General features: G+C 42.7%; 1 protein-coding gene, 1 non-coding gene and 1 pseudogene across 2 annotated transcripts; all 3 read right to left on the bottom strand.

Annotated features, from left to right (window-relative positions):
- Window positions 1-24,936: 24,936 nt before the first annotated feature.
- LOC129399748 (glyceraldehyde-3-phosphate dehydrogenase-like) lies at window positions 24,937-33,126 on the bottom strand (annotated as a pseudogene).
- A 9,296-nt stretch (window positions 33,127-42,422) lies between these two features.
- On the bottom strand, window positions 42,423-117,265 carry OCRL (OCRL inositol polyphosphate-5-phosphatase). Its single transcript, XM_055119969.1, has 24 exons — window positions 116,979-117,265; window positions 110,610-110,689; window positions 107,731-107,769; window positions 94,907-95,017; window positions 94,389-94,478; window positions 93,579-93,699; window positions 93,320-93,490; window positions 91,642-91,743; window positions 90,950-91,064; window positions 88,665-88,781; window positions 88,368-88,567; window positions 85,800-85,911; window positions 84,088-84,197; window positions 82,294-82,429; window positions 66,080-66,190; window positions 65,273-65,438; window positions 64,766-65,001; window positions 52,524-52,610; window positions 51,977-52,000; window positions 47,211-47,327; window positions 45,763-45,847; window positions 45,028-45,155; window positions 44,128-44,239; window positions 42,423-43,922 (listed from the first exon to the last, which is right to left on the bottom strand). Exons 1-24 carry the CDS (start codon window positions 117,044-117,046, stop codon window positions 43,798-43,800), a joined length of 2,763 nt encoding a protein of 920 aa, XP_054975944.1. The 5' UTR covers window positions 117,047-117,265; the 3' UTR covers window positions 42,423-43,797.
- On the bottom strand, window positions 71,372-71,475 carry LOC129400455 (U6 spliceosomal RNA). Its single transcript, XR_008627696.1, has one exon. It is a non-coding gene; the product is annotated as a U6 spliceosomal RNA (small nuclear RNA).
- Window positions 117,266-127,690: the final 10,425 nt, after the last annotated feature.

Here is a 127,690-nt window from a genome sequence, read left to right on the forward strand (position 1 = left end):
AGGGAAACACATATGGTGTTGGGGATCAAATCCAGGACAGCCACGTGCAAGGCATGCACCTTACCTGCTGTACTATCTCTCTGGCCCCAGATTTTATTTTATATTCCTAGGTGGGAGGTGGCTTCGGCCATATACCCAGTAGTGCTCATCTGCGATTCCTGGCTCTATGCTCAGGAGCGACCCCTGGTGGTGCTTGGGGAAATATATATGGCGTTAGGGATTTAAACCAGGTTTGGTGGGGTGTAAGGCTAGCGCCTTAACCCCTGCACTGTCTCAGCTCTCAGAATCTGATTTTGGAAGTTGAATGGAAAGCAGCGAAGAAAACACCATCAACCTCTTGATGAACTTCTGTAGTTTGCAAGGGGGTAAGACTGAGGCTCAGAAGGAAAAGAGGAGGAAGATGAAGAGGCCCCAACTGAGAAAGTAGGGAGAAGGGTGCAGAAAAATGAAGGAATGGGGCCAGAGCGATAGCATAGCGGGTAGGGCATTTGCCTGGCATGTGGCCAATTTTGGTCTGATTCCCAGAACCCTAGATAGTCTCCCAAGCTCCTCCAGGAATGAGCCCTGAGCACAGAGCTAGGAGCACCACCGGTGTGGCCCAGAAGCCAAAATAAAAAAAAAAAACACAAAATACCAAAAGTAAAACAAGATTACAGAGGGGAGGGGGTAGGAGAGAGATCTTTCCTCCAAGACTTTTCCAAAACCTCTGCCACCAACTGGCCAAAGCTGCCTCTCGTGACTTTCTTTTGTGCCTACCTCTGGCCCCCACCTGGGTGCTCTTCTCATGTTCAGGCCAAACCTATATCTTTCCATGCTTCCCCACCTGCTGGCCCCAGCTCCCAGCTCTCCAGCAGCTGACTGCGTCCCTTTGATCCCCTCCTTGTCTGCCACCCTATCTAATTCTACCTCTCCTTCATGGTCCAGCTCTAATCCCACCTTCTCTGTTGCTCTTCAAGATTTCTTTGACATGAAGTCCGGGCAGCCTAGTTTAGCACTGGGCCATATAGGAAATGCTCCACGGGTTTTGTCTCTTCTTCCGGTGGAAGATTTCATACTCCATGAGTCTGGTTAGAGATCAAGTCCTACTCCCCCTTCCCTCCCTTCCCTCTTGCTGGCAGCAGCCCAACGTGAGCCAGTCCTGTTGACCACTAAAACATACTGATATGATTGGAGCCGAAAGAGAGTACAGGGAATTAATGCAGTTGCCTTGCATGGGGTGGATCCAAGTTTGATCCCTAATACCTTATATGATGCCCTGAACATTTCCAAGAGTGATCCTTGAGCACAGAACCAGGAGTAAGCCCTGAGCATCACTGGTTGTGACCCAGTCCACACCCCCACTGGAAATATATATATATATATATATATATATATATATATATGATTTCATGAGCTTCCCATCAACATTGACCAGGGAGGTGGGAGGTTGGGGAGGAGGCAGTTTAGCAGAAAAGAAGAGGTCCTGGAAAATAATCAAAAGAGTCACTGACAGGGAGAAGAAGTTACTTCCCAAGGAAATATAGAGAGGGAAGACACATTTCCAGTGGCCAAGACACCCAAGGTGGGGGTTGGGGGGAATAGAAAACTAGTGGTCCTTGGGGCCAGAAATAGTGTGTAAGCACTTGCCTTGCACTGGGCTGACCTGGGTTCGATCCCAGGCTTCCCATATGGCCTCCTGAACATTTCCAGGTGTAATTTCTGAGTGCAGAGCCAGGAGTAACCCCTGAATATCACCAGCTATGTATGGCCCCAAAACCAAAAAGACAAAGAAAACTAGTTGCCCAATTATGATCTCCGCTGCACAGGCACCTTTACCTCTTGTCAGAGGCACAGCTGAAAATGCAGCGCTGCTTCATTACCGTTACAATCCACTCCTTATGGCTCTAGCTGACTGAGACCCTGTGAGATGGGCGTATGGTGGAGCGGGCAACACTCTCCGGCCTGGGCCCTGTAAGTTATGCCAGATGGCGGACTGGTGAGGAGCAAGGCCAAGTTGGCCCTTGCATGATACAACTCTGAATTTCTCCTCCTCATCGTCCTGGCAATCTAGCACAGTGCCAGGTGCACAGCCAGGCCTTGCTCATTTATGGGACATTTGCTGTGTGACGTCTCCACAGCCCTGCACTGTGCTGGGCACCTTACAAGGGTTATATTCTCTCATTTTGACACTCCTATGAGGACGATGCTGATTTTCTTGTTGTTTTGGAGGAAGGGGTGCTGAGTTACACCTTGTAATGCTCAGGGGCTATTCCTGGATCTGTACTCAGGAGTGACCCCTGGAGGTGCTTGGGGGACCATGTGGCGCCAGGGATGAAACAAGTGTTGGTGGTGTGTCAAGCAAATGCCTGAACCCCTGTGTTATTTCTTTGCTTCGTGCTGATTTGGGGGGAGGACGTGGGTTGCTTTTTGTGGGTTTGGGGATTAAGCTCAGGGCCTTACACAGAGGCGACATTTGCTACATATGTGCCACACCCACAGCCCAAAGGTCCAAAGGTTCTGCTTTTCTTCTCTCTCTCTCTCTCTCTCTCTCTCTCTCTCTCTCTCTCTCTCTCTCTCTCTCTCTCTGTTTTGGGGCCACATCCAGCAGTAGTCAGGGCTTACTTCCGTCTCTGCTCTCAGGGATCACTCCTGGCTCTGGGGGACCTTATGTAGTATCAGGAGTTGAGCCTGTGTCAGCCACAATAGAAGGCAAGCACCCTATCTGCTGTACTTTCTCGCTCTCTGGCCCCTTGAGTCTCATTTTATACAGAGAAATGGGGTCTGGGCAGATAGTATAACGGGCAAGGCACTTGTCTTACAATCAGTCAACCAAGATTCAATTCTTGGCACCCAATAAGCCCCCCACTCTAAGCCCCCCAGAAATGATTCCTGAGCACAGAGGCAGGAGTAAGCCTTGTGCCCCCCACCAAAAAAATAATAATTTTATTCAGATATAGATGAGAAAAATGAATGCATCAAAAGCTTAAAGAGACTTGTATGAAGTCATAATATTCAAGTTTCAAGTGCCGCTGATGCTACAGTCACTGTCACTGTCACTGTCATCCTGTTGCTCATCGATTTGCTCGAGCGGGCACCAGTAACGTCTCCATTGTGAGGCTTGTTGTTACTGTTCTTGGCATATCAAATATGCCACGGGTAGCTTGCCAGGCTCTGCCATGAGGGCGAGATACTCTCGGTAGCTTGCCGGGCTCTCCAAGAGGGGCAGAGAAATTGAACCCGGGTTGGTCGAGTGCAAGGCAAACGCCCTACCTGCTGTGCTGGCTGAATGCTACAGTATGATTCAAAATTCCATTCTGTTGAACAAAGAGACTGGAACCTATGACTATGATTTCCTCAGTCCTACTCCCAAGCAAAATACGTAACTATATGAATCAATTAAATATGAGGGTTCAGAGACACGTACACCTTCCAATGCACATGCATGCACACAGACTCACCTACGTGTATCCTTGGCTTTGTGAACATCTCCCTTAGGGCAAATGTTGCAATCCCTAGGACGGAAGTTTTTCTGCAGAGCCAAAACTGTTGGGATTGGAAAGGGAGGGAGGCCCTATGCCAGCTCAACCTTCCTTGAACCCAAGACAGGATCAGCTGCGCTTCTCAGCAGGGAACACACAAACTCAGGAGGAGGATTGCCCCTTTAAGACTTCACTAAATCTCTTGAGTTTCCTCCTCACCTGCACCTGGGAATGTGCTCCTATCATCACAGCAGCTTCCCAAGTGCCTGCCTGTGGAGCAAGGCTATGAGGTGGGTGCCTGAGTGGGGCCGTGTCCTTAGTGTTTATGCCAAACTCCACCCAACAATTGCAGAACTGGATCAAACAGAGGAGACCTACCGCTTAGGCATTGGCAAGCCCCAGGTTTTGCAAATACAGTTAGGCCCGCAAAAGCACCTTTCCCTCTAGATCTCTGCTCCCAGTTTCTGAGACTTAACCAAGACTTTCCCGAGCCACACTGTTCCTGACAGTTATCCCAGCCAGCCTGATTAAAATCGTGTCCCTCGTGCTGTCCCTCATGCTTCCTATTCCCCGCTAGTTATTTTTAGGTCTTTGGGCCACACTTGGTGATGCTCAGGCTTTACTCCTGGCAAGCTTCGGGGAACCATATGGGTTGTTGGAGAGCAAATCTTGGTCTGCTGCATGCAAGGCAAATGCCCTACCTGCTGTACTCTCTTCAGTCCTGTGAAGCCCCGATTCCTGTTCCCCTGTTACTTCCTTTTCTCAACTTCTTCTTTCTCCATGAATTTCTTTGTTTCTCCAGGGCCATTTCTCATCGAATCATGTTTTTCATATCTTCATTTTCTTCATTGTCAGTCTATTATTTGCATAAAATTAGCATGAGGTTATTGTTGTCTTTGCACCAAGAATAGGCTCATGCACATAGCTGTTGCTCAAGAAATGTGTGTTGGAATGAATGCACCGATTCCCATAAGTTCTGAGCATGCTACAAAATATTGGTGCGACATTTTGTAGCAGTGACCTGATCACACTGCGTAAATGATGACACTGATGCAGTCCTCCATCCTCAGCCATTTCTAGGGGGGAGGGCTGATGCTGGGAAATGTAGCCATGAAACTGACCAGAGTGAGATCTACACGTAGAACAAAGAAAAATTCTTCTAAACATGACTTCCCTGCCAAGATCAGTAACTGCGATCATCACGCTGGAGGAAGGGCCCTCCTGACGGAGGTTCCAAACTATTCAATCACCTACTAAATCAATGAGAAAACTCAGCAGTGCTCGGGGAACACAGAGAGCGCGCATCATTGTTTATCAGCAGACAGGATCTAAACTGCAAGAGGAGCTGATGTAGCACTTCCTAAGCAACCTAAGTAAACAACAACCACAACAGAAATAGGGGAATTCCCCTGATACTGGCTAATAATAGCCCATTTCACTCCAGCACCCTGATTCACTATGTGACTTCAAGTGACTCAGTTCACTTCTCTGGGCCTCCGGGTCTTTGTTGGTAAAAATAGGAACCAGAGGGTTAGAAATGAGAATGCTTGAAGGGGTCAGCACACCAAAAGCATACTCTGCATGTAGGAGGCCCAAGTTCCATCCCTGACACAGCATAGTCCCATAAGCATCCATGGCAGTGACCTCCAAGCACAGTACTGGGAATTGTCCCAAAGCACTTCTGAGCACAGTTCCCCCTACCAAAATTGGGAACCCTAATGTTGCATATAGGGCTACTGTGTGGCTTAAATGATTTAATAAGTTCTTAGAACAATACATGCTACGTAATAACAGGCTATATATAAGTGTCACTGACTTGCAAACAAGTGAGTGTGTCTAGGGAGAATCTATACTCTCCCTCTACCTGTATCCAGAGTAAAAGCTGTAAGCACAGTCTAATGTTAGCTATTACTACAGCTGTCAGCAGACCATGCTCTGCTGACGCTAAGGAGTACTATTTATATTTGATTTATGTGTCTTCTGTAAGACACCACTAACTCCATGAAGCTGTCAATGACCACGACCACTTAGAGCAGAGTGTGTTAAACTTACACACAGGAAGATACTCAATTCAATCTCCCATGAGGCTTTCACTCAGGACTTTGATAAGTCTCCTGCTACTTTAGAAATAAAATATTAATTTTCTGTGTGTGTTTTTGAGCCATACTCAGTGGTTCTTAGGGGATACTCCTGGCTCTGTGCTTGGGGGTCACTCCCACCAGTGCTCAGGAGACCATATGGTGCCAGGGATCGAACCTGGGCCTCCTATGGGCAAAGTGTGTGCTCAGGCCACTGAGTTATTATTTCTCTGATCGGGAACCATACATATTCTTCCAGAGGAGTAAACAATAGTCCTCCCTCTTGTGGGGGAGACTTAATTTTATTTTAAAAAAGTATTTCCTAGTGTCAGAGAAATATTTCAGGAGTTTAGGTGCTTGTCTTTCACTTGAACACACTGGTTTGAATCCTGGCACCGTGTAGGGTCTTACCTCGCATGTGGTTGACCCAGGTTCGGTCACTGGCACTGCACGTGGTCTCCCAAGCAATGCTAGGAGTGATCCCTGAGCACAGAGCCAGGAATAAGTCCTGAGCCAGGCCCAGACACACACAAAAAGTATTTTCTTCTCTTTCCCTCTGCTTGCTGTTGTGGTGATGAGAAGTCACATACACTTGTTTGTGATGCTTGCACACTTGCCTGGGATCTACGCCAGGGGTGGCACACTTGACATTAGTACTCACACACTTTTACTTGAGGTGCTTGCTGGGGACCCCGCATTCCAGTTACTGTACTCACACACAGTTGTGGTGTACTGAAAATCAACTCACCTAGATGTGGCCCTGGGGATCCCCAACAGCCCAGTCTCTGGGATTACACTTAGCTTGTCATCCCAGCAATCAAACTTGTGGCCTCACTGGCCTTCGCTTTGCAGGGCAGGAGATTTTTGCCATGGAGCTATCCCCCGGCACCCTATTGTTGACTACGGTACCTAGAATATTTACTGCATTTTCTTGCCTTATTTAGTTTTTACCCCGAAGTTTGTACCTCTAGATTGCCTTCACCCATTTCTCCCTCCATTTCTCTGTATACCACAAATCTGATTTTTCTCGATAGTTTTTGTTTGGATTAGCTTTACAAAGCTACTGAGTCTTCACAGCATCAAAATGCCAAAGATCCTCCACCACTGTTCTATGTCACTTCCAGTCTCCCTATTCCTTCCACACCCAACCTACCTCCCCATGACAATTTACACCTAGTACTTAGAAATCTCTGGCTTGCAATCAAAGGTCAAGGGTTTGTCCTCATTCAATACTGTTCCCTTATTTTCTGTCTTTATATAGAATCATCTGGTATTTGTTGCTCTTCCTCTGACTTGTTTCACTTATTATGGTGCCTTCCAGTTTGATCCAAGTCACAGCAAACTGCAAGATTATATCTTTCCTTATAATTGTGTAACATTCCATTGTGTATATATTCTACCTCTTTATTTATTAATCTGTCTCTTAGGCATTTGGGTTGTTTTCATATCCTGGCTATTGTGCCTAGTACAACAATGAACATACCTATGTATGCACAGATCTTTTCAAGTTAGTTTTTTTGTGTTTTGGAAACTGATGCCAAGAAGTGGGATTGCTGGGTCATACAGAAACTCTGTTCTTACTTTTATGTTTATTTGTTTTTAATGTGTATTTTGATTTGTTATTTTTTTGTTTGGTTTGGTTTGGGGGCCATATCCGGCAGTGCTCAGGGTTTATTCCTGGCTCTGCACTTAGGGATCTCTCTTGGCAGTGCTCAGGAGACCCTATTGTGTGCCATTTATCAAACCCACCTCAGCAACATGCAAGTGTCTTATCCACTCATTATGTGTCCAACCTTATTACTCTTACTTTTGATTAGTTTGGAGCCACACCCAGTGGTGCTCAGGGCTTACTCCTTGCTCTGTACTCAGAAATCACTCCTGAAAGTGATCAAGGGACCATATGTGGTGCCAGGGATTGAATTCAGGTGAGCCACAGAAAGGCAACAGTCTGGCCCATTACATTTTCTCACTGGCTCTGTTCGTCTTAAAATATTATTATACTTAAAGTCATGTGCTTATAATTATGTTGACATTTGCTCTATTCTTACTTTTCTGAGAAATATCCATATTTTTTTCCACAGAGGTTGAACTAGACAACTTTTCCCACCAACACGGGATTTTCGCTGCATCCCTACCAACATGGGTTGTTTCTAGTATTCCTGATATGTGAGAATGTGAGGTGTGAGGTGATATCTTATTGTCATTCTGATTTGCAGCTCCCAGACAATAAGTGACAGTGAAAACTTTTTTATATGGCTACTAACAAGTCATATATCCTCTTTGGGAAATAATGTCTATTCATCTTTTCACTCTTTTTTGGAAGGGTTATTGGTCTTCGTTGTTGTTGACCTTTGTGAGTGCTTTACATATCTTAGGTATTAACACCTTATCTGATGTACGGCAAGCAGATCTTTTCTCCTGGCATAATGGTGTGATTTTAAACAAAAATTTAACCCATTTTTCTTTTGTCATGCAAAACCTTTTAAATCTGATGTTGTCCCAAATTTTTATATCTGCTGATGTATGATGTATCTGTGGTGCAACATTTGTGTTCACATCCTGATCACGAGACAGAATCAGCTTCAAAATATACATATACCAAACATAGGGGTTGTTTTTCCTACACCTTCCCTGAAGGATCTTATTCAGAATCAGGTCCCAGGTCCTGGCTGCTTAAGCCTGCATGCCAGACAGTTGTAGGTGTGTGTATTATTTTATTTAATTTTTAGTTAATTTTGTTTAGTATAATATTATCTTATTTCAGAGTTGATGTCTGACCTTCAAAATTTTCCTTCGTCGGCACAGCTCAATCCAGAGGAGAGTGTATAGCAGAGATGGTGCTCGACAGATGTTCATCAGCTCCCCAGCATGTCCCATCCTCCTGTTTGGCTAATTTTAGACCACATGACTTGTTCTGTCCAATGAGGAAGCACTGAGAATTATGCACGTAATTTCTGGGCTGTATTTGTATGAAGGACTGGAGCAATAGAACAGCGGGTAGGGCGTTTGCCTTGCACGCAGCCGACCTGGGTTCGATTCCTCCGTCCCTCTCCAAGAGCCTGACAAGCTGTTGAGAGTATCCCACCCTCACAGCAGAGCCTGGCAAGCTACCCATGGCGTAGTCTATATACCAAAAACAGTAACAACAAGTTTCACAATGGAGACGTTACTGGTGCCCGCTAAGCAAATCAATGAACAACAGGACAATAGTACTGCATTGCATTTGTATGAAGGATATTAATTCAGGCTAAATGAGTCCGTGAGATGGGGACCCTGATTGGATAAGATGGGAGCGCTTGTGAGAGGAGACACCAGAGTTCTCAAAAAGGTGATGGCTGTCGCAAGCCAGGAAGACTCCTCACCCGGACCATGAGGACACCTTGATCCAGGCCTTCCTAGCCTGCAAAAGTTCTCTTGGTTTTGCCACTGCATTTGGTATTTTGTCATGAAATCTTAAGCTAGTACACATCACCTTCTCCATTGCTCTTTTCCTTTGCTCCCAAGGTTTTCTGTCGTCCAATCTGAAGATTTGTTTGGGGGCCACATCTAGGAGTGCTTAAGGCTTACTTTTGGCTCTGCACTCAGGGATCACTTCTGGTGCACAGAGAACGATCTGCAGGGCCAGGTATCTTACTGAGGATGGCCATGTGCAAGGAGAATGCCTTACACCCCTGTGTTATATCTCTGGGCCGCTGCATTAGATTTTGTATAACCAAGAACAATCCTCTCCGGTGTTAAACCACTGGATTCCTTTGTTGCTGCAGCATTACCCAGACTGTCCTGTACAGTGGCAGAGGAAAGGCTATGGTAGACCATGTTTTTCCAAACAAGATCAAAATCAGATGAGTGCCACCAGCTGTTTTTCCTCTGGCTCAGCTTGCTCAGAGACTAGGTGTAGCCTCAGTGAGTTCTGGATATACAGATAGAAGCAAACCGTTAAAAAAAAGAAGCAGCAGCAGCAAGCTGTGCTTACAGGGCCTTGGGATTCAGCCAACAATAAAGATGTAAACTGCTCAAGGAATTCATTGAGGTTTCAAGCAAGAAAACAAGAGCTCCAGCTGCAGAAAAGTCTGGGAAACCCTGGGAGGTAAAGCATTGTTTCCAAAAGCCCCCATTGAAATGCACACCAGCTCCCTGGAAGGGGGGGGTTCACATGTATTCACTAACAACCAGGAGGCACATTCTTAAGGACCAATTTCTTTGGGGAGGGTTAGAGGGACTGACCAGGGCCTCAGGGCCACCCTGGGTCACAAAGTAGGAGGTAGACCACACAACTTGGCTCAGGGTCCCCCCCTCACCCTGCCTTGAGGAGCTTTGAATTTCCCTAGGAAATCGGGGCCATATCAACTTCAATTTCCCAGTCTTTTATTACTGATATGTGCCTCTTGGGCCAGGTCACTTGCATCGCCATCTCTTCACACCTTTTTTTCCCCAAGTAAGTGGCAAAAGCATTTGTATCCATCAGATTTTACCTTCAAGCTCCATCTCCTTTTCAAAGCCCAACTCAAGCCTGATCTCATCCCCCCCAACTTATGTAAAGCCTGTTTATTTCCTAATAATAATAGCTATAGCCAACATGTTTTTGTAGTGTTGAGGATGGAACACAGGGTCTCACATCTATAAGACAATGTGCAACACACATATATGTATATGTATATGTATATGTATAGGTATAGGTATAGGTATAGGTATAGGTATAGGTATAGGTATAGGTATAGGTATAGGTGTAGGTGTAGGTGTAGGTGTAGGTATAGGTATAGGTATAGGTATAGGTATAGGTATAGGTATAGGTATATAATTCGGGGCATACCTGGCTGTGTTCAGGGCTTACTTGTTGACTCTGCCCTTAGGAATCCAGTCCTCAGGGACCTATATGCAGTGACATGGATTGAACCAGGGACAACAGCATGCAAGGCACTGTAGCAGCACTGTCTTCCTGTTTTATTTGGAGCGGGCACCAGTAACGTCTCCATTGTGAGACTTGTTACTGTTTTTGGCATATTGAATATGCCGCGCGGAGCTTGCCAGTGTGAGCAGGATACTCTCCGTAGCTTACCGGGCTCTCCGAGAGGATGGAGGAATCGAACCCAGGTCGGTTGCGTGCAAGGCAAACACCCTAACCGCTATGCTATTCAGATCATCTGTATGATATTTCCATTCTCTTACCATTTTTTCTGCTGGCTCCTACTCTCTGTCATATCATATCCTCTTTTTAGCTCCTGAGGAAGATGTTATCATTCTTTATATCAGAGAAAACTGAGGTTCAGTGGGGAGAAGGGAGGATTGTTTAGCTAAAGACATTTAGTTTAGTTAATGGCAGAGCTGGAACTCTGCTTTAGCCATCATTCCACACTATCCCCTATAGATCAGCCAGCATATAATTTATTTTTAATTGCCACCCAATTTCTGTAGCCTTTTTTGAGGTTAGGAATGGCTTCTGCCAACTTGTTACTAATTAGTCTTCTTTTGAGTGGCGCTTTACTGTTTATCTAGGGCTTCTATATACTTGGATAACATCTAATTTTGGTACATTTCCAAGACATCATTCTCAGTTGAAAGATAAACTGAGGCTCAGAGACTTACAGGAGTTGCACATCAGGCATCTGATGAGGGACAAGAGGATGTTCTTTGGACTATCTCAAGGTGCCTCTTACTTCCAATTTGGGTCTAGCTAATTTTTCCTGTTCTCCTAACCCTACAGTGTTCTAAGCCTCATTTCCATCCAACTCTACATCCTTAGGATAGAAAGGAATTATGCCGATTCAATTGGGTTTGAGTGGAACTTCCCCAGTAGCCCCTGAACTGGCAACTAGGGCCCAAATCTGAAGACTGTCTCATGAGACAACTTCCAACAACTATGTGGGAGAGTGGGCAATGCTTCTCTTAGGGCTTATTAAGAACCACAGAATACACTCTACTGCTCCCAATCCCCTCCCTTGCCTACACAGGCAGAACAGGGGAATCAAGAGGCTTAAAACTAGTGCTGTGGCCTCTCCCTCCTTGACAGTGAGAAGGTGCCAATGAAATTTCCATCAACAATGTCACCATTATTCATTGCTGCACTTAGTACAATGGGTAAGGTATAGAATCAACCTACATGTCCAATGATAGATGAGTGGATTAGGAAGATGTGGTATATATACACGATGAAATACTATGCAGTTTCAAGAAATGATGAAACCATACAATTTGATGGAACATAGTTGGAATTGGAAGATATCATGCTGAGTGAAGTAAGTCAGAAGAAGGACAAACACAGGATGATCTCACTTATCTGTGGTATATAGAATAACTGGATGGGAAAATGTGATATGGTAAAGGTGGGGTTGCCTAGATGAACGTTAACCCCTAGAGTTTAGGGTGAAGGACAGTGAAGGAAAGAAATTGAGGTGGGAAGTAATGGGTAAATAGAAGTCAGGGGCCTCAGGTATATTAAAAAGCAACAGCTCAAATTTAAACAACAACAAAGACACCAAGGTATCAGTGAGAAGAGCATAATGCCATGCCATTCCTGATTATACATCTCCTTTAGGCATTTCCAACTTTGTGGCTCTGCCTATAGCCTCCAAAAACCAAGGGGAATGGGACTAGAAGGAATTAGGAGGGCAATGAGCAGGGGCAGCAGACATGAGAGGGCTGGACATATTTCCTCAGTGGGCATCCCTGAGGGAAAAGGGGCTTCAGTTATATTACCTTATTCCACCAAAGACAACTGGCTTCTGGACAAGGGGACCCAATGTAACTTATAGGAGAGTTAGAACCACTTAGCTTCAAGCATTCATTCACAAATTCATTATGTGCCTTATTCATTGAGTGTCCCAGTCTGGGAAGGCTGTATTTACACTGTGGGTACAAGGATCAATAATGCCGGCACCTTTCCTTCAGGACGCTCAAGAAGGGGCATATGATTTCTAGAGGGAGGAGATGATTTTGATGCAATTTTGTTTCCCTGTTTTAAAACCGCCAAGTAGTGGGGGTCATTGGGAGTACTATTGGTAGCAGGGATGTGTGTATGTGTGTGTATGTGTATGTGACATGGGGGAGAGTGGTGGTTGGAAGAAGTGTTGCCTGCCTCCTATCTTCTCCCAATCAGAGATCTCTGAAGTGGGGAGACCTCAAGAACCTTCCCAGTTGTGAGGAGTAGTTGAAGAAAAAGGAAATCATTGTATGTCGGTATCCCCATTGAATTGACACAATAATAGACCAGCTACCTGGTGGCAAAACTCATGCCAAATACCTGGCCCTAGAGGAGGGTGGGAAAGTGGGGGTATACCTGGGATATTGGTGGTGAGGAATGTGCACTGGTGGAGGGATGGGTGCTTGATCATTGTGTGGTTGTAACCCAAACATGAAAGCTTGTAACTATCTCACGGTGATTCAATAAAATAAAATAAAAACGTGGCCCTGCCTTCATCTGTCCTCACTTCAAAGAAGTCTCTCAGCCCCTGCCTCCGGTGACCCTTCCAAAGCCAGACAGGTTTAACAGCTGTTGAAGTGGAAAATAGGATTTCATTTAAAAAAAAAATTATTAGTGAATCTCTGTGAGGTACAGTTACAAACTTATGAACTTTCATGTTTGCATTTCAGTCATACAGTGATCGTTTACCCATCACTCCACCAGTGCCCATTCTCCTCCACCAATCCACCAATGATCTCAGTATCTCTCTCACCACACCCACCCCATCCCCCACCATCCCACCCTGCCTCTGCGGCAGGACATTCCCTTTTGTTCTCTCTCCTTTTGGGTGTTGTAGTTTGCAATAGAGGACATCATTTTTCTTTCTTTTTTTTTCACTTTTTGGGTCACACCCAGCAATACACAGGGGTTGCTCCTGGCTCTGCACTCAGGAATTACTCCTGGCAGTGCTTGGGGGACCATATGGGATGCTGGGAATCGAACCCGGGTCAGCTGCGTGCAAGGCAAACACCCTATCCGCTGTGCTATTGCTCCAGCCCCAGATTTCATTTTTCATTGCTGTACCCATGCAAGAGCCAATGAGGATTTCCCAAAGATTTCCACACCAGGCACCTCACCTGCTTCGCCCTTAGCACTCCTGTGTGTAGGTGCTGCAGGGCTCTTGGGTCAAGCACAGTGTTTTGGTCTGGATTCATGGACTCTTGCAAGACCCTGAGAATACTTTAGCCCTGGGTGCTAAGGATCCAGGGATATGAGCTTAGCACAGCAGCCACCCTTGACTGAGATGTGCAGCCCCACAACAGAAAGCTTTCCCGGGGAGCATCCCAGATGACGCTGGCAGCAATGTGGTGGGGAAATACACACCTCTACCAGACACAAAAGCCTAGCAAAGATTGGTGAGTAAGAGAGTAGGGGCTGGACAGTGTGGTTGTGTCACCGTGATCAGCTGAAATGACAGCCTCTCTGTATGCTTCTTATCGGGACTCAATGAAATGGGATCCTTTCTGCTGTACCATGGGCCTTGCCACTGAATGTGCAACTTGGGGCATGTCTGCGTCTGTGATTGGCCTCTAATGAACCAAAGAATGCTTTTAACTACCTGAAAGCAGGCGTTAAACGGTGACAAAGGATTTTTTAACTACTAGAAGGCAGAAGCTGTCATGAATGGGCTCGTAAGATGCTTTCCTGGTTTATGTTTCCCTGTTTTAAAACAAAACAATACCCCAAACTCTCCTCGGAACCGAAGAGGGATGTCAAGGGCCAAGGCAGCCCTTTCTCCATTAGGCAGCCAGCAACTGAAGAAAATTGAGGTTATTTTGCCTCCTAGTGTCCACTACTGTCAATGCGCTCACCACCCAGAGCCAATCTAGGTTATAGGGTTATAGGAGATTTAGAACCACTTAGCCTCAAGCATTCATTCACAAATTCATTATGTGCCTTATTCATTGAGTGTCAGTCATCCAGAAGACAAAGCAGTTATAGACTAATGCGCGTTCCCCTGGAGATCTCTCCGGCCCGCGGAGAGACAGCAGTGGAAAGCGCTCCTAATTGGGTGGGTTCTGTGAGCGGTTCCGACCTGAAATAAAACTAGTGAGGATAATAAATAGGGGGCCCAAGACGACACATGCCGATCAAGGGCAACTTTATTAACTGCCACGCTGGCTTTATACTTTTCTTAGCAGGGGGTTGGTACATAAGTTGTCAATCATCAGGGAAGTGTCTTCTCAGACCAAATAAGGAAAGGTTCGGGGTGTATTAGGTGGGCTTACAACATTCTTCAAGAGTAGATTGAGAAATAGTGGGGAGGGGAAGGCAAGGGTCTATCTGGCAGGAGCATCTGGCAGGAGGAATGCACAAGGTAGAGGAAGGTATTCTACTTAATGGGGGGCTTAATGGCGTCTCTTAGTTAACTGCCCTGGGCTACTTTTACCTCTTGAGTTTGGCTATTTCCTTTGTCACAAGGGCACCTGTGCCTCAGGTCAAGCAAAGCTGGTAATGGAATTTTCTGGTTTGTCCAGGGTAAAGGTTTCGGGGTCCTCTTTTGTTCAGGGTCCTGAGCAGTCCCCAACATCCCCCCCTTTTTCTATTATAATAATGAGCGAGTGGGTGGAGTGCCTGCCTTAGGTTACTTGGTGGGCTCCCAGTTCTGGACATGGCAGTGACCAAAAAAGGTTAGAAAAAAATGTGTGCACGACTCTAGGTGGTGCCATGTTTGCACCCAGATACTGGCACCAAGCTATCCCCGTCTTAGGCATTTCCACAGCCGGGAACAGAGTGAGCGGGGGCGGGATGCCAGGTACTCAGGTGCTCGAACTCCGCAAAGCTCAGGGGCTGAAGTGTGGGCTTTTCCAAGTTATCCAGCCCTTCGGGGTCGTGTTGGGAGAGCTGCTGAGAGTGGACCTGTACTGAACGTTTGGTTGCCTCATCAACCTGGTTCTTAATGAAATTTATGAGTCGGCGGAATGCCCATGGGCCAAAGGAAACTAGCAGTAAGAACCCGATGAAGGGTCCAAGGAGGCTAGGCAACAGGGTCGAGAGCCAGGGTGAGGTGGAAAACCAATTTTTATACCAAGATTCCTCCTGGTCTCTCAATCTTTTACTTTCCTCTAAGTTTTCTTCCACTCGTCTAATGCTATCCTTAACTAGCCCAAGCTTATCTTTAAAGAAACAGCATTCCTCCTAAAGAGCGGCACACACTCCCCCCTCTCTCAAAAAGGCCAAGTCAAGGCTGCGTCTATTTTGTTGGACGACCTCAGCCAGAGAGCCAGCAGTGTCAGTTAGGTAGTTAAGGCCCTGTTTAAGTTCGCGGACATCAGCCTCCACAGCAAGGGACAGTTGGTGGAGGGTTTTCTGAGAGGAGACAAGGGAGTAGATGCCCGTATCGGCACCTGGAGCACCCAGACCGAGGAGGAGGGCAAAGGTGATGGCAGTAACAGGCTCACGGCGGTGGCGCAGGAGAGAGGAAGAAGAGGAGAAGACCAGGGCATCGGCAGGGCGAACCGTGAGGCGTGGCAAAAGCAGAACCAAAATGCAGTAATCGCTATGTGCCGGGAAGGCAGATGTAACAATGTGAGGAGTCAGGCCAGAGGAACAGGCGAAGTAGGTATCAGCGGGGGCCACGATGTAGGAAGGATAGAGGGTGGCATTAACGTGGAGGGAGGAATTGGATATAACAAGAGTCTGGTTGCAAACGGGTACTAAATCATACGGGGGGAGCATATTGGGCCCCAATAGGCAAAGTCCGGATCCCACCACATGTCCCAAAGTCAATCGGTGCGTGGGCCCCACTTCCCAGCGGAGTTCGTTGGCGTCAGAGACGTTCAATGGAGAGCCGAGGACAGCAATGCCTTCGTAGAATGGCCGTTGAGAGGAGTAGCAGATCCAGCATTGGTCATAGGCGGGGTCGGTGATGGCGGCAGCAGAGGCGTTGACCATATCCAGGATGGGCTGAGAAGAGGGTGCTGGACCCGCAGGCAGAGTAGGACGGAAGAAGGATGTGGGTGGCGGGGTCCCGGAGGGCGCCGGTGGGTAGCGACGGGGGGTAGGGGGGCGATGATGGTGAAGGGTGTTGTTGGGGCCCATGGAAATAGGGCGTGAGGAGAGGGTAGTTTTTAGAAGGTGAAGGGAGAAGGTGAAGCCTTTATCGTAGCCGAGGTGATACAGGTGAAGAGCCCAGGGCAAAGTATTGGACCAGGGATGCCGTTTGCCAGCAGAAGTGAATTGGATGGTGAGGAAATTACACGCACGGTCACAATCAACAGAGGGCGTGTGAGGTGCTCGTCGGATCGTGATAAAGTCCCAGGGGGAGGAAGGTTTCCTATAGGTGTCGCCCGTGGTCTCGCAGCCCCAGGTGGCACAAAAAAAATCAGGGCGATCTCCACAAGTGCGGGCAAGAGAGGGGTTATGTTGTAGCCTATGGCGGTGGCCAGGGCAAACGTAGATGGGGTTGGAGAGAAGTTTCTGGCGGTGGCGGCGGGTGGAGCAGTCAGAAATGACGCCATGGCCAGGAATGGCTTTGGGCGCGTGGCTGCCAGCGTAATCAGGGAGAGACCAGAAACTGCTGGGCATTGGGAGGGCGCAGAGGTCAACCCAGAGCTCGGGCCAGGGTGTAGTGGAAGCAAAGTGGAAGTGGAGTTGACAACATCGCCCGCTTCATTAAGGACTTGCCAAGTAAAATTAAAAATCTGGGAGGAAACAAGGGAGGTACCCAAAAAAAGGAGGGGGGCTAAAAATCAGAAGGAGATGGGGAAAGGGGAGATAAGGGGGCAGGGGAGGTGGAAGCATGAGCCCCGTCATGGTGGACAGGAGAATCGGGCGTCACGGCGTCCTGGACAGGGTCAGCGAGGTCGCGAACCGCAGCAGTCGGGTCAGCAGGACCTTGTGGGTAGTGGAGTCTGGGTCAGTACCAGGGGGATGAAGTTCACTCCAGATGAAGCCATAGCAGGACCAGGAGTACATTAGTAGGTGTCATCTGTTAAAATATAAGCATAGACTTTTCCTCCTACAAGGAGGTTTCCCACTATTTCTTTTTTGTGTGTTCTAATGCAAATATAAGAATCAATTGTTTCCCAAGCCCTTTCTCATTCACAAAGTTGCAAGAACCAGATACTTGGAAGAGTCAAAAAACTGGATTAGCAAGTCTTATCTGCTGGGCAAAAGTGTGATTAGAATTCACTGTTGAGGAGGGTCTGCATTTTCCAGTCTGACTGGGGCAGAGCTGGGAATGCTGGGGGGGGGGTAGATTCAGGGAAATCTTTAAAAACCCTCGAACTGACATCTGAGATTAACTCCTTATAACCCTGAGCTAAGTAGCTTAAATTTTTTTTTTGTTATCTCAAATCAAATAAAACACTGGTAGGACAAGTTTTGCAACCAATTTTAGAACTCAAAAAAACTCATGTTTTAACTAAACCATTACTCTTCGAACCTGTTTTTACTACAATTATTTCAGCTCACATTCTAATAATCCAATGCAGATGTATAAGTACATTGACACAACAGCATAAGACCTTTAAACCATCAATTTTCATGAAACATGAGTAAATCTTCTTTGGCTTAAGTTCAACAGTTTTTGTACCTTAGTTCAAATCATGAGCATTCTAACTTTATCAATTCCACAATACAAGCATGCTGTCAAACACAGAAAGAGCCCTTCGGGTATTTATATATATATATATATATATTTTTTAACCAAACTTCGATAATAGCATAGAAAAAAATTTTGACTATCAAATGTCTACGGAAACACAAGTAACTTTGTTTATTTTGAGGGTTTCTGTACCTCTGTTGTTTGAAAAACAGCTAAATTCCTCATTAAAATTGGCGGAGGCTTATAAGATAAACCTTGCACTCTGAATTCTCAATTCACTTTTAGATTTCTGGCTCTAGTTCTGTAGCTGTTTCTAGATAGTACAGATACTGGAATTCAAAAGAATTTCAATTGGTAATAACTATTAATGTTCTTCCAATAAAAAATTTAGACTAAAAATTTCAATTTCGTTGTAGGCGCCATATTCTAATTAGAAATCTTTGTTTAAACCTGGTCTAACAGGTTCCAAAATCACATAGATCCTTTAAATTGCTGAACTGCATATCACTCTGATCTCTCGAGATGATCCTGTTTTCCCCAGGCCTAATTTTTACCACTGATTTTCATTCTGGCTCCAGCACTCAAGTGTTCCACATAGAGAGACAGACAGACAGACAAACAGACAGACAATAAGTTCACTAAAAAACACCACATGTACATGTGCACACATCTGCAGTTGATCTATCGATCTGACCCCTCAGAAATGGCAGGGAAAAAACTGATAGACTGAGAAAGGAAGGAACAAGTCCCCAGGGCAAAGTTAAGCCCTGTCGGCCGATTGGGAACATTGCTCCCCGTTTCTCTGCCTGACCAGCCAGTTTCCTTGCTTGTGAAAAACGGGTCAAGAAAGCGCTTTTGTTGATATAAGCCGGCAAAACAATCCATGACAAAGTTGTTGAAACCTAAGTTGTCAGATGTTACAATTTTAAGATCAAGACTACTTCTGAGGCGGATAGACCACCTTAATGACACACTTTTTCATTCCTGATATTAATAAACACTCAACCACATGATCTTGCATTTTCCTGACTTCTCTGCTGATAATAATAAGCATAACTAAGAGAAATATAATGAGACAAATATACACACACACTAAGGGCACACGCACAAGTCACACTCCTGCACTCGCTCGGACCGGTCCTCTTTCACGCGGGTGCGCACCCCACGCACCACATTCACACAGAAATTCTTAAACCTGCCCTACGGGCGTCCACATTACCTTTGGTCTTGTCCCCCTGACAATGGGGTTGCTCCAATGTACATTGGGCTCTTTCTAATTAGAAGCTAGCAAACTAGAGGCAAAGCAGGGGTGATCATCAGGATGCAAGGGAATTGAGAAAAAGCAGTCTTTTAAATCGAGTACTGTCTTACACATTTCTGAAGGAATGGCTGCTGGGGACGGCAGTCCAGGTTGAAGTACCCCAAAAAATGATCATGGTATTATTTACTGCTCATAGATCCCGTAGCAGTCACCAACTGCCAATTTTTTTTTTTTGGTGTGTTCCAGGGAGAGGGGGTGGCAATATAAAAGCTATCTGTATAAAGATTAAAGGGTTGAGGGGTTTAGGCAAATAATTTGGACACGGCAGCAAGTTCAAAACCAAGGAAAAGCTGGGGAGGGTGCATCTGTATTATCCTAGGAAATGCGGAAACCCCTGTGTTGCAGCGTCTGAGTCAGACGCTGCGCAGCCAAGTGAAGCAGGTCAGCGGCTGCACCGGCCAAGAGGATGTTGTCCATGTAACGAATAAAGTAAAAGGAGGGATAAAAGAGCGCAAAAAGGGTAAATTATGGAAACAACGTATTTTTGGCAAAGGGTAGGGCTATAGGACATGCCTTGGGGCAGGACTTTCCAATGGAAGTGAGGGCTGGGGCCCAGCGCAGTTTGTGACAGGGAGAGAAAAGGCAAAACGCTTGCAATCCTCTGGGTGGAGGGGAATGGAGAAAAAGCAATTCTTAAGAATAAGGACAATCTTAGAGCTGCCGTGGGGAATAGCCGACGGGCAAGGGATGCCAGGCTGGGTGGCGTCTATGGGGATCATAGTTTTATTATTTTCCGGAGGTCATGGAGGAGCCTCCAACTACCGGATTTCTTTTTATCACAAAAATGGGGGTGGGGTGCCGGGCTGTACCTGCACTAACAACTTGGCGGCCTGTAATTTTTCAATGGGAAGGGGCCCTTGGTGTCAATTAGTAAAAAGCCCACTTGTGAGAGAATATCCCTGCCCCAGAGATTGACAGGGAGCCCAGGCAGAACATAAGGGCATACAGTCCCGGATTTGCCCTCCTCGGTGCGCCAATCAAGTGGGGACAAACTTAACATAGGGTTTTGGGATTGGCCTATACCCTGAAGGTGAGTCAGCGAGGGGGTGAGGGGCCACTCTTTTGGCCAGTCTTTTTTGGCAATGATCGTTACATCTGCACCAGTGTCAATAAGACCCGAAAACACCTTCCCGTTTGATTTCTAAAGTCATCATGCCCTCGTCCGGGGGCAGGGATTCGGGTTTCGGAGGGGAGGGATCAGAAGCAACAGTAGGAAGGTCCGAGAGGGATTGGGAGCGAGAGGCGGCGCGGGAACAGCCCCTGGAGACCACCTCTAAGCGCTCTTGGGCCATGCTAATAATCTGGGCCGAAAGGGGGTTGTTGTGGGCACTAGTGATAATGGTCGTTTTAGGGCTCTGTCTTTGCCTCTTTGGTTACAGTGAAATCAAATCAGGGAGTTGCAGGACACCCACCCAGGGGCACCAATGAGTTATAGTGAGTGTTGGCTAAAGTGTAGTGGTCCTTGTCAATGAAGTGTAAGCACAGCCCCCTGAACAACAGAGGTCATTAGTGTCTCTTAATTTTATAGCAACTTCCTTGCTCAGCATCAGCAAAATCTCTCTCTTTCCCTTCAACAGTGGAAGCCACAAGTAAAAAACAGGGGAAAAGTAAAAACGGCAAAAGCTGATAAAAGACCAGAAGCATCAAAGTGCAGGGGGGAAAATACCCAAACAGCAAAAGCCACAGAGGTCACCAAAGCAGCTTACGGCCCCAGTAGCAGAGGGAACAGATAGAGAGGTAGTGGAGGAGGAGCAGATATAGAGGTAGTGGCCCCACTTCTGGGCAGCAGCGGCAGCAGCAACAATAGAGGTAGCAGGAACAGTAATAAGGGAAAAGCCTTCCAGGAAAAACCCAGGAGAAAGGCCCATGAGAAGAATGAAAACGATTGTCAGTGGATAGGGAACTATCCTTCAAAGAAGAGGGAAAAAAGGGGCGGTATCCTGGAGCTCAGAAGACCCCTCCTTATATAGGTTAGTCATCCCCTGTTGCTCTCTGATAGGTTGCCCCTCAAACAATCAGATAGCATAAGGGATTAATAGGAGATTTGAATTATCTGGAGCCACCCTCCTCATTTCTTTGTAACTTTTGCACCACCCTTTGCAGCAATGAGCCTGGGACAGCCCAGTCCAGTCCTGGCTAGCCTTTAGGAGAGAAAAGTCCCAAATATTCCCAGAACAGCACAGATTTCCCTAGAGACTACACACACACACACACACACACACACACACACACAGCATAAATACACAGACACAGACATACAAAGACACATGCAGACACACAAACACACAGAGACACAAACACACAAACACAGACATACAGAGACACACACAGACACATACAGAGGCAGAGACACACACAGACACAAAGACACAGACACATACAGAGAAATATAGAGACATACATAGAGACACACAGAGACATACAGAGACACAAAGACACAGACACATACAGAGACACACACAGACACAAGCACACAGATGCACAGACACACACCTCAACACAGAGGCATACACATATACACACATTTTTGCACACACCCAGGAAGCTGAGACTAAGAATGGTGGACCAGCTCAGCAAGTATCCACGTCTCGTGATGCAACACTGCTGTCTAGTGGTCGCATAGCATACTGCACTCTGACGGGAGGCAAGACACTGGCTTGTAAATAGGGAAAAGTTTTCACTCCAGATCTGTGACCAGGCAGGACCCATGTGACCTGCCATCTCCTCGCCCCCTCATGGTCCTGCCCCGGTGGTGGCCATCCGTCAAGAATGCTATGATGGACCCGGTCTTATGAATTGTTTGGTGCTCCTGCTGGCAACAAGGTGGCCTAAGACGACGGATAACTAAAAATTCAATCAACTGGCTCCTGAGTGCTTCTGTCTTGAACATAACCCAGGGAGGTGCTTCCGGGTCAGTGTTCAAAATTCCCAAATGCCCATGTTTGATAGATACTGGCCTACAGATAAAAGGGGCTATGTGATTGAGAACCACACATACCTGCTTGTGGACATACAGAAAGTCGGAGCTCTCCACTGCGGGCTCCCTGCCAGCGAAACAATGGGACGAACCCCCAGAGATGGTGACTGCTCAACTCTTTAGCAAACCTGTACCCTTGCTTGGGGGCACAATCAGAAAATAAAACCTATCAATGGGCATTAGAGAGTGCCTCCCCTCCAAGCCAGAGCCTGTAAGCCTGGGGCAAGAGCCAAGGTTCTTCAGAACTGGAAGCGGCCAGGCCTCAGCTGACCTTGAATGCTGGAGTGCAAGGCTGATGTAGAGAGTAATTTAAAGAGTCTCTTAAGGGGCCCAGCGCAGGAAATGCAGTTTCTGGCTTTAACTTAACTCTGACTCTATGGGAGCCCAACAATCCAGCAAGGAGGTTGACATGACTCCACTGCTGGATTCTCACAATGGAGATGTTACTGGTGCCCGCTCGAGCAAATCGATGAACAACAGGACGGACAGTGCTACAGTGCTACATGTGGCGTGAGAGAGTGAGGCCCCGGTTGCTCAGAAAGGCATGCCTTCTGCTCGCTAGCTAGCAATTTGGGACCATCATCCTTTGCAAAGCCCCCTGGAAATTTCTGCAAGCAACGGAGACATAATCCCATAGACCAGTCCCAAGATGAATGACCTATGGCCAATCCACAAGAGAGGATGACATCCAATCGTGACTGTTATACATTCCTGGGTTTGAGTGGTCAGGAAAGTGAGCCCATTCACATCTGTGCTGCCCTCTCCTCCAGCTGTCTTGCCTCGGCACCACTGTCCCTCCTCCCCGCCTCCCCCCTCTGCAAAGCTCTGATTCAGCAGCTTCCCACTGAGGCAATGACCTTCCCACTCGCCTTGAAACTTTCTAAATGATTTGAAACATTGTGGGATAGTAAAGGAGGCAAGGGAAGAGAATGTTCCTGCATTCTTTTGGTGTTCAGCAAAAGATAAGGGTGAAACCTCCATAAACTTGAGACATTTCCATCTAGCCCTGGGGACCAGAAAGGTTTTGTTGACTTTTGAGGTTATAAATAAGGACTCTTAATTAAGGCGGCTAGTCAATCAAGTATCAGAAAATAGAAAGACATGATCACGAAACCCCAAAATTAACAGCTGCTTTAAATACCGGTTTTCTAATGGGGAATAGTCATTCTCCTCTGCCATCTACTAGTCGCAGCTGCAATCAGTAAAATCCTTGCCTTTGGAAGCCTGCGCCTCTGTGGGAGGCAGAGGAGTAACCCTTGCTGCCAAATGGCCCTGGCAAACTTGCTTCGTGTACTGCCATGACACGGAGTGCTAACACGCCTTAACTGCTAAGGGTCACAGTCAAGAGGGGACCTTGACTAGCCAAGAAATCCCGAAGCTTTCTGCTGTCAAGCTGGCCCTGACTGCTAGAAGCTCAAGGGCGAGAAGCCTGCAGATGCGAGGGACAGTGCTGGCCTGGGATTTAAGGGAGTGGCACAGGGTAGACCCAGCTCCATGCCCACAAGGCTCCTTCCGACCACCCATGTGCCTGAGCAGGACACTGTGCCCATTATCCCAGCACACAGATGCTTCTTTCTTTGATGCAATAATATTTTCTTCATTGTCTGCCTGTTTCTAAAAGGTAATATATGATTTCTGTAAAATGTTTGGAAAACCAAACACGCAAGTCTAAAATAAAATCACTAAGGGAACAGGGGGGACTGGAGTTATAGCACAGCGGGTAGGGCATTTGCCTTGATTTGTCTTGCATGCGGGTTCGATTCCTCCATCCCTCTCAGAGAGCCCAGCAAGCTACCGAGAGTATCCTGCCCGCATGGCAGAGCCTGGCAAGCTACCTGTGGCATATTTTATATGCCAAAAACAGTAACAACAAGTCTCAAAAAATGGAGATGTTACTGGTGCCTGCTCGAGCAAATTGACGAACAACGGGACAACAGTGCTACAGTGCTACAGGGAACAGGGGCGCAGACCAACACTAGAGCACTTGCTTTGTTATTTTGGTTTTGTTTTGGGGCCATACCTGGCGATGCTCAGGGCTGACTCCTGGCTCTGCACTCAGGGATCACTCCTGGTGGTACACGGGGGAGCAAATGGGATGCCGGGGACTGAACCCAGGTTGGCTGCGTGCAAGGTAAATGCCCTAGCTGCTGTCCTATCTCTCTGGCCCCCTGTAGCACTCACTTTGAATGTGTGAGGCTCTGGGTTTTATCCCCAGCACTGCCACAAAAAGAGAATCATTTAAGTTGGTACCAAAGATGACTTGGGGAACCTTAATGTGATCTCCCTCAGCACCCCCATAGACACCCCCAATACACATACAATTTGCGGAAAACCTCTGCTTGCTATGCAATTGTAGCTTGCAAATTTTAAGGCAAATTCTCTTGAAAAAAATGGTGGGGAGTGTAGTGTACTTTATTGATGGTACATGACACGGTGGGGCACCGTAAGCCCCTCCTCTTCTCCAGGGGGTCTGGCATGGAAACTCAAAGTCAGGAGATTCTCAGTGTTGGATGAGTGGGGGAAGGCCACCTCAGCAGCTAAGGGCCTCTCTCTTCCGCTGAGTGCTCTCACTGGGGCTGGTGGTCCTGGGTGGTGCTTATTTCTTAGAGGCCATGTGGACCATGAGGTCCAACACGTAATTGCTGTAGCCAAACTCATTGTTGTACCAGGAAATGAGCTTGATGAAGTGGTCATGGAGATCAATGCCAGCCCCAGCACAGAAGATAAAGGAGTGGGTGATAATGTCGCAGGAGATCATCTGGTCATCAGGATGTTCTTAAGGAACCTCTGCGAGGTTTGTTCTTGATTTTATCCTATTTGGCAGGTCAGATCCAGGACAGACACGTTGGGAGTGGGGACACGGAGGGCCTTGCCAGTCAACTTCCTGTTCGTCTCTGGGATGACCTTGCCCACAGCCTTGGCAGCGGCAGTCACACCAGTTTCCCGGCCGTTCATGGTCTTCTGGGTGTCAGTGATGGCCTCCTTTGTGGTCATGAGTCCATAGACAATGCCTAAGTTGTCATTGATGACCTTTGAATGGTTTCTAAACCTTCCTGTGTTGGCCTTCGGGAAACCACAATGCCACTACCAGAGTTATTGCTGTATATAGAATGGAACATTAACTTCTGCGTTTTTGTGCCTGTGAATTGTTGGATAACATTGCTTTGTCCTTGCTCCTCCCACAGGGAGCTTATGTTAAGTTGCACCCATCACAGTGCTCCTAAGGCACACCCAATTCCATCAGGAACTCCAAATCCTATATTGCTTTTCTCTTCCTTTATGTCCTTTGCATGGTTTAGCAATGTCCTTTTTTGTATAGACACAGGGAGACAATTGATGTTATGCTTTTGTAACATGGGAGTTAACTGACTCTGAATAATATTTACTCCTGGGCATCCATCATATTTACTTGACTTAAACCTCAGTTGCCCTTACTTCTTAATATCCTCAAAAGGAGGGTCCTGTGAGGGACTTGGATGGACCCAGGACAAGCTGTAAGCTACCCTGGCATAGAAAAGGGACAGGCTAATCACTGTAAGAAGTATAATTTAGAGCACGGTCATGGAACAAATTCTGTCATGACCCAAAAAGAAGTAACTGAATAAGGTCCTGCTGGGTTTAGGAAAGACTAAGCTGGCCTGAGGACTGTAGTCTGGGATACATAGCGAGATGTCCCCAGGAAGAGCCACCCTTTAAGCTTAATATATCTCTTACACTGTTCATAAAAATGACCAAAAATACTAGTAAGAAGTAAAGTTAATATGATTGTTTAAATGGATTTCTAGCTAAGGAAATGAGAAAGCAATATACCCTTAGATGGAATCCCACCTTGAGCAGATTTCCTAGTAATCTAGAGTGCTGAATCCCCAGTTGAGATTTTGTCCTTGAGTTAATCTCCTAGACGAACTTCTCCTGAAGGAGGGCTTTTACATCTGTTTATTATGATAATGTTCAACCACACCTATGTGTACCCCCACTGTTCACGATTTCTATATAACTATACTGTGAGAGAAAAATAAGCGGTCATGAATTACCAACCAGCCTGTGGCCCCATTCCTTTGTTCTGTTCCCATTTGTCCTTTCGTTTGTTCGTCTGTCATCATCAATGGCGAGGGGACGGTTCTCAGCCACCGAATGTACCCAGTTTGAATTCACAGTGAAGAATTTCTTTTTATTAAGGTATAACTGACATATGACTTTATAGCAGTTTCTGACATACTATGTACAGATTTGGTATTTGCAGATATTGCTTAATAATTAATACAATAACTCTAGTTATTGATGGATAGCATCACCATGCACTTGCACTTTTTTAACTTTTGATATTTGAGCTACACCCAGCAACTTCCTCCTGGTTTTGTGCTCCAGGGGCCACTCCTAGTGGGGCTCAGAGGACCATATGCGATGCTGGGGATCAAACTGGGGTTGGCTTCATACAAGGCAAGTGCTTTAACTCCTTCCTATACTATCTCTCTGGCCCCAGTTACATTTTTTTTGAGATGACATCAACTCTCTCCACAACTTTTAATCAGACAGTATATTAATTAGTGTCACCATACAGCAATGACCTGTATTATCTTTATATCTGACTTTTCAAATGTTGGTATAGTCTACAAACCTATCCTTAATTTTCCACTCACTGTCACATCTTCACAATGTTACAGTGGCTAACTGGCTAACTTTTGGGTCCTTGTGAACAGCATGGAAGATTAGCAAGCCAAACACCCGATGTTGTCACTGTTGTGACTCTTATAGCTCTTTATTTCCTAGCTCCATATGGGTATATTTCAGTGGGTTGCAGCAGCCACAGACATGGGAACCTCTGCTTCTGGGACAGCAAGCCCATGACTGTTTGCTAGTTCTCACTGCTTCTCTGCCACTTGCTGCTTCTTCTTCCATCACCCTCTTGGTTTTTGCTGCCTAGGTCCTTGCCATCTCAGTCCATGTTTGGCTGCTTGCAGCTTCCTGAAGCCCATAGCACCACCTCTCTGCCACCATGTGTTTATCAGTCCCCTGTCATTGCTGTTTGCATCTCGCAGCATCTTCTCTGTGTTGTGTGTTTCCTACCATACGTCTGTGCCATCTGCCACTCTGGTCTTCTATGCTGTGTCCTATGCTGTATATGCTATTTATCCCCGTCCTTAGCTGTTTTTTACAGTCTAACTGGGTGTTTTTACAGTACAGACTGACACTCAATGCAAGCAATGTTGAAAATGACTGAGTTCTCTTGATTATCTGTGCCCGCTCCATACTTCTGTCTTAACAATATTTTCCCATGCCACTATTTCTCAGCCAACAACATCTATAAATGCTGTGTAATGCTCCAGTCTGGAATGGGTTTACTTGCTTTCTGGTTCTGACGGCTCTATATATGGGTTCCAGCTTTATTGCTCTAATGTGTCATGCTAGGATGAGCATTTGTGAGCTGACACCTTTATGCTCCTCCAGATTCTTTTTCTTGAAGCAGAACTACCAGGATGACTATTTCCATATCAGTGTTTCAGGCTCCCCACAATATTGCCACTTTGCTTCCAAAAGGGGGTGTTCATTTCCCTTTCAACAAGCAGCAGGTATGGCTAAGGGGAGGATGACACTGGATTAACATAGGACACAGATTTTCATTTCCTAACATATCGATATCCAGCATAAGTATGGGAGGAATAAATAGTAAGGAGAGGTAGGAAATTTTCTCTGCCTCCACAGGTTCCTGATCTACTGGAGAGAACAAGTTCAATCAGATCATCTAAGTGTACTTACAAATAGTGATGCATGCTTGGAGGAGAGAAAAGGGTGCAAGGAGATGGTCGGCTCCAGGTGAGAGTGACCAGACAGCAGCCATGGGCAGAAGTCCCATATGCTGAAAGCCAGAGAATGAGGTGGCAGAACATAAAAGGACCTGGAGTTTATGACAGACGCATGTTAGGTCTTGTGGGTTCTAGAAAGAATTCTGAAGAGACACTGACAGAATTGTTTTTAAGGAGATATAAAATGTTTATTGACTCACATATTGGACATTTAAGAAGGAACTAGATAAGACCTTTCTGTATTTTAAGGTCTTTAAGCACTACTGGAGATGATTCTTGAGTTCTCTGCTGGTTTGCTCTTTTTTAAAATTTATTATTATTATTTTTTATTGAATCACCATGAGAAAAGTTACAAAGCTTTCAGGTTTAAGTCTCAGTCATACAATGATCAAACACCCATCCCTTCACAGGTGCACATGCTCCACCACCAAGAACCCCAGTATACCTCCCATCCCACCCACCCCCCGCCTGTGTGGCTGATGATTTTCACTTTACTTTCTCTTTGATTACATTCAATATTTCAACAGAAAACTCACTATTATTAATTGGAATTTCCCCCCCAAAATCAGACCTGCCAAAAAGGCATCATTTGATAATTTGTTTTCCATTACTGAGAATGAAGAGTATATGAGGTTTTGGATTACTGTTATTTTAGTAATTAAGTCCAGATAAATTTATGCCAGAAGGCGCGTCACTACAAGCTTGTACCTCTGCTTAGTGGGCTCCATAAGATGGCAGTCGCCACGCTGCTGGGAAAGGAAAGGACGAGAGAGAAAAACCTTTCTTCTCCCAGGAAGGCATGGGGCCTTAGCTTAGTTCACAGTCTAGAGGCATTTCTGCAAGAAGCTGCTGGGTGCTGAAAGTAGTCATTAGGCCTTGGAATCATGGTTTTTTAGGAGAGGAGGAGCCGTTCATGTGCGGCCACTCTCGGGGGTTTCGGTCTGGGCGGGGATGGAATGGTTTTTATTTTTTTTTTTTTGCTTTTTGGGTCACACCTGGCGATGCACAGAGGTCACTCCTGGCTCTGCACTCAGGAATTAACCCTGGTGGTGCTCAGGGGACCATATGGGATGCTGGGAATCGCACCTGGGTTGGCCGTGTGCAACGCAAACGCCCTCCTATCCACTGTGCTATCACTCCAGCTCCGGGGACGGAATGGTTTTAAATAGGCTAAGTGATCTCGTTTGCTATGGGAGGATCACTTGTCAAAACAAATAAAAGTTTTAAATTTAAGCCATGGTAAAATGGGTGTAAAGGGGCTTAAGAAAATTTACCACTGGAGCCATTGTTCGGGCCAGATGCCAGGAATGGAATGATCAGCCCGCCACATGCAAGGCAAAGCCTTAACTCCTGTAACAGAGAGCTGGTGCCTCAGAGTAGCCTTTTACGTTTGATTAACTGGGCCACATCCAGCATTGCCCAGGGATTACTCCTGGGTTGGGAGATTATATAGAGTGCCAGGGACTGAGCCTAGGTTGACTGTGTGCAAGGCAAACGCCCTACATGCTGACCTGTCCCTCTGACCCCTCATTTTTTAACTCACCTTAGTATGAAGAATATTCTGATCATATTGTTGAACAATAACAATAAGTCTCACAATGGAGACGTTACTGGTGCCCGGTCAAGCAAATCGATGAGCAACGGGATGACAGTGACAGTGACAGTGATTGTTGAACAAAGTGTTTTCATCATGCAAAGTTGCAATTACGCTCATTAAACAACCCTTTCCCATTTCCCACCCTCCCCACCCCCTGGCAGCCACCGTTCTACTTTCTATCTCTATGAATTCCACTATTCTGGGTGCCTCGTGTAAGTATGATTGTGCAGTGTTTGTCCTCCTTTGACTGGCTTATGTCACTTAACATAATGTTCTCATGCTTATCTATGCAGTATGTATAAGGATTCCCTTTTTAAAATTCCTCTTTTTAATTATGAGTGTAACTCTTGGTTAATACTTAACCCAGCAGTATAGGTCTAACAAATACTTAGACCCAACAGTGCTGGAGGGTGGGGTGGTGGTGGGAATGATGCAAGGGCCACACCCAGAAGTATTGGGGGAGGAGGCATATGATGCCATGGATTGAACTTGGGACTTCGCACATGCAAGGCATGAGCTCCATCTCTTTTAACTATCTCCTCAGCTCTTCCCTTTATTTATTTATTTATTTATTTGCTTTTTGGGTCACATACAGCAATGCACAGAGGCTACTCCTGGCTCATGCACTCAGGAATTACTCCTGGTGGTGCTCGGGGGACTATATAGATGCTGGGAATCGAACCCAGGTTGGCCGCGTACAAGGCAAATGCCCTACCCGCTGTGCTATTGCTCCAGTCCCTTCTTCCCTATATTTTAAAGGCAGAAGGATATTCCATTTTTCCTTTGGTGGGCAGTTGTGTTACTTCCACCCTTGAGCTATTGTGAGTAAAAATGCTACGGATATGGGTATGCAAATATCTGTTGAAGTGCTGGCTTTCGATTCTTTTGCATCTATACTCTGAAGTGCAATTGCTGGATCATATGGCAGTTCTATTTTAAATTTCTGAAGAACCTTGAGAATCATTTTCGAAAAGCAGATTCAGCAAGAATAATTTTTCTGCCTACAAAATTATAGACAAGGGTACTGAATGGCAGCACAAAAGCAGTGAGCTAAGGTCAGGTTATCTGCAATCTCCCACGTTTGGACCTTATTTTAAAAATTAAGTCACGATGCCCAAGAGGGCAGAGAGAGAGAGAAAGAGAGAGAGGGAGTGAGGGAGGGTCAGAGGGAGAGAGAGAGAGGTAGAGGGAGAGGGAAGGTGGGAGAGAGAGAAAGAGGAGAGAGGGAGTGGGAGAGGGAGGGGAGAGAGAGACAGAGAGAGAGAGAGAGGGAGGCAGAGAGAGAAGTGCCTGTCATAGAGCACAGAGGCAGGAGGCAGGCTCCAGGTGGTGATGGGAGGGAAATCGGGGACACTGATACTGGGAAATGTACACTGGTGGAGGGATGGGTGTTTAAACACTGTATGGCTGAAACCTAATCACGAACAGCTTTGTAATGGTCTATCTCACAGAGATTCAATAAAAAATCTTTAAAAAATTTACAATGAGATATACAGTTACAAAATCGTACATGATTGGGTTTCAGTTACACAATGTTCCAACACCCATCCCTTCACAAGTGTACATTTCCCACCACCAATGTCCCCAGTTTCCCTCCCACCCCACCTCAGCCTGCCTCTAGGGCAGACAGCTCTCTCTCCTTTTAGGCACTGTGATCTGCAATACTGTTACTGAAAGGTTATTTCACGTTACCTCCTTTCAGCACTCAGGTCTTGTCCAGAGAGATCATCTGATCATTTCCAATGATCATTGTCATAGCTGGACCTCTTTTTTCACAGCCACCACCAAATTCAAACTCTATAGGCCTCGAGCGTCTCTTTGAATTCATTTGTAAGACATTTCTCAGCTTCCAGTTTCTCTCCATTTCAGTCTCCATTGCACTGTCAGAATAACCTTTCCAATGCATTGCTTTGATATGGGTCTCTTTCCATCACATCGCTTCTCTCCTGCTTGTTGCCTTACCTCCCTTTCCTCCCTTCCTCCCACCCTCCTTTGTTCCTCCCTTTCCTTCTCCCTTCCTTTCTTCCCTACATTTTTCCTAGAGACAATCAGTCATCTAGCTAGCTATGTTAGGAAGCCCAAGAATGGGATCGAGAGATAATGGGTGAGGAGCGTGAATGAAGGTTAGGCATAGCATGGAGGATGAGACATTCTAGAGTGTCTGTACAAGCAAGGATTTCTGGGTAGAGCAAACACAAGCACAGGCCCAGAGGTGGAGTGGCAGGAAGGGGGGTAAGATTCTGAGGTGGCAAGAGTTGGATCCTTCAGAGTGGGTTTACCTCTAAGTATGGCTGAAACAGTCTAGTAGCAGTATGATACTGGGTACTTTTATAAAGGTGCACATCAGAACCATGTGAGTCAATATATTGGAAACATGTGACATAATCTATGATTATACTTTTGAAAAACGAGCTTCCTAAGGACGTGGCCTCGGAAGTGGGAGGGTACTTGAGATATTGGTGGAGGGATGCTGACATTGGCAGTGAGATTGGAGTTGAAGCATTGCATGCCTGAAATGCTATTATTCACAGTATTGTATATCAAAGTGCTCAAATAAAAAAAATTGGAAAAAAAAGAAATAAAATGTGGATTTATTTTTTCATTTGTTTTGATTTGGGGACACTCCTAGTAGTGCCCAGGGCTTACTCCTGACTCTGTGCTCAGGGATCACTTTTGGCAGGCTCAGGGGGACCATATGGGGTCCTAGGGATTGAACTGTGTTGGCCATATGCAAGGCAAAACCCTACCTGCTATTGTGTCTCTGGTCCCAAATGTGGACTTCTATACCCCATTTAAGACCTACTGAATTAGGGGCAGGGGAGATAGTATTGGAGGTAACGACACTTGCCTTGTATGTGACTGTGGTGACCATCACCATGGTTCACATCCTCAGCGCCATATCCTGAGCACCACCACGGATCACTCCTGAGCACAGAGCCACAAATAATTTCTGACCACTGTCAGTTTAGCTCCCCCCACCCCAAAGCAAAGGAAATACACAGACCTACTGAACTAGAGTTCCTACGGCTGGGGTCTGGAATCCTGTGGGCTAACATCTCCAGGTGGTTCTCCTGAATCCTAAAATTAGAGATCACTGATGCAGGGCCTGGAAGGGCATAGGAAAGTTTAGGTATTATGGAAAATGCAGAGAAATTACCAAAGGGATACTTGCTATGGGGAGAATAGATTGTAGGGTAGCAAGTTTAGAAAACAGAAGACCCTTTCAGAGTTGGGGCCCTCTACTCTTCCATACTTCCAGAAGCCCTGGCAGCCACACCCACACCCCATAGCCAAGGCAATGTAAACTCACCCTTTGAGCCAGCACTACAGATAATGGAGTTTCTGGTGTGTTGTGCTGCATATACCACAGATGCAGCGTTATCATGCCTCCAAATTCCACAATACTAACATCCCCAGTATAAGCACAACAAATTAGACTGGGAAAGTAACATAGAAGCCAACTAAGATCAATAAATGAAAACAAGAAAACAGAGGCTCAACTAGCAACAAACAGCTCAGCAAACCCTCAGACAAGGAGTCAGTGCTCCATGGTGAGATTAACAATTTTCACAAATTTTCTTTTACTGAGTATTTTTTGATAATTCTATTAATCATTTAGTTGTAACCAGCAATATAAAATAAATTACTTTGTGCCTGCTAAGCGGACAGGCTTGGGGTGGGGGAGTGGTTGGTAAATGGGAACAATGGTGGAGGATAGGTCGCTATGGTAGTAGGATTGGTGTTGGAACATTGAATGGCCGTAACAACTCTCACTGTCACTGTCATCCTGTTGCTCATCGATTTGTTCGAGTGGGCACCAGTAACGTCTCTCATTGAGAGACTTATTGTTACTATTTTTAGCATATCCAATACGCACAGGTAGCTTGCCAGGCTCTGCCGCGCGGGCTCTCGGTAGCTTGCTGGGCTCTCCGAGAGGGGTGGAGGAATCGAACTCGGGTCAGCTGCGTGAAAGGCGAATGCCCAACCGCTGTGCTATCGCTCCAGCCCGTAACAACTGTATTATGAACAATTTTGTAAACTATGGTGTTTAAATAAATTAAAAACACAAAACCAAGAAGACCCTAACAAGGGATGCTGGTAGCTGTAAGCAGTGTAACAGCAGCGAAGGTGATAAGAAGGATGTGAATGGGGCCAGGTTGTTGAGGTAGAGTTGACAGGAATGCGAGAAATCAAGGCTAATTCTTGGATATTTAACCTGAGTGCCTGGGTGCATAATGTTGACATTCTCTCAGGCTAACAGAGGATCTGGTTTAGATAGCTGTCAAGAGACGTGCTGTAAAAGAATTCTCTTAAGGACATGAGAAGTTGGAGCTGGCTTGTAAGCCATCTGAGTGGAGTTTTTATTTAATTAGATACACGGGAGAGGGAATCCTAAGTAGTAACAAACTGAAGGTAGATATCTGAATTTTCAGGCATTTTAGACTGTGCCACCGATTGATTAATTTATGCCCCATTTTCTTGTTATTGTGATGATTGGAGGTCACATATACTTGTTTGTGGTACTTTCACCTTTAGTTGCAGTACTTCCCCACACACCACTGCACCAGAGATTATACACTTTTGTTGCACCCCTGCGACTATACTTGGGGGTTTGAGGTGCTACTGAGGACTAAACTCATAGCAAGGGAGAAACTCTACCAATGAACTATCCCTAGGCCCTATTAATGGTATATAAAGTCTCAGAAATTGACACGGTTCCACAAAAGACATGAATGGACAGAACAGAAGAGCTTGGGAAAATGGTGGAAGAGGTTGGATAGGCACAAAGGAATCACTATCACTGTCATCCTGTTGATCAACGATTTGCTCGTGCAGGCCCAGTAACGTCTCCATTCGTCCTAGCCCTGAGATTTTAGCAGCTTCTCTTTACTCATCCTTCTCAATGGTGCCACATTAGCTCTTCAGGGTCAGGGGAATGAGACCCATCATTGTTACTGTATTTGGCATATGAATATGCCACGGGGACCAGGTCTGAAAGTGGGGCCGATGGATGAGGTAAGGCTGTGTGCTGAGTAGATGAGTAGACATAAACATCTAAAGGTCTCTGAGTAAATGTAACACACTCATAGTGTAGCTATTAAAGACCTCAAGGGTAACATGTAGGGAGTATTAGGCTTCTCCCCCAGCACAGGTTGCCTTTGGCTCAATGTTTTGGGTTTTTTTTTTTTTTTTTTTTTTTTTTTTTTGCTTTTTGGGTCACACCTGGCGATGTGTGTGTTACTCCTGGCTCTGCACTCAGGAATTACTCCTGGCGGTGCTCAGGGGACCATATGGGATGCTGGGAATCGAACCCGGGTTGGCCAAAAGCAAGGCAAACACCCTACCCGCTGTGCTATCGCTCCAGCCCCTCAATATTTTTATATGCCTGACTGTGTACTTGAGGAGGGGATGGGTCCTTGGGCACCTGCTTGCTTGTACATCTGGGATCTGGGAGAAAGAATGTCCTTGGGTACTGGGCCAGCTTTGTTCTGTTTTCAATAAGAGAGCCCTGAGACTGTGTTGCTTGGTTACAAGACAATGGATGCAATGTAGAAGCAACTATACAAAAGTGGCCATAATGTGACGGTAGCTAAAATAAAGCTTATTAACCTCCACATGGCTGGTTTCTTCCTCTTGGGTGTCCAATTCCTGGGTTGAGACCCCAGGAGCAAACCAGGTGCTCTACAGATGGCAGAACTGATGTGATACATTATGATATTGGATGATGGAGAGGGGACAACTTGGATGCATGGAATGACAAAACTGAGTGGTGGAGATCAGCAGCTGAATCGCTGAGTCTGAATGCGGCCCCCAGCTCAGTAGACCTTTCATGATCTATGAATTTAGGAAGGTAAACTCACAGGTCCCAAAACAGACCTTTGGTGGGAGGCTGAGTCCTCCAAGTGATTCTGATGCACAATCCAGTCTGAGAAGTGCTGGTCTAGGGAGTTTTATTTTTTTGTGGTGCTCAGGGGACCATATTGGGTGCCAGGGATTTCAAGCAGAGGTGGGCCATGTTCAACGTAAAGAGTCTTACCTCCTATATTATCTCTCTGGCTCCTGGTCTATCACTGTCACTGTCATCCCGTTGCTCATTGATTTGCTTGAGTGGGCACCAGTAATGTCTCCAACGTGAGACTTGTTACTGTTTTTTGGCATACTGAATATGTCACGGGTAGCTTGCCAGGCTCTGCCGTGCAGGCGAGATACTCTTGGTAGCTTGCCGGGCTCTCCGAGAGGGGCGGAGAATTGAACCCGGAGGGGCGGAGAATTGGCTGCTTGCAAGGCAAATGCCCTGCTGTGCTACTGGCTCCTGTCTAAGGTGTTTAAAAAGATATTTCTGCTTAGGACCCAACTCAAGAAAACCCACTCAACCAGTGTGTGGTGGGGCCTTGGCATAGGTCTGTTTTATTATTATTATTATTATTATTATTTGGTTACACCCAACTGTGTTCAGGGCTTACTACTTGCTCTGTGCCCAAGGATCATTTTCATTTTTTCATTTTTTTTTTGCTTTTTGCGTCACACCCAGTGATGCACAGGGGTTACTCCTGGCTTTGCACTCAGGAATTACCCCTGACGGTGCTCAAGGGACTATATGGGATGCAGGAATCAAACCCGGGTTGGCTGCATGCAAGGCAAACGCCCTACCCACTGTGCTATTGCTCCAGCCCCAAGGATCACTCTTTTTAATTTTTTTAAAATTTATTGAATCACATCAAGATAGCTACAAGCTTTCATGTTTGGGTCACTCTTGATGCTGTTCATTGAACCATATGGGGTTCCGGGAATCAAACCCAGGTTGGCCACGTACAATACATGCACCTTATCTGTTGTACTACCTCTCTGGCCCCTGCATGGGTATCACTTGTCTAAATCAGAGCTTCTTAAAAATTTTTCCCACTAGCAACTCCTTTTTGCCCATGGACTACAACACGAACAAGCACTACAGAAACATGTTGAATTCATATTTTTGAATTCAAGTCAATTTTTGGTCATGTGTGCTCAGAAACCTTTGACTTTTGCCAAATGCTCTCCTGACACCCACATTCAGCTAATATATGGGGCTGCAACCCACAGTTGAAGAAGCTAAGCAGAGTTAGCAACTTTCGAATACTTTACACCCATAGACTGGCAGTTGACACCACTGGTCTAAACAGATGACAGAGAAGTGAAGGAAAGACTTACAGACACAGGGTAGAGCGAAGAAGGTAGCATTGGTTGTTTGACAATGGATTTATGAGAGCAGAACAAGAGAAAAGGTCAGCACTAGAGCTGGGCTTTTCCCACAAGGCAAACAAGGACTAGGAACCATGCACTCAAGGCAGGGCCAGGTATGAGATAGTAAAGATCCAAGGAAGCATGGGACTGAGAAATGGTACAGGAGGTAGGTGCTTGCCAAGATTGCAGCTGTGTCCCTGTTTTGAGCCTTGGAGGCACATATGGAACTCTGACCACTGCCAGGTGTGGCCCCAGATGCACCCCCCTCAAAAAAGAATCAAAGGAAGCAGTTGGAGCTATGGGCAAGTGGCATGAGTGTCCACAGAGGCTCAACAGCAGCCAGGAGTCACAGGCTGGTGATGGAACTTGTTATTTATTCTTTAAACCTTACCCCATTCCCAAGGATATGCAGTAAAACTCTGAAATAGAGAAGTATGGGAGGTGGCTGAACACAGGGCCCAATTTTACCAAACTGGTAAGGTTGTTGCATTAAATGAAAACCAGAAAGTCTTTGGTAGAGTGGAAGACTCCATATAACGTAAGGAGGTATAGAGCAAGCCCTCACTTAACGACTATGGACAGTCTTGAAAACTGTGGAAGCCAGGGTGATAGTATGGAGGTTAAGGCACTTACCTTGTACAAGGACAACTCTAGTTCAATCGCTGGTACCACATATGGTTCCCTGAGCACTGCCAAGAGTAATCCATGAGTACAGAGCCAGGAATAAGTTCGGAGTACCTGTGGTCCCCCAGACCAGAACAACCCTCTAAAGAACTACGTATGATTCTTTATAACTGCATAATAAAACCAGGTCCTCAAATAACGTTTCAGTGGTGGCCAGAAATAAAAAAAATGTCAACTAAAGCAACATTTGTCACGAGACCCAACATAAGCTAGAATCTATTGCTTGCTTCTTAGTTTTGTTCTCAACTAATATTTCACTACCTAGGAGGCCAGGGGAAACTTCGGATTTTCTTCTATATTTTGAACACACATCTTTTTTTCTACTGTGATGTTAGTTTACAACACTGTATATTGGTTAGGAACAAAGGTGCACATCCCATCAAGTGTTTCCACCAAGTCCACTACCGAAGGGCCAATAACCCTTTCCCACAATTCCTTGAAGTCCCTCCATCCTTTGCTCCCACCCTGCACACCCTTCCAGTAACTTTAGTTTTGTTAGTGTTCAAGGATTTGTTTTTGTCCGTTTGTGTTTTCTTCTAAATGCATTGGGAAGTAATTAAAGGATTTTTGTCAGGAATGTGATGATGTTGATGCAATTAAATCACGTAAGTTTAGCACCATGTCCAATCCGTTTTATAGGTCAGTTAACTGGAAGTTAGCTAACCACATAAACAATGAAGTCCCTGATACTACACTGAAACGCAAATGTCACCGACATGATAAAACCAGTGAAAAATGTTGTTGATCTTCATTTGACTATATGGTTTGAAAAATTTACTTGAAACTTGATAATATTAAAATGTAGGGTTATTTTGATAAAGATTACTTTTTTTGGTGAGGGGACACACCTGGCATTACTCAGGGCTTTCTTCTGGATCTATACTCAGGGATCACTCCTGTAGGTGACCACATGAGATGCTAGGGATTGATCCTGGGTCAGCCATGTGCAAGACAAGTGCCCACCCTCTGTATTTTCTCTCTGGAACCTACAAAAGTTGTTTTTAAGTTGGACAAAGAACTATATTAAGTCCAAAGCTTAAGCTCTTTTTGCCAATATGTTGTGTTATGTCACTGACCAAAGTGATTTTTTTGGTTTTTGGGCCACATCTAGCACTCCTCAGGGCTTCCCTCGACTCTTGACAGGGATGACTCCACATGGTGCTTGAGTCTACAACTGTCGATCAAAGTGATCTTAAGTACCTCCTTGTCTCCTGAGAGTCTTTATCTATTGGAACAAGGAGCTTGGATTTGACCATCATTAATATTCTCTCCCTAACATTCAACATCCCCTGTGGTTCGCTTTAGATTAGGCTTCGGCAAGAGCAAAGAGCTTGCTCTGCAGTCAGAAAGACCCTAAAAGTGGGGCTGAAGGGATTGCACAGTGGGTAGGGCACTTGTCTTGCATGTGGTTGACCTGGATTCAATCCCTGGCATCCCATATGGCTCCCGAGTATCCTCAGGAGCAATTCCTGAGCAGTAAAGCCAGTAGTAACCTTTGAGCATCACTGGGTGTGATCCCAAAACAAAACAAAAGACCCTAAAGGCCGTCCGGTAACAGCAGCCCTGCAATCTCTAACTTTTGCAACTATTAGTCTCTGGGAAAGTGACTAGTGATCATGCCTTGATACTTGGCAGGACAGCTGGGTGTCAGTCTCCAACCACTGGGATATTCACTAGCAAAAGGGAATACATTCTTCTGCAAGGCCTTCAGGAGGTGGGTGGCTAAACCAACCTTTTACAACAACACTGAATCAGCACATTCATCAAGGTTAAGCTTACACTTGGAGGAAACTGGACAAGGACCCTGGTTGAAAAGAAACATCCAGCTGAGGTCTCTTCAGTCTGAAAGGGAACAGATTTTGAAATTGAAGTCTCTAACGAAGTTCACAGGCCACTAATGGCAGCATACTCATATGAGGGGGTTCCTCTGAAAGTGGAACATTTCTTCCAAAAAGTGGAAACTTCTTGCCCCTGCTTCCCTACAAAGTACAAATTTTTAATTTCATCACACCGGTAATAGAAGTTCAAAAAACTGGTTTTCAACAGTTGTAAAATGAAATGTGTGAAACAGGCTCTTTTGTGGGGGCATGTCTTTATTTCTGAGGCTATTGGCAAGGACAGCTGGGTTTTCCCAAAATGTGTACATTAGGAATCGCCAGATTTCAGATAATTTGGAGCAATCGTGGATTTGACCCAGCATGATTTTCAGATGCACTGAGAATCAAAATACTAGGCTGGAGAGAGAGTACAGGAAGTTAAGGCATGCAGCTGAATCCAGTTTGATCCCTGGCACTACAGATGGTCTTGTGAATCCCACCAAGAGTGATCTCCGAGCATGGAGCCAGGAAGAAGCCCTGAGCTCAGCTGGGTGTGCCCCAGGAAAAAAGAACCAACATCCTTAAGGGATTAGAGATAGTATAGTAGTTAGGGTACATACCTACCATGCACCCAGTTCAGCTTCTATGCCTGGCACTACATGGCCTCCTTAGTACTGCTGGGTGTGGTCCTGACTGCCACAGGGCCAAGCAATTCTATATTCTCGGGCCCAAGTGTTGAAATAAAAAAGAATCAATATCCTTAAAAGGACTCAGAGGGAGTTCATTTTATTCACTGGACTTGGGGGCCACACCCAGCAATGCTCACAACTTACTCGTAGCTTTGTGCTCAGGATTCACTCCTGGCAGGGTTCAGAGGACAATACAGAATGCTGAGGGTCAAAGTCAATCATGTGCAAAGCAGATGCCCTACCTGCTGTACTTTATCTCTGGTCCCAAGAGGAAGTTAATTTTATAGGGTAACTGCACTAGAAATGTGGGGCATGGGATGTGGCTCATGCTTCTCATGTATGAGGCCCTGTTGAACCCTACCACCCCTAAAAACAAAATAGCAAACAAAAAATCCCCTTTCTTTTGTGCACTAGAATTTGGATGGTGAATGGACAAAGCACATAAATACAGTGAGGTCTGGAACTGGATTCCAGAAAGTATACAGTACTGTAAAACATTGGTTAGTCATAACATTTGAATAAAAAATTGACATCTTGAATGTGGTGTGGTAACATACATCTGAAGACGTATGACTCTGTATTCCAAAAACATATTACAGTGTGGTAAGCCAACATTACCTCAATTAAAAAAATCAATATCCTTTTCCCCAATGATTACTTGGCTACCTGAATCCTCAAGGTTAAAATTAGTATCTTTGGCTTGCCTCTGAAAGCATAGGGTTTTATAAAATTCGTTTACGAAAACGAATGTGATTTCTCATTTTTTTTTTCTTTTTGGGTCACACCTGGCGATGCACAGGGGTTACTCCTGGCTCTGCACTCAGGAATTACCCCTGGTGGTGCTCAGGGGACCATATGGGATGCTGGGATTCGAACCCGGATCGGCCACGTGCAAGGCAAACGCCCTACCCGCTGTGCTATCTCTCCAGCCCCTGATTTCTCATTTTTAAAGCCACATACATAAAATATTCTTAGTGAGATTTCTCTGTGAGACAGTACATGATAATTCTAGGCAGAGCTGTGTGGACTCTAGCAGTCAAATGGGACTCAGACTTAAACTTCCCTCTTTGATTCTTCCCCACCAAAACCACGCTGTTTTTTCACACAACATATATTTATTCAGAAAAAAATTTGCAATAAATTATAATAAAAAAGATGACACGGAATACGGAATTCCACTAGCAGCTTTGCTTAGTGACCAAGACATTTTGGGGAAATAGAACAATTACAGAATAAGAATCAGAAAACAGTAAAAGGGCGACTAATGTAACTTCACCATGTAGGTTTGAATCAATTCTTCCCCCAAACAACAGATGCAGGGTCCTTTCCTACCAATAGGAGCTGAACTCTTTACTTTAGAGAGGCTATGAAAGAATACGTTAGAGGTACTTAGGAATTAGCGGTTGAGTGCTGGAGGAGGCACATGAGGGAAGCAGATTTCTTATCCCCCTCTACTTAGAGATTATCTGATGTCCTTAACCCCTAGACAAATGGTTGTGGCAGTAAATTAACGGATATCATCTGACTTCTAAAGAAACAGCTAGGAAGCTGCACGCAGCACACTAACCACGTCCTTGAACATCTCAAGGTCCCAGGTTGGCAATAAACTAGAAAACGTTGCCTAGGGGACGTTCTACCCTGTCTTTGTGTTAGGATTTTGCCACAGCAATGATAATCTGCTTCTGCTGTGGCAGTTATATTGCTACTGGAGTTGACAGAAGGTTCTGCTCAAGTCCCCCATTAACTTTTTTTTTGGTTTGTTTTCTAGGCTACACCCAAGGGTGCTCAGAACATACTCCTGGCTCTGTGCTCAGGGATCACTCCTGGTGGGCTCAGGGGACCGTATGGGTTACTGGGGACCGAACAATTGAATGGCAAGTGACCTATCCCCCATACTATCACTCAGCCCCTCCCATTAACCAATTAATTCAACATCTAGCCCCTGATCTGTCAGATCTGCGGCTATTTGGCAACAATAACTTGATTCTGAGCTCCATAACTCCCCATCAGGAAAATGCTGAATCACATATTATAGGAATATATCCTTTCTTACCCCAAAGAACTCAATAAATGAGAGATGGGAGACCTGGAGAACCATTCAGCGGTGGTGTTCCCTGGTTCTCTCCTTAGATAATCTGGAGGAGTTAGGGCTCAATGCTTAAGGTCAGACAGAGAGTCTGTCTGTAAGACAAGAGTGAGTTGACTCAGTGGCTTTGAAAAAAGCAAACCAGGAGGAACTCAACTGCACTGATACACTCAGTGGTTGGTGGCTGTTTTTTCAAGCAATCTAAATTTTCAAAAAGGCTACCCCAGAGCTTAAGTAAATGAAAAGCTCAGAGGGATGTCCTGGGAGGGAGAGAAAGATGCTTGGTTGGATCCACTGCCCAGTTTCTTTTATGTAGCACTGAATAAGATGCTTGAACTGCTGGGAGCTGGTGGAATAGCTCAGAGTCAGCTTTGCTGAGGGAGAGAGATAGATATCTCCTGAGACTTCAGAGACCTCCATGTCCTCATTGGCTGAAAGGAGCAGCATCTCTAAAGAGGCCCATGGGAGATGCAGGCATTTTTTTTTGCTTATTGGGTCACACCTGGAGTAGCACAGGGGTTACTCCTGGCTCATGCACTTAGGAATTACTCCTGGCGGTGCTCAGGGGACCATATGGGATGCTGGGAATCGAACCTGGGTCGGCCGCGTGCAAGGCAAACACCTACACGCTGTGCTATTGCTCCAGCCCCCGCAGGCTTTGCTTTTGATTGTAGTGTAAGAGTTGCTCCTGAGATGGATTTCTAAGTGGGGGTGGGTGCTAGACATCCAGGATACTTATTACATAACATGTGACTATGAACAAAAAGGGACAGTAAGAAGCAAGACCTGTCAAGCACAAATATTCTTACTCCTGAAATGCTCAAAGTGCTTCCACTCTGTGATTCTCTCACAACAATGAGATGTGATCCCTAACACTCCCGAAAATTCTGCTACTAAGTATGGCAGCAGAGAGTATTTATAGGATATGGTTCCACCCAGTGCCAACATTGCAGAGACATACAGATGACATTTAGTAGAAATGCACAAATGCATGTAACAACCACATGGAGACAGTTAGGCCACACTGTTGAGGACACTCAGAGAGTCACTAACCTGACTCAGACGTCCTTTGGCATGATAAGAACTAAAAGAGTGGAGTGCAAAGAGGTGGTACAGGAAGGGGTAGGGCAAAAGTGCTTGACCATGGCCAAGCCTGAGCTATTATTAAGTAGTGCCTGTAGGCCTAGAATGGGAACATCTCAGAATCTAGACCTAGGGTGCAAAGGATTATCATGACAGCTGGGCAGGTGGGCAACAAACACATCCCCAGATAAAGGAGTGTAAATACAGATCTCTTTGTCTTATAAAGAGAAAACACATAAACACCAAAATACGGTAACTTTGGCTTGGCAATATAAGTCTAAAGGTATTCTGCTGTGTAGAATATGGTAAAGGAGGGACTAGGAAACTTTGTTTTGCACTAGAAATAGTAGATTTTGTTTTCAATGCCAACAGTTTGAGGCCCCTTTCTGTAGCATGATTTTTCATGTTATTCTAAAATACTTGGTGCAAAAGGTCTTCTTCCTCTAGAGTCTTGGAGAAAAGAAGGGGGAAGAGGCTTAGTCTTCGTCACTTCCAAGTAGAAATCCCAGAAGGAACTGGATAGCACGTTGGCGGTCACTTGGAGTCTGTCTTGCCATAAGGTTGGGTGGAGGCCTCAGGAGAAGACTAGTGAAGAGAGTAGCTAGAGGAAGAGAGAAAGGAAACGGAGGCAACCCTTTGTGAGACACATACTAAATGAAACCTTGGGGATGAGTTTTGGGGTTAGGGGATAAGGCTGGCAGGGAGTGGCAGGAGTGTGCCTGATTATTCAGAAAGTTATTAAGGAACTGTGTACACGACTGTCCTTAGCAACACCCCTGTGCCCCTTTTGTAGGAAGCAGTCTTACCAATCATGTTGGCGTTGACATTGTTATAATCAGAGAATTTTAAGAGTTCTCGGAGGAATGCCATCAAGTAACGGAAAACATTTCTGTGGCATCTTGGAAGCTGGGAAATCACCTGTTTTTTAAAAAAGAGCAAAGTGGGCAGTGAGAACAAATGAAAGGGAGGTAAGAAAAGCTGCCATAAAAGGAGTTTGTAATCCAGCCTTCATAAGACTCCTCATATCTGTCATAGCCTGACCAAATGTTAATACTGAAGCTGTCTGGTTGTACTGTTTACTAAATGACAAGGCCACATGGCCAGCCTGCATTCAAATGCATACCTCACTTCACAAACAGGTTAAGGTTAATCTGCTTGTTGCCCATTTCTCCAGGTGGGTAGTCATGGCATTTGCCAGGGGTATGGTCATCTTTGCGATGTCACTTAACATGGATGGAATTCATCCCAATACTCCGAAGTCTCGGATTCAGATGAATTCTCAGCTAGTGCACATCAAAGCATTTCAGGATTAAAAACAAACACCAAAAAATTAAAAAAAACAGGGTTCCTATTGTTTGACTGAAACCCAGTCATGAACAACTCTGTAACTGTGTATCTCATGATGATTCAATTAAAAAAGGTCCCCAAGTGTCACTCTCCCTGCTAATGTCAGATTTCCATGTACAGTTAGCCTCCTTAATCTTACCCAGAAACTGAGGTTTACACCCCATGTTTTCTGTAAACATAAATTGGGTGGTGGCACGTCTCATACGAAATCAAACAACCTAAAGTGTATGGGTCCCAGCTCTCCATGCGGGTGCTCTGTCACGGATAAGAGATGATGCCTATTGGCTGGCTTTGTAAAGTTGGTGATTTCCCCATGGGAAAGCCTGCCCCAGACATATCCCCAGAGAACGAACACACACCTGTCGGCAGATCCGGGGATCCTGAGAAGAGTCGAGGCACCGCTGATACAACTCATAACAGATGACAGGCTCTGGTAGGGCTTCCAAGAAAATGAGCAGTGCTTCCGCCACTGAGTGATTAGTGCCAGCTGGATAAACTGAAGTCAAGGGAAAGGGATTCCAGGAAAAAGGCCACGAAGAGGCCCTGTGTGTTCCGTTCTTCAAACTCCCTCACGGACTGTTCTCCTTCCTCTTTTTCAGAGAGGCCCTGTCTGGGGTTTGCTATTTCACTGGTCCAGGAATGCTGCAGCCGAATTGTGGTAGAACTGATGATGAAAGATTCTTGGGAGGCTAGACCCTGTCTGAGAGGCAGGGTAACAGAGCCTGCAGAGTGACAGTTCACACTAGATGAATCCTTGAAACTAGCTGCCATCTTCCTCCCTGTCCTAAAGACAGTACACGTGGTGGCGGGAGTAATCACTGCATGAAGCAGAACAATCGTGGTGGATCCTCCGTTCCACACTTATTAAAACGTTACTATCGCCTGATTCCGCTTAGTAAGACAATGACACAGAAAGAGGTCAAAAGTTCCCAAAAGGAAGAGAGAAACACAACGGGGTAGTCAATGGGCACTCTACAACAAAAGACAGTGATGAAGAAAAGAAAGATGGAAACACAAAAAGTCAAATGTAGATGGGAAGAAGAGTTTGGCCAAGTCCTCATCCAGCTTCTTCATCCATTTTCAAAAAAAGATACGAACTTTCTCAGGAATGCTGGTATCCAGACAGTCGATGATGTCCTCTAACTCGTCTTGCAACCCAGGTGTCTGGAACAGGTCCTCCTATGGAAGAGGTTACAGTGAATGGGACAAAGCAAAGTAATTAGGCTGACAAGCACCCCAGGTTCCAGGAAGCAGAAGAAAATAAAGGAACATATGGAATACACAGCGACGACTGGGAACAGAGAGGCAAAAATGGCACCCTTTATAAGCTTATCATCTCAATAATTTGTGTGAAATTTCATTTTAAATCAGAAAACTCTTCTCAAAGGTTTTAGCCTTTTCCTGAAGTGGTAGGGGAATAGATGGTCAGCTGTGAACTAGGTATTCCTACTTCTAGCTTCTTGCTAAGAGGAAGTAGAGTCCAGTCAGTAACATTTCAGCCTAATCCTATGGGATGCTCAGGGTGGTGTAAATGTCATCGCCATACTAAATCTTGCTTTGAAGTTGCATTACTCTTCAGTAGGCAAGAAAATATTATCTTTCAATTTGGCTCCAAGAAACTTCTTTTGTGTGGGGGAATGGGCTAGGGGTGGCTAGCATATTAGAGACAACTGAAGAGTGATGAGGACCAAGCTAAACACATGGGCTTGAAGTTTGCTTTGGATAAAAAAAATCTGCAATGATAATGTGACAGCTAAAACAGGTGTGACAGACATTTTGCACCGGTCCAGGGAAAAAAAATGTGTAACCAGGAGACATGCATAATTACTTTGAGTTTTAGCTATGACAAAGTTTTTATCATTGGCTTAGCTGAGGTACTTTACCTCGCCCATCTGTAATTAGAAATACATCCATCTGCTAAGGTGATCTAACAGTGCTATTGTACATAGGCAGCTTGGGAAAGTCAAAAGCACTCTACTGACTATCACTCTATCACTGTCATCCAGTTGTCCATTGATTTACTCAAGCAGGCACCAGTAACATCTCTATTACACTCAGCCCTGAAATTTTAGCAGCCTCTCTTTACTCATCTTTCCCAACAATTGGATGCTCTTTCAGGACCAGGAGAATGAGACCTATCGTTACTGTTTTTGGATATTAATACGCCACAGATAGCTTGCCGGGCTCTCTGAGAGGTATGTATATATTTGTTACTGTATTTGGGATATAAATACGCCACAGGGAGCTTGCCAGGCTCTCCTGAGCGGGCAATGGACTCTCAGTAGCTTGTCAGATTCTCCAAGAGGGCGAACTAGGCTATAAGATGCAGCCGCACTTCTGGGAGCTTGGTTTTATAGTCTCTGGATGTGGGTTATTGATGGGATTACACAGCACCTGGGGGCAGTTTCTGGGTGTGACTGCCTAGCTACTGTAAAATGGGGCTTCTGGGTGGAAGATACACTCTACTGACAGGCATTCTTAATTCCTGCCAGACTCACACACCTCCCAAAGTTTCAGGGCAAATCCATCAGTGCTCACTTACTTGTTGAGAGGCATATTTGAATAAGTGATCTACCAGAAGCCAGATCTCCTTGGGGATGTGAAGGGGTCTCTCACTGGCACCATCATCCAAGGGAACCATATGCAGAAGGGATTTCTCCTAATACATAAAAAGAAGTAAGAATTGAATTGGTCTCAGAACAACAACTTCTATGTGTAACAATCTCCTTCAAACTCTGCTTATGTGGGTACAATCAGAACTCCATTGTTAAGAGTTTTATGTTTTTATTACTGAGGATAGATACTACAGGACTGGAGGCACTTGGTACTTCCTGATCCCCACGGTTCAAGGCTTTCCTATTCTAGACAGGCTCACTGACCCATCAAGCATGTCATCTGGGTTTATTGTGCTTATCATGTGGCTGCATTGTAAGTTATAAATCCTTTCCAGGACGCCACTGAGAACCAGCTCTCCAGTGAGATAGTCACGGTCTGCACGCACCCAGGGACTTAAGGGCCATTAAATTACAATCGCCTGTATAGTACTTTCAGACACTAGTGCCCACACTTTTGTTGATTTTTATCCAATTCTTCTAGGTCTCACCATAAATTTACTACCATTCTCATTGTTGATTTAAATGAGATTCTTTGGATACTCCACGTTAAATCTACATTCACGAACCCCTGAATGTCAGTTTGATGGAGGTTCTGATGTTAATGCACTAAAACTCACAAGCCTCAAGATCCCAAAACAGCAAACTGAAGATGGCCTACCAAATGCTGAAAATGCTAGGAAAAGCCTAGGGTCTGAGTCCCAACTTATTTTCTTTATATTAACCACTCAACCAAGACTTTGAGGAGATCTGACATCTTGCAACTGTCTTCCTTACTTACTGTTTGATTCTCCAGAAATCATCTAAGAGAAAAAATCCAGAAGTGATGTAAATTCGATGAATAACTATACTTGAACTTGAAATTGGCTGAGGAATAAAATCAATGATCTTATATTTAGTCAAATATAAATTATATTGGGGCTGGGGGCGTAGCTCTGTGAGGCCTGGGTTTGATCCTTGATACCACCCATGCATAATATGTTATATTATATACTATTCCTAGAATAGGTTAAAAGGAATTAGAAGGAAGTCCTCAGAAAATCCTGAGTGGTGAATGGTTGAGCATTTCTGTGTCTCTTCCCCTTCCTCCATCTCCAGCTTAAATTATATATTCTCTATGTTCAAGTTTTTCTATAAGAAGTTGTGAAGACTGTAAAATTCATCTATAGCCTCTGAGCAGTAGCTTTAAGAGAAGGAAAAGAAACATCCAGGGCCAAGAAAATAGCGCAATGGTCAGGGGTGCATATGTGCCTTGCCTGTGCAGAGACCCAAGTTTGTGCCCTGGCACCATTAAGGCCCCCCTGAACAGCACTAAGTGTGATCCTGGTGGCCCTCAACACAGCCAGGCCAGGCCAGGCCAGAGCAGCACCACACTGCTGGGCCTGAGCATTGAACCATCCAACCACACCCGTCAAGTGTCACTAGGAATGGCCTCCAGTCAAGTCTCCCACCCCTCTCCCCAGCACCGCCGCTGCCCACCCAGGAAAGTTTGGGAGCCCTCCCAATTTCATAAAGGAGAAATATTTAACTACTTTGAGATCATATCATGTAGAACAAAGCTGAGGGCTCTTAATATTATGATCTTCAAAGAGCACTGGTATGCTTTTAAAGTCACTTTGAAAGGGGATAAGAAGAGAAGGAAATCTTAGTTGATTATCATTTGATATTGATTTTCTTCAAATGTATTCTGCTCCTGTTGTTTCTTAACTTGGGGTTCTTTCATTTTATGTTCATGCTCCCTAGAGCTGCCAGAATTTTTACTAGTGACCTATCTACTAGCTGTCTTTTTTGCTGTATTAAGTCCAGGTCTCCATATGATATCAGATCCAAAATATTGTCCATAATGCACTGTTAACTTTCTGGACCAAGTGCAACACATGTACATATTCTTCTAGTGGATGCCCCCAAACTTAACATCCATATATTATTCACTACTGATTCATCCAATTGTTGCTTTTCTTGTACTGAGGGATTAAGGCAACAAAAGGCACTTTCCAAGATGAAAAGACAGACCATGGCCAATGATCAACATGGAGGGCCTGGAAGTGGAGCCTTCTCAATCTTTAGAGGCTTCAAATGGTTAATGAATTTCAATAGGTTAAATTCAGTGTCAATTTTCAAATTCATGTGTGACAATACAGCACATCATCATTTTGTCTCTGAAGTCTTGAGGAAGACCTTGATAAGGAAATGTTACTTTAAAAGAAGTCTATATACAGGGGATAGGGACATTGGAGAGGGGTCAGGACATATGGTATCTGATGTGGGTTAGATCCCCAGCACCACTTGGCCTCCCGAGCACCCCTGGGTATAGCCCTGAAGGCCCTGGAGCATTCTCAGGGCGGCCCTGGTGGTCTCTGTCATTGTGGCCCAAGCAACAAGCAACACATCCTCAGGCCTGGATGGCAGAATGGTCAGGAGCGGCCTTCTGAACACTGTTAGAGAGGCTCCTGAATTTTTTTCTTTCGTTTTGGGTCACACATGGCTGCTCAAGGCTTTCCCTCCCATCCTCCCTTCCTCTTTCCTTTCCTTCCTTTCTCCCTGCCTCCTTCCCTCCCTTCTGCCATACCTGGTGGTGCTCTGGGCTTACTCCTGGCTCTGGGCTCAGGGATCACTCCTGATGGTGCTAGGGGGACTAATGGGGTGCCAGGGTCAAACCCGGGTCGGCTGCGTGCAAGACAAGCACGCTACTCACTTTACTATGGCTTTAGCACCTGATCCTGAACTATTCAAGGGAGAACAGGTACACTTTGCTCTCTTTCAGCAAGGTAAATTGGTCCCTGATAAGGACACACTTCTTAATCTTCATACTAAAAACTAAAGCACAAAAATTGTCTATTTTCTCACCATCAAACTGCCTTAAACTCTATGAAATGGAAAGTTTATGGGCAAGACTGTGTGAAAATGCTTTAAGAATATTTCTCAGTGACAGCACAGTGGGCTGGAGTGCATGCTTTTCCACATGGAGAAGGCGTGGATTCAGTCCCTGTCACTTCATGGTCCCAGGAGCACCGCCAGGAGTGGCTTCTAAGCACTGAGTCAGGAGTAACCCCAGGGCAATGCTGGGTGTGGTCAAAAACATAAAAACATTTCTCAGGCAGGGGATAAAGCTCCAAGGGCTGGGATGCATGTTGGATCTCTGGCATAACATGGTTTCTCTGAGCACACTGCTGGCTGTGAACCTACCCCCAAATAAATACATGAATAAATAATAAACAGAAACTTTCACAAGCTCATGTGTAGAGCAGAGGCACTCTCCGGGTTGACTGAAGACAGAATTGGTGAGGCACCCCGGAAAGAGAGAATTCATTAGGTCCCTTTTCTAGGCATTCAGGAGAACCCAGTAGCTTCCACGCAAATCCCAATGTCAGGAGCAATTTGACTTTATTTTTTTAATTTTAAAATATTTTATTTATTGGCTTTTTGGGTTCACATCTGGCAATGCTCAGGGGCTACTTCTGGCTCTTTACTCAGACCATATGGGAAGCCGGGGATGGAACTCGAGTTGGCCAGGTAAAAGGCAAACGCCCTACCCGCTGAACTATCACTCCGGCCTCAGCAACTAGACTTTAGAGCAGTTCTCTACTTTCCTGGGCCTTGGTTGGCTCACCTGTTAGAATGGAGAAAATATTGTCCCTTGTGTGAAGGCGGAGAGCTGGAGCAGGTGATCCTAAGGCTCTCATTCAGTTCTATGCTGGGCTCTATTTCTTGAACAAGTGTGTACCCTTTCAGTAGTGAATCACAATCACGAACACAAATCACTTTCACTGCAACAAAACCCATGTCGCCTACACTTGTTTCTTTGGGGGCATACCCGGCAGGGCTCAGGCCTTACTCCTGGCTCTGCGCTCAGATGATCATATTGGGTGCCAGTGCTATAAGCCAGGTTGGCTGCATGCAAGGCAAGTACCCTGACTACCTTTCCAGTTTTATTCTCCCTGAAAATGGAGGACAGTTAAGTAGTATCCTTCTCCTCTAGTTCATAAACTTTCAGATACTTCAAGACAGCTTCTTAGCTACTTTTTCCATTAAAATACAGTTGAATATGTATGTATATGTATATATGTATTTTTATATATATATATATATATAAAACTATCAGGATAATCTCAAGTAGTTTTTATCATTCCCTAAATATCTGTTCTATTTCATATAATTGAATCATATATTGTGACTTTTGTGACTGCTTTCTTGAACTAACATTGCTTTCAGAGTTCACCCATACTACACATGAATCAGTACTTCATTTCTCCTTATTGCTGAATAACACTGTACTGTGTGATTATATTTTATTAATCTATCAGTTATTGAACAAGCGTTTCCCTTATTCCTAAGTTCTGGCTATGTCAGATAATGCTATTATAAACATCTGTATAAAAGAAAACATACAGATAGTGAACCTTAGTTCTACAGCTTTTCATATAAAGGGTCCTAATACTTGATCGGCGTAGAAAGTATTTTTCTTGTATGTAAAACACACTTGAACACAGGGACACAAATCTGGAGCCTTGAGTCCTACTGCTCTTTATGTATTGGATCTCCATAAGTTGTTTGAGTCAGTAAATATCTTCCCTGTGCAGCAGACATAGTTAAACACAACAGGATGACTTTGACAGGATTCTCTCTTAGATCCCCAGGAAAGCCTAGGGACAAATTTCAGGGACCAGCACTCATAACCACCAATGTGCTTCATTACCTTTTCTAGGAGGTTGTCTTCTTCCTGAGAGTAGAGCAGGAAAAGAAAGTCATTGACAGACAGAAAATGATTTAAGGTTAATTCACAGAATTAGACACGGATCAGTATTATTAGAACTCACTAGCTTACTAGATAGGTAGAGCTACATGCTTTGAATAGCTTTACATTTGTCAAAAAAACTGCGACTGCTGAAAGTGGAATACATTCTCATACACTAATTTCCCACTGTGCATATCCAATGGCTGTGCAATTGACATGCGCATGCCTCGACTTTTGGCAGCTGCCAGCTAACCCGACCAAATGTCCACTGGTGTCTCCTTCGACATGCTGCTGGAGGCAGGATGCACTGTGCAGCATCTCCTCTCACTCTGATGCCCTTTCAGTGGAAAATTTGCTTGTTGAGCCTGACGGGGGCCACATGCGGAGGAGAGGGGAACTTCTTTCTCTTCTTTCACTCCTCTGGCCTGGCTAGTTCCTTAGCAATAGCCCCCATTCCTGTTCATCTCCCACACCCACTCCCCGCTTCAAAGGGCCCTAGAGTTCTCACATTTGGAGGTCCCTCTGGAATGAAAAGGAATTTCCTTTCAGACCATTGTGGGCCAGAGGATCCATCATTATCCCCTACGGTGTTTTCCTATAAGATGTGAGAGAAAAAAAGAGAGTAGCAAGGGAAAGAGAAGAGAAGGCACCTCTTTAGTTGTCTCTGTTTCTTTTGCTGTTACTTGTTTGCTCTTGAGACACACCCGGCAGTGCTCAGGGCTTACTCCTACTGGGGCTTAGGGGGCAATATGGGGTGCCGAGGATCAAACCTGGGTATGCTGCATGCACGGTGACCATCTTACCTGCTGTAGCATCATGTGGGGTTTCATCTGCGGCACCACATGGTCCTCTAAGCACCACCGGGAATGTCCCCCCAAGCACTGAGCAGACCCCCAAAATCACTTGTGTGTGCATCCAAACAAACAGACCCAAACATACCATTCAGCAACAACTACAGTGGTGACTTAGGGAGTATCTGCCACATTGTAGGAGCTGTGCTAAGTGCTCATTCACATTTAATCTGCATATATATGCAGCACATATTATTCTCATTTTACAGATGAGGGACCAGGCTTTGAGAGGACCAATTCTTTGGCCAAGGCCATGCTGTTTTCTGGTAGTTAAATGGCTAAGTCAAGATTAGTACACAGCTCTGACTCCACAGCTGTGACCGCTGAGCTCCCTATGAAAAACTCAAGCACAAGCTGACTGCTTTCTCTAGAGAGCGCGCTATCCTGTGTGAGAAAGTCTCGAGGATGTACTTCACTCTCCAGCAGGGAGAGCGATACGGTCAGGAACCCATGACAAGGCAGTCTGGTAAGTAGAAAGAGGGCAAATCTTCCTTCTGTCTCTTATTGACTATACAGGGACGTCCAGCAAGTAACTAGACTTTGCCTCGGGGTTCTTCTACAACACAGACCATGATGTTGACCTCATGGAACAAGGAAATGATCCAAGATCTAAGATCTAATAAGGGGTGGTCGGAGAATGCTGGGGCTGAATGCAGCAGAAAGGCTGCGTCTCTCAAAGCTCCTCTCACCTCCCCTGCAATTCCTGCTTGGGATCTTTGAAGTGTTACCGAGGGTCACCAAGAACGTGAAACGTGGGTCACATGTCTCAAGTCTCAAGAGTAAGAGTAAGCCTAATGTGACTGTCAGAACTATGATAGGGGCGGGGGCCGGCAGAGTACATATTTCCTGACATGTCCCTGGATAACTGCTCACTGGTTAGGTTTGTTTTAGTATTATTAGATACATTATGGATTAAACATGGCATTGTGGGTTTACCTGGACTTTAAAATACCACACTAAAGATGAGACTAAAGTAATCAAGGGTCAACTTATCAAGAGTCACAGGCTTCATTAACTGTGCACTACTTACACTAGTATAATAGCGATTATTTTTTAATGTGAAAATAATCCGGAGTGCCAAATATCTCTTTTAAGACAATTCTGGAGCAAAACCTTTCCCCATAATTTAGGACTAAAAATAGACAACCTGCCAGTCTGCAGACCTCTTGATTTTTCCGTTCCATGAATAAATGTCACATGTCAAGATGAGTCAAACTACAGATATTTTTTTTTGCTTTTTGGGTCACACCTAGCGTTGCTCAGGGGTTACTCCTGTCTCTGCACTCAGGAATTACTCCTGGAAGTGCTTGGGGGGTCCATATGGGATGCCGAGAATTGAACCCAGGTTGGCCTTGTGCAAGGCAAACACCCTATCCGCTGTGCTAGCACTCTGGCCCCAAACTACACAGATTTTTTTTAATATTGTATACTAACCTGTCAAATGAGGCCCTAAAAGATGTTTTCCTTTGAGTAGCGACCAATGATCAGTATAAGGTATTGTGTTAAATGCCTTTGGTGGGGAGGACATGAGATGAGAATACACAAAGGAGAAAGACATGCTCTCTGGTGTGGGTTTGCAGTTGAATTTTAGGAAGCTCAGAATTTATGGCCTGACATTATTATCTGTCATGCATAAAAGCACTTAGTAAATGGCTACAACTGAAAACAAAATAGGGACCCACAGGAAGGTGAGGTGGCTTACAGCTGGGGCTATCAGGAGTCCTTTATCTATTGATTTTTGGTTTGGGGGCTACAACTGGCAGTACTTAGGGCTTACTCCTCGTTCTACATTCAGGGATCACTCCTGGTGGGGCTCAGGGAACCATATGCCATTCTGGGGACTGGCCATGTGCAAGGCAAGGACCTTAATCCTCGTACTATCACTCCGTACCTTTTACTTGTTTTTCTTTATCTTGGACTGGGGCCACCATCAGCAGCTCATTGCTTACTTCTTTCTAACTCTGTGCTCAGGGATCACTCTTGGTGCTGTTCAGGGGTGATATGAGGTGACAGGGCTTGGCCGTGTGCATAGCAAGTGCCTGAACCCCTGTAATAGCTCTCCGGCCCTGTTAGGGGGTTTATAACAACAGAAATGAGACATGACTATAAGAGTTCCTGAACTTTAAGGGTAGAGTTAGGGAAGGAACATTACAAGTGAACCGAGCAGAAATAAAGGAGTAGCAAGGGCAAATCACCAGGTAGAAAAGCAAGGAAAAAAATGCTCACTGGCTTCCTTGAGTGCATGACAAATGTTAAGAAAAACAGAAAAATACTAAAAAGGTCAAGAAGGGTGGAAAGGTGCTGCCCAGCAGGTCAACCTGTACCTGTGGGGCGAGTGCATCAGCAGCCTGATGGTGCCTTCAGGCTTCCTGATACCCCCAAATTGCCGCTGTGCTTCTGGCTGAACCCCAACAAGTTGAGACCAAGTTTCCTGAGAAATTAAATAGCCAAAAGTTAGGTATGTGGGAGTCACTCCCACATACCACCTCCAGATCAGCTATACAAGCTCATTTATCAGCCTTGCTTCAGAGACCCATAAATAAATCGGGAAAGAGATCAAAATCAGGCCATCTAAGCAATTAATGGCCATAATTCAGAGATTCACAAATAAATTCCGGAAAAGAGCAGCACCTATAGAGATGTCTTCGGACCCCAAATATTTTTAAAAAATTTAGAATTCTAGGAGTGCTCAGCTGCTTTCATGACTGCATGACATCTCATACTATTCATAGCAAGCAATAAAAAATAAATTACTTAGCATCTGCCTATGGGGCAGACTTGGGTTGTGTTGGGAAAATTCAAAATAATGGTGGTGGGAAGGTGTAATGGTGTATGGGAGTGGTGTTGAAATGTTGAATGTAAACAATTATTGTGAACAACTTTATGAAAATAATATTTTTTAAAAATTTAAAAAGTAATGTGGAGTTCATGCCTGCTTCAGTCAGCTTAATCAGTGGCTGAATAAACAGCTCTACTCCTAAATTGAAAAAAAAAACACAACTAAAAAGGTGTTTCGAAAACAGATTTTGGAGGACCTGGAGTGACCAGTAAAGCTATTTGGATTATATTTTGCTGCAGAGCTTCTTAAACTTTTTCCACTGTGACACCTTTACATGGGAGAAACACAACACGGGTGCGGCCATCATATACATTTGATTTTCAATTAATTTCTGGCTGTTCTGAGTCCAGAAACCTTTTCCTGTTGCCAACATTTTCAGAAACCTTCCATTCAGTTATGCAACCCTGATCCCCACAGTTTGAGAAACCAGGCTTTAGCAGTGAAATGAGAGACCCCAAAGTTAAATTATTAGAAGAATTGGTACCTCCAAAGAGGCTAAAAAGAGGAGAGATTGAAGCAAAGGAAGTCAATCACTCAAGTTAATAAAAGTAGGGCAAGCAGAGAAGAGAAAACATTTTAGATAATAATGAAAAAATGGGCTGGAGCGATAGCACAGTGGGTAGGTCGTTTGCCTTGCACGCGCCTGACCTGGGTTCGATTCCTTCGCCCCTCTTGGAGAGCCCGGCAAGCTACCGAGAGTATCTTGCCCGCATGGCAGAGCCTGGCAAGCTACCCATGGCATATTCCATATGCCAAAAACAGTAACAAGTCTCACAATGGAGACGTTACTGATGCTCGCTCGAGCAAATCGATGAGCAATGGGATGACAGTGATACAATGACAGTGATACAATTAAAAAATAGTATTTCTTAAAGAATGAATAGAAAAGAAAACCTGAATAAAATCAGAATGTCACCGGGGCTGGGAGAACAGCAAAGGAAAATGGAGAGTTCATTTTCCTGGCTAGGGGGATAAAGTCAGCAGATGTAGACCGTCTGTTTCAATGCTAGGCTAAACTGTGAAAACCAACACACCATTCCGTTCCCTTGAACAAACATCTTCTAAATGAATCCTAAGGCTACTGCTCATCACATTCTGCATATTTGTTGCATGTTAAATAGGGAACTTAATTGTTGGCATCAACGCCGAGAATAAAAAGTAATAATTTGAAAAAATATGTGCACACCTAAGTTGACAGCAGCATTATTTAAGATAGCCAAGATCTAGAAACAACACAAGTGATAACTGAGTGGATAAAGAAGTTGTGGCACACACACTCAAAGGACAACTACTCAGCTGTGAGAAAAGATGAATATTCATCCTGCCCTACAATGTGGATGGAGGTAGAGTGTCATGTCAAGTGAAGTAAACCTGAGAGAGAATGTCAAATGCTAGATATCATTCACATATGCATGCAAAGAAACAAAGAAAGAGGACAATGTCCAGAAAAATAAAACCTTGGACTTAGAAGATCTGAGCTACCAAAGGAGGGAAGGAGGAGTAAGGAGGAAAGGGTGAAAAAGGGGGAACCAAGCCTAGATTATCCCAGTGGGCAACTTTACTACATGGCAATTATAATGCAAATCACTTCCCCTGCCCCTCCATCTTTGGATGACACCCAGTGATGCTCAGGGGCTACTCCTGGCTCTGTGCTCAGAAATCACTCCTGGTGGTGAGCGTGGGGGACTATATGGGGTTCCAGGGATCAAACCTGGGTTGGCCACATACAAGAAAAATGCCCTACCCACTGTACCTTTATTCCAGCTCTGCAAGTCACTCTTAGCTCTAATATTCACCCTTTCAAGTATTCCCCCCAGTAGCACTGTAGCACTGTCGTCCTGTTGTTCATCGATTTGCTTGAGCTGCACCAGTAATGTCTCCATTGTGAGACTTGTTACTGTTTTTGGCATATCGAATATGCCACGGGGAACTTGCCAGGCTCTGCTGTGCGGGCGGGATACTCTCAGTAGCTTGCTGGGCTCTCTGAGAGGGACAGAGGAATTGAACCTGGGTCGGCCACATGCAAGGCAAATGCCCTACCTGCTGTGCTATAGCTCCAGCCCAGTAGTAACAGCAAAATAATGTAAAAGTGTCATTTTGAGGTATAATCCTTTTTCCTCCTGCCCCTGCGCCCCCTCTTCACCAGGGCCCCCTTGGAGGGAGACGTGTTGAGTTTCCCTCCCCACCCCAAGCAGAGCCCCAGCAGCCTAAAACCTCCAGAACCCAGCCGCAGCCATGCTGAAGGCCACTCTCCACACACTCAGACGAGCCTCACCCATGAAGGAACCAGCAGAGGAACCCAAGTATGTGGAACTCGTGGCTGAGAACTCCAAGCCTGCTCGGATCGGGACAGGGTGTCCTCCACCCAGATCCCCAGTTTTCCATTAGCTTGGCAGCCACACCCACAAACTGTGCCCCCGTACCCCCCTCACCCCCGACCATGTAATCTCATCAACGGCCAAGATCCAGAGGCTATAAAATAAAGCTCCGGGAAGAGAGCAATGCAGAATCTCGCATGGCAGAGCCTGGCAAGCTACTTGTGGCATATTCGATATGCCAAAAACAGTAACAATAATGGGCCTCATTCCCCTGACCCTGAACAGGACAGGGACGAAAAGAGACATTACTGGCCCCCGCTTGAGCAAATCCATGAACAATGGGACAACAGTGATACAGTGGTTTTTTAGTGGAGGCAGGAATCAAATCCAGGGCTAGCACATGTAGGCAAATGCTCTATTGCTGAATTATAAGCCCAGCTCCCAGATATATATTTTTAAATAAGCAGAAAACTACACAGATACTGAAGTTCTAAGAAAAGGACAGTACTATGAAATATAAAGAAAAGAAATACAATTCATATACCTAACAGAATAACAAAAGGCTGATTAGATCTGTAAAACAAAGTAAACACATAGTAAAGAGATCATTGGGGATGAATTAATCGCCAAATTATTATTTAGTCTTTATATGGCACTAGAGATATATCACCATGTAAATATAGTTTATCTATCCCTCAACTTTATTCAGGGGGTTGAGGACGTTGGGCTATACCTAGCTCTGTGCTGTCTGCGGTGCTAGGGATAGAAATAGGGTGGGTTGGCCACATGAAAGGCAAGTGCCTTAATCCCTGTGCTTCACAGTGACTTCTCGATTTATTTTTATCTTTGTGGACAAGCAAATCTTTAACTAGATCTGGTGAGTTCAAGTCTGGTCTCTCCATTAGTCTGATCTACAAGCAACACCAGAATATTTCTCCAAATGTGTAAATTAACACAAGCATATACACTGTTCATAAAAGCCTTTGGCTGGCTCTAGATGTCTACTTGATTTTATGACTTCAGCATAAACTCCTCAACTGGCTTTGAGATTCTTATTCTCTGCTCTGCCTAATACTGGCTGCTAATCTTTATGCCTCCAATTTATGCACAAGGTCGCTTGGACCACTCTCTGCAATTCTCAGCCAACCAGGCCAAGGGTTCAATGTGAGGGCCTTCAGGCTACACTTGGTAGTGTTCAAGGGATCATATGGTGCCTATGCCTCTAGTCCCAGTTATTCATAATCTTCACTCCAGGGTAGTAATTTTTTCTTACCCTTTTTCCTTTCACTTTCTAATCTTCATTCATGTGTCTCTGGAACCTAAACGACTTTCCTTTCCATATATATATATATATATACATATATACATATGTATATATATAATCTATATCTATATATTTGGGGGGAGTGGGCCACACCTCTGCTGCCAGGGGGCTATACCCAGCTCTGAAATTGGGAGTTGTTCCCAGTGCTGCCTTGCTGACCATGTGGTGCTGGGGATCAAAAAACCTTAATCTCTGACCTAGCTCCCTAGTGGAGTCTGGGGATTCATATGGTGCCAGGGAGTGAACCTAGGCTTTCGACATACAAAGCTTGCACTTCAATCCTTTGAGCCATCTTCATGGCCCTAATGCATGTCTCGTAATTACTTGGACCCGATTCAAAATACTTCTGTAATGAACCCCAAACCACTATGTTAGACCACTTTATTCTTTTGTGCTAACTTATTTCAGGTCATGTTAATGTTGACTGCATCAAATATTCATTAAAACCAAAATAGGCTGATTGTGAGATTGATTTTCACAGAGATTAGCTGAATAATCAATAAGCTTTTATAGCATATTCAGGGCTTGAGTGGATAGCACAGGAAGGGATGCTATTGCTACTAAAAATTATAAGATCTCTACCTCCCATTCTAAAGGCTTTCTAAAATATTGACCTACCAAACACATTGGACATTAGCTAGTAAAGGTGGTCAATGTTTAGATCATCTCTAGTCAAACACTCTATTAACCTTGATTTAGAATTTGGGTACACTGTACATACAAATAAACTTTCAACACCACTGAATTTAATTAACTCACATAAATGAAATAACAGAAACTTAGAAACTTACATAAAGTCCATAAAATTTTGTGTTTAATGTATAATGAATAATACTATCAGCTATTTAATAAGCAAAAATCATTAGTTGTGAAAAAACAAAGGTAATTATAGATATTCCTTGGCTTGCCACTTGTGTTAATTCCAACTCTTCTAGGAAGGCAAAGTCACTGACATTGTAAAGAGCAGGGGGATGAGAAGGACTCATGTCAGCGACTTCACTCCATATTTGGTGGGAAGGTGTGACAAAAGAAAGTATCTCTCTGAAATAGTACATGAAGCATCAACACAGGCACTAAACTTACTTTTGGATTCACTAAAATGTCAGAGTACAATAGGTACCATTATTTATAGCATTGTAAAGAGGCCAACAGATACCATTATTCGTAGCACTGTTTCATAAATTTGAAACATTATTATTGGTGTTGGACCGAGAAAACCTAAGAAAGAATTACAGAAAGCTAAAGTCAAAAAGGGCCAGGCTAGGGCAAGAGAGGTAGCACAGTGAAAAAGCACTTTATCTGGTCCCCTGAGCCCTGCTAGGAGTAAGCCTTGAACACAGAGCCAGGAGTAACCCTTGAGCCTTGAGCACTGTAGGCTGTGACCCCAAAAACCAACCAAACAAAAAGAGCTGGAGAGATAATATGGGGTTAAAGTGCTTTATTGCATGAACTTCATGCTATTTCAATCCCTGCTACCACAAACTGTCCTTTGCACATCACAGGAAGATGTGATGATACCCTTGTTGAGACACATCACCCCAAGCACAGAGCCAGGAGTAAGCCCTGAGCACAACTGGGGATAGCCAAAAAACAAGAACAAAATAGAAAGGGAAGGAATTACAAATGGGCTACTTGATAGAAGCTGGAGAGATTGTAGGTAAGCTGCTTGCCTTGCATACAGCCGACCCTGATTTGATTTCCTGCACTGCATAAAGTTCCCTGGGAATCTGTAGGAGTGCCATCTGAGCCCAGAGTCAGAAATAAGCCCTGAGAACTGCCAGATGTGGTTCACATACAAAAAGCCAAAACAAAACAAGAAACAAATGGGGTACTGATAATCTGCCCTATGGATAACTGATAAGATAATTTTCTTATCAGTGAGAAAAAGGTATTGAATGATATTGAATTTACAATCAACTATGAAAAGAACCTAAATTCTAAATCCAACAAAACAAAACTTTAAGAGATACACATATAATCTGCCCCAAACTTGGAAATTTTATGAATAGTTGTAATAAAATGTTATCAGGCATCTATTTTTTTTGCTTTTCGGGTCACACCCAGCGATGCACAGGGGTTACTCCTGGCTCTGCACTCAGGAGTCACCCCTGGCGGTGCTCAGGAGACGATATGGGATGCTGGGAACTGAACCCGGGTTGGCCGCGTGCAAGGCAAACGCCCTACACTCTGTGCTATTGCTGCAGCCCCCAGGCATCTATTTTTTAAACAATGAATTATTTGTGTACAAAAGGAAAAGGGCTTTCTGCAAAGCCATTAACACCATTAGATTCTAGTTATTTCCTAGTCACAGTCGAATGTAGTTGGATTACCTGATAATATTTTACTTTATTTTTGTCCTACTGATAATTTTATTATTATTTAAAAAATTAAATCACCATGATATTGTAGTTACAAAGTTGTTCATGATTGGGTTTCAGTCATACAATGTTCCAACACCTGTCCCTATCAGCAATGTTTCCAATTCCCCTCTGCGTGCCTGACATTTAAAATATTTTTTTTTATTCTCACCGAGTTTCCTTCCAGTCACTTTAATGTGGCACAGTTACAGTAAAGATCATTATATGCCTCTGCCAACTGACCAAAAATAAGGCTAGGTTCAGGTTTACAGGAAACAGGTGGGAGGAGGGAGTATGACAGGCTAAGTTAAAATTTTTACCAAGAGGAAATAGTCAGACAAGTTTAGGAAATGGTGGATCCTAGACTAGATAACTGCCCTGGACTCTTAAAAGGTCATGAAAAAATGACAGAACTATTCTAGTCTCAAAGAGATATGTGAGACCTCACTAGATTGCTGCATTGATTTGGATTTTTTTAAAAGACTGCAAGTATTGTAAGTCAAAATAAGAAAGACACAGAGAGAGAAAGGCTACTAGAGCCCGAGAGAAAACTGAACAGGCTGAGAACGAGCTTTACATGCATGATCTCCAATCTCTGGCACTGCATGGTCCCCTGAGTGATCCCCAAGCACAGTGCGTAGGAGTAGCCCCTGTGCACTATTGGTATGGTGCCCTAAATAAAGTAATAAACAAAAACGGCTACCATGGGAACTCTGGGAGGGAAGCTGCCTCTGTTGGTGGGATTAGTGTTGGAATATTGTATGCCTAAGACTCAACTAGCAATAACTTTGTAAATCATGGCTCTTTAATGAAATTTAAAAAAATTTTGAAGAAAATCCCCCTAAAATTGGTTGTAAAAATTCTTGGAACAACTGGAAAAATCTGAATATGGATTGGTTAGGTGCTAGAACCGAGCACAGGGGTTAGGGCAGATGCCTGGCATGCACCAGACCAGGGTTCAATCCCGGCACCACATGTTCCTCCAAGCACTGCCAGGTGTGGCCCTGGAGGCCTCCACCTCTGGGGTGGCCTGGGTACCTTGGGTACCCCAGCATAGCAGGGCCCGAGCAGATAACATTCTTGGATTTTTGTGCTGAACTGATGGCTCAGTTGGCTGAGAAGAGACTGTGGGGCCCCTGGAACTCCTTAGCACTGCTTAGGAGCCCTCCAACCACCGCCCCCAGCCCCCAGATACATAAATTAATTCATTTTCTTAGCTATGACAATGGTATTGTGGTTATAAAGAAGTTGCTTTAAAGATATACAGGCTTAAGGTTCACTGGTGAAGTGACCATTGATCTTGATTTCAAATGGAACAGAAAAGAGTGCGTGTGTGTGTGTGTGTGTGCGCACACATGTGCATATGGCATGTGAATGTTCATTGTACTGTTCTTTCAATTCTGCAAACTTGTCACTTAAAAATTTAACAAGGTAGGGAAAGAAAACTGAGAGATGGCATTTGGGATGACAGAAAGGGTACCGGGAGAAGGGAAATGTAACATCACTTGAATTCTAAAAAGCGAATATTAAGTTTGAAAGAGTGGTGATAGAGGAAAAATCAAGGGTCACGAAAAAAACAACAGAATGCTCAAATAGGAATTTCTGAGTAAAATGGCTTTCTCTCAAATAAAGGTAAGGCATTCAGCCACAAGGGCTCTGGGGAAACAAGCTTAATTCCAAGAAAGAATGCTAGGCCTGGACTCAAGTGTTTTCACCTGGCATCTAAGTCATAACTAAACAATTCCATGGCAACAGAACACTTCATTCAGACAAGCCAGCAGCCTACCCAGTGTTTTAGTTCTCCTTGGTAGATGGCACAATTGTGGCTCAAACAGGATAAAAGGATCAACATGCAAAGTTTATGATAATGGTAACACAGAGCTGTTATGTCACATCATTTTCTCTGGTAAAAAGACTGAGAGTATTCTTTTCTCACCCAAAGGTGTCTGCACAAATCCACTACTTCCATTTAGAAGAGAATTTCTTAGTAAGATGAACTTATTACTAAATTAATGTTATTGAGGATAAGAAACGTTTTCCCTATAAGAACACTGATATTACCATTTGGCATGGAGAGTGGACTAAGAAAATTTTCCTTTTCTTTCGTAAATGAATGACATAAAAATGTACCAAGATTTTAGGGCTGGAAAGAAAAAACAATGGGCTACAGCACATACTTAGTATGTTTGAGGTCCAGTACCATATATGAGATCCCCTAGACATTGCAAGTGTAGTCCCTGAGTATTGCCAGGTGTGACCTCCCATCAAACCTTAGTGCATATTTTAACCACTGAAATGTTGACAAAATGCAGATTTCTAGGCATCACAGTCTGAAATTCTGACTGTTGCCCAAAATGGGGAAAGTAACCTGTATTTCTTCAAGGGCCCACAAGGGTTGGTACCAGGGTGTACCAACCCTTGTGGCTACTGATTAGAAATGATGATATAGTAAGGAATATTGGTCTAGGAGTCAGAAATTCTGGAATCAAATTTGTCACTACCTCATCTAACTCTGGACAAGTAACTGTCACTATCTTATTTTTCTCATATTCTGATTGAGGGGCCTCCCTCACATTTATCCAACCTCACATACATTTTGATATACACACAGATTTGATATTTGATATACACACCACAGGCACCTGAAAGCATGAAGAACATAACAAACAGGCATTGGATCTTTAAGAAGGAAGCCTTGAATTTAGCAAATTCATTATTATCTATGATATTCTGACCAAGAGCCAATTACAGACAATCCTTAACTCTTCCACTTTAGGCTTGATCTAATCAAAGAAGTACTACAGCAGAGGTTCTGTAGTACTTATTTGGTCTACTGCCCCCTTTTGGAAATAAAAACTTAGTGCCCCTAGAAATCTACCTTCTTTAAGCAAACAAATAAAAAGTGCCCCTCACTGCATGCAAGCTCAGACATTCTTATTAATCAGTTGGGAGTTCCTCTCTGTCCCTAACAAAACAGAAAGCACAAGACATAATAAGGACATTATTAAATACTGTGAAAATTCTATCTAAAATGAGGTTCACAACATAGGATATTTCTTACCAAGTCTATGAGTTTGGTAACGGGAACTTCTCGAATGGGTCTTTTCATACGGCACAAAGCCTCTAAAGATGTGCCGAAACAACTGGGAAGGTAATTGCCACTGATTGTCAAGAAGTAATCCTTGCCTCGGTCCAGGTGAAGGACAAGAATATCTTCAATCTTATCTTCTCCTGAGTTCAGGATGGTCACAGAATCTTTGCTGACGTACACATCAAGGGAAATATCTATCGTTTCATCTGAAATATGAGAGATGACACATAGGAATAGAGCACCACTCTCCCCAACCCCCGAGGAAAAGTAAAAGGGGATGAGGACCACTAGACAGAACCTCTCAACAAAATCAGCATGTGATGGAGGAGAGACTGGATCCATAACAGAAGTATCCCCAATCTGAGAGTGATGGTAAGAGACAAAGGGTTAGAAAATAAGAAGTTAAACAACGGGAGGGCATGGGAGTCATGAGGAGATAACACATCACATGCAGACAAGGGGAAAGGGGAAACTCACTTGGCTCCAAGTAGCCCTCAAAAGGTTCAGCCCGAAGCCATGGCTTGCAGTACTGTGAGTCATTAAGTTTTGGGATGAAAGAAAAATGGCAGGCAACCTGTCCATTGTTGCTGATCTGAAACGTCTCCTTCTGTAGTTTCCGAAACTTCACATTCTCAAACACAAACTGGGAAATAACAGACAGACACAAACATGCATCACTAGTAGGGGAAGTAAGTCAGTTGGATTATTCCAGAGAGAGTATGAATAAGGTAATGATTAACCAGGTACACAGTTGCCCTAAACGTTCACTAATTGAGTTAGCTGTATACTATCGCTTAGCATGTATTATACTCACATCAGCAGAGAAGTTAGGCTGCTCTTGCTACTTCTCTAATATACTCTGTTCCTGGGATCCTAAGAGGTAAACCCAGACTTTGAGTCAAGGTATTCATTCCATGGCCAAGCTCTGGTTCATGAGATATAAATTAACCAGAGTCTTTGAAATATTAAAATAAGGCAGCTAATACCAGAGAGCTGACTACATGCCAGGTACTGTTCTAAAGGTGTTGCATGCATTAAATTCATGAATCATCACAACTACCCTCTGTCTAGAAGAGAACACAGTGGCTTTGAGAGGGTGAGAAACTTGGCCACAGTCACATATTTATTAAATGGCAGTGATGAGACAGGAATGGTGACACTTTGACTTCAGTCCACATGATCTTGCACCCACTTTGTTTTGTTGCCTGCTCTAAGTAATAACATGGTTTGCCCTTACCTAACCACAGTAGGTAGTAGAGGGGGTAACTAAGTACTTCTGCTCACCTCCCTCCTGCTGAGTTCTAAGGAAGGAAGGAAATCATTTTCCATTCGGTCCATAATGCGCACAATATCTTCAAACACTTTTCGATACCTCAGTTCATCTACAACCTTCACCTGCAAAAAATTAATCATTGTTTCAGTCTTACATGCTTTCACCTTCTCTTCCTTCAAGATTATCTAACAATTTAAAACTGTTCATTTCTTCTTTTTTTTTAAATTCTTCTATTCACCATGTGGAAAGTTACAAAGCTTTCAGGTTAAAGTCTCAGTTATACAATGCTCAAACACCCTAAAACTGTTCATTTCAGCAATTATTAAAATAAACTGTGATGCTAACAATATCCTCAAACACTTTCTGATATCTCATTTCATCTACAACTTTTATATAAAAAACAGATCCTTAGTTTTTGTCTGCATACCATCAATTCAGGTATCTCTAAGAGTCTCTAACATTTCTTAAAAGGTCAGCAAAACAAATCCAATTAAGTGTCATAGAATCAGACACTTTAAAGGTCAGGTTAACTGGTTAGTATTCTGGAAAAGGCAAACCTCTGTGTTAAGAAGCTTGGTAAGAATAACTATCTAGGGAGAATTATTTTCTTGTTCCACTGGTAAGCAATTTGGTAATGGAGAAAATCTAATAATTGTGGCAAAATGATTTATTGTATTGTACAAAAAAGATATCTATTACTATTTTAAAATTATTTTTCCAAGCTAAGTATGACCCATTTATTTGATATAACAATCAGTTTTATGCAGAGGGCATTGTACCTCCTGTTATTCTTGCCACAGAATCTCTACTCGGTAGCACTAATACTCTTAGAAATTAGTACAGAATGGTTCTATCTTCACAAAACATTAAAAAAATTATCTGCTGAGACTCATGAATGGCATAATCTACTCATGAGGCTTCCTGCTTGATCCTTTCTACTTGAAGATCAAAGAAGAAAACATAATTCAGTTATAGGAATTTATGTGCTCCAAGCATGAAACAGTTCTGATCACCAACACAGGCATCAAGTTAGGATGAACAGAGGACTATAAAAATGGTATAGTCTGTTAGAGATACCAGATTTGATGGGAAACAGACTAGAATAAGGAACTGACTGATATAATAGCAACACCATAATGCGGAGTCTTTTTGCCCATTGTCAGTCATATATCTATTATTATTTCTAAAGTGATCATAAAAATGGTGAACCATCACACAAACAAAGATTTCAGCACAAAAATGATGAAAGATTTTAGTACAAAGCTGAGCTTATACAATGATAGTGGTATATCAGTAAATAGAACCGATGGGATATTTTAGAAAGCAATCGACAGGAAATGTTCTAGGTAGTAAATAACAACATCAAAGTAGAAACAAATTTCTTAAAGACTGGAGAGATTTCTACAAAATTTAAACCTTAACTCTCAAGCCCGTGACTTCTTTCTGGGTACCCCAGACCAAAAAGACCCTCTGCGAATCCATCTAGAACTCAGAGCATGCCCCCAGGGACTCAGAAAGCTGAGTTTGGTCTCCTTTGCCACCGTCACCCAGGTGCTTCAAGGGTTCCTACCCCCATGCCACCCAGTGACTCCTGTGCCATCTGTGACCTCTTCTTGGGTCCCCTGGACTGAAGATGAAGAGTCTCCCAAATCCCTCTAGAACCCCAAACCACCAATATATACCTTGTTGTTTATTATCAATAGACAATGCCACCTTTTCATTCTCACCAATTCCAAGGGTTTTTGTGTCTTACATATTTCCTCAAATATGTCTATTTTAATCATTCTATACAAATGGAAATATTAGACACTGAACTGCATGACCAGGGAAGTGACATTCTAAGGGCACAGACATTGATAGAGTAATAATATGAAGAGCACTGCTTGCTGAAAAGGAACAAATTAGGTCAGACTTCAGATAGCTGTGAATCTAAAACTCAAATCATAACACTCACACATCTTTAGGAACAATGGTTAAACAAAGGATTTCACTTGCTCTGGCAGAAGGGACAGAAGTCCTAACAAATCACTGGGCTCAAATAAACCCTCAAGCCTCAATGATGAGGAACTCAAATCAATGCTCCAGACAATGGGCATGGAACTAAAGCAATCACTGGAATAAAAATTCAACCAACTTAAAGATGAACTGATCCAGGATATCAAAGAATACATACAAATGAAACTGAAGGAATTAAAAAAATACAATAGCAAACCACAGCAACAGAATTCAACGCACGGTAGACCGTATCAGTGATACCGAAGACAAAATACTAGCCATTACCAGTAATGAAGTGAAAAAAAGAAAAGTAAATGAATGGAACAGAATATAAGATTTGTGATAGATAACAGCAAGAGAAATTATCTTCAAATCATAGAAATACCAGGAGAGGAAAAAAGGTAAAGGGGAAGAATAGTTGGTGGAAGAAATAATAACTGAGAACTTTCCTGAAATCTTGTGATAGGCTCTTGCACAAATTCAAGAGGCCCAAAGAGTAACAAACAAAATAGACTCAAACAAAAGAACTCCAAGAAACATAGTAATTGGGCCCAGAGTGACACTACAGCAGATAGGGCACTTGCCTTGCACACAACCGATCTAGGTTTGATCCCCGAAATTCCATATGGTCCACTGAGCTCTGCCAGGAGTGATTCTGAATGCAGAGTCAGGAATAACCCCTGAATACTACTGGGTGTGCCCCCACCCCCCCAAAAAAAAACACATAGCAATAAAAATGGTAAAATCAAAAGACTTAAGAGATTATTTAAAGCAGCAAGAGAGAAGAAAACCCTCAAATAAATTTAAGGGAAACAACATACGAATCACAACAGACTTCCCATACAACATCTTAAAAGCCAGGAAAGAGCGTAATGACATATTCAAAATACTGACTGAAAAAAACTTCTAGCCTAGAGTCCAATATCCTGCAAAGCTACCATTTAGACTTGAGGGAGGAATAGAACTTTCTCAGACAAACAAAAGCTGACAGCATTTGTGACAACTAAACCAATCCTGCAACAATTATTGAAAGGTTGATTATAAAAAAATCAGACTCTTGCACACACACACACACAAATGACAACAGAGCTCTTTATGTCAATAATTTCTCTGAATGTCAATGGATTAAATTCCAATAAAAAAGGAAAAAGTAGCTGGATGAAATAGGAAAGAAAATGTATCCATTGTGCTGAAAGTAGATAAAGGATCAAACGTGATAGCCTCTCAGTATCTATACTGCAAACCATAATGCCCAAAAATAGAGAGTATAGGGGAAATTGTCTGCCACAGAGACAGGCGGGGTGGAAAGAGGGGGTGATGCTGGGGGGACATGGTGGTGGAAAATGTGCACTGGTGGAGGGGTGGGTGTTTGATCATTGTATGACTAAAACTCAAACATGAAAATTTTGTAACTGTATCTCAAGGTGACTCAATATAAAAACAGAAAATCCATCCGTTTGTTGCCTACAGGAAGCACAACCTAAACTCAGGATAAAGAATCGAAGGATGTAAAACAATCATACAAACCAATGGAAGACAAAAAAAGCTTGGACAGACACACTTATATCAGACCACATTCCATTTAATGTACAGAAATTAATTAGAGACAATGGTGAACAGTACTTATTGGTAAAGGGAACAATAGATCAAAAAATACTTTCATCAACATTTATGCACCAAATGAAGGCTCAGCAAAGTTCATAAAGCTTCTGCTCACAAACCTAATGAAACACATTGACAAAAACACAATAGTAATGGGAGATTTTAATACACCACTTTCCCCACTAGGCAGATAAAATAGACAGAATATCAGTAAAGAGACAAGAGCACTAAATGAGGAGCTGAAATAACTGGAATTGTTTGAACATACACAGGGCTCTGCATCCCCCAAAACAAGAATATACATCTAATGCACACAGAACATGCTCCAAGATAGATCACATGTTAGGGTACAACTCAAAACACACATAAATTTACAAATTTAGAAATAGTACAAACTACCTTCTCAGGCCACAATTCCATGCAAGTAGAAATTAACCACAAAAAAGAAGATGGGGAAAACTTCTGACACTTGAAAGCTAAACAAAACACCGTTAAACAACAACTGAATCAAGGAGAAAATCAAATAAGAAATGAAAAAGATTCCTTTAACCTAACGAGAATGAAGACACAAGCCATCAGGATGTATGGAATACAGCAAAAGCTGTAGTAAGGGGGAAATTAATAGCAATGCAGGACTACATTAAGAAAGAAGAAAAAAGCCCAAATCAACAACCTAAACACACATATAAAAATCTGGACAAGGAACAACAAAAAAATCCAAAAAGTAGTAGAAAGAGGAAAAATAATAAAAACTAGGGCAGAAATCAACAACATAGAAATCAGGAAAGCAATTCAAAGAATCAATGAAGTCAGGAGTTGTTCTTTGAAAAAATAAACAAGGTAGATAAAACTTTAGCTAGATTCACAAAGAAAAAGAGAAGATGTTCAAATAAATTGGATCAGATATGAAAGGGGAGAAATTACAATGCATCTTTCAGAATTTTAAAACATTATAGAGGTTACTATAAACAACTTTATGTTGTTAAGCTGGAGAATGTAGAAGAAATGTATAAATTCTTAGAGTCATGTAATCTCCCAAAATTGAACGAGAAAGAAGCAGAAAGACTAAACAGACTAATACAAGTAAGAATATAGAAAAAAGTAATTAAATTGCCCCAAGAACAAAAGTCCAAGTCCAGGTGACTTAACTGGTGAGTTCTATCAAACCTTCAAAGATTTACTGCCCATACTCCTTAAGCTCTTCCAAAATATGAAAGACACAGGAATCATTCCTAACACCTTATACGAAGGTAACATTACACGAATACCCAAAGCAGACAGAGACGTTTCAAGAAAAGAATATTTCAGACCAATCTCCCTGATGAATATTGATGTAAAAGTCCTTAACAAAATCTTAGCTGACCAAATTGAGTAACATATCAAAACCACCCACCCTCTTCAAGTGGGATTCATCCCATGGATGCAAGGATGGTTCAACAGACACAAATCAATTAATATAACCCTGTCGTCACTGTTGTCCCGTTCTTCATCAATTTGCTCGAGTGGGCACCACTAATGTCTCCATTGTGAGAGTTGTTACTGGTTTTGGCATATCGAATACACCATGGGGAGCTTGCCAGGCTCTGCCATGCGGGTAGGATACTCTCAGTAGCTTGCCAGTCTCTACAAGAGGGACAAAGGAATCGAACCCGGGTCGGCCGCTTGCAAGGCAAACACCCTACCCGCTGTGCGATTGCTCCAGTAAAAAAAATATGGAATGCTTCACGAATTTGCATGTCATCGTTGCGCAGGGGCCATGCTAATCTCTGTATCGTTCCAATTTTAGTATATGTGTTGCCAAAGCAAGCACATCAATTAACATAATACAGCATATTAGTAAAAGGAAAAGTAAAAATCATATAATCACTTCAATTGATGCAGAGAAAGCGTTTGAGAAGATACAAGATTTACTCATGATAAAAGCCCTCAAAAAGAGAGGGGTGAAAAGAATCTTCCTCAAGATAGCAACAGTCACCTACAATAGCCCACAGCCAGTTTCATACTTGAAAATGAAAACATGAAAGAATTCCCTGTGAGATCAGGTACAGGGCAAGGATGTATACTCTTTCCACTTCTATTCAACATAGTAGTAGAAATCCTGAATACAGCAATCAGACAAGAAAAACAAATCAAAGGAATCTAAATTAGAAAAGAACTCAAATTATCACCATTTGTAGATGATATAATCATATACATATAAGACCTTAAAGAGTCCACAATAACACTCCTAGGAACAATAAATCAATATAGAAAAGTGGCTGTCTACAAGGTCAACACACTAAAATTGGTTACATTCTTAAGTTTCGAGAAGGAATCAGAATGGAAAGTGATACAGGAGTCTATTCCATTAAAAACATTATCCAAAAACATCAAGTATTTAGGAATCAGCATAACAAAAGATGTGGGAGAACTATACCATGATAAAGTCATTAAATTACTCAAGAAAGAGATAGAAGACCTTAGGATACGGAAAAATATCCAACGCTCAAGGATTTGAAGAATCAATATTATTAAAATGACTATCCTACAAAAGCTATTACATAGATTCAATGCAATCCCCATCGAAATTCAGATCACATTCTTCCGGGATCTAAAATATTAATAATAGGGGCCAGAGCAATAGCACAGCGGGTAGGGCATTTGCCTTGTATGCGCCGACCCGGGTTTGATTCCCAGCATCCCATATGGTCCCCTGCGCACCACCAGGAGTAATTCCTGAGTGCAGAGCCAGGAGTAACCCCTGTGCATCACCAGGTGTGACCCAAAATACAAAAAAACAAAACAAAATAAAATATCAATAATAAAGTTTGTATGAAGTCAGAAAAATCACAAAGAGCCAAAGCCATACTGAAAAATAAGAAATTGGAAGGTATTTCATTACCTAATTTGAAATTGTACTATAAAGTTATAGTGATCAGAACTGCATGGTACTGGAATATCTATGTTGGTGGGGACGTGGTGATAAAGGAACTCTCATCCAACGCTGGTGAGAATGTTGTCTGATACAACCCCTGTTGAAAACAGTATGGAGAGTTCTCAGTAAACTTAGAATTGAACTGCCTTATGACCCGGCAATTCCATTTTGGGACATCTACCCCCAGGACATAAAAACACACTCTTAAAATGATGTATGCACATCATTATTTATTGTTGTACTCAGTAAAATAGCTAAGATATAGAATCAACCTAGGCGTTCAACAATGGATGAATGGATTATGAAGATGCCGTATGCATACACAATGGAAAATTATGCAGCTGCAAGAAATGATGAAATCATGAAATTTGCTGCAAACTGATTGGAACTGGAAGATATAATGTTGAGTGAAGTAAGCCAGAAGAAGAAAGATAAATACACATGATGTTGCTTATCTGTGGTATACAGAACACTAGATGAAGAAATGTACTGTAGTAAAGGGGGGATGCCTAGATACCCTTGACTCCAATCTTCAGAGAGGAGGACAGGGAAAGAAATAAATCAATTAAAGACTGATTCCAGTGTTCCCAAAAGAAATCCAGGGAACACTGTGGGGAAAGATGACACTAGTGATGGGATTGGTGTCAAAATATTATATGCCTAAAATTCAACTATCAATAACTGTAAAACACAGTGTGTTAATTTAAAAAAAAGAACAAAAAGTAAAATAAATTAAAAAATAAACCGTAACAATCAGAGAACTGAAGAGTAAAACAATAACTATTGTTACCAGGGTCCAAATCTAGTGTTAGGTCAAGAGGAGCTTTCTTTCTTTTTTTTTTTTTTTGCTTTTTTTGGATCACACCTGGTGATGCACAGGGGTTACTCCTGGCTCTGCACTCAGGAGTTACTCCTGGTGGTGCTCAGGGGACCATATGGGATGCTGGGAATTGAAACCGGGTCGGCAGCGTGCAAGGCAAACGCCCTACCCGTTGTGCTATCACTCCAGCCCCAAGAGGAGTTTTATTTTATTTGAAGTCACTGTCACTGTCATCCCGTTGCTCATTGATTTGTTCGAGCGGGCACCAGTAACGTCTCTCATTGAAAGACTTATTGTTACTGTTTCTAGTATATCCTGTATGCACAGGTAGCTTTCCAGGCTCTGCCGTGTGGGCTCCATACTCTCGGTAGCTTGCCCGGCTCTCTGAGAGGGGCGGAGGAATCGAACATAGGTCGGCCGAGTGCAAGGCAAACGTCCTACCTGCTGTGCTATCACTCCAGTCCCAAGAGGAGTTTTATTTTATTTGAAGTAAAATAGCTTATTTAAATATATTCCCTTTTTAAACAATTAATTTTATTAAAGCACTATGATTTATAACGTTATTTATAGTTGAGTTTCAGACATACAATGTTCCAGCACTAGTGTCAACTTCCCTCCACCAATGTTCCCAGGTTCCCCTTCCTACCCCTCCACCACTCCACCCCCAGCTTACCATCTTGAAAGGTATCTTTATGTTTGGTTATTAAAGTTTGAGTCTCACGATTTTAGTGTTGTTTACTCTATGGTTTGGCTATTTAGTTTTATCATTCATTAACACCACCAATGTACCTGGCTCCCCTATCCTGGCCCCCATTGCTTCTCATCTATCTCTTCTCCCCTTCCCATCCACTCTTTCCCTCCTTCTTCCGGTACTCTGGGGCCAAGGTTGATCATGGCATCCCCCCTTTAAGCCATTGCACTCCCTCACCCAGTTATTCTAAATACCACATATATATGATACCATCCTGTGTTTATCCTTCTTCTGACTTACTTCATTTAACACGATGTCTTCCAGTTCCAAAAATAAATTTACTTAGAGAAATGTGACGGTAGAGAATGAAAGAGAAATGTGCTCAAGAGACAACATGGGCTTCTCTGCGGGGGAAATAGGAGTTTTGTATTTTAAAAAATATTTTTGCTGGAGTCAGAGCAAAAAGTATAGCAGGTAGAGTGCTTGACTTCATGAAATCAACCTGTGTTCTATCCCTGGCACCACATACGGTCTCGAGCACCACCAGAGCAGTGGTCTCTAAGACTCTGAGTACCACTGGGTGTGGTTCACCCCCACAAACTATATATATCTGGTTGAGCCAGAAAAGATATGTCAGTGGATAAGGTGCTTGTCTTTCATGCAAATCCAGGTTTGATCCCTGACACTGCAAAGGGTCCCTTGAGCCCTACTAGGAATTATTTCTAAGCACAGCACCCTAAAAATTTAAAAAAATGTTGTTAATATTTGCAACTTCTTACTTCAAAAAGCATTTATTGGGCATCTTATTTTCACCTGTGAAGCTACTAAAATAGGAACTCATTCTTCTGATACCAAGAAATCAACTAAGGGCCAGGGAAGGGATTCAAAAGGCTAGAGCAATGCTAACCAACTGCTAGTTCATGGACTGATGTTGGTCTGCAGGTGTAGAAGGACTATCACTACTGTCCCATGGACTGGTATGCAGAGCAGGTGCTGGTCTGCAAGTATCAAAATTTGAAGAACACTGGACTGGGGTAGAGCCCATGCTTTGGGTACCCAAAGCCCTGGGATAGATCTCTGCCACCTCATTGGCTCCCCCACCCAGTTCCATGGGGGAGTGGCTTTGAGGAATGTCAGGTGTGGCTCCAAAACTGAAAATAAAATAAAAATTAAATTGTTCCTCCTTGGAGGGGGATGAAGGTCAACTAACTCACTGTCATGGCTAATGCAGAGGGAATAGCTGAGTCACTAGTGTAAGAGCCCTTCAAAATACCAGGGAGGCAACAGGATCCACTCAAGCAGGTCTCAGCCAAGCAGTCACAGTCTCCAAGAACGGCTCTGCACTTGTAGTTTCCAATGCTCGCTGTAGTTTTCAATTGCTATGTCTATGGAGGTTTAGAATCAATGCCGACAGATCCCTTTTCTGAAAGCAGAGGAGGGAACCTTATCTCAGCTTACTTGCAGCTAGCCCACAGTAAGTACTGTGAAGTTAATTGACCATTAGCACTCAGCTCCTTTGTAAACGGTCATTGATGCCAATGGAGGTAAAAATATAATGTGGTTTTAAAGCCTGTAATCATAGCATGCCCAAGAGTCTAAAACATGGGGTTCAATAAAGAAATAAAGCTTTTCTCAGTGGGCTATCCTGATCATAGTCCTTAATAGTACATTAAGGATAATGAAGGGGGAAAACATCATAAAATATCACCACCTGATACATACACTTTGGCAAAGGATTCTTACCAACAAAGCCAGGAATTAAGAAACAGTACCATGAGCTGATCTTTATGTAATGACCTGAATAGCTAAGACACAACAATGAATTTAAATAAAAAAAAGCAATGGTAATTGCCAGCAAAATGGCGGAGAGAAGCTGGCATGTGTCTTCCCGCTAAATTCCAACCTGAAATCACCTCTGCATCACAGAGAAGGCCTAATGTACCTGAAAGACATACACATTCAACACACAAGCAACACTCTTTCAAGTTACCTAACAGGGACCAAAAACTAGAAATAACAGCCCCCTCCCCCCAGTTGCAGTCTGAGATAAATACTAGATTGCTGGCAATCCAAGCTGATAAAAGAAAAAAACCCAAAAAACGGAATCCTGGAGTTTTAGGCAAATGAGTAACCCCTCTCCTTTCAATCAGTGATCAGCAAGACACATCCAGCTGGGCAGTGGTGGAAACAGTGATATAGGCTGTTGACAGGAAGAGGGGAGGAAAAAGGAGACATTCAGAGGTTTGGGGGTGTTTCATAGTCCTGCTGTTTTTCTCCCATTTGTGTCTGTTTTTTCAGGTGGATGGCTTATACCCTGATGTTTCTTCATTTTTCTCTATTTCTCTGTTTCTTCATTTTTCTCCTCTATAGATGTGTCTGCTTCAAATATGTGTTTTTGTGGTTACCATGGAAACTGTATTATCCTTTCTGTATTTTGGATACAGAAAAGTGTTTATCAGGGGAGCTGGCACTGGTACATCATTTGACTAGATTGGTTTTATCTTTCACTCCTCCCCTGTTATTTTTCTGTTTGTTGTTTTATGTTACTGCTGGTTCTGTTCCTACTACTATATTAGTATTTAACCTCTTCCTCACGGTTTTCGTGACATGTTTCTTTCCATCTACCAAAACTCCTTCCACCATTTACTATGTAGCATGTCTACTGGTGGTAAGACAAGGCTTTTGTATGTCTGAAAAAGAAAAAGCATTTATTAGTAGAAGTTTGATGAAAAGTCTATGTGAGGTACCTGAAAACTGGCAGCCTTTACTACTTTATCTTTATTTGTGGTGGGGCCAGTTTTTTGTTATTTGGTGGAGGCCTCCTAAACAATATGCAGGGAGCCCTCAGGCTACTTCCAGAAATACTTGGCTAACCAAATGGAACGATTCAAAGATAGGGCCTGGTCGTGCAATGCAGCCTGGGCCCAGTGATGCTGGGGACTCCATGGTCACAGTGCTGACGGCCCTCTGGGGCCCTCTGGGGGTATATCTGCAGTGTTCAAGGAGATACGCTGTACCAGTAACTCAGGTTTGGTTCTTGAGCTATCTCTCGGGCCCCCTTTATCTATTTTTTGTTTGTTTGGGGGCTATATTTGGCAATATTCAAAAGTTACTCTTGGCTCTGCACTCAGGAATCACTCCTGGCAATTTTGGGGAATCAGATGGGATGCTGGGGATTGAATTTGGGTCTGCAGCATATAAGGCAAGCACTGTAGCTGCTGTACTATCTCTCGGGTCCAGTGGACCCTTTATCTCTAACTTTTGATAATTTAACAATGGTCTGTCTTGGTGTGGGTTATCTTGCATCAAAAAAATTGGGTGTTATCTCAGCTTCCTTAGATATTCATGGCTATATCTTTCCTTAGGTTGGAAATGCCTCTCTATTATTTCTATGAATGTGATCTCTGCCCACTTCTCTATCTCTGTTCATCTTCTGGTATTCCCTTGACTTTGAGGGTTACTTTCTAATGGAAAGGTATTTCTTGTAGACTTCTTTTTACCTCTAAATCTTGTTTTTCTTCTCCTATTCCATTAAAATAATTTCTGTGATTTTTATCTTAAATTTCTTGTCTTCATTCCTCTGATATTGGGTCTACATGTTATGCTTTCCATTTTAGATTGAAATTTATCAAGTTACTTTTTATATCCAGCCTGTTTGGTATTTTTTTTCACTTCTGTTTTGGACATTCCTGGCTGTGCTCAGGGATTATTCCTTGCTCTGTGTTCCGGGGTTAACTTCTACCACTCTGGGATTGAACTGGGGATGGTTGCTTGCAAGGCAAACACCTTAACCCCTGTACTATTTCTCCAGATCCTGGAACAATTTTAAAATTTGTCTAAACTTGAATAGTAAATTCTCATACTCTCTGGCTTCAAACTATATTACAAAGCAATAGTACTTTAAATTACTAGCAAAATTAATTACAAAGTAACTTGAACAGTATAGTATTGGAACAAAAACAGGCCGAGAGATCAGTGGAATAGAATTCAACCAAGAAATAAACATAAAAACACATACAGACATCTAAGATAAAGGAGCCATGTACATACACAGTACAGTGAGCGAGAAAAGATAGTATAGGAGGTAAGGCAATTGCCTTGAATGCAGCAGACCCCAGTTCAAATCCCTGACACCATACATAGTCCCCCAAGTATCATCAGGGGTTACTCCTGAGTACTGCTGGGTGTGTCCAACCACCTCCCCCCCAAACACCAACACACAATTGAGTAAGGAAAGCCTCTTCAATAAGCGGTGCTGGGCAAACTAGACTGCTAACATGCAAAAAAGGAAACCTGGTAGCTATTTAACACTATACACAAAAATTTACTCCAAATATAATAAGACTTAATATCTGACCTGAAACCATAAAATATACAGAAGAAAATATAGGTGATACACTGCAGATCTTCAGTATTGAAGACACATTCAGAAACTCAATTTTTTTTGGCTTTTCGGGTCACACCCAGCAATGCTCAGGGGTTACTCGTGGCTCTGCACTAAGGAATCATTCCCGGCAGTGCTGGGGACCCTATGGGATGCTGGGGATTGAAGCCAGGTTGGCCGTGTGCAGGGTAAACGCCATCACTGCTGTACTATCGCTCCAGCCCCCAGAAATTCAATTCTAAAGGCAAGAGAAAAGAAATCAGAAAGAAACAAATGGGTGGGCTGGAGAGATAGTACAGTGGGTAAGGAGCTTGTCTTCCACACAGCCAACCAGGGTTCAATCCTTAGAATCCCATATTGTCCACTGAACTCCCCAGGAGTGACTCCTGAATGCAGCCAGGAGTAACCCCTGAAGACTGCTGAGTGTGGTCCAAAAATTTAAAAAGAATCAAATGGGGGTGTGAGCAGATATAGGACAGGTGGCAAGAAGCTTGCCTTGAAGCCAATACAGGTTCAATCCCTAGCACTGAATAATCTTCCAAACACCTCCAGGAGTGATCCCTGAGCACAAAGGCAGGAGTAAGCCCTGAGCACAAACCAAAGAAACAAATGGTATGATATCAAACTAAAAGGCTTTACACAGCCGAAGAAAATGCCACAAAAACAAAAAGGAAACCTAGCAACTGGGAGAAGATATTTACATATCATAAAGCTGAGATATGGGTAATAACCTAACTATATGAAGAACTCACACAATTTCCCAACAGATTATCAACCAACCCAGTTGAAATTATTCATAGGCAAAGCACATGAATAGACAACTCTACAAAGAAGACATACAGATGACTCATAGACACATGAGAAAATATTCCATAACTTGTAATATTAGGAAACTGATAATCAAACCTACAATGAGATATCACCTCACACACACAAGAATGATTTAAACCAAAAAAGCTTGGATAGGACCAGTTATGTGTTTTGTATGTGTAAGGCTCTGGTTTTGATCTCTAGCATTTTATGACTCTTTAGGGCATCTGGGTGTGGACCTGGTGGTCCCCAAGCACCATCGGGTATGTGGGCTCTGAAACAATACCATCAAAACAAAAGAAGGAAAGGTACAGTGCTGCCCAGAAGGTCAAACTCTACCTGTGGGGCAAGAGCATCAGCAGCCTGATAGTGCCTTCAGGCTTCTTGATACCCTAAAATTGCCACCGTGCCTCTGGCCAGACTCAACAACTTGGGACCAAGTTTACCAAGAAATTAGATAGCCAAAAGTTAGGTACATGGGAGTCATGCCCACAAACCACCTCTGACTCAGCTATACAAGCTCATTTATTGGCCTTGCTTCAGAGACCCATAAACAAATCTCAAAAGAGATCAAAATCAGGCTATTTAAGCGCATTAATGATCATGATTCAGAGACGCACAAATGAATCTCGGAAGAGAGCAGCATGCCGCAGAGAGGTCTCCCTACCCCGTGCCAGTCTGATTTCACCAGGGCACTCAGAGGGGGGCATTTTTGTCTCTCCACCTGCCCCAAATGAACACCAGCAGCCACAAATCTCCAGAATCCAATCGATTGCCACCACCCTCATGGCTGACCTTCACAGGCTCATCCTGAGCTGGTCCTAAGACCCTGCCCATGAGAATGAATTCACTAAAAAACCCAGGTATGCGGGACTAGTGACTTAAATCTCCAGACTTCACAGAGTCAGGGATAGGTGACTTCCCCACATCTCCTCTGCCCTTTTAGTTTCTAGGCAGTCACACCCAAGAACTGCCACTGGGTGCCATTTAAGCTCATTAATGGCTATGATTCAGTGACTCACATATGAATCTTGGAAGAGAGCAGCACCTGCAGAGATAGCTCTGGATCGCAAATATTTAAAAAAGTTTAGAATTTCAGGAGTGCATGATTGCCTTCATGGCCACATGACATGTCATATTATTTATTCATAACAAGAAATACAAAATAAATTATTTAGCATCTGCCTATGGCACAGGTTTGGGTGGTGGTGGGAAAACTTGAAATAATGGTGGTGGGAAGGTGGTGCAAGTGGTGTTGAAATGTTGAATATAAACAATTACAGTGACCTTTATGAAAATGAAATTAAAAAATTAATTTAAAAAGATCAGAAACAGGGATGTAGTTTTTTTCCCCTTTTTGGGGAGAAGCGGCGTGGCGTCCGCCATATTATGAGCACTATTAAGCAGGTACGAACTTGGTGGTGTGGGAAGGAGGAGAAAAAAAAGACTCATTAACTTGAAACAGCGGGATGATACCGGCGAACACTCCGCTGAGATTCGACCCGAGTGGCCATACTTTTGTGCGGCCACTCTGCTTCTGATCGACCACGATCTGGAGGCCAGCTAGACTACTTTTGGTCCCAGCAACTGCTTGCAGCCATGTCTCTAGACTGTGAACTAAGCCATTGTCCCATGCTGCCCCAGGAAGGGAAATGATGCAATTTTTTGTCAGTAGGGCTGTTTTTTTTGGGGGAAAACTCCAACAACAATAGTGAGTTTTGTGTTGAAATATGGAATGTAATCAATGTAAAGAGAAAATAAAGTGAAATGTATCAGCTACGCAGGCTTGGGTGGGGGGTTCGGGGGTGGGAGGTATACTGGGGTTTTTGGTGGTGGAATATGGGCACTGGTGAAGGGACGCGTGTTCAAGCATTGTATAACTGAGACATAAGCCTGAGAACTTTGTAACTTTCCACATGGTGATTCAATAAAATAAATAATTTTAAAAATTAAAAAAAGGAATCTCTGTATATTCACTTTTGGTGAGAATGTACATGGTGCAGTTAATATAGAGATTTTCTTAAAAAGTAAAATGGAACCTTTCTTAAAAAGTAACTGAGACATAAGCCTGAGAACTCTGTAACTTTCCACATGGTGATTCAATAAAATAAATAATTTTAAAAATTAAAAAAAGAATCTCTGTATAGTCACTTTTGGTGAGAATGTACATGGTGCAGTTAATATAGAGATTTTCTTAAAAAGTAAAATGGAAATTCTATATGATCAAGCAATACCATTCCTAGGCATTTATTGAAAAGATAACTAAACACTATTATGAAAATATACTGACGCCCCTATGTTCATAGCAGTCTCCACAATGGCCAAAGCATGCAATCAACCTAAATGTCCATCAACACATGACTGGAAAAGGCCTTCATGGAATACCTCTCCACCATTTAAAAAGAATAAATCATGCCTTTTGGGACAGAAAGGAGGGAACTACGATAAGGGAAATAAGCAAGTGAAAGACTTGCTTATTGGATAGCTTCACTCATATATAGAATATGAATGACCAAATCAAAAGAACTGACAAGAAGTAACATGAGCTAACCCAGATTTCAGTGATAACTTTGGTTGTTACTAAAGGAAAAGAGGGGAGGGTGTGAGGAATGAGCAGAGAGTTCTTTTTGGTGGTGAGAGCAGTGATAATTACACAAAAACAGAGCTATGAAGTGAACCCCTAAAATTATATAATACTGTAAACCAATGGTATATAAATCAAAACACCATAGACATATAAAGAATAAAGAACGTAAGGTTACTTTAGGAAGGTAAGGTTACTGACCAACCATTATGTAGCATGAGAACCTGTATCATTAAAATGCCTGATGTGTCCGGAGTAATAACGACAGCATTTAGGAACGCACTAACTTCTCAATGTGATAAATGATTATTTGGTTATGGAAACATTTATTGCTCACTGAATTGCCTATCTTCTGTGGGTATAAATAATGCCCTCAGAACAGAGATATTTAAGAAAAATAAAAGAATGATCAAACCAGTATTTACCCCAATGTTGAAGAGAGCACTAACGGGCTTGTGGTCACTGGTTTTCAGTTCCATGTGACTCCGGTAGTGAAGCTGATTAACATTGGTTCCTCTCCAAAGAATTCGGTCACACCAGGCTGGAACTCGGCATTTTCCACTGCACATGAAAAAAGTAATTATAAAGAGAACATACCATACAAGAATTTTATACCTACCACAATGGTTAGCCTCTTTGGTTATATGCTTCTCCTTTTCCAGTGATTTCAAATATTAAACTATCTGAGTGCATTAAAAGCTCTGTGAAAGGAGCTATGTCTGCACATTTGTCATGACTTTCGAATCCCTAGCATTGTTATCTGTTCAATGAAAAATTAGTATACAGGTGTTCAGTGAGGGGGCTTCTAAGATTGGGATTACATTTTCAATAATGATGCCCTGGGGAAAATATAGTGGCACCTTAAAAGATCATCAGAAGGTCATTATTATTTATTGGGAGCACTTCCACTTCCTTTGCTCTAAAAACTGCAACAATACTTCACAACAGATACATAACTAATGAAATCTAAAAATCCAATCTTATATTCCTGGTCTGGGCTTAATTTAAAGAGATGAATCAGTAGAAAATTACCCTTTAAACTGGGGGCTTTTAGCTTCTTCTAATATAGATGACTATCTAAGCATGCAAACAGGAATATATAACCATAGAATTTAAAGGGTAGGTGAAAGTCTACTAGAATGAGGAACACCAGTACAGATAAACCAGATGGTGATGCAAGTATGTTCTTATCAATAGTTTAGTTGACTCTTAGTGGTGAGTGGAAGAAACAAGGCAAAGTGTAGAAGATCTGACAGTGTCTCTTTATTTGTTGACTAGCTCCCCTGGGCAGAGATAAAGATAACTCTCTCCATCCCAGTGTACTCTGACTCTAAAGAAGCTACACACATCCAGGGAGTCTCTTTCTAAGATTAAGGGCTCAGCCAGCTAGGAAACTACATGAAACAAAGAGAATGTAGGTAGAAACTAAACAATTAACAGGAATTACACTGAGAGGGGTCCTTTACTGGATAATTGGGAAATCACAGGGCTCCTTCAACGGTGGTACTCAGCTTCCTCCTGCAGCAGCAGAAGTCAGGCCCAAGCATGAGTGATTTGTAAAGTCCCCTAGGAGACTATAAGGTGCACCCAGGTCTGAGTACCATAGCGTTAAATCTCATGGCTCTTTCTGGTATCCTGTGTTAAATAGTTGAGAAACAGTTTGGAAAAAAAGTTTTAACAGGGGTCAGGGAGACATTTCAAAGGGTTGGAGTGCATACATTGTACCCATAAGGCCCCAAATCTAATCCATGGTAATTCATGGCCCCCCATGCACCAAAAGGAGTAACCCCTGGAGACCCCCAAGCACCAGCATGTTTGAACTGTCAGATCTACACAGCCTGACTGAGTATTGCCTAAGACCTGGCCCCAAGCACTGCTGAGAGACACCCCCCCCACACACACACACCACATACCATTTTATAAAAAAGGCCAGAACAGAGTAAGAATGTGTACAAATCAAAGAAAGTTGGCCAACTTGGCCTGTATCTCATAAAAATATAGGCAGGCCATAAAGTAAGAACCCTGACATAGAAGTAATACTTTCCTAATATCAACTTACATTTGAGTATTCATAAAATAAAACTTATTCTGTAATAGCATTAAGCCATTATTAGGTATTTATATCTGTTTTGGCACAGACTAAAATTTTCTAGTCCTTCAATACAGAAATACACAGAGAAGATCAGGCCTTAACTTATTTCATTTTCTCATAACTTTACCTGGAATCCCATCGATCTGTTTTAGAGTCATACTTATAAGTGGGAGCAAACTTGATTTCCCCTTCAATGAAGTCAGCAAAAGCTTTTTTCTGAGTGCGTTGAATATTTAGCTAGAGATAGAAAGCAGCATCATTTAAGCAGGGTAGCACCATGTGAATAAATGTGATAATCAGATTGATCAGCAATTTCAAAGTACATAGTTCCATAGCCTTTGCAACTGTTAGGGTACATAAGTAAATTCCACATCTCCATAGTTAGTGGAGTATTTCTGGGAGTGGACCCTGGGTCCCTTGAGCTCTGCATGGGAATGCCTCCCAAAATTTCTCAACCTCATTAATGAAATCTTGTCATTCCCAAAATATTTGAACTTAACCTCAGATCACATACTCGGTATGAGCACATCACTAACCTTTTTCATTGCTAAAAGAAAAAATAAAAGGAGTAAACAAAATCTGGATAACAATAACTTCAGAAACCATATGGCACTATTTTAACTTTACTTTAAAAAAGACATAAAGGGTCAAGGGAGAAGATCAAAGGGCTGGAATGCATACTTCACATTTAGAATATCATGTATGCTTGATCCCTAGTACCACATGGTCCCCTGAGTACTGCCAAGACTGGCCCTCAAGCAACCAGAGTTACCAGGTATGACCCCATCAAAATACACAATTTTTGAATGGGTAACTTCAAAATCCAATAATCTGAATACCTGATTTGATAATTCCAAATGTAGTGAATAGTTACAAATATCCTAAGAGTTATCTTCACTAAAATATTTTATGAGAACCACATAAGGCTCAGAATTTGTTCCAACTCTACTCCCTTTGGAGGCAGGGCAGAGGAAGAAATTAGCTAGTTAACCTTGATGGAAAAAAAACACAGCCAAGAAAGTTTCACTGCAAACCACTTGGACTTTGACTGTATGTCAAAAAGTCTCAGATAAAGATAGAAAAACACTCAAAGAAAGACATTCCCCCAAAGTCAAAATAGTTCCTTCCCTCAATAAGAAGCATTTACTCTTAGCAGCTGGTCTCCACATAGTGAACTAACAATTAAAGTCATGTGCCAAGTTCCTCAGCAAATTTACAGAAAAACCAGGTCCATGGATATGTTACCAAATCCATGCCTTCCCCAAGGTTCTAACATCTATATACTAATGGGAACTGACCGAGAAGTTGAAATGAGCTCATTTCAACTTCTCGGTCAGTTCCCATTAGACCATAACCGATGCTATCTGTCAGAGACAAATACCTTCTTTGCTTCCCAATCCCCTCACAGGGCCTCCCCTCTTTTACCTCCAAGCTGCAGAGCCTGCCAAGAGATCATAGAAGCAGCTTCCCTGTTCGGTCTGCCAAACCACATCAACAGAGCTGAATGCCCACTTCCTCCAGGAAGTGTTTTCCAATTAACCCCACCAGTTCTCCAATTTATTTAAACAAATCTCTGAAATTTCTTCTTGTAAAGGCTTAATGAATAAACATTATATTACTTTTAGTCACTAATGTTATCCCTTCTCCTCCCAACCAGGCAATTAATATAAACACTGCAAACATGGTATAAGTAAGCTCACCACCATCCACTACCAACATTGTTTTCACAAGATCACTACATCTACTTCCAGTAAAACACATTCCCAGGTATCTACCTCATAAGCGTAACCATCTTACTGGCTATCTAGGAAAGTACCTATCAAATGAAAATCTACTTACTTGGTCAAATTTCAAGAGTCTCTGAAGGTCATTCTTGTTAATAAAACTCTTCACTTCATTGGCATCTGGCATGCACAGTCTGTAGTTCAAATCTCCCAGCCAGATGACAACACTGAGGATCAAGAGATATATGAACAGAACTAGCAATGTCTGGCATAAAAATCAATCAGAGAAGAATGAAGAGAAGAAAAGTGGAGAGATTACTGATAGGGACTCATTTATCACTATTTGACAAGGGTAAGCTCCAACTATCCTTTACGGACAAGTATTATCAACACTTGAAAGGGACAAGGGATTACAAAACAGACAGGACGGATAGTTCCCTACATGGAGAACAAGACTGAGAGCTACAGTATCAGCTTGGTATTCAGAAGCCAAGGAGTTAACTGCCTGAGAGAAGCATATAGTTTATTTGCTGGACTGGCGTCAAAATTTTTCCTGGCTGCCTGCCAGGTCTCCAGGGAAAGAGAATCTGCATGTTTTCTGCCTCCCTGAGTCCTGATGTTCTGCAGGCTCTCCGCTCAAGTCTGCATCGTCTGAATGACATCTCTCCCAGGCAGGGCCCACAGGGGCTCTCCACATCGGCCAGTCTATCTACCCCTGCACCACATTCACGGTCCAAGTGCCTGGCAGGAGGCAACTTACATACCACGGGAAACTCATGCTCTGGGATCTAGCAACAGGTCCCTAGATATGCTGAGAACCCCACCAAAGATGAACCTGAAATTAACTACACGTACATGGAATTTTCCTATGCGCTACCTCAAGTTCTAAGTGGGTCTCATTGCCAACTGTAATTGCAACATAACATTTCTGGAATCCTCAGGAAATAAATTTACAAGATTTCAGACTCTGTGACCAGTAAAGTCAAGGCCTTGACTTTACCACTGTGAAATAATTCATTTTGATCCTAATTACTGAGACAGTATGGAAACAGCTCAATATCATTAGTCTCCCCTGCACTCTCCTTAATTATCCTGCTATCTACTGATTCTAACACCTTTATTTTACCTTCAGTTTTTCTAAGAAATCCCATATCAAATTTCAGATCATATCAGCCTCTCTCTGAATTTAATTACCAGTATTAATTTCTTTACAAAAATCATTTTCTACCACCTGATCCATTTCTTAAATGATTGCTTCTACCCTTATTAAGTCCCACTCTTTACTGACCTTTCTTTCCTATTATCCTATTGATCCTCTGTGTCTTTATTTCCCTAATTCTCATATTCTTATTACAGTCATTACAAAGAATAATGTAGATCTACAGGTAGAGAGATAGTACAGGTAGTAGAGTGCTTTCCTTGCACGCTGCTGACCTGGGTTCCATCCCTGGCACTCCTGTGGTCCTCAGGTCCTGCTACGAGTGATCCCTGAGTGCAGAGCCAGGAGTAAATCCTAAGCACCATCAAGTGCAGCCCTCAAACCAAGCAAAAAGGGCTGAAGCAATAGTAGAGAGGAGAGAGTGCTTGTCTTGCACATAGCAACCTGGGTTCAATCCCCAGCAATCCATGTGGTCCCCTGAGCCCCTCCCTGCGGGAGTAATTCCTGAGCACAACATCAGCACAACACCATAATGTAGACCTATATATGCTGGCTTGAAAAGAGATCCACAATAAAGAGGATAAATATAGTCCTATCTAACAAGAATGTGTGTATTAAAATGTGCAGTCTATAGCTGCATCGTTCAGAAGAAATACAATGTACATCAAAAGTTTCTACTATCAAAATTTGAAAAGAAAAAGAAACAAGTAAAAATAACTTTAACAGTAAAATTCATTTAACTCTATCCATATAACTTCTACACATAATTATATCTTAAAATCTAGCTATTTGGGGGCAGGAGTGATATTACAGTGGGTAGGGCATTTGCCTTCCAAGCAGCCAACCCGAGTTCAATCCCTGGCATCCCATATGGTCCTCTGAGCACTGCCAGGAGTGAATCCTGAGTGCAGATCCAGGAATAACCCCTGAGAATCGCCAGGTGTGATCAAAAAAGACAAAATAAATAAATAAATAATTTTAAAATATAAATAAAAACCTAGCTATTTTACGTATGTTTCTATTAAATCTCTGAAATTCAGTGATGATTGCTTTTTGGAGGCCACACCGGTGGTGCTCAGGGGTTATGAGGTGCTGAGGATCGAACCAGTGTTAATTACATACAAGACAAGCAACCGACCTGCTGCACTGCTGCTCTGTCCCCACCAGTGTATAATTTTTCACACAGCATATGAAATCAATTTTCTTTGCCCCAGTAATCCACTATTCCTCAAAAAACTGAGCCAGAGAGTTAGTACATAGGATACGGTGTTTGCCTAGCATGTAGTTTTGGCTGCAACCCTGGTTCAAATAGTGGTGCTGCATGTGGTCCTGAGTACAGAGCCAGGGGTGTTTTCTGAGCACTGTGGGGTATTGATCAACAAACGAACAAAAAAACACCCCAAATTTCTCTTATGGATTGAGATCACAAAGAAAAGAGGTTTTACACTTTACAATTTCTTTCATATTTCTACCGTTCTCACATTTAAACTCTTCTAGCCCTGCCATTGAAACTTAAACACTCACTCATGTTTCATGATGTTCAGCTGTGGAGTTGGATTTGGGACCATCTGGTTTGGGACTATGAAACTCATTCGTGCACAAATGTCCTTATAATCTTGATTCCTCCTCTCAAAGTCCTCCACATGGGCAGCCAGGTGGGAGTTGACAATGCAAAAGGTCGTGTTGTGAAAAACAAATCTCACAGCTACTCCACCTTTGTTCCCCTGTTACCAAGAGTGATTATTCAGTTAGTACAAATGCACGATGAGTGACTGAACACAAATGGACATGGCAATCAAGCTCATTTCCCAAGAAGCTCACCATTTTCCCCATGATTCCAGTTCCAACTGTTTCTGCAGCAACATCACGGATATATCGATACTGATCCTTTTTGGCAAATATTAGGAGCATCATCCCAACAAGGCGGACTAGTTGGACCTAATAGTCCCAGGGAATTAGAAAAGGTTCAAGTCAATACTCTCTCTGCCACATATCTAGTTTCGCACAATTTTTTCAACAGGAACAAAATGAAATAATGGTGCCCAAATCCGAACACAAACCCTAATTTCCCAGTGAGCTCCCTATAAGGAAGAAACAGTTTCTTTGGGAAGTTCTCATGTGGCTCTGACCAATGAGTTAAAAATCTTTGGGGACAACAGCACATTTGGTTCTAATCCATTATTGTAATCACTTTTTAGCTTACCAGGAGAAAGCAACATTAAAAATTCAAATAAGAAGGATAATGCCTGTAGTTCAGCTTGTTCCATTTGCTTCTCCTTACTTTTCGATTTTCAATTTTCTAAAGGAATTAAAATACATACAGTGGCAATCCTATATACTTTGATTATTTTAATCAGTAAGCAAGAGCTGGATATATGTCTGAAATATTTACTAGTTAAGATCTGTATGCGAAGAATTACATCTTTAGGAGTCTTATTACCTATACCAACAAGCTATTAATGAAAATTCTCAAAGGATTCCTAATAAAGGACTTAGTATGCTAGCCATGTAATTAAAGTAACTCTTCTAGTAGCTTCGGCCACATGCCTTCTAAAGACCGAGTTAGTATACCTTGCTAAAGTGAATTCCTGACTTACAATTAAATTTAGAACTCATTTCGGTTCCACAACACTTTTATTATTGCTCTGATTCCAAGGCTTACCCACCATATTAAAAAAAATCAACAAAATGCAAACTGCCTATCAATAAACCATGTCAGTGAAAAATTTCAGTCTGAAACTTACTACACAAGTTACCTTGTATGTAATTATTTCTAGTTTCTTATTGTAATAAAACAATAAAATTCATTTTCACCCTAAAAAGTTATCTAAGTAATGAAAACAAAAGATCAGAAAACTTAGGGAATTTTATCCCCATGAAATAGGCATAAAGGATTAGTCTGTCCTATTCCAGTATTACACATGGAAAATAATTCATGGAAATGGTTCTTTTGGAACAAAATGTACGTTACAGAATAACTTTCAAGTTCAGCTTGATTTAGTCATGTACTAAAGAGGAGGGGGTTACTGGCAGTGGATATGGTGTTAAAGATGTACCTCCAAAGCAGAGGCTCTCAAATTTATTTGGCCTACTGTCCTGTTCAGAAAAAGAAAAATCACTCATAGCACCCTCCTGGGAGTACATTTTTTAAAGAGGAAAAAGTAACAAAAAGTGTCCCCCAACGGCACCCAATACTAGTACAGCATCCCAAGTGAGTGAAATCACCCACTTTGGAAACCACTGCTGTAAAAGCATATAAACATTTACAATCTTGTAATGTTACTGAGAAAGGAAGGGAGGGAGGAAGAAAGAGAGAGGGAGGAAGGAAGGAAGGAAGGAAGGAAGGAAGGAAGTGAGGAAGAGAGGAAGTGAGGAAGAGAGGAAGGAAGGGAGGGATGGAGGAGAGAGGGAAGAAAAGGAGGGAGGGAGAAAGGGAGGGAGGGAGAAAGGGAGGGAGGGAGGAAGGAAAGAAACTTGGAAGGAAGAAGGAAGGGAGGGAGGAAGGAAGGAAGGAAGGAAGGAAGGAAGGAAGGAAGGAAGGAAGGAAGGAAGGAAGGAAGGAAGGAAGGAAGGAAGACAAAGGTGAGAAAAATGAAAAAAAAATCTTACAGCTTAAAATCTAAAAGGACAGGGGCTGGAGCAATAGTACAGCCGGTAGGGTGCTTGTCTTGCACGCGGCCGACCCGGGTTCCATCCCCAGCAGCACATATGGTCCTCCAAGTAAACCCTGTAAGTAAACCCTGAGTGCAGAGCCAAGAGTAAGCCCAGATCACCTCCAGATGTGGACCCCCCAAACCGAAAATGAAACAAAATAATAAATCGAAAAGGACTGGAGAGACAAGAAAGCACAGGATTGAAGGAGTACATGCAAAACATAAGTACATGCTCCTCAAGTACTGCTGTGTATAGACTTGGAGGCCTCCAAGCATGGCACACATACGTGTGGCCCAAGTGGTCCCTGGTACTGCAGGGCCCGACCATTGCTACATATCCTCTAGCATTGAGCCCCCAGGCCTGGTGGGCTGAGTATCAGCAAGAGTGGCCTCCAGGTTCCCTGAGCACTGCCTGGGAGCACCTTCAAAACCAGATAATTAATTGAGGCTTACTTTCTTATACTTGGCTTTAAAATGCAAGCCCCTCTCTACAGCCATGGTCCATTCCTGTTCTTTTACAGAGTCAAAGTAGAAAAAGGCTTCTGTACTCAAGTCCAGCTCCTGGAATCTGAGAAAACATGAAGAGGTAAGAGCTGTATATATTCCATTATCATCTTTGAGTACCTGTGTCATTCTCCGAGACATTAGATGAAAACAGAAAGAAAAATTTCAAACAATTTTTATGAAACTGCTCTGCTGACCCAGGTGATCAATAAGGACAAGGCACTTTCCTTCCCAAAGACCCCCCCAGCAGTCTACTCATAAACTATGCAAACTATAAACATAAAAGCTTCCATGAAGGAAGAGTTTTGCATCCTACGAATTCTCACTGTTAGAAGTGACCTTATGTCTTGATTTCTATGACAGGAAGAACAGTTTCCTATGGATTTTCAAGAGTATGTTTTCAGGAGGACTAGGTGCTTCCTAACACTATTTAAAGTTATATGTTCCTGTCTGATCTCACAACTCTGATCCTCACCAATTTCACCCACAACTTAACTCTCATAGATAGTTTACATTAGCTTTCTACGAAAGAGTTTAAAAGAGGGAAAGTAGACTGTCATATAAATTAACACCAAACACCAAACATTAACACCAAATGTCATGTAAATTAGCCCAAAGTAAATACCAGATGTGTTTTTTACCCAATGCAGTAGATATCAGGAGGATTCGGATCACAGTTCAGCCAAGGTTCTAACCCACTATCTGGAGACTGGCCATTCACGTTCCAAGTTCCAACAAAAAATCTAATACATAACACCAAGAAATAACTTGAAAACAAGTGTCAGGTATGAATCAAAAGAAATTTTCTTATCACATCTACACAAGAGTTATGGTTACAGTAAGCCAACATAATTCTTCAAAATGTTTTGCCACATACATGTGTAAAACTTCGTGAATATAAAACACCAAGGCAGAGGGTTTATTTTCACTTAATTTTATATTCAGTGAAACTTTAGAAAAGAACCAAGTCTTTACTCAAAAATGACAGTTAATTACGCTACTGCTTTCTTTTCAATTAAACTCCATAGAAACTCATACTTGAAAGGAGAGCTTGCATTGCAATAGAGTTATCTTCAGGCTATAAGTGTATCTAACATGGAAAACTGTTCCATAAGAAACTGTAGTGAATCTTATTTCCCCCAAGGATTACAAGGACATCTGTATAGGAAATTCTGCTGAGGCAGATATAGTATGAAGGGGGGAAACAGGAGGGAAAATTCATGGCTGCCTTTGCTGTTTACACAAAAATAAAAGCATCATAAAAGAGCTGGAGTTCTTTAACACAGGGGAATAGTTTTGATTGAATTGGTATAAAAGAGGTATTTATACCAATAAGTCTCATACCAAATGAGACTAGAATCTTGGATTAGAAGGTTACATAAGAAGTACAAGACAAGGGTTCAGGAATGACAAAGAGACATGCTGGGTTTCATTTATTTATTTATTTGTAAAATCAGGAATACATGCCATGCCATGCCACATAAATTTAGCCCAGAAAAGTGAACATCAAGAAGGTGAATTGAAAAATCATACAGAAGAAAAAAAGTATGGTTGACCTCTAGTCAAGAGGACTGGGTAAAACTTTTAATTTACTAAGTAACTAAGTTAAGTAGCTAAGTTAAGAGGCTCATAATGGTGGGTTTAAAACTTTCCAGTATTGAAAGAGAAACAAAACTCACCAAGTCAGAGAGATTAGACACACTTGCTTATGGCATGTGAAAGGGAACAATTCTCTAGTACATGTGAATTTGATTGGGTATGCCAAGAGTAGACAGAGATGTTAGCAGAATGGTGTCATTAATAGTTAGAAAATCCAAAGGAGGGGCCAGAGCAATAAAATAGAGGGCAGGGGCTTGCCTTGCACGCAGCCAACCCAGATTTGATTCCCAGCACCCCACATGGTCCCCCAAACCCTGACAGGAGTGATCCCTGAGCACAGAGACAGGAGTAAGCCCTGTGCACAGCTGAATATGGCCCAAAAGCAAAAAAAAAGAAAAAAAACAAAACAAAGTAGCATTTGCATTATTTTGGATAACACACACATCTAACATATGTGTGTATGTATATATGATCAACATAGAGAAAGGGGTTGAATCAGCTGACATTTCTTTTTTATTATGTTTGAATTCTCTTTCTTTTGGTGGTACCAGGAATCTAACTCAGGGACTCACAAATGAAAAGCAAGTGCTCTATTGCTCAGCCATATCCTTGGCCCCCTATGCTTTGATTCTTAATTAACTGAAACTTCTACATGGCGAAAAGGCTATTTTTTGCTATACCTGCTAATTTTTAACTCCAGTAGAGACAAGAGAGACTAACCTGAAAGTCTGAAGGTCGACATATTCTTTCTCTCGCTTTGCCAGGATATGTTTGATGATACCTTCCCGCTGGACGGAAGGGGAAGTATTAGTAGTAGGTGTAAAGAGTTTCCGCATGGTGTTGGTCACTTTGGGCTGTTCCTTGCTAGATGTTTCTTTTTCACGCGGAAGCCTATTAAATCAATAAGTGATTTATAAGTGAAATTGCTTTAAAAATGAAAATCTTCTATAGAAGAAGTATGTTTTGACAAAGGACTTACATTCTACCCATGGAATGGGGTGGTGGTGGTGGTTCCCGGTGAATTCCTGTAGGATGGTTTTGTGAACTTATTTTCTTGTCCAAATTCATGGAGGCAAAGTTATCCTCAAATCCGAGAAGCCCTAAAGAGTACAGAACTGAAGTTAGAAGGATGGGGAAAGTACATACAAACTTATCAAGTCTAAACAGGACTTTGCTCTTGACTGGTAGTTTATTTGATCAGTGGCATTACTAAAAAGAAAGGTGTAATAAGGATAGTGGTAACTTAAATTGGGAGGAAAGCACATCTGTCCTTCATGAAGCACTGATATATTACATAACATAACAGTAAATTACATTAATTTGGAATCTGAATGTTCATAAAAGCCAACATTTATTGAAGACTCAGTACAATACTGGGTTGAGAGTAAGGGATTATGTCATTATCTCAGTTGTCACAAGAACCCATGAGGTAGGTAAATTAACAATCTTTCCATGTTACAGAAAAAGATGGCATCTTAGAGCTGTTAAGTAAGTCAACCAAGGTCATATGGTGAATGAGTCACAGAAGTGGAATTCAAACCTAGGCAGTCTTGCCTTGGTTGTGCACTTTTTAATCACTCTATTAAGCTGTCTCCTGAAGAGCTAATATGCCACAGAAAAGAGCAGTAGAAAACATTATTAATCAGTGGGCATACAATAAAAACCAGTGGAGATAAAACTTCATGGGTGAAAGTTTCTGACTTAAAACAATCTGTATGATCTTATCTGTCCAGATACAATATACTCTGCCAAGATTATGCAACCAGGACAAAAAGAATTCCTTGAGTACCTGTAACATCAGATGACTGGTCTTTAGTATCTAATTTCTGATACCAGCTGGATGAATCCTTTTGCTCTGGAATAAGAAGTTTTGACTGAGCTGGAGAGATAAAGGTCATGATTAGAAACTGGGGCGTCCTTTAAGTGGAATTTACCATAACCGAAAGTAACTCACTCAGCACTCCTTAAATGCAGTGGACAGAACCTTTCTTGAAAGAGAGGAATACAGAGGATGTGGCTAAGAAAATAAGGACTATTCTGGGATAATCTGGGGGTAAAAGATTGACGACCTACGGTAAACTGTCCATGCTATGACTGAAGATTCTGTAAAATGTCTGTGTCCCTAAAACTGAATAGCCAGTCTTATTCCCTAATTTATTCCAGGGTTCACTATTAAGGAGAAAAAAAATCACCTTCTAAGTCTCAGGGGTGAGGTATTTTGCTAAAGGCCACTTTCGTCTCTGTCTACAAGTCAGAAATTTATTTCCATTCAAATAGTGGAAAGAAATCTGCTGAGTCTTGAGTTACCTTCCTGAGCAGCAAAGACATCTGAGAGAAACTTTAAACAGTGCTCCTCATCGGGAATTTCAAAGCGGCGCTCTCTGGTCCAGGCCCCCTGAACTCTAATTTTGCAGCCACCTAAAAAATAATTGAAATCCATATACATTTAGCTATAGAATACAATGTTTTCTTGGGATGATAGTTTCAATTTACCAGTTTAGTAGAAGGTCCAGATCACAATTATTTCAGATCTCTAACACAGGAGATACACGTACAAGATGGAGGGACTTGGTGTGGTGGTGGAAATGTTGTCACTTTCACTGTCATCCAGTTGCTCATCAATTTGCTCGAGTGGGCACCAGTAATGTCTCCATTGTGAGAATTGTTTGTTACTGTTTTTGGCACATTGAATATGCCATTGGTAGCTTGCCAGGCTCCGCCATGCAGGCAAGATACTCTTGGTAGCTTGCCGGGCTCTCTGAGAGGGGTGGAGGAATTGAACCTGGGTCGGCTGCATGCAAGGCAAACGCCCTACTGCTGTGCTATCTCTCCAGCCTGGAAATGTTGTAGAGAGGAAAATCTAAGGAACTGATGAGCTGTGTCAACAAGCAGTCAAATTATGTGATGTGATACTAAAATTATACTTCAGCCACAGGCACCAATATTCTGATTAATCTCTCAGATATTAGTGGAGGGACCTCCAAATTCCAACAGAAGATGATTTCCCCAACCACCCTACCGTCTACAGTTATATTCCTACCATTTCCAATCTAGAGCATAACATTCATGTGAAGCATGAGAGCGATAAAGGCAGCTGGATGGTTTGTTCCAGGGTACAGAGTGTAGCAGGCAAAGTGAATTTGTAAATTAAATACAAATAAAGGAATGATAGGTTGGCTTGAATTATCCTGAAAAAAGAACCTATACTGCATTACCACAAGTGAAAAATGCATGTCTTCAACTTAGAAAAGGAGTATCATTACCTACATCCAAGAACACTCAGATTCAAGAACAGTCCACTGAAAATAGTATAATTAGAAGCAAAGCTATCTAGAACTTTAAGTTCAATGCATATCTCTTTTTCTGACATTCAATAATTACCCATCAATTGGCTAGCTATAGTGATCCAGGAATTCCAGGTGTTTGTTTATATTATAAATTTAACTGATGCATTACATATATTGTTTCTCATGCCCCTGGAAGTGGGAAGTTTTCTGAGACCAGAAACAGGCTACATGCCTAGGTTCTCCAACATGCCACTTTGAAAAGTCTCACAGAATTGTATGGGATCAAGGGACTTCCTAGGACTTTCAAAGTTAGGACTGGGAAAATCCCAGGCGAACTGGGAGAGCTGGACACTCTGCTACTACCAATGATGTCAGACTTCAGAGACAGAGGCAGTTAACAAATGACTGTTGGACTAGACTCTTCCACGTCTGTAAATAAATCGATGGATGGTTTCTTAGAGCAGAAATCTATTCCTGAGCCATTTACTCTCTTTCATTTTCATTTCTGTAAATTTCTATGTAATTCTTACTTTCTTATGTATTTCTGGAAATTTCTAGAGGTTCAGTGATTTGAAGAAGAGATAAAAATAGAAAAAAAGGCACCCAAGTAGAACATGAATAAGAAAATTATCAAGGGTGTGACTAGAAAAAAGGGGGGTGGTGAAAGGCAATGAATAAAAATGTCAATTAGCAGCCACTATACCCAACCTCCTCTGACATATAAATGGCGCAGCTCTACAACTAATCTGAAAAGCTGCCAATTCTCTGGATTGTCCCACATAGATGGGTCTCTGGGATGAAAACCTTGAGGTCTTTCCGGAACTGGGTTAGGCATATCACCTCCACCCCTCCAAAGTGGCCCATCAGCCACCACACCCAACGGCTTTTGACGTATAAATGGCTCAGCTCCACAACTCCTGGAGTGTGAGGCCACATATGTGGCCTTGAAACACTTCCTCCATATTTCACAGTAGGAGCACAGAAAACGTGATGGGAAAGTTGTGAAGAAGCCCACCAAGCTCAATGAGTGAAAACAATTAACACAAAAGGCTCAACTAGCACCAACCATCTCAGTAAATCCTCAATGAATTTAGTCACCTCATTGTGAGATAACAATTACCACAAATTGACTTTTCTTCATCTATTTTCTCATAGTTCCATTTTCCATTTTGTTGTAAGAAGCAATATGAAGTAAATTTGTGCTTCATAAGGGGGCAGGCTTGGGGGGTGAGAAACTGGGACACTGGTGGAGGGAAGGTCACACTGGTGGTGGGAATGCTATTGGAACATTGAGTGCCTGAATGTCTGAAACAACTGTATGTATTATGAGCAACTTTGTAAATCACAGAGCTTAAATTAAAAACAAACAAAAGAACTTTAAAAAATGTTAATTAGGAGAAGTTTTGCAGATAGAGGGAAATATTCCTTTGGGTACTAGCTGTTCTTACTTTCACAGATAATTTATATTAAAAGGTTTTTTAAAAGAAGCTGTCTGAGAGAAACACAGAGAAAAAACACATTTTCTCCTACAATTTCTAAATAATATATTTTAGCAAACATAAAATAACTGACCATTTATTGGACAGAGATTCCACAAACTGCTTACCCAAGAAACACTAGACTCATGATCTTGCATGAAAAACCAATTTTCTAAGACTCAGACTTCTACTCTCCTCTCTCCCAAGACATTTTCACCTCAAATTCTAGCCACAACATCTGGAACATTCCATAAGTCCTCTCAGTCCTTACCTGTGGTACCTTAGAATTATCAGAGGTGCTCTTAGAAAAAATTAACACATGAGTTAATGCAGTCATATCATCTCTCATGATTCCAGACCTATAAAAAAGAATTGCCAGGGATGAAGCCCAAGCACTGGTAGTTTTAAAGGTCCTTGGATGATTTGAAAGTGCACCCAGAATGAAAATGAGAGTTACATGGATTCTGACTGGTCCCTGAGAGTTGCATTCCCTGTGCAGCTGTCTGGAGTGGAGGCTGTTTATAGTCTATCACATCTGGTATAATTTAAGGCTGGTGTCCTTATTTAATACATCTCCAGATAGTCCCTCTCTTCCCTCGGAAAAATTCCTTCCTCTTTTGATGCTTGCTCATTGAATGTCCTAGAAACTTCTGAAACCAGAATTCAATAAATTCCTAAGACTTTCTATCCACTCAAGACCCTACACCTTAATTTTTGATCCTTGAAAATTTACACCGAAAACCCAACTTTCAACTCCTTTAGCTCAGTCACCTATTTTTTCTGTCTATCTACTAGGGATTCCATCAGTTATACCCTGGAGCTGTCATCATAGAAATGTTAGCACCTCCAAAATCTCTAATTCAAATATCCCATTCTCATTTGCTATTCCTTTCAGTTTACTTTCTCATATGGGAATCTCTAGTCCACTGATCCTTCCACTTTCTTAGTAACCATTCACTTAGTCCTGCTTTCACTTTCTTTTTTTTTCAGATGTCATCATTATAACTCTTGGAGGAGCTCAGAACTGCCTCATTCGTTCTTCCTCGATACCTATCTGGCTAAACTTCAACACTCAGATATCTAACTTAACTTACTTCTGTGTACTTACACCTGAATAAACAGAAGAAATGACCACATACACACAGAAAGCCTTATGATTATCAGTTCTTGATTGCCAATATCAACTGGGCCTTCCATGACAGGAAGCAATCTAAGTTTCCCTAGTCAGATATTCTCCTATTTGAAGACTATATGAAAGAACTATTTTATACCTCATTTATTCTCAATCTTTGAGTTCCATTCTTCCCAAGTCCTTTCCTTCTAAGTAAATTTGTTCTCCTCACACTTCAGAGGAAAATAGAAACCATTACATGGAAACTGTTTCTGTATTCATCTCTTTCCCCTTCTGATACAAGAAAGAAAATTCCTATGAAAGGTCCCCTTTTCTGTAATTAGAGGGAATTACAACACTTCCTGGGACTCTTACTGTAGGATTACATAGCCTCAGGTACTTTAGGTTTATTGGGTTACTCCCATTACAGTGCTCCCATTCCTCTTTGTTTATTTGTAGCTTCTTAGTGTTCTGCTGACTTGTAAATATTGTTTTTCTCTTCTCCTTGAGTCCTTTGCATAGTTTATTCAGAGTCATGCCCTTTTTGTATGGACACAGGAAGACTTAGCAAATGCCATGCTTTTGTAACCTGGGAGTCATTTGACTCTACATGATATTTTCCTCCTGGGCATCTGTTCTGTCGACCTAAGCCTCAGCTGCCCTTACTTCCTAGCACCCCCAAAAGCAGCGTCCCAACGAGGGATGAGACGGACCCAGGGCAAGCGGTGAGTTGTGTGCTACCCTGGCATCAAGATGGGCCTGGCCAAAGTGCCTAATGCTTAACTATAAATTAAGAGCTTGATCATGGACAAATGTTGTCATGATCCAAACTAGATTTGGACCCTGCTAGGGTTAGGAGTGATTAATCTGGCCTGAGTGCTGTGGTCTGAGCCTGTGGCAAGATGTTGTCAGGAGAGCTGCCTTGCAAACCTCAATGTATCTCTTGCTGTGTCCATGCAAAAATAACTAGTATTAAGATGTTAATGAGTGTTTGGAATGGGGAGAGGAGAAAAAACCCTTAAGAGGTATTTTGCCTACTGGCAGTCAGGAAGGGCTTTGGAAGGCCCCAGGTTGTGTTCCCTTTGAACCTGACAGCCCTCAGGAAGGGCTTTCTTATGTTGATTTTGCTACCTGGCTGTGTGTAACTTAGGGGCAAGGGCGAGAGAGGAAAAAGGAAGGAGAGAGATTGGAGAGAGGCTGCTGTAGATCCAGAGAGAGAACAGAGCTAGGGGTGTGGGAGATGAGAAAGATGGAAGATTGAATAAACGGTAACTAATCAGCAACCAGCTTGGTCCTCTTTCTTCCTTTGCCTGTCCTAAACCACCGGCCGTCCCAATCCAGCCCATACACAGCGGGTCCAGAGCACTGAACGCGGGCGGTGAGACAGAGCCACCCGGAGAGCCCTCAAGTGCACATGCCCCTCGGCGAGCTTTAGTTTTTTACACTTACATTTAACCTTATTTCCTAGACACCTCCTCCATTTACTTAACCATTGCCATTTACAGGCTTCTTCACATCAGCATTAAATAAAACTGCATTTTACAATCCTTCCCATAAAAACATAGTAACACCTGAACCCTGCATTCTTCCCAACTCCAGTCCATCTCTACATGTCATACCGCAGGCAAGCTTCTTGAAAAAAAAAAAGTTACTACTTATCTACCTTGTCTGTTCTTCATCTACTCCAGTATGTCTTCAGATTGCACAGTCCCTTGAAAATTGCTTTGTTAAGGTTGCCAATAGCCTCCACATTGCTAAATACAGTCATTTGATTAGACCTATCAGCATCAATCAATCAATAGTTCACTACTTCTTGAAGTAATCGCTTCCAAAGACACAGCTGACACAGCTCATCTAGTTTGCCTCGCTCTTCGACAACTAATCTTTAGTGCCCTTTGAAGTATCTCTGTTTTCACCTAACCTTTAAAAAATTGAGTTCCTGGCGCCAGAGAGATATAGAACAGAACACTTGTCTTGCATGTGGTAAACCTAGGTTCAATCTCTGGCATCCTATAGGGTCCCCCAAGCCCTGCCAGAAGTGATCCCTAAGGGAACCTTTGCAGGTAATGACCCTATCTAGAAGTAAGCTTTGAGCTTACCAGTTTGTGACCCCTCAAAACAAGCAAACAAACAAAAAAGTAAAGCTCCTTAGAGTTCAATCCTAAGACGTTTTCTTATCCTTTATTTTAACTGTCCAACAGGACTTCTTATATTTATCTATATCTGCACTGTTAGTACAGTAACCAAAGTATAAAGTTAATGTGTACTTGAAATGTGACTAGTGCAACTGAGGAACTGAATTTCTTTTTTTTTTTTTGCTTTTTGGGTCACAACCCAGCGATGCTCAGGGGTTACTCCTGGCTTTACACTCAGGAATTACTCCTGGCGGTGCTTGGGGGACCATATGGGATGCTGGGGATCGAACCCAGGTCGGCCGCGTGCAAGGCAAATGCCCTACCCGCTGTGCTATCGCTCTGGCCCCAGAGGAACTGAATTTCTAATTAAACAAGAACATGTAACTAGTGGCTACTGTATGGGACAATGCAGTCATATCATCTCTCGTGATTCCAAAAACCATCGATGTGTTATACCAATGCCAATTTTCCTTCTTAGCTCCAGCTGCATGCATTCAATGGTCAATATACCAACTGCACCTCAAATATCTCAATGAAATCTCTGAATAAGCATAGATGAAACTGAATTTGTGCCATCTTCCAACTCCCATAAAGAAAAACTCATTCCTCCTGCAGTTTTTCTAATTTCTGTAAGTGGTAGTATTATACACAATCATGCCAGAAACCTGGGATCCATCGTTGACACTTATCTTCTTCTCATTCCCACATACCCAAACCAATCTTTGCAAATTTAACCATCAAAAAAATTGATCAAAGCTCTAAGTTTTTCTCCATTTTTACGGCTATCATACTCTCTAACATAAAATACTGAGACAGACTTCTAATAGGTTTTCTGTTTTCATGTGAGTAACGGCATCTGCATCAATTCTTTCATATTCCTTTTATGTTTTTTCAGGTCACACCTGGTGGAGCACAGGGTTATCTACTCATTTTGCGCTGACAGAACACTTCTAGAAGTGCTCAGGGGACCATATGTAGTATCAGGGATAGAACCAGGGTTGGTCACATGCAAGGCAAGTGCCTTACCTTCTGTACCATCTCTCCAGTCTGAAAATCTTTCCTATTCTTCCCAGGTTTTAAACATAAAAATACCCTAACTTCTTTAACTGTGGGTAATAAAATGAATATATGAATCATTATAAAGTAATTTTCTTTGTGGATTTATTATCAGTAAATGTGACTTATGTACCTATTCTACATACCCGATTTTACATTTTTTATCCCCAGGGTTGTGTGAAAAATTGTCAGGTAGAAAGAAGTCACAAATGGAAGATTAAGAAGCCCTAAGTCTACATGTTTCTACTAGATTTTGCCTAACTTTTCCCTAATCTTTATCCAGGCCTTGTTCCAGACACCATGCCCTTTTGTCAAAAAATTTCCTAGCTTGTGGTCTTCAACGGGCTGGAGCGATAGCACAGTGGGTAGGGCATTTGCTTTTGCACGCAGCCAATCCAAGTTTGATTCCTCCATCCCTCTTGGAGAGCCCGGCAAGCTACGGAGAGTATCTCGCCCACACGGCAGAGCCTGGCAAGCTACCTGTGGTGTATTCAATTGCCAAAAACAGTAAAAACAAGTCTCACAATGGAGACGTTACTAGTGCCTGCTCAAGCAAATTGATGAGCAATGGGATGACAGTGACAGTGGTCTTCAACATGTAGTTCTCTTTACCTCAAACACTTGTCTCTTTCTTATTTTCATGCCTTACTTAGCCCCAACATCCATTCTTCAAAAAGGCTTTCCTTCACCACCCTGCCTAATGTAGTTAGCCTTCTTATAAACTCTGCACTTCTCCATGATGGCATTTACCAAAACTGCCATTTTGTATGTATCCAAGCCTTAGTATTTGATTTTTTATTGGTTTTTGTTTGTTTGGGAGCTACACCTTGTGGTGCTAGAAGCTTTATTCTTTCAGCTTGATGCTCAGGTATCACTCCTGGCAGGGCTCAGGGAACCATATAGGATGTCAGGGATCAAACCTGGGTCAGCTGCATGCAAGGCAAGCACCCTACCTGCTGTACTATCTTTCTGGTTCCCATGGTTTAGTAGTTTAAAGCCTGTTTCTGGCACAAAATTTGATGAAGCACCATGACTATAATGTTCTCTGTTATATCCCTAGAGCACAGAAAAGTTTCTGGCACATAAAAAGCAATTCACATTTTTATAGAATTTATTAGCAGACCACAGTCATCTGTGTAAGTGTTATTCAATCCTTCTATACCTGTGGACCAGCACCTGCTCTGCATACTGGTTCATGGACCAGCAGTGATAACCAAGACAGTAGAACAATGTTTTCCAACTTTTCTACACTTGTGGACCAGTGGATGAAGAATGCTCATCTATGCAGCACTAGTGCCAAACAGTACAGAGAAACAAGCAAAGATAGCAACCTTACCTATATTGCTGTCTATAGATCAGAAGGCATTTCAAAAGTTACCATTGGGCCAGAGCGATAACATAGCAGGTAAGGCAGTTGCCTTGCACATGGCTGACCTGGGCTCGCTCTCTGGTATCCACATGGTCCCCTGAACACCACCAGGAATAACCCGAGCATTGAAAGGTATGGCCCAACAACAAAGAAACTAAAAGCTAAGCCTGGCAAAGAGAATACACTCAAGAAATATCTGTGGAGGGGCCAAATAGATAGATCAACAGGCTGAGAGCATGCTTTACATGCAAGAGGCCCATATTCAGTACCCAACACTGCATGGTCCCCCAAGTACTTTCAGGAGTGACCCATGAATGTGGAGTTGAGACTAGTACCTGAGCATTGATGGGTGACTCCCACTTCCCCCACCCCAAATCACCAAATATTTATTGGATAATGAATAAATCAGAAAGGTTATAATTTTAATATTTTTATGTTTTTTTTGGTCACACCCAGTGATGCTTAGGGGTTACTTCTGGCTCTGCACTAAGGAATTATTCCTAGAAGTGTGTGCTCAAGGGACCATAAGGAATGCTGGAGATCAAACCCGGGTTGGCTGTACTATCACTGCTGTACTATTGGTCTGGCCTCAATAAATTAGAGGTTTTAATATCAAGAAATTAATATCAAGGGGCCGGAGTGATAGCACAGCGGGTAGGGCATTTGCCTTGCACGCGGCTGACCCGGGTTCGAACCCTGGCATCCCATATGGTCCCCCAAGCATCGCCAGGAGTAATTCCTGAGTGCAAAGCCAGGAGTAACCCCTGAGCATCGCTGGGTGTGACCCAAAAAGCAAAAAAAAAAAAAGAAATTAATATCAAGAAATAACTATACTAATAGTTCAAATAAGAATAACGTAATCATCTTTAAAATACTGAAAAGACATCTGATATAATTCAGAATACAAATTACAATTAAAAAAAACACAAACTGGAGCCAAAGCAATAGCACAGTGGGTAGGGTGCTTGCCTTGCACACAGCCTTAGCCTGCCAGGAGTAATCCTGGAGGACAGAGCCAGGAGTAAGTTCTGAGCATTGCTGGGTGTGACTCAAAAGCAAAAATATCCAAAACTACACAAACCTGAAATAAACGCATTATCTTAACAGGGGTCAAAAAGCAACCTGTCAAATCAACAGGCAATTATAGTCAACAGTGACACAGCAATTGAAGCAGTCTCACCAAAATCAGAAGCTAAACAAGCATAATCATTGTCTAACAATAGTCTCAAAAATTCTTATTCATGTAACTAGAGAAAAAACAGAATAGTCATAGCTACTAAAAAAGAAATTATTTGTAGATGACTAGGCTTGTTCTGCTAAAACAAACAACACAATGAAACAAACAGCAAAAAAAATACAAATGAATTTATGTGAAGTGGCTGAATAAAAGACAAATATCTAGAACTCAGTAATTGTACCATATATGTACATAATTGTACCATAACCAATTAAAACATCAAAAGGAAAGTGTTTCACTGATAATAACAGCAGATGAAATCCACATGAAATACTGAACATACAAATCTATAAACTATCTTGAAGAAACTACAAAATGTTTCTGAGAAATAAAAAGGATCTCAATACAAAAAAGCCTTTCCAGGTCCAACAATAGAGTCTTAAAACTTTATTAAAAAGTTAATTTAATAAAACTTGGCACATAGATAAATATTAGCTACAAAAAGTCACATTTAAAAAAATAATTTTAGATAGTAGGGTAAGGTTATAATATGTAAAAACGAGAATGCAAAATAAAAGACATGAAAGGAGGGGATCTAGGAGACAGCTCAGTGGGTCAGGTGCCTGCCTCACAAATGTGAAGCCATGAATTCAACCCCTAGTGTCACAAGTGTGCAAGTGTGAGCCTGGCAACTGCTGTCTGTGCTAGGACGCTTGGCTGCTGTGATTCTTGGTATCGCAAGCTCCACCAATAAATGCATGCAACCCCAGTAAGCAGCACACCTAAACAAAAGTTCTAGCACTGTGGGCAGTGGCTCAATGCCCTACCAAGCACATGTGTGAGTACAGCTAATGAGTGTGATATCTAGCAAGCACTAGAACCAGAATGTGCATGAACATCACCAGCAGCGAGTGCGACACCCCACCCCCACCATGCTATGAGCATACACACAAGCACCACAACCAAAGAGCACAAATCCCAGCAGGCAAGTGTACAAGCATTGACAGAAAAGGTGTGTGGCAGGTGCCAGGCACTGTGGGCAAGGGAGTGAGCAGCACGATCTTATGTGCAACACTTGGCAAGTGCCATCACCATATGTGGGAGCACCAGACACAAGTGTGTGAAACCCCTGGTCATCGCAACAGCCATGGAGAGGAGGAATGATGTGACCCTGGGGAGGAGGACATTGGAATCCAACATTAGAGGATTCCAAGTATGTCAGAATATGTAAGACTGGAAGGACATACATCATTGGTGCCGTTTAGATTTCAGAAACAAAAATTTTCATTTTTTAAAGCTCTGCAGCATTTTTCTAATTGTACATATGAAAGAATAATACCTCTGGAAGAATGAAATTACTTTAAAATGTCTATACCAACATCCAGACAATGAGAAAATTCCTATTTACACTAAAATCAGATCTGCCCGACAAACCCAGGATCCTCCTCCTGCAGTGTACTGTGTGTACTAAAGGGTTATGCATGAAGTCCAAGGATTAAGATAAAATCTGGTTTCCATGCAAATATTACTACGTGGGCAGAAATAACACAGGATTTTGTCCAAGTGGTTCCTTAACTATTTATCCCCTACAGTTCAGTACCTTAAACTCTGAACAGAACAACACCTTGGCTAATTTTTACGTAGGAGAAACCAGTAACTAGTGCCATAAATCAGGAGGTTTTAAGAGAAAAGGCTCAGCTCAATTTTCACATCAAGAATTTCCACATCAAGGATTTTTTTGTATCTTATTTCCACAGTAATATCAGTAACTGATAAACTGCCCTTGCCCAAAATTTGCTTTTTTTTAAAAAAATGTTGCTGTTGCCTTCTCCCCTCTAAGCACAATGAAGGCACAGATAACAACTTACTTCTCTCAAGGTTACTTGGTAGTAGAAACCAGCATCTGGGTTTACTCAGGCTTTAAGGACCAACCTTTAAAGTTTCCAAAATCCATGACCAAAGAAAAGTAGAAAAAAAAGAAATCAAACCAGAAAATTCCTACCTATTCAGTAAGAATTAATGGTGCCAATGACAGGGACTGCAGCTAAAAAAAATTATGTATAAGTCCTATCCTAAAGATAAGAACCAACCACCACTCATTCAAGGACTCAGCCCAAAGATAAGGCAAAGCCATTTGCTTCAAAATTCATGTGGTCACAATTCTCGTCTCCATAGCAACCACAGAGCAGTCACAGTAGCAGTCAAGTGCCCATTTTCTCTTCCTCATAATACAGTACAATTAGATGATAAACAAAGAACAGCTTGCACAGACAGTCAATGATGACTTGCTTCAAACAGATTACAAGGAAAGAACAGAAACAGTGAGAAGATCATGTTCTTTCTGATTTAAGAGTGCCTTGAGGGAATGGGGCTTAAAATAAACGACCAAAATTATCTGAAGGGGAAAAAAAGGTTTAACTGGTATAAGCATCAGGGGGACACTGCAGCTTCTGAAAATACATTAACAAAGGAAAACATTATGATTTTAATATGCAGAAATTTAAAGCGAGCTTAAAATATACTAAGTCAAGAAACGAAAGACAACTCTCAGATAGTTCATTCTCAAAAGTGGAAGGCAAGTGAAGCAAATAAACTGGCAAAGTACAACCAAAACAACTTTCAGATTCTGGAAAACAGAGGGTCTATCAGAGGAAAAAGGAAAGGGGGTGGAACAAATAGTAGATGATCGTGTGATTGCACTGAAATTTTGGTAAGGCGGTGGGTCTGATACACATGAAGAGGAATGAAGCTGTACTCCTGAAAATGCTATAGTAGAGTAAGCCAGTGACAAATCAATAAATTTTGTTTTAAAAATAAACATAATAGTAGTTTCCTAAAAACTCTCATACACATTATGTGCTTTAAACATTTGCTGGCCCTTCCTACAACCATCAGTTCCACAACAATGATTTAGCTGACAGCAATCATAGTTGCTAGCTCAAAGAATGCAGCAATAGACAAGCAGATCAAGTCTGGAAAGAGCTCATTAGCTGTAGCTCATGTTTTGCATGCAAAAGGTCAGGAGTGACCACGGAACACCGAGCCTAGAGTAAACCCAGAGCACCTCCGAGTATGGCTCAAAAACAAGAAAAAAAAGCAAGAAAGTAAAGCAAATCCTATTTTCAACTTCACAAAGATTCTTGCCAGCCACTTTTCTTTTCTGCTTAGCCTAAATGTTTTGTGAAGGTAATGTTGATTTGCATGGTGCCTTGAGAAAATAGAGAACACAGGCTAAGAGAGGAAGATAAAAGACGTGAAAAAGGGGCTGTAGCGATAGCACAGCAGGTAGGGCGTTTGCCTTGCACGCGGTCGACCCGGGTTCGATTCCCAGCATCCCATATGGTCCCCTGAGCACCGCCAGGAGTGATTCCTGAGTGCAGAGCCAGGAGTAACCCCTGTGCATCGCCAGGTGTGACCCAAAAAAAAAAAAGACGTGAAAAAGGTGTCTTCAATATAGTGGGTTTTCAAGTTAATATTTGTCAAATGGAAAAATCAACGTCATTCAGAAAGATACTCACTGTCTGAAGCTATATCAATCAAAAGAGTTTCTTCCGCTTCTGAGGAAAAAGAAGAAAAAAAAGAATCAGGGAAGAGAAAACCACTCATTAAAACCAAAAGAACTAGATGACAAACTGAACAACTTCTCTTAATCACTACTTCTATATCATGGAACATATTTTTAAAAGTCCTTTGCCTTTTTGGTTTAGCATTTTTAAAAGGGATTTTAATAGCTCCAGGTTCTAAAAATTATAAGCAACTCCTCTAAAGGAAAAATGAACTGAAGAAGTAACCAAATGGAATGCTTTGAAGTTAATCAAAAAATGCAAATTAATAGTAGGGAATAAAACATTAATTCAAGTGAAGGTGAGTTTGATTCCCTTCAATTGTAACTTATTTATTTAATAAAACCTAAACTGTATCATTTAGATATTTCTTAGAGTCAAGGAGATAACTCAAAAGCTGAAAATCGAGGTTCAAAAACTTCTCAGTGTACTAATTACCTCTTTTCCCAGTCCCATATAAAGATCAGAGTTTATCTGACGTTCTTTGCCTTCAGGCTATAATTAAGACCTGTAGGTCTATGGCCAACCACACTTCAACCGTAAATATAAAACTGGGCAAAGCTGCCTTCAAATTCACAGTTCTCTTTTCTCTCAACGATTCTTCCGTACTTGCTCCCTTCCCTCTAATATTGAGACCCAACACGTCATATCTTGTCTTCTCTGACTACCTTGCATTTGGCTGACAAACCTTGCCATCCCCTCTGGCTAGCTGAACTCTGGGTTCTGACTTCTCAGTATGCGCCTGGATCCACCTTGGCCAGATGATGTAATATCAATTAGTTCAAGTGTCTTCACAAGCTTGTTTCCATTATTCAGGTACAGCAGAAACCACAGGTATGGAACTAAGTTGTCTAATACTCAGAAATAGTCTCAACCCTTAGCAGCTGAGGAAGCACAGATAATAGGGCATCAGGCGCAGGTATTGTATGTTCATCCTTGTTATTCAATAAACTTTAATTCTTCAAAACTTGAGGGGCCAGGGAGATAGCTCAAATGGCTAGTTAGCATCCCTAGCAGGAGCAGCCCTGAGCACTACTGGGTGTGGCGGAAAAGACCAACCCCCCCCAAAAAAAAAACCCAGAAAGTTAAAAAAAAATAACTGTATCTTGACTCTGCACAGACTTTTCAAAATAGTTACAGGTTGGGAAACAGGAAGGATGTGAAAATGCAAGGAGGAAACTGTTCTTTTGTCATGGGGAACTACTGTGTGCAAGCATACATACTTTCTCTGGCTGCAACCTAACAATCTATTTCTTTAGGGGGTAGGGGTTCTGGGCCACACCTGGTGGTCTCAGAGCCTATTCCTGGCTCTATGCTCAGGACTGACCCCTGGAGGTGCTTGGGGGAACCTTATGTGGTGCTGGGATCAAACTGGATTTGGTAGCATAGTAGGCAACTGCCTTACCTTCTGTACTCTGTCTCTCTGTTTCTCTGGCACTCTACTTTCAATTAAAAAATACTGACAGGAACAGGGTAAAAGATTTTTATTGCAGTAAAAGAAGAAATATACCCTAACAGAATACTAAAGTCTTATTCTTTGGCTCTTCTCCTTAAAGGGCTGGATAAATAACAAAGGGTGCTATACTATGAAAAGTATAGTAACCATAGCAGCTCACTACATCATGCGTGTGCCTTTTTGGATACTATTTATTGTGGGTATTTTTCATTTTTCTTCAGCTTTGTTATCTTATAAAGTCATACCCACTTAGTACTGGTACATATGGGCATAAATCTTCCTGAGACAGATGTATAGGAAGACTGATATACAGAGATGTTCATCACATCACTATTTACACTAGTGAAAAAGAACCCAAATGTCAAACAAAGGGAACTGCAGGAAGGGGAGCTGTAGATTGGATGGAACAGTATGCAGTTCTCAACAGCACAAAAAAGTCATACAGAATGGGAAAACTATTATATATACAAGTGTAAGTCCCACCAACCCTAAAAGTCATATGTAGAAAAAAGAAAAATAATATTTTATTAAGAAGGAATGAGGATGCACTTGTTTTCTTTAAACATTTCCATTCTTTTCAAACTCAAAAGCTAAAAGAGTTCAATGCCATTTTAGAAAGAACCCATGCAAGACATGATTCAAGTTTCTCCAGGGAAGGTACAGCTGATGCAGAAGACCTCTGTCTCTGAATCCTCTGGAGCCACCATAATGCATGTGTTCTCTAGTAATCTATTTCCTTTCAAGATCACTGTGAGATGACAAAAGCAACACCTCCTACACAATCCTCTCAATTTTTGACTCACTGTAGCAGATGAGACAACAGATTTTCTGTTCTCAGTCCTCAGATTTGAGGGCAGCAAGTCAAATATTTCCTCTTGGTGTCAATTTTCTCATAATTTACCAATGGCAAGGTTTGAAAACTGAGTGTAAGGTATTATTATGATCTGGAAAGGTATATGGTCAAATGGTTTCATTTCAAATAGTGTGAGGAGAAAGCACCAAATGTGTGTGAATCCAAATGACCTTTACAAACTTTATGATGAGCAGTGTGCCAATTAAGCCCAAGAATGGCACTTAAATCCACATAAAAGTGTGGCAGCATGAAAGACAACTTATATATGCAACAAATTATATACATCTCTAACCTAGGCTAAGGAAGCAGATGAAAAAAATTACATTTTCACATATATTTCAAAATAGTCCTATAGAAGAACTCTTAGGCTAATTATCATTTTATCTATGGTAGACTAACAATGCACCTTTTAATGCAAAGACTAAATATTTAAGTTTTATAAGCCACACTAAACTTAAACATATATAACAATACAATAATGACCAAATAAAAAACATAAACCAGGTCAGCAATTAAAGCTAGTACCTTGAACACATCTAAAGTGGCTATTTATAGGAATGATATCTTGAACAGGCTGTTCCTTCTGGTACAACTGGATTATTAACCTAGGAAACAGAACAATATATCAACGAATAGCTTCTAAAAAATGAAAACATTTAGTGAACAAATGCATTACTGTTAGAAAACTTTAGCATTTATTAGATTTACCATATATTGGTCTCTGGATCATGACAGCTAAATATTGCTCAAGATCTAAAGGGATCTTAGCGGTGACCAATATCAAAATACTCAGTGTTTTATAGAGAAAAAGAGCCTACAATCTTAAAAACTCATGCTTTTAAGCTCACAATCGCATACCCCTTCAGAGTACACCTACCAGTGTATACTTCTCAACTGTGTGAAGTTCCTAAGTGCAGGGACATTGCTTTTTCCACAACAACAAACAGTTGCAACAGAGCACTGTGGGTCTGAGGTAAACCCCTTTACCCAGTACACCGCATTTTGTTTTCCACTGATGAAAAAGGCAGCAACTCTGGTAGTCTGCACAAAACCTGACACAGAGCGGCCACACAAATTTGTTATATTAAATTGGAAAACAAATTTTTTTTTTAATTTTAGGGTCACACCACCCAGAGGTGCTCAGGGCTTCTTCGTCGTTCTGTTCTCAGGAGTGACCCATGGTTGGTTGGTTGGTTACAAGCAAGGCAAACACTTCACCTCCTGGACCGCCACTCCAGCCCAGAACTGGAAAATTCTTGATCAAGATTTCCAATTATATTTCCATGGCTCACTTGCTCTCTCTCTCTCTCTCTCTCTCTCTCTCTCTCTCTCTCTCTCACACACACACACACACACACACACTCACACGTTCTATCTCTTCAAACAAGTTTGTACAGGTCCATGGAGGAATAAGAAGAGGTGCCCAGGCAGCTCCATGACCAGGTTGCCTTTCTATTCCTTGAGTTTTCACTCTGGTTTCCAACATCACATTGCTATTTTATAGGTAAACACGACAGATTTGGCATCTCCAGCATGATACATAAGAGACTTCTAAACGCTGACTTGAGGGGCTGGGGCGATAGTATAGTAGTAGGATGTTTGCCTTATATGCGGCTAACCGGGGTTCAATCCCCAGCATCCCATAAGGTCCCCCAAGCACTGCCAGGAGTAATTCCTCAGTTCAGAGCCAAGAGCAACCCCTGAACATCACCAGGTGTGACTCAAAAAGAAAAAAAATGCTGACATGATTCTGAAATAAGATTTTCATTGACTACCTATCCACAAAGATAAATAGAATCAGGGGGGAAAACCTTCATCAACATATTGGCAAATAGACATTCTGAATGTTTCCTAGCTTGCCCCTAAATTGGCACTCTTTAGATGGTTCTTTTTTTACCAGGAACAGATAGTATTCTTGTTCTGCTGAGAGCGAGCTCAAATATCACACCCTTATAGCCTCATCCTCTTTGTTTGCCTCTCTAGAAGGGCACTTATACACTCACAAGCAAGGACGCTATCAGATTCCGTTTTGTCTCTGTCTAATAGATGGTTAAGTACTGATTAAGTTAATGAAGTAGCTTATTTAAGCTATTAGTTGTGATGGATTTATAAATATAGAACCGATCAACTTAATATTAAAATGTCAATGCTGGAGCCAGATCAACAGTACAGCGGTTAGGGCACTTGCTGGCTTAATCCCCGGCACCCCATACAGTCTCCCGAACCTTTAGAGCCAGGATTAAACCCTGAGCACTGGTGGGTGTGGCCCCAAATACTGCTTTCTCCCAAAGTCACTGTTTCAAAATGGTTGATTTCTATTTTGTTGTCTTGAATGCCCTGTTTCATATTTAAAATTTTTTTTTCAAATGTGACCACTTTAAAAGAGATAATCTGGGGAAAGGAATTGCTTAGCTAGAACTAAAGGAAATGAAAGAATTTATGTTGCAGCCCCAAGAGAGCTCAATGGGCTGAGCACATGCTTTGCATGCAGGAAGCCCAAGTTTGGTCCCTGGCACCACATCGTCCCCTGGGCATTGAGTCTGGAGTGGTACTTAAGCGAAGCTGGCCATGGTCCCAAAATACCCCATCAAAAAAAACTGTGTTGTCTTTCTGCTCTTATCCTGCAAACTATACGTTCTGAGGCGATTAGCAGAATATGGGGCGGACTCCTTTCAATCTGCAAAGCTCTTGAGTTAAGCAGAGTCCTCTAAACCCAGATGGAAGGCAAAAACCAGACAGCAGGTTGACAAAGGGTCAAGGAGGTTATAGGACTGGAGAGACAGTACAGCGGGTACGATGCTTGCATTGCATGCAGCTGGCCTTGGTTCAATAGCCGGTACCCCTTTATGGTTCCTTGAGTTCACATACAGGAGTAAGTTGGATGTGACTCAAAAATAAAAATAAGGAGCTGGAGTGATAGCACAGCGGGTATGGCATTTGCCTTGTATGCAGCCAACCTGGATTTGATTCCCAGCATCCCATATGGTCCCCCGAGCACCGCCAGGAGAAATTCCTGAGTGCATGATCCAGGAGTAACCCCTTTGCATCACCGGGTGTGACCCAAAAAGCAATAATAATAATAAAAATAATAATAAAATGATAATAATAAAGAATAAAGAGGTTACTTTGAGCAAAATGACCGTAAATCAATATAACCTCAAAGCAGTGTTAAAAAACTGTCATAATGGGACAGAGAAGAGTATAGGGTAGAGGCACTTGCACATGGCTGACTCTTGTTCAATTCCTGGCACCTCCTAGGGTTCCCTAAGCACTGTCAGGGGTGTTCCCTGAGCACAGAACCAGGAGTAAGCCCTGAATACCATCATGTGTGCACCCCTCAAAAAAACCCATTACAATACAAAGATAAAATAGGAACTTAAGGGGCTAGAGCAATAGCACAGCAGGTAGGGCATTTGCTTTGCACACGGCCAACCCGGGTCGATTCCCAGCATCCCATATGGTCCCCTGAGCACCACCAGGGGTAATTCCTGAGTGCAGAGCCAGGAGTAACCCCTGTGCACCATCAGGTGTGACCCAAAAACCAAAAAAAAAAGAACTTAAACTGTTACACAAATATTAACAGAAGATATTCTATGTACTAATATCCAAATGCATAGTAGCAAGAAAGTAGGGCGAAAAAATATATTATAATTTTGCTACAATTAAACCTAAATATCATTTCTAAAACAGAAGTATAAAAAAGAATAGGCATATGGATAAACAACAGAGATCATAATTTTATTGTACAACACAACACAATGGACAACTGAATGCTGAATCAGTATAATCCAAACAAATGCAGGAGATACTCTGATTTGTTTACAAAAGGTCCATGATGAAATAGGAGACATCATAATCCACTTTTCTTAAAAATAATGAACTTTAAGTATTCTAAACAATTCAAAAAATATTTTTAAAAATCAATTTTAATATTTTTATCTTTACATCTATTTAGCATGTCACTGTCACTGTCATCCTGTTGCTCATTGATTTGCTCAAGCAGGCACCAGTAACGTCTCTCATTGTGAGACTTATTGTTACTGCTTTTGGCATATCGAATACGCCACGAGTAGCTTGCCAGGCTCTCCTGTGAGGGCGAGATACTCTCGGTTGCTTGCCGGGCTCTCCAAGAGGGGTGGAGGAATCGAACATGGGTTGGCTCCGTGCAAGGCGAATGCCCTACCGCTCCAGCCCTCAAAAAATATTTTTAACTATATCTTTAGTCTTTCAAGTACTTTTCTCCTGCAGCTGATAATAGGAACTACAGAATAAAGTATTAAATATGCTGGGGTCAGAGCAATAGTACAGGAGGTAGGTCACTTGCCTTACACATGACCTACCTGGGTTTGATCCTCGGTACCCCATATGGTCCCCTGTGCCCCACCAGGAGTGATCCCTGAAGCCCTAAGCAACACAGGGTACGCCCCCAAACCAAAAAAATAAATAAAAGAAATTATGTTTCAAGTTCATCCATTTAATGAAAGGCTAGGTCAAAAAATTCAGGTTACTTTAGTCAGAGGATACACTTGAGATAAAAACTTAAGGATTATAGGCAATACTTCAGTATGAGGTGCCGTCAATAAGTGGCCAAAAGAAACTTCTTAGACAATGTAATTCTGAGAAACGATATCTGAACTCAACTATCTACTATGCTACCTCCTAACTATTAAAAAATCACAACCTCATATTGGTGCTGGATCACTGTATGCCTAAAACTCAACTATGAATAACTTTATAAATCACAAGCCTTTAATAAAAATAAAATAAGATTTTTAAAAGTGACCAACTCAGCAGCCAAAGAGATAGTACAGAGGATAGGGTGTTTGGCCCACCGGGGTTTGATCCCCAGCATTCCATATAGTCCCCTGAGCACCGCCAGAAGTAATTCCTGAATAAAGAGCCAGGAGTAAGCACTGAGCATTGGCAGGTGTGACACCAAAGTAGATAAGAACCAAAACATAAACAAAAAAGTGATCACCTCTGTACCTTAATTTTTATATCTACTAATGGGGGAATCATTTAATATTGCATTTCACAACAACTCTCGCCTGAAGATTAAATGAATTAATTCATGACAAATGTTTAGAACAGTACCTGGGAAATATCATGCCATACAGTTGTTGCTATACCACCATAACTTACACAGGACTGGAACATAAATAGTTTGATTTCTCTGTGCAGAGGTCACAAATAGTTAGAAAAGCTACCAATGCAAGTTTAAAGTTCTTCTAGTACAGGAACCTCTAGATACAAGAAAACTTTTTTATATTTGGCCCACCCCTGGCAATACTCAGGGTTTACTCCTGGCTCTGTGCTCATGGATTACTCCTGGCGTGCTCAGGGGACCATGTGTGATACAGGGATCAAACCAGGGTCCAGCCATAGGCAACGCAAGTGCCTACCTGCTGTATAAATGGTCCCGCCACCAAGGCACTTTTCCGTAAGGTCTGCTTAAGCCAGACCTACCGAATGCTACCAATGTCGCCAATTCATTTAATCCTCATCATTAAATTTACAGAGGAGAAAATCAAGGCACAAAAACATTCGGATTTCCCCAAGGGTCACATCCTTCCAACACAACCTACCCCTTGGAAAGTGGCAGTGGTTTTCCACTTTCCAAGTGACATGGATTTTCTGTGGAACTTCACAGTTTGAAAAAATATGGGGGAAATAACACAACCCTCCCATATCAATAGAACTGACCAAGCAGGACATAGAGGAGATCTGTTATAGCAACAACCATTTAGAGTGGCATCCAAATTCTCAGAAAGTGACCATGCTAAGGGCAGGAGATAGTACTCCCGTTCACCTCGGCCCCTGGGGAAGGCTCTTACTTCTTCTGACCTGGGACTGATCCCCAGCACCACATATGATGTCCAACACCCCCAACCCATCACCGCCAGTGATCCCTGATCACAGAGCAAGGAATAAGCCCTGAGTATCGCAAGATGTGGCCCAATGCCTAGCCCCCCTCAGAAAAAAAAAGAAATCAAAGAAAATCCTGAGGCTAGGCCTAGCTGGCAAAGTCAGTGGGAAATTGCATCAACTGGAGGCTGCAGACACAGACTATGTCTGGACAACCTAACTGCAGGCAGGGCCTGAGGAAAATGCAGGCAGAATCCAATGCGGGAGATTCCAGGATTTAAGTGATCAACTACTTTGTGGGAGATGCCAGGATTTAAATGATCAACTACTTTGCAACTCTCCTGTGAAGAAACTAGTGCCTAGAAGGAAGGGGTCACGATGGGCCTCGGCTATGCCATGGTTAGTCAGGCTACTTTCAAGATGGTCAAGTGCTGATAAAGGTGTCAGATTGGCACATGCTTCCTACGCCCCACCCCCATCAGCAAGCGGGGCAGCAAGCGGCCTATAGCAAGCCACAGCTTAACTAACGAGCATGCCTTCCAGCAAGTGGATTCAGGAGGTGGGGAGACTGGAGGAACCAGTTGCGATGGGGTGAGGACACAACGCGCCTCTTGTGTGGTTAACACCGAAGCGCGGCTAGTGGACTTTTACTTTTGCAAACCACTGGCACGGTCCCGCTGCCCGGGGCCGCCGCCACTCCAGCCGCCACGCGGGGAAAGGCAGTCCGTGTTGTGATGGGGCGGCGGGGGCCGGGAAGGCCCGGGATGCGTTCCCGACTCGCCCGTGGTTACACAACCCGTGCCAGTTGGAGGGGAAGCAGCCGCGGACCCAGGCTTCCTGCTCCCCGCCCACTGCGCCCTCCTCCCCGCCGCCCCAGCCCCGATCCGCACGCTGCGCCAGGCGCAATCAGCGGCTGGGAGGCCGGGAGGCTGGGAGGCCGGGAGGCTGGAGGCTGGGGGCAGGCGGGCGCCCGCGCCCGGGGGGCATGGGAGGCTGCCCGGCCTCGGCGGGAGTCAGGCGGCTACTTACTCGTACTGCCCGTGTCTCTGGGCGAGAGTGAGCGCGCAGGGCTCCCGGACGGGCCCCCTCAGCTCCATGCCCCGGAGAGTATGTGAGCTCTGGTCAAGGGTCTCCTGGGAACGCGCGGCCCGGGAGGGGGAGGGCGGCGGGGACGGGGGGGGGGGGGAGACACTCCCGCCCGCCCGGGGCCCGGCGAGCGCCTCCCGCGCCGGCCAGTCTTTCCCGTTCCCCTCGGCCCCGGGGGCCTGCACGGCCGCCCCGCTCCCCCCCCTCACCCCGCCGCCGCCGCCGCCGCCGCGTCCCGTAGTCCCCCCCGCTCGCCCCCCCCCCGCCATCCTCCACCCCCGGCGCGGCGCCGCCTCCCCTCCCCCTTTTCTCAGGCGGATACAGCAAGGGGCTGGGCTCCGGCCGGGAGCTGCGGCTCCATCCGGGCGGCACACGGCGGGCGGGTCCGACGACACTGCCTCCCGCGTCCTAACGGCCACCAGGCCAGCGGCGTTCCGCGCAGGGCGCCCGCAGCCAGAAACCGGGAGCAGGGAGACGGGCGTTGGGAGCCGAGAGCCCGGCCCGAGAGAGAGCGGCGCCTGGCGCCCCCGCCAGTTTTCCAGGCCGCCGCAGATTCCGCCCCCGGTGGCCAACCTGGGGAACTGCAGCTCGAGACCCGACGGACTGGGGTGTGGACTACCACGTCCAGCAAGGAATTCCTGGCGGGGGGTGGGAGGTGGGGGGTGGGGCGGGGGGAAGCAGAAGGTGAGGAAAGGAAGTAATGGGAAACAGGGGTCGGGACTTCGGTTTTACTGACGATGCGGGGGAGTGCCTTCGTTATATATCCAAAGCGCAAACTCAGTATTGAAAACATGAGATCTGACTTGCAACCCGCCAACTTGGTAATGTGCCTGTCAAGGTGGGGGCGGGGTTTGGCAGGTTGGAGTATGGGAACAGTGGTGGAGGCAAGTTGACACTGGTGGGGGATTGGTGTTGAAATATGCCGAAAACTCCACGATCAATAACTTTGTAAATCACGCTTCTTTAAACACTTTTTTAAAATAAAGGCTCTTGTCATTTTTCTGAAAACATAATATAAATAATAATTATAATATGGCACCTATTATGCTTGGGCAGATTTTGTTGCAATAACGCCTTCATGTATATTTTAATAAGCATTTTCAGCTAAACAATTTTAAAGTCTCTCTGAGACAGCAGAACCGTTCTGGGGTCTTTGAAGATTGCCACAGAAACAAAACAGTCATGCTGTAACTCAGGTATGTTGAGCTAATAAGACCCCCAATTCCTCACTAAAAAATCTAGAATAGCGTTCCAAGGCACCACACCATCATACCATGCCACCATGCTGGCTATCCTCTTTCCTCCCACACCTAAATTAAACTCCTGCAGCCAAGGATAAGGATATATGTGTGTGTGTGTGCGCGCGTGTATATATATATATATATACATACATGTATCAATCTATCTATTTATATAGCACAGCGGGTAGGTTGTTTGCCTTGCATGCGGCCGACATGGGTTCAATTCCTTCGTCCTCTGAGAGAGCCAGGCAAGCTACGGAGAGTATCCTGCCCACAAGGCAGATCCTGGCAAGCTCCCCGTGGGGTATTCGATATGCCAAAAACAGTAACAACAAGTCTCACAATAGATACATTACTGGTGCCTGATCAAGTAAATCAATGAACAATGGGACAATGGTGCTACAGTGGTACATGTATACAGTGGTACATGTATACACTGGTATACAGTGGTACAGAGATATCCACATCCAACTGAGCTGAGGGTTTAGGGGAGGCTACTCCTGAGTTGGTGCTGAATGGTCACTTCTGGAGGTGCTGAAGTGATCTTGGAGTGCTGGACATTGGGTCTTGGGCTTCCTCATGCAAAAGCACGTGGGCCAGCACAACACTGCCCGAAAAAAGGAACTTATAGTCATTCCACCCAACCACTTAGGATTGATTCTTCAACACTATGTGCTTTCCCCTTCGCTAATTCCTCTGTGTCCAGTCAACAAGCCCTGTGAATATTTCCTTTGGAATTGCTCTTAGATTGTTATATCTCCATTTTTACTTCATTACTCGTGAATGGCAGAAATTATGTCAGTCCTTGTGATATCTCTGTTAATCATTTAACTCTGTTGACAGTCATAAAAAAAATTCTTCCCAGAGAAAAGTTTCCCTTGTATCATTCATTTACTTAAAAACTTCAATGGACTAGATATTGCAACGAACTAAACCTATAGTAATCAGGACTATATGGTGTGGTGATAGAAAATCAAAACAAAACCATTCAGACACGGAAAAATTTATATTTAGCATATGTGATGTTGCAGATAAGTAGAGAGACTGAATTATTCACTAAGCAGTGTGAGGCCTATTGAGAATTTCTATGGGAAATTATATAAATATATCCCTATCTCATATTATAAAGGGGGGAAAGCAAAGTCCAGGTGTATTAAAGATCAAAATGTAAAAAGACTCTACAGCTTTCCAAAGAAAACTGGATTGTATCTTGATGACATTGCAATAGGGAATGAGATTAACTACAACTGGTCAGCACAGACAATAACTGATTACTACACTTAATAATAACTTTAATAATAACACTATAATAACTTTCAAACATGCATATACTTCAAGACAACAGAAAAAGGTAAAAGACAAACCACAGACTATAAGATATGTTCAATGCACGTAAATGACAAAGGATAACTGACAAGGTTCTGTACTTTTTAGCTGTCATTATCATTCAGACTTTCTCTCCCACCACTCTTTCCAATTCATTGTTCTTAGTCACATTGCTTCTTGTAGTTCCTTGGAATTTCCAGGTATACTCTTGAGCTTCAGGATCTTTGTACTTGTTGATCACTCTCAATGCCTTCAGGTCTTTACGTAAATGTCACTTTCTCAGGGAAGTCTTCTGAAACAACTTTATTTAAAATTGCTATTCAACAAAATTTTCTCCCGTCTCCCATACATATACACTCTCTAGCCCTCTTCCCAATTTATTTTCCTCCAGAGGAGTTCTCATTATCTATTATTCTATTTACTGATATTTTTTTCTGAGGCGAGGGAAGGTACATCTGGCTGTGCTCAGGGTTTACTCCTGGTTCTGCACTCAGGGATCATTCCTGGCAGGGTTCAGGGGCCTACTGTGTGCCAGAGGTAGAACACAGGTCAACTGCATGCAAGGCTGACCTACCCGCTGTGCTATCACTCCAGGTCAGTAAGTTCCTTGATGGTAGGACTTTTTATCTGCATTTTTTGTAGCTGCATCTCCAGTGCACAGAACCATTCCTGGAAAAAAGTAGATGCTAGAAAAACATCAGTTGCGTGAATGAAATAATATCCCCAAAGTAGAAAGACCTTTATAAATCTGTGAGAAATAACAGAAACCTAGTAGAAATTTTGACAAAAGATATGAATAAGCAATTCCTAATTAAGGAAACCCAAACTGCCAATAGACACGAAAGGATACTTCAGAAGAATTACTGTCGAGGGAAACAGAAGGTACCGTGTAGTAGCATATATTTTGGGTTTTTTTTTTTGTTTGTTTGTTTGTTTTTGCTTTTCGGGTCACACCCTGCGATGCACAGGAGTTACTCCTGGCTCATGCACTCAGGAATTACTCCTGGCGGTGCTGGGGGATGCTGGGAATCGAAACCGGGTTGGCCGCGTGCAGGGCAAATGCCCTACCCGCTGTGCAATCTCTCCAGCCCCCTGTAGTAGCATATATTTTGAAGAGATGTGCAATTGTATCCTACTTTGTAAGTCAACAGTATTATGATAAGAATTAAAACATAAAAATTTCCAATAGAATGTGATAAAATTTCTCTAGCATATATTTTGAAGAGATGTGCAATTGTATCCTACTTTGTAAGTCAACAGTATTATGATAAGAATTAAAACATAAAAATTTCCAATAGAATGTGATAAAATTTCTCAAGCATAAGTTTTATTTTATGTATAGGTAATATATATTTTTGGCCTGGGTGGGGTTGGGGCGATGCATGGTGTTGCTCACTGCTTACTCCTGGCTCGGCACTCAGAGATCACTTCCGGGGGGCCTTTACGGTTGCTCTGGTTCCAACACCAAGTGATGTTAAAGATGTAGCTTGAACTCTGAGTCACTGTTAGAAGGAATGTAAGGTAGTAGAACTGCTATAAAGAACAAGCTGATGTTATCTAATAAAGTTAAATATGTGTTACCCTACAACCTAGAAATTCCAGTTCTGCTTATATACTTTGGAGAAACACTAACTTCTGTTCACAAGAAGACACATGAAACATTGTTCACTGCAACATTTTTATTTTTAAGTTTTTTGCTTTTTGGGTCACACCCAGCGATGCACAGGGGTTACTCCTTGCTCTGCACTCAGGAATTACCCGTGGTGGTGCTCAGGGGACCATATGGGATGCTGGAAATCAAACCTGGATCGTCTGAGTGCAAGGCAAATGCCCTACCTGCTGTGCTATAGCTCCAGCCCTGAAAGATTATTTTTAATCTAAAAAAATGAGCTAAATTCAATGCTCATCAGCAACACTGTGCAATTTCTTCAACCATAATCTGAAAAGTTAATGTTGCAAGATTTGATAGAACTAGGTGGTGGGTACATCTACTGGTATATCATTCCATGCACTTTCCTGCATACAAATTTTTTTGAAATAAATGAAAGTGGAAAATGGAGAGCTAATATGTATGTGAGGGTTAACAATGATAACTGATAAAAATAGGACAAGGAAAGTGAAGATTGACTTCTTGGATGTGTTAAAAAGTTCATTGGAGACAGCTAATTAGGTAGTTTCAGTTAGTATTGAGGGTAGTGACAAGGGAATTGAGGAGGGACTGTATTGTGAGAATGGAATTGAGAAATCATGTATTAAAGATGTTTTAAAATCAAAAAAATCAAAATACAATTTTAATTAGTTAGTAGGGTCAAAGATTTTTTTTTGCTTTTTTTGGTCACACCCAGCGATGCTCAGGGGTTACTCCTGGCTCTGCACTCAGGAATCACTCCTGGCAGTGCTTGGGAGACCATATGGGATGCCAGGGATAGAACCCGGGTCAGCTGCATGCAAGCCCTACCTGCTGTGCTATCACTCCGGCCCCACAAAGATAAATTCTTGACAAGACCTCCTGCTACCTTAAAGAGCAAAGAGGTGTGAAGAGGGAGATGTTTAAGATGTGAGAAGAAAGCAGAAAGGTTGCAAGAAACAGTCCTTAGTCACTGAGAAGGATAAGGATATAAAGTGGAGATGGAGAAATTCATTTCAGAAGAGGCAAGATACTTCTTTCTTTAGGTCTACAGTATCACTGGACATCTAAAATAGGGGCCAGTATCTACTATTTGTTAAGTGAAGAATAATAGAATATGTAGAAATGGAAATATACTGAGGTGAGGAGACTTTAAAAGAGTAATCTCTTCCAAGGGTGGTTCTAATTTTCTTAAAAATAAAAAGTACAGCAGAGTGGGAGCCTGCCTTGCATGTGGCTGAACTAGGCTCAGTCAATTCTCAGGACCCCATATTGTCCCCTGCGCCCCTCCAGAGCAGAGCCAGGAGCCCTGAGTACCACCATGTGTGACTCCAAAGCTAAAAAGAAAAGAAAAAAGAAAAGAAAAATTGAAAAAAAAACAAGTTGAAAAGTGTATGCTGCAACAGCAACAACAATAATCCTGGTGGCTAACATTTAATATTTGTTATGTGACCAGCACTTTCCTCATAACTTTCCATACATACTTTCATTTAACTCTCACTAAAGCCCTATGCAGTCGTGGTATCATTAACACTTTAAAGGTGACGAAAATGAGGCTCATAAAGATTTGGCGACTTGCCAAACCGGGTAAGTGACAGACTCAGGATTGAAATTTACATTTCTCTGACTCCAAAGTCCAAGCTTTTTAAAACCAACACATTCAGCTGTTCATTCCATATTAACTGTTGGTTGAGAGTGTCCTGTGTGTCACCACTGTGCAAACTGTTCTGCCTGATTTAATCTGATAATACTGAAGCTGAGATTAGGCAGTTTGGGAACATGAAGGAGGCAGGAAAGGAGAAAGCAGGCACTGCTGGAGCATGATAGCAGTCCAGAAAAATTAATAAAGGATTTTAGAGCAAAGGAGAGAACCCGGCTGGAGGCAGACTGCCACTGCATGAATTTCTACAGTATTTCCAAATCAGCATGGGACTGTAACTTTTTTCTGGCAATGTTCAGCAGATGGAAAGCAGGAGTAGAAAAAATGTGTAACAAGCAGATGCATTTGACTCATGACTTAGTTCAGCAAGCAGAGCAGAGGTGAGGGATTGATTCTCAGGCAGTGTCTGGGTTGCCTTGAATTAGCTGATCCTGAAGTCAACGTTGGGTAAGCCATATACCCCCTCCATCTACTCCCAGTAGAGGGGATGAAAGTACATTCTGCTAACCATTTCCCTAGGTTTAATTCTCTAGCAAATTGCTTCTTCATCTTAAGAGTCACATAAGGGGCTAGAGCGATAGCACTGTAGGAAGGGCGTTTGCCTTGCACCCGGGTTTGATTCCCAGCATCCCATAGGGTCCTCTGAGCATCGCCAGGAGTAATTCCAGAGTGAAGAGGCAAGAGTAACCCCTATGCATTGCTGGGTGTGACCCAAAAAGCAAAAAAAAGTCATAATTTAATTCTTAAATTATGCTTATTGTACCTGTCAAGACTAAAGTTATTTTATCCACAACTGCCTTTTGATTTACCTGTTGTTATGATACCACTCTTCAATCATCCAAGTTTGAAATTTCAGGTTGATCAGTGGATCCTCTAGCTATACTATCCAATAATTCATTTTGTCTACATTATAGAAAATCCCTTTATGTATAGCTCTTATCCTCAGCTATCATTAATATCTGGCATTGTACTTCATCAAATAAATGTCTCACGTCCAATACTGGCTGTAGGGACAAGAGACAGCCACTGAAAACAATTAAGTGGTCATTGTGCAAAATGCAAATAAATGAAGTTCTAGCCTCAAGACAACAGTAGTCTCAGTACCTTTCACCCCACAAATGTACACACACACACAGGCAATTAAGTGGGAGCTTAGACCCTGTCTCTTACCTATTATTCAACTATAGTTAAGTGTTTAGGGCTTATAAGGTTTGTAAAGATGCAAGTTAAAATAGGAGTTCTTAAATAGAGACTATGAAGCACTAAAATAAAATGGAAGGCAAAAAAGCAACAATGAAATGACTATGTTTGAACACATCAATATTATTCCTTTTATATTCACTAATCAATCCATTGTGTTTAAAAACAGGGTTTAGTTTGGATCTTCATGCTTCCCAAGACTTTCTAAGTATACATAATGATTATGGAGAAATTGTAGCTGTTTGCTATAAATTAAATTAGTCATGTGCAGACAAATAATTTCAAGGACAAGATTACAAAATACAAAAGGCTTTTGAAAAACCTTACAGCAGGTAGATATTTAATGCAACCTGTCAATGACCTTTAACATTTTCATATAATGCTGCCTAATGTCCTCATAAGTGAGAGCGCTTAAGGCCTGCAAAAGCAAAAATGGGCTTGCCTGACAGAGAGGAGGCTGGGAGGAAGATTTCGCATAGGTGAGTCAGCAGACAGAGGCTGGGAGGCTGGCTGAACAGAGGCATAAATGATTCATTGATTTTTAAATCACCACTAGTTGAAAAGCCTCCCTTTTCATAAACACCACTCCAACGTAGATCCTGCTTTCCACACAGAGCTGCGGGAAAGGGAGCCCATTTTTATTTACAGATTACTGTTTATCTCTCCCATTCTTTATAGAGTCTGTGTTGGGAAAGGTTCCTTAGCTTGTGAGAGGCAGAACAGGCAGAAGAGCTACAGGCCCTCCTTCTTCTCTCTACAGCTCACCTTCACTTTTGCTAATTTTTTTCTGCTCTCGCTAGCTTTTTAATTTTTTTTCTCTTTTTTCCTTTGTTTTGCTTCTTTTTTTTCTGATTTATTTGTTTGAGGCCGTGCCTGGCGATGCTCAGGGGTTACTCCTGGCTCTGCACTTAGGAATCACTCCTGGCAGTGATCTGGGGTCGGCCATGTGCAAGGCAAGTGCCCTGCTTATTGTACTATTATTCCAGCCCCTCCGCTAGTTTCTTAATTTCCTGTGCCCACCATCCACCCTGTTTCATTCTCCTGAGGTTGACTCTCTTTTCTGGTCTGCGAACCCTGTAGCCACATTTGCCATTGCCCACACCAATTTGTGTGTACTACTCAGAAATTCGAGGCTCAGAATTTAAAGAACTTAGAGTGTGCCTGATATTCAAGACTCCAAGGATTTGTCTAGAATATATTTTTTCTAGTTGCCACCCGAGACTATTTTTGACAAACCTTATAGTCTACATAGCAGTCCTCTAAGGAATTGAACGGTTGTAAATCTTGGCAATAGGATGGTTGTGCTCATGATTCAAATACTTAGTATATCAGCTAGATAACTTTTCATCAAGGTCTTTCACTTTGCAGACTGTTAAACTTGAAGAAGACGGTCACAAACATACGTATACACAAAGAAATGAAGCGATGCTGATGTTGAAATATAGACCATAAAAATGATAAAATGCTGCAAATTCTCAAGATGATGCTCATCAGACCCATAAGCTGCATTTATCTGATCAAAATTCTTAGATAGCACATAAAGATATTGCTAGTGCTCCAGAAACTCTTAAAAGAAAATAGAGTTAAGGCTATACTGAACTCTGGGGCTAACAACATAACAGTACTGTAAAAAATCTTAAATAAACAAATTTAACTCTGCTTTCTGATTATTAGAAGCACAAAAATCTGTTTGCAAATGAGACCATCCCTCAAACTTCATAATTTAGAAATGAAGCATGCAAATTTTTAAAGCAAGCAAAGCTGAGGTTTCTTCAAAGCACAAAGTTCAAGAATTCCAAACATCAGGTCTTAAAAGCAGTTTTTGTCTCTTCATGACATTTTATCTAGCCAGTGAAGATTACCTGAGCTCCATTCTAGCCTCATCTTGTGACCCTTCTCAAGGCAGGCAGTAACCCATGAGACTGGTCTCACGTCCAACACTGGAGTCACAAGGAAAGGACCGAACACAATTTTGGTTTTTAGTTTATTTCATGTCTCCATTCAGGATAGAAGACAAAGATTTGGGAAGAATACTAGCTGGGCAAAATGTGTGCTGTTACTTGATTCCCTCTACCCTAGCACGTAAGAGCCCCTAAGCTGAGCAGGAAGTGAATAGGAAAAGAATAGAACTTAGAAGCTGGGCCTTGAAAGGTCATGAAGAATGGACCTAGATGGGACCATAGCCTTAGAGAGCTTATGGGGAGTTGGCAGCAGGTGGTGTTGTATTGTAGGATAACATAGCCTCAGGTACTTTAGGTTTATCGGGTTACTCCCATTACAGTGCTCCCATTCCTCTGTTTTTATTTGTATCTTCTTTCTTAGTGTTCTGTTGACTTGTAAATATTGTTTTTCTCTTCTCCTTGAGTCCTTTGCATAGTTTATTCAGAACCATGTCCTTTTTGTATGGACACAGGAAGACTTAGCAAATGCTATGCTTTTATAACCTGGGAGTCATTTGACTCTTCATGATATTTTCCTCCTGGGCATCTATCCTCTCAACCTAAGCCTCAGCTGCCCTTACTTCCTAGCACCCCCTAAAGCAGGGTCCCAACGAGGGACGAGACGGACCCAGAGCAAGCGGTGAGTTGTGTGCTACCCTGGCATCAAGATGGACCTGGCCAAAGTGCCTAATGCTTAACTATAAGTTAAGAGCTTGATCATGGACAAATGTTGTCATGATCCAAACAGAGATAACTAGATTTGGACCCTGCTAGGGTGAGGAGTGATTAATCTGGCCTGAGTGCTATGGTCTGAGCCTGTGGCAAGATGTTGTCAGGAGAGCTGCCTTGCAAACCTCAATGTATCTCTTGCTGTGACCATGCAAAAATAACTAGTATTAAGATGTTAATGAGTGTTTGGAATGGGGAGAGGAGAAAAAACCCTTAAGAGGTATTTTGCCTACTGGCAGTCAGGAAGGGCTTTGGAATGCCCTAGGTCGTGTTCCCTTTGAACCTGACAGCCCTCAGGAAGGGGTTTCTTATGTTGATTTTGCTACCTGGCTGTGTGTAACCTAGGGACAAGGGCGAGAGAGGAAAAAGGGAGGAGATTGGAGAGAGGCTGCAGTAGATCCAGAGAAAGGACAGAGCTAGGGGTGTGGGAGTTGAAAAAGATGGAAGATTGAATAAACGGTAACTAATCAGCAACCAGCTTGGTCCTCGTTCTTCCTTCTCCCGTCCTTGACCACCGGCCATCCCGATCCAGTCCACACACTGCAGTTCCAGAGCACCGAACGCGGGCGGTGAGACAGAGCTGCCCGGAGAGCCCTCGACTGCACGCGCCCTTCTGCGTGCCTTAGTTTTTTACATTGTATCTCAGGAAAGGCCACCTCCACATCTTTGTTATTTCAGCCACTCTGTTTGACTCTCTTTGGTTGTTGGGCCATGCCCAGCAGTGTTCAGGGGCTACTCCCAGCTTGGTACTTGGGGGATCACTCTTCCATGTGCTCAAGAACCACAACCAGGGGCTGGAGAGATAGAACTGTGGGTAAAATACCTTCCTTGCACGTGGTTGACTCTGGTTTGATCCCCAGCTCTACATACAGACTCCTGAGCAATGTTAGGAGTGATCCCTGAGCACAGAGTCAAAGAGTAAGACTTGAGCA

Source organism: Sorex araneus, chromosome X (assembly GCF_027595985.1).
Source record: "Sorex araneus isolate mSorAra2 chromosome X, mSorAra2.pri, whole genome shotgun sequence".
NCBI lineage: Eukaryota > Metazoa > Chordata > Mammalia > Eulipotyphla > Soricidae > Sorex > Sorex araneus.

Excerpts from the sequence above, each read along its gene's own strand:
- OCRL (XM_055119969.1), bottom strand. The coding sequence starts at position 117,046 with ATGGAGCTGAGGGGGCCCGTCCGGGAGCCCTGCGCGCTCACTCTCGCC. Across the intron at positions 52,001-52,523 it reads TTCCAGAGGGACCTCCAAAT|GAAGAAGACAACCTCCTAGA; the intron begins GTGAGAACTCTA and ends CTCTACTCTCAG. Across the intron at positions 45,848-47,210 it reads TCAAATATGCCTCTCAACAA|GAGGACCTGTTCCAGACACC; the intron begins GTAAGTGAGCAC and ends CCTCTTCCATAG.